At 44.1% G+C, this 142,930-nt stretch overlaps 7 protein-coding genes across 11 annotated transcripts in view; 2 read left to right on the forward strand and 5 right to left on the reverse strand.

Annotated features, from left to right (window-relative positions):
- Nucleotides 1–3,148: 3,148 nt before the first annotated feature.
- On the reverse strand, nucleotides 3,149–49,548 carry LOC110485159 (C-type mannose receptor 2). Its single transcript, XM_036940933.2, has 29 exons — nucleotides 49,066–49,548; nucleotides 41,014–41,448; nucleotides 34,445–34,618; nucleotides 34,078–34,242; nucleotides 33,653–33,766; nucleotides 31,825–31,968; nucleotides 31,115–31,306; nucleotides 30,145–30,299; nucleotides 29,834–29,938; nucleotides 27,548–27,663; nucleotides 27,280–27,428; nucleotides 26,723–26,943; nucleotides 25,452–25,597; nucleotides 23,272–23,368; nucleotides 22,879–23,008; nucleotides 18,057–18,089; nucleotides 17,767–17,933; nucleotides 17,251–17,419; nucleotides 17,005–17,147; nucleotides 16,647–16,761; nucleotides 16,071–16,237; nucleotides 15,746–15,854; nucleotides 15,287–15,525; nucleotides 14,901–15,066; nucleotides 14,520–14,669; nucleotides 9,028–9,147; nucleotides 8,526–8,705; nucleotides 8,334–8,357; nucleotides 3,149–8,184 (listed from the first exon to the last, which is right to left on the reverse strand). Exons 1-29 carry the CDS (start codon nucleotides 49,181–49,183, stop codon nucleotides 7,964–7,966), a joined length of 4,464 nt encoding a protein of 1,487 aa, XP_036796828.1. The 5' UTR covers nucleotides 49,184–49,548; the 3' UTR covers nucleotides 3,149–7,963.
- Nucleotides 49,549–52,333: 2,785 nt separating this feature from the next.
- LOC110486229 (serine/threonine-protein kinase tousled-like 2) lies at nucleotides 52,334–63,786 on the reverse strand. Of its 4 annotated transcripts, none has more exons than XM_090196313.1 (21): nucleotides 63,475–63,786; nucleotides 62,216–62,298; nucleotides 60,252–60,323; nucleotides 60,071–60,140; nucleotides 59,894–59,940; nucleotides 59,702–59,803; nucleotides 59,415–59,516; nucleotides 59,172–59,264; nucleotides 58,852–58,962; nucleotides 58,591–58,727; nucleotides 58,306–58,458; nucleotides 58,154–58,220; nucleotides 57,947–58,044; nucleotides 57,783–57,864; nucleotides 57,436–57,527; nucleotides 57,230–57,319; nucleotides 56,749–56,918; nucleotides 54,196–54,334; nucleotides 53,982–54,093; nucleotides 53,743–53,850; nucleotides 52,334–53,550 (listed from the first exon to the last, which is right to left on the reverse strand). In XM_090196313.1, the coding sequence occupies exons 2-21, from the start codon at nucleotides 62,294–62,296 to the stop codon at nucleotides 53,377–53,379; spliced, it is 2,100 nt and encodes a 699-aa protein (XP_090052439.1). In that variant the 5' UTR covers nucleotides 62,297–62,298; nucleotides 63,475–63,786; the 3' UTR covers nucleotides 52,334–53,376. The 4 variants fall into 4 exon arrangements, with proteins under 4 accessions (XP_090052439.1, XP_021413346.3, XP_090052441.1 ...); XM_021557671.3 differs by having other exon boundaries at nucleotides 63,413–63,786; XM_090196315.1 differs by lacking the exon at nucleotides 59,702–59,803.
- Nucleotides 63,787–64,181: 395 nt separating this feature from the next.
- On the reverse strand, nucleotides 64,182–70,540 carry LOC110486230 (methyltransferase 2A, methylcytidine). The gene is made up of 9 exons (XM_021557673.3): nucleotides 70,282–70,540; nucleotides 69,680–69,768; nucleotides 66,309–66,583; nucleotides 66,041–66,090; nucleotides 65,781–65,841; nucleotides 65,561–65,700; nucleotides 65,339–65,445; nucleotides 65,089–65,154; nucleotides 64,182–64,731 (listed from the first exon to the last, which is right to left on the reverse strand). The coding sequence occupies exons 1-9, from the start codon at nucleotides 70,434–70,436 to the stop codon at nucleotides 64,568–64,570; spliced, it is 1,107 nt and encodes a 368-aa protein (XP_021413348.1). The 5' UTR covers nucleotides 70,437–70,540; the 3' UTR covers nucleotides 64,182–64,567.
- A 2,806-nt stretch (nucleotides 70,541–73,346) lies between these two features.
- Nucleotides 73,347–96,899, reverse strand: LOC110486231 (integrin beta-3). Its single transcript, XM_021557675.3, has 15 exons — nucleotides 96,661–96,899; nucleotides 95,405–95,490; nucleotides 94,868–95,072; nucleotides 94,447–94,699; nucleotides 94,032–94,194; nucleotides 92,358–92,519; nucleotides 92,170–92,265; nucleotides 91,984–92,073; nucleotides 91,178–91,312; nucleotides 90,612–91,041; nucleotides 76,283–76,505; nucleotides 76,003–76,103; nucleotides 74,951–75,067; nucleotides 74,286–74,452; nucleotides 73,347–74,171 (listed from the first exon to the last, which is right to left on the reverse strand). The coding sequence occupies exons 1-15, from the start codon at nucleotides 96,725–96,727 to the stop codon at nucleotides 74,103–74,105; spliced, it is 2,364 nt and encodes a 787-aa protein (XP_021413350.2). The 5' UTR covers nucleotides 96,728–96,899; the 3' UTR covers nucleotides 73,347–74,102.
- A 6,348-nt stretch (nucleotides 96,900–103,247) lies between these two features.
- LOC110486232 (reprimo-like protein) lies at nucleotides 103,248–104,741 on the forward strand. Its single transcript, XM_021557676.3, has one exon. It carries the CDS (start codon nucleotides 103,663–103,665, stop codon nucleotides 103,990–103,992), a length of 330 nt encoding a protein of 109 aa, XP_021413351.1. The 5' UTR covers nucleotides 103,248–103,662; the 3' UTR covers nucleotides 103,993–104,741.
- Nucleotides 104,742–132,224: 27,483 nt separating this feature from the next.
- LOC110486233 (proline-rich protein 29) lies at nucleotides 132,225–135,955 on the forward strand. Of its 2 annotated transcripts, XM_090196316.1 has the most exons (7): nucleotides 132,225–132,303; nucleotides 132,411–132,484; nucleotides 132,935–133,025; nucleotides 133,764–133,885; nucleotides 134,606–134,766; nucleotides 134,884–134,954; nucleotides 135,470–135,955. In XM_090196316.1, the coding sequence occupies exons 4-7, from the start codon at nucleotides 133,778–133,780 to the stop codon at nucleotides 135,499–135,501; spliced, it is 372 nt and encodes a 123-aa protein (XP_090052442.1). In that variant the 5' UTR covers nucleotides 132,225–132,303; nucleotides 132,411–132,484; nucleotides 132,935–133,025; nucleotides 133,764–133,777; the 3' UTR covers nucleotides 135,502–135,955. The 2 variants fall into 2 exon arrangements, with proteins under 2 accessions (XP_090052442.1, XP_021413352.1); XM_021557677.3 differs by having other exon boundaries at nucleotides 132,288–132,484.
- Nucleotides 135,956–141,599: 5,644 nt separating this feature from the next.
- LOC110486234 (telethonin) overlaps nucleotides 141,600–142,930 on the reverse strand; it is a 3,167-nt gene continuing 1,836 nt past the window's right edge. Inside the window, exon 2 of the mRNA XM_021557678.3 lies at nucleotides 141,600–142,930. This exon is cut by the window's right edge and continues 946 nt beyond it. The gene's annotated coding sequence lies outside the window, so the exon portion shown is untranslated.

Genomic DNA, 142,930 nt, shown 5'->3' on the forward strand with positions numbered 1-142,930 from the left:
GTACGCACTACCCTCTGTAGTGCCTTGCGGTCAGAGGCCGAGCAGTTGCCATACCAGGCAATGATGCAACTAGTCAGGATGCTTTCGATGGTTCAGCTGTAAAACCTTTTGAGGATCTGAGGACCCATGTCAAATCTTTTCAGTCTCCTGAGGGGGAATAGGTTTTGTTGTGCCCTCTTAATGACTGTCTTGGTGTGCTTGGACCATGTTAGTTTGTTGGTGATGTGGACACCAAGGATCTTGAAGCTCTCAACCTGCTCCACTACAGCTCTGTTGATGAGAATGGCAGAGTGCTCCTTCCTCTTTTTCCTGTAGTCCACAATCATCTCCTTTGTCTTGATCAAGTTTAGGGAGAGCTTGTTGTCCTGGCACCACATGGCCAGGTCTCTGACCTCCTCCCTATAGGTTGTCTCGTCGTTGTCGGTGATCAGGCCTACCACTGTTGTGTCATCGGCAAACTTAATGATGGTGTTGGAGTCGTGCCTGGCCGTGCAGTCATGAGTGAACAGGGAGTACAGGAGGGGACCGAGCACGCACCCCTGAGGGGCCCCCGTGTTGAGGATCAGTGTGGCGGATGTGTTACCTACCCTTACCACCTGGGGGCGGCCCATCAGGAAGTCCAGGATCCAGTTGCATAGGGAGGTGTTTAGTCCCAGGGTCCTTAGCATAGTGATGAGCTTTGAGGGCACTATGGTGTTGAACGCTAAGCTGTAGTGAATGAATAGCATTCTCACATAGGTGTTACTTTTGTCCAAGTGGGAAAGGGCAGTGTTGAGTGCAATAGAGATTGCATCATCTGTGGATCTGTTGGTGCGGTTTGTATATTGGAGTGCGTCTAGGGTTTCTAGGATGATGGTGTTGATGTGAGCCATGATCAGCCTTTCAAAGCATTTCATGGCTACAGACGTGAGTGCTACGGGTCGGTAGTCATTTAGGCAGGTTGCCTTAGAGTTCCTGGGCACAGGCACTGTGTTGGTCTGCTTGAAACATGTTGGTATTACAGACTGAAAATGTCAGTGAAGACACGTCCTGGTAATCTGTCTGGCCCTGTGAATGTTGACCTGTTTAAAGGTCTTACTCACATCGGCTGCGTAGAGCGTGATCACACAGTCATCCGGACAGCTGATGCACTCATGCATGTTCCAGTGCTACTTGCCTCGAAGCGAGCATAGAAGTAATTTAGCCCGTCTGGTAGGCTTGTGTCACTGGGCAGCTCTCGGCTGTGCTTCCCTTTGTAGTCTGTAATGGTTTGCAAGCCCTACCACATCCGACGAGTGTCGGAGCCTATGTAGTACGATTCCATCTTAGTCCTGTATTGGCACTTTCCCTGTTTGATGGTTCGTCGGAGGGCATAGCAGGATTTCTTATAAGCTTCCGGTCTTTGAAAGCGGCAGCTCTACCCTTTAACTCAGTGCGAATGTTGCCTGTAAATCCATGGCTTCTGGTTGGGGTATGTACGTACAGTCACTGTGGGAACGATGTCATCAATGCACTTATTGATGAAGCCAGTGACTGATGTGGTGTACTCCTCAATGCCATCGGAAGAATCCCGGAACACATTAGTCTGTGTGTAGGCTTTGTATAGGCTAGTCTGTGCTAGCCTATACAAAGGGGGATTCATATACAAATATATATAAATATTCTAAATATGAACAAATGTACAAATAAATAATACGGTAATAACTTAAAATATAAAAATGCTGTTTTCTACATCATCACATCAATACCACTAACAGCGTAAAATATTTAGGCAGATGAGTTTTGACAGGAGGTCTAAGTGAGATAATGACAAAGACATTTAGTTCTCTCCCTGCAAGAGAAACAATCTCCTCTGTTTGATTTGGGATGAGTGATTCCCTCCGTACTCAGACAGAGAGGTCTCTCGCTTGATTAGGGCACAAACAATCTGCCTAAATACCAATATTAATCCAAGTGTTCTGCCTAATCACTACACCCCTGGTTCATTGGTCCATGGAACAAACCCTGGAGAGACACCTAGGTCAAACAATTTGCCAAACAGTGTACCCCTGGCCACTGGATAGAGCCGTCGGGCCTCATGTCCACTTGGCTGGCATACCTGGTCTGACAAACTGATTGTCTGTCTTAAAAGGCTCCAGTTGAACTCGTTACAATGGCTCACAGCACATTAGTTATCAAGTATCAAGGTAACACCCAAGTGCAGACTGTATGAAGTAACAATGTTTATTGTAACAGAGACAGGCAAACGACAGGTCAAGGCAGGTAGGGGTCAATAATCCAGAGTAGGAGCAAAGGTACAGGACGGCAGGCTCAGGGACAGCCAAAGTGGTCAGTCGAGCGGGTACAGTGTCAGGACTGGCAAGGGTTAAAAACCAGGAGGACGAGAAAAGAGAGCCTGGGAAAAGACAGGTGCCGACAGGACAAACACTGGTAAACAAGACAAACTGGCACAACTAGACAGGAAACACAGGTATAAATACCCAGAGGATAAGTGGGGAAGATGGGTGACACCTGGAGGGAGGTGGAGACAAGCACAAGGACAGGCGAAACAGATCAGGGCGTGACATTAGTGCTCCAGCTACAGCTAGGGGAAGCCAGCCACAATGCCTCGCTGCCAGATCAGCCGCAACATAGACAAGCTATTGGTGCCTGCCAAGCCAGGCAGAAGGAGTCCCTGCCAGAGCAAAGGTAGAGGTCCTCGGTCCATTCTCCTCCAATGAGGTGTGGCAGATCAGGATCACAGCCTGAACTGAGAGTCTGAACAGACTGGATGGATGGAGACAGACATTCAAGCACACAGAAACATGCACATACAGTAGATATGTATGGGGTGGAGAGAGAGAGAGAGAGAGAGAGAGAGAGAGAGAGAGAGAGAGAGAGAGAGAGAGAGAGAGAGAGAGAGAGAGAGAAAGTCAAAGACAGTGAGAGAGAGAGAGAGAGAATATGAAGCATCAGACCAGGAAAGTGAGGAACTCATTTGGAAACACAGTCAAGCTGTTACAGTGAGCAAGTTCTGCCCTCTGGTGGTGGTTCTTCAACATCACCACTATTTATCTTACTATTTCAGTCATGATATGTCAACTGTAAACATCTTGTCCCCCACAATAATGTGTAAATAATGGTGTAACTAAAGTACCAACAACTTATGAAATAATTCTATCGACAGTCATTTAGCCAACATATATTTTATTCATTTCATATAAAAACAACAAATATTTATAATATTAAAACAGGTGCTTACTTGAACCTTTCTTCACAGGGACTCAAATTTTAAAAGCCCACCACAGTCACACAGTCAGTCCCAGACAAGGCAGAACATCAGGGCCAGACTCATACATCGTCACATTGTAGGCAACTCCAACTTGTAGGCAGCTCAAATTTATTACAACCAGTTCGGCAGTCATTTGGAAGCAGGGTGCTACAGCAACCCTCCACTAGGAGGCAGGGTGAACCGATGACATTTCACTTCTCTCATCTCCATTCCTCTCTCCCTGACCCTTTCTTTCCCCATACGTGCCTGTGCCTGCCTGTCAGTCTCTTTCTCTCCCTCCATTCTTTCCCCCCCCCCCCATTCTCTCACCCTTCTCTTTCGGCCCTGAGCCTTTTGCTCTGATTGGTTCCAGACCTGCCACTGAGTTCTTCTTGTCGACTCAACATTCCACAGTTGGAGATGACAACACACACACACGATCCCCCCCCCCCCCTCCCCCTCCTCCGTCTCCTTCCATCTTCCCTCCCCCCATCTCTCCTCAGCCCCATTTGTCTGGTTTTACAGAGCAGAAAAGAGCTGGTTTCGAAGCGTGGCTCACTGGCCCACCGAGAGTTTCTATCTCAAACGTCTCCAAAGAATTCCACGGATCAGGAGGACAGAAATCCGGCCATGAGAAGGAGGGAACTGTAGGAAGAGGAATGTTATGTGGGGGGAGAAAACATCTGTTTTTGCCTCCTATTCAAATGGGAACCCAGAAGTTAGGGTTTGGGTTGATTCCCTGCATTGAATCTAGTTGTGCTTTGTTAGAAACCTTACTTTCCTCCCCCCAATAACGTACTACACAAGGTACTACAAGGTACTACAAGGTACTACAAGGTACTACACGACAAGGGGAAATAAGATGGATGAGTTGATCTTTCTATTTCTACATATTTGAAGTATGTGGTGGATCCTTTCCCTTTTCAAACTAGATCTTTGGTTTTCCTAGCTGTATTTTGCATTGATATAGAGGGTAACCCCTTAAGTAAGGTTCTCTAGTACCTTGTGGAACATACCACATACAAATGACGACAAGTTTGTCACAACATCCAGAACTGTAATACTACATACTCATTCATGGGTATTTTTTCTTTTTTTTATGACTATTTTCTACATTGTAGAATAATAGTCAAGACATCAAAACGGTGAAATTACACATGTTGTAACCAAAAAGTGTCCTGTTGGTCAACACACCACTGTGCTGTGTAAGATCTATTTGACCAAGGAGAGTGATGGGGTGCTGCATAAAATGACCTGGCCTCCACAATCACCTGACCTCAACCCAATTGAGATGGTTTGGGATGAGTTGGACCGCAGAGTGAAGGAAAAACAGCCAACAAGTGATCAGCATATGTGGGTACTCCTTCAAGACTGTTGGAAATGCATTCCATGTGAAGCTGGTTGAGAGAATGCCAAGAGTGTGCACATATTATTATTTATTTTTTAAACACTTTTTTGGCTACTACATGATTCCATGTATGTTATTTCATAGTTTTGATGTCTTCACTATTATTCTACAATGTAGAAAATAGTAAAAATAAAGTAAAACCCTGGAATGAGTAGGTGTGTACAAACTTTTGACTGGTATCGTACATGTTGACTCATGTCAGATGTGTCACTTTCAAGTGAATGACCTACAGGTGACCTAAGTTCCATGACATTACCAAAAGTTTGTGGACACCTGTTCATCGAACATCTCGTTCCAAAATCATGGGCATTAATATGGAGTTGGTCCCCATTTTGCTGCTATAACAGCCACCACTCTTCTGGGAAGGCTGTACATTATATGTTGGGACATCCATTCAGCCACAAGAACATTATTGAGGTCGAGCACTGATGTTGGGCGATTAAGCCTGGCTAGCAGTCGGCGTTCCAATTCATCCCAAAGTTGTTCGATGGGGTTGAGGTGAGGACCTCGCTTTGTGCACAAGGGCATTGTCATGTTGAAACAGGAAAGAGCCTTCCCCAAGCTGTTGCCACAAAGTTGGAAGCACAGAATCATCTAGAATGTCATTGAATACATTAAGCATTAAGCATTAGGATTCCCCTTCACTGGAGCTAAGGGGCCTAGCCAGAACCATGAAAAACAGCCCCAGACCATTAGTCCTTCTCCACCAAACTTTACTGTTGGCACTATGCATTCGGGTAGGTAGCATTTTGCTGGCGTCCACCAAAGCCCAGATTTGTCCATCGGACTGTCAGATGGTAAAGCGTGATTCATCACTCCAGAGAATGCATTTCCACGGCTCCAGAGTCCAATGTCGGAGAGCTTTACACCACTCCAGCCTACGCTTGGCATTGTGCATGGTGATCTTAGGCTTGTGTGTGGCTGCTCGGCCATGGAAACCCATTTCATGGAGCTCCTGACAAACAGTTATTGTGCTGATGTTGCTTACAGTTACAGTTTGGTACTCAGTAGTGAGTGTTGCAACAGTTGATTTCTACACCCTACGCGCTTCAGCATTATGCGGCCCCATTCTGTGAGCTTGTGTGGCCTACCACTTCGCGGCTGAGCCGTTGTTGCTCCTAAACGTTTCCACTTCCCAATAACAGCACTTACAGTTGACCGGGGCAGCTCTAGCAGGGAAGAAATTTGACGAAAGGTGGCATCAAAGTCACTGAGATCTTCAGAAACAGCCTTCTACTGCTAATGTTTGACTATGGAGATTGCATGGCTGTGTGCTTGATTTAATACACCGGTCAGCAACGGGTGTGGCTGAAATAGCCGAATCCAATCATTTGAATGGGTGTCCACATACTTTGTATATATAGGGTATGTTTTCCATGGCTGCAGGTCAGTGTGTAATCGTACCACCAACAAACACAGACATTAACATGGGAAACCTAACCATCCATACCAGTCATGAGACTAACACAGACGTTCACATACTTTACACCATGTTACCCATCCAAAAGTCAAAGGAAGGAAATAACACAAAAACAATTGAAAAGTACCTTAGTAATAACACATAAACAAAGGAGTGAATGCACTGTCCTTTGCTTAAAGTAACTGTCTAGAGGCCTCCTGAGTGGCACAGTGGTCTAAGACACTGCATTGCCACGACAGGCCCAGGTTCAATACCAGCCTGTGTCACAACTGTCCATGTCCGGGAGTTCCATAGGGCGGCGCACAATTGGCCCAACGTTGTCCGGGGAGGGTTTGGCCGGGGGGCTTTATTTGAGTCATTGTGCTCTTGTGGCAGGCTGGGTGCCTGCATGCTGTAATTAGTTGGAGAGTGCAGCTGGCGGGTGGGTGTTGAGAAGTGTGGTTTGGCAGGTCATCTTTTGGAGGATGCATGACTTGACCGTCGCTCCTCTTGAGACCGTTGGGGAGTTGCAGCGATGAGACAAGATCAACAAAAACAAAAGTAACTGTCTAGTGAAAATCTCACTTTTTTCTTCTGTTAACCCATAACCAAGTAATGTTGTTGACTTATCCTATACTCGTATTTGTGGTCAAAGCACGAATTGGAGAAAAAATACTTAAAAAAACCCACCTCAAACCTGTATCTCAAACAGACTGTTTAAAAAAACACTTGCTACTTCCTCATAGAAGATGATTTCATCCTCCTAAGGAGGATGTGCTGGCGGTCAGCGGTCTACTCGCATGAATATTTTTAATGACCCATATACTCCCACACCATTCTGTTGTTGGGGTACGCCCACACCATTCCAACACAGAAAAGCTGCTTTTTAACATTTTTAAGGAAAACTATTTCACTCATCTTGTAATTAATTATAGGTCCTATTTCATAGAAATCTGGAAACACTGGACAGTTACTTTAAGTAATAAATGTTGGCTCTTCTCATGATGGTGGTAGAAAGTGCTAAAACAAACCCTCTAAAACCCTCTAGAATGTTACATACTGAAATATAATGGGTGTCATACCCTTATCGACCCCATCACACTGTACCAAGACAACAAAAGACGGTATCAGTCTGTATCAACGTCAAATTTCTCTCTCTCTCTCTCCTACTGCATGTGCAGTTGTGGTGAACAGGCCAGGGACTCGTTAAAATCACTCTAAAATCACCACTCTAAAAATCACTGTCCTCTTCTCTTCCACACTGAAGTAAGTATTGCTTTCCAACCAGCCTTTGCTGACGTGTCAGTCAGAACAGAAGGGGGGGGGGGGGAAGGGGTCGGGCAACAACAAAAGCTTCACCACAACAGCCAGAATTAGAAGGAGGATTCGCTACAGATTCACTACAGCTGCACTGGACAAAAAAAACACACAAACAAACCAAAAGGAAATATACAAAACAAACCTGAAGTTAACCTCAGGTAAATACTGTCATGGTCTCGATGGAAATTGTGTTGATATCTGGATGATACTGAGTCTCCTGACGAGGGAAGAACTGGTGCAAAGCCTTAGTCTTTGGCTTTTGGCATCTGCCTTTTTGACTTAGGGACCAAAAACAGGAAGTGTTTGAAATGAAATGTGAAACTGACATCAGAAACATTATTGCTATACTACTAAGAAAAGCAGTTCATATTGTAATTTGCATATTATTAACCCCATTGGAGAATGACTGTTTAAATGGAATTTGATTGGCATCTGCTGCGCTCGACACAGCACAGACCTTCAGCATCTTCAGCATCTTTTCAAACAGAACAGGGACATAAAATGTAGAAGCAGAATGCGTATCAGTCAGACAGTGGGTCAGTCAGTATTAGGTACTCCCAGGTGTCTCCTGCCCCGGGGGGGGAGGGGCCAGGCCTGGTTGGCTGTGCTACTCCGGCTGCTCGTTGAGCTCCATGTCAGACACCAAGATGTTCTTCTCGGCCTGTTCGGAGGGGTTGGAGTTGGTGCGGCTGTAGCGCGCCCCCTCGTAAGATCCACGGGAGCCTGCCTGGCGCCGGCGGTACAGGTAGATCACGCCTGCGATGAGGATCACCAACGCCAGGCCCGTCACCATGATCACAATCAGAGTGGGCAGGTGGTCCTCTTCAGCTGAGACAGACAGGGAGGGAGGGGGAGAGAGAGAAGGAGAGAAAGAGGGATTTTTTTTTTTTTTTTTTACAGATTAGCATTACAGATTTAAACAAATCTAACATTTGATGACTTGAACAAACAACATGGGATATCCTATCCATACTTACAGACTACCGCCAAAGCCTCAGCACCTGCAACGGAAAAGATAACATTTGAGTTGTGTTGTCAGTTCAGAGATTGCTGTTTGCAGATATAAATGAAGCACAGTAGGTGGTCATACATCTTTGCTATCACTGTGTACACGTATGGCGTTGTCCATAGTGTTATTTGTCTGCGCTACAGGGTGAGGCCTTCCTTACTGCGTTGCCGTTTGCAGATGACTCCGTGTGTGTGGTTCTTGCAGGAGCCTGGTTTCCAAAGGCCTGTGTTGCTCTGGATCCAGAAGCAGGCGTTGGGAAACAGCGTGCTCAAGTTGGTGCCCTGCACCTCCCAGTTAGTGAACTTCACCTCTGCACTCTCTGACCACATCAGACTGCCCCCTGCAGGACAACGCCAGGAATAACACACACACACACACACACACACACAAACACACACACACACACACACACCTGTCTGAAGAATACCTTGAAATATCCCTGGAGAACCCTATAACTGCTAATTTAGACTTATTGACGTGTACAAATCATGTATGTAATATATGAATGAGTATATGGACAGCATATGTCACTCTGATAGATGACTCTTCTTACAGTACCCATTAGATTATATGACCTTGCAGTATATGACATTTACATGTTTTTAACAGTTGGAACCATCTGTGTATACTTTTCACTGTGTACATCCTGAGGAGTTCCTTACCTTTGGAGTTAAAGGTCATACCCAGCCAGGCTCCGTGGGCCTGCTCCTGGTAGCCCTGGATGTGCTCCCACACAAAGCCATTCTCTGTTTCATCCAGGACCGACAGCAGCTGGCCACCCACTGGAGGGGAGAGAGGGGGGTATAGAGAGAGAGAGAGCGAGAAGATCAGATAACCATATTGAGATAATTAAATGCGGTCAGAGAGGAGTTGACAGACAGAGGGAGGTGTGAAACAAGGAAAGAGAGGGATGATAAGGAAAATGAAAGTGGGAAATCATGAGATAATAAATCGAGTGCATTTCAATTACAGCTCAATGAATCACTGCTAATTTAGACTTATTGACGTATTTGGTCATTGACGTCAGTGCTGAGCGCTGAAAGCTCTCTCCGTGACTACAGCGATTGAGTGGAAAGAGCCGTAATGTACTCTGTGATCTTTTAGTGTCACAATGTGCATGTAAAGTGTCACATATAGAGACTGTTTGTAGTTATTATGGATCCCCATTAGCTAAATATAGAGACGGTATTTGTATTTATTATGGATCCCCATTAGCAGCTGCCAAGGAAACAGCTATTCTTCCTGGGGTCCGGCAAAATTAAGGCAGTTATACAATTTAAAAAACATGACAATACATTCATAACAGATTTCACAACACACTAAGAAGTGTGTGCCCTCAGGCCCCTACTCCACAACCACATATCTACAACACAAAATCCATGTGTATGTGTGTGTATAGTGCACATGTTATCATCTGAGTATATGCATGTGTCTGTGCCTATGTTTGTGTTGCTTCACAGTCCCGCTGTTCCATAAGGTGTATTTTTTATCTGTTTTTTAAATCTGATTCTACTGCTTGCATCAGTTACCTGATGTGGAATAGAGTTCCATGTAGTCATGGCTCTATGAAGTACTGTGCGCCTCCCATAGTCTGTTCTGTGAAGAGTGTGAAGAGACCTCTGGTGGTATGTCTTGTGGGGTGTGCATGTGTGTCTCAGGGCTCCCGAGTGACGCAGCGGTCTAAGGCACTGCATCTCAGTGCTAGAGGCGTCACTACAGACCTTGGTTCGATTCCAGGCTCTATCACATACCGGCCGTGATTGGGAGTCCCATAGGGCGGCGCACAATTGGCCCAGCGTCATCTAGGTTAGGGTTTGGCCTGGGTAGGCTGTCATTGTAAATAAGAATTTGTCTAGTTGCCTAGTTAAATAAAGATGAAATAAAATAAAAGAAATGAGCTGTGTGCTAGTCGTTTAAACAGTCAACTCTGGACTCTAGGTCACCAGGCTGCTCGTTAGGGCGCCCACCTGTCACCAGCGTTATGCACATAATGACACTCACCTGGACTCCATCACCTCCTTGATCACCTTCCCTATATATTTCACTCTCTTTGGTTTCTTCCCCGGTCGTCATTGTTGCTGTTTCATGTTGGTGCACTGTTTGTGTTTCTTGTTTTGTTAGTTTATTTATTAAATGTATTCACTCCCTGAACTTGCTTCCTGACTCTCAGCGTACATCGTTACAGAATGACGACTCAAAGGGAAGCATCAAGGAGTGTTTTGTTTTTGTGTTGGAGGTGATGTCGGGTTCAGGTATTGGAGCCGGAGCTACCTGCCTCAGCCGGTTTGTAGGCTCTCATGCCTCAGCGGGTTCGATAGCCTCCCCTGCCTAAGCTGGGTGAACAGGTTCCTGTACCTCAACCGAGGCAACCGGGAGGTCTCAGCCGGTTCGCCAGGTTTCTGCACTGAGCCGGAGGCGACCGGTCCGCTCCGGATCCCCGGGATCATCCCTTCCGTTGGCATCCTGCGGTCGGAGCCGAACGCGAGGGTACTGTTACGTATGCTCTCTCTCCAGCGCTCTAGGTCGTCATGCTCCCGTGCCTCAGCCAGATCGTCAGGTTCCCGCGCCTTAGCAGAGGTGACCGTTCCGCTCCTGATCCCCGGGATTGTTATCTTGGTCGGCGTCCTGCGGCTAGCGCCGCACGTCGGGGAGGGGGTCCTGTCACGTGTGCTCCCCCCGGCGTCTAGGTCACCAGGCTGCTCGTTAGGGTGCACACCTGTCACCAGCGTTACGAGCATAATGACACTCACCTGGACTACATCACCTCCTTGATCACCTGCCCTATATATTTCACTCTCTTTGGTTTCTTCCCCGGTCGTCATTGTTGCTGTTTCATGTCGGTGCGCTGTTTGTTTCTTGTTTTGTTAATTAATTAAATGTATTCACTCCCTGAACTTGCTTCCTGACTCTCCGCGCATATCGTTACGTTTCAACATGTTACGTTCAACCTCTCTCATATCGTTACGTTCAACCTCTCTCAAATGCAAGTAGTGATGAAGTCAATCTCTCCTCCACTTTGCGCCAGGAGAGATTGACATGCATATCCAAGGACCAGTTGTGCTGCCCTGTTCTGAGCCAATTGCAATTTTCCTAAGTCCCTCTTTGCGGCACCTGACCACATGACTGAACAGTAGTCAACGTGCGACAAAACTAGTCTGTAGGACCTGCCTTGTTGATAGTGCTGTTAAGGTAGAGCAACGGTTTATTATTGACAGACTTCTCCAAATCGTAGCTACTGTTGTAAAAAATGTTTTGACCATGACAGTTTACAATCCAGGGTTTCTCCAAGCAGTTTAGTCACCTCAACGTGCAATTTCCACATTTATTACAAGTTTTAGTTGAGGTTTAGGGTTTAGTGAATGATCTGTCCCAAATACAATGCTTATAGTTATTTAAATATTTAGGACTAACTTATTCCTTCCCACCCATTCTGAAACTAATTGCAGCTCTTAAGTGTTGCAGTCATTTCAGCCGCTGTAGTAGCTGACGTGTATAGTGTTGAGTCATCCGTATACAAACACACACACTGGCTTTACTTAAAGCCAGTGGCATGTTAGTAAAGATTGAAAAAAGGGGCCTAGACAGCTGCCCTGGGGAATTCCTGATTCTACTTGGATTATGTGGGAGAGGCTTCCATTAAATAACACCCTCTGTGTTCTGTTAGACAGGTAACTCTTTATCCACATTATAGCAGGGGATGTAAAGCCATAACACATACGTTTTTCCAGCAGCAGACCATGATCAATGTCAAAAGGCGCACTGAAGTCTAACAAAACAGCCCCCACAATCTTTTCATCATCAGTAATTTGTGTAAGTGCTGTGCTTGTTGAATGTCCTTCCCTATAAGTGTGCTGAAAGTCTGTTGTCAGTTTGTTTGCTGTAAAATAGCATTGTATCTTGTCAAACACAATTTTTTCCAGGAGTTTACTAAGGGTTGGTAACAGGCTGATTGGTCGGCTATTTGAGCCAGTAAAGGGGGCTTTGATATTCTTAGGTAGCGGATGACTTTTGCTTCCCTCCAGGCCTGAGGGCACACACTTTCTAGTAGGCTTAAATTGAAGATATGGCAAATGGGAGTGGCAATATCATCCTCTATTATCCTCAGTAATTTTCCATCCAAGTTGTCAGACCCTGGCGGCGTGTCATTGTTGATAGACAACAATCATTTTTTCACCTCTTCCACACTCACTTTACAGAATTCAAAATTACAATTCTTGTCTTTCATAATTTGGTCAGATATACTTGGATGTGTAGTGTCAGTGTTTGTTTCTGGCATGTCATGCCTAAGTTTGCTAATCTTGCCAATCAAAAAAAATAATTAAAGTAGTTGGCAATATCAGTCCGTTTTGTGAGGAATGAGCCATCTGATTCAATAAATGATGGAGCTGAGTTTGCCCTTTTTCCAAAAATGTAATTGAAGGTGCTCCAAAGCAATTTAATATAATTCGTTATGTCATTTATCTTTGTTTCATAGTGTAGTTTCTTCTTTTTATTCAGTTTAGTCACATGATTTCTCAATTTGCAGTACGTTTGCCAATCGGTTGTGCAGCCAGACTTATTTGCCATTCCTTTTGCCTCATCCCTCTTCAACCATACAATTTTTCAAATCCTCATCAATCCACGGGGATTTAACAGTTTTTACAGTCGTTTTCTTAATGGGTGCATGCTTATTAGTAACTGGGATAAGCAATTTCATAAATGTATCAAGTGCAACGTCTGTTTGCTCCTCATTACACACCATGGACCAACAAATATTATTTACATCAACAACACAAGAATCACTACAAAAGTTATTGTATGACCTCTTATACACTACATTAGGGCCCGGCCTTTGGAACTTTGGTTTTCCTAGATATGGCTACTATATTGTGATCACTACATCCTATGGATTTGAATACTACTTTCAAGCACATTTCTGCAGCATTAGCAAAGATGTGATCAATACATGTTGATGATTTCATTCTACCCTGGTAGGTTGACTGATAACCTGAACCTGGTTACAGTTTGAAGCTTTTTCTTGAGTGGGCAGTCAAGAAGCCAGTCAATATTTAAATCACCCAGAAAATATACCTCTGTTGATATCACATACATTATCAAGCATTTCAGCCGTTATCCAGATACTGACTGTTGGCACTTAGTGGTCTATAGCAGCTTCCCACAAGAATGGTCTTTAGGTGGGGCAGATGAACCTGTACCTATATTACTTCAACAGTATTCAACATTATGTCCTCTCTAATCTTCACAGGAATGTGGCTCTGAAAATAAGCAGCAATCCAGAGCAGGGACAGAAGGTTGCAGGGGTCAACTTCGAAATTGTAGGGGAAGGAGTAGGAGTAGGCACAGCGGCTGCAGACACAGGTACCCCCAGCGACCAAGGTGCAGGAAGTTCAGACTCCAGGGCAGATAAACTATTTGTTGTTTTTAATTCGCTCCGGGCCTCTCGTTGGGAGTGTAGACTGCTTTACGGGAGGCCGTTGTCTTTGGTTCCACGGCTCGAGACATGCGACCATCGTTGATTGTCATGCTCCTCTTGCTGTGCTCCTTCGACTCCGCTATCAGAAGGGGGAGGGGAGGCAGGAGATTGCTCCCCTGGTGAAGAACTCCTGGCAACACCGGCCAGTCGGATAACGACAAACGACAAGGCGGAGATGCATCCAACAAGGCCGAACGCCGTCCAGCCACCGGCAAGGTAAACATTCCGTTTTCTCTAGTTTTGTCCGTAGGCTGGCGACCTGCGTAATCAAGGAAGCCACCTCAAGCCTATAATCCTCAGCAGCTCCTACAGGGCTGGCACCGTTCATTCACTTCTCCGAACAAAAGGGCCCCATTGGAAAACTAATCTGGGACTAACTCTGTTAGCTTGATGGCTAGCAGCTTTCAAGCAGACTTTAACCTGTCAGTTAAGCGGGATTTCAAGACAAGAAATAGTGGTCCTTGCTGCTTAAAGTCGAACCACGTCACGGAATCCACTGTTGTGCGTCCAAAACGGCATCCTATTCTCTATAGGGTTCTGGTCAAAAGTAGTGTACTACATACGGAAAAGGGTGCCATTTGGGACACACTCAATGTGCATGTATAGAGACTAAGGAGTGTCTGGCTGACTAAGGGCGTATCTGGACTGTGTGATTGGCAGTTGACAGAGTGTCCTCCTTACCCTTCCTGCAGGAGGAGTGGGCGTCGGTCTGCAGCCGGAGGCTCTGCAGGTTGAAGGAGTAGCAGTGGTTCCTGAAAGGCACCCAGGCCCAGTCGCCCAGAGAGTGAGGGCACTGTCCTGGGAAACTCCACTTGTGCACCAAAGCCTCCTCTGGTGTGTGTGTGTGTGGGGGAGAGAGAGAGAAAGAGAGAGAGAGAGAGAGAGAGAGAGAGAGAGAGAGAGAAAGAGAGAGAGAGAGAGAGAGAGAGAGAGAGATATATATATAGAGAGAGAAAGAGAGAGGAGGACAGGGCTTACACACTATATACACACATGTTCATATACTGTATTAGGGCACACACACAAACATGCACACACACACAGATGCACACACACACACACCTGTATTAATCTGACAGATGACAGCATCCAGTTTAGCGTCACAGGGGGTCATAGTCCACTGCCCCACTGTGGTCATGTGACCACATCCAGACAGTGTATTAGGCTCCCCATCCCGCCAGGCAGTGTAAATCAGGTCCTCCTCGCCCAACCAGCTGAAGTGCCGTCCCTGAGTGTGGAACAGAGGAGGAGTTAATCCTAAATCTTACCTCATAGGTCAATCTAGTTAAATAAATCTTTGAAGATCTGATTATATCAATGTAATATTGATTTGTAGTGATACAATTATCTCCCCCTACATGTTACCATGTTGTTGTATCAAAACAAACCAATTAAGGATCTCGTAGATGTGCATTACTCCTCCCAGCTTGTCATGACCAGGGCCTCACCCCATAGTTGTAAAGGCCTATCCATGCTGGGAGGTGTAGGCTGTTCATCAGCAGGGTGAGGTAAGCCTGTTGGTAGGGGTCTCTCACTGAAGCCAACGTCCCGTTCAGAGACTCGCACACATGCAGCGCCCCCATCCAGTCCAGGCGCTTCCTCACTATGCGGTACGACACCCCACCCAGGTCCAGGGCTCCGGACAGGGAGGAGGGCAGGAGGGCAGCGCCAGGGGGCAGAGCTGGGTCTAAGGAGACAAAGTTAAATCAGTATATAAAGGAAACTGTTTCTGCTGACTGATATAAACACACTGTTTCATATATCAGGTATGTGTTTCAGTAGGTAGAGTACTATGTAATAGATTCACACAGGAATGCTTGTCTGTTACATAATTCACTGGTTAGTTATGTTATGCACTGTTGAATTGCGAGTGGCTGTGCCGTTTGGAGTTGTAACATGTCCTGTACCTTGTTTCTTCTGGCAGATGTAGCCATGTTTCTCCATCTCACAGGCCCGGGATGCCCACATGCCAGTATTTTTAGCTGGGTTCCCATGGATCATCACCACACAGTTCCCCTGTCAGGTGACAATGACGAACAATGGACATGACAAAGACTGAACCCCTGGACCAAATATGCGTCCCAAATGGCACCATATTACATATATAGTGAACTACTTTTGACTAGTACCCTGGTTCTGAAGTAGTGCACTATGTGGGGAATAGGGTGCCATTTGGGATGCCACCAAAGACTGGATTAATACAGAAAAAAATTAGACCAGGGTGGTATGTACCGGACTCTTGTTGTGGAGTGGTCCACTGTTGTCCAGGGGTTCTCCAGAGGCCCAGTTGGTGTAGCTGAGGAGTCCAGGACGAGCCCACTGGAAGTGGCCTTTAGAGTCAGACGTGAGCCCCACCCACAGGTCAAAACTCACGTTGGACAGCAGAGTGGTGACAAAAGCTGTGGGAGACAGCATGCATGATGTTATTCAGTGCTTCCCAAACTTTTTCAATCATGCCCCTCTTTCATCATTGGGGACCTGGGACAAGTTACAAAAAGCTCTCTAAGGTCTGCAATGACTGACATGACAAGAGCAAAACTGCTGAAGCACTTCCCAATTTCGAAACGTTCAAGAGTAAGTTGAAAGCCCGACTGAGTTCCTCAAAATGTATGTTTTCGTGTATGTTCATCTCCCCCTACCACTCCGCCCCCCCTCTGCCGACAGCCCGACAGTTTGGGAACCACTGATGTTACTGGATGGTGTATGTGTGTGTTTGCCCTTGTGTGGGTATGTGAAACCGTGCGTGTGTTTGTTTGCTTGTGTGCGCGTGTGTGAGTGCGTGCGTGTGTCAGGTGAGCATAAAACTACCTTGCTCCACGTGATTGGGCACCACAGCCAAGGCTCCTCCCTGTGACTCACACATGAGCCTGGCTCCTGACCATGTGGCTCTCCGGCTCTCCTCATGACCAAACACCTTATAACACTACACACACACAGGAAGGTCAGAGGTCAGGTCAGGAAGGACCATCATGCTCTCACCCGTAACATAACCCAGGAGTAACCAGTACCTCGGGTGAGAGGTCTGTTTGAGATCTAACGTGAGATCTGATAACAACTGAGAGGCTAAAACGGGAGAGCAAATCAAAACATAACACCGTAATGTCACATTCATATAACTGTCACATCTTTGTCAGCACAGTAGAAACTACATAACCCATAACCCTACCTTGTGTAGGAAGGGGCCCCAGCCATCGGGGCAGCCCGCGGGGGGCAGGGGGATGGAGGGTGTGGGTGGGATAGTGCCTGTGACATTCACTCTCTTACAGATGTAGGGCAAGTCTGAGTGGCATTTCTGATCTGCCCACTCCGCTGTAGAACGTTTTAGAATTAAATATGAAATGTTGTTATAAAAAAAATAAAAAATATATATGCTATTTACGGGACAAACATTACAGCATCCCAGAATCCTCACCTTTGCTGACTGACATGTGGACACACTTGCGGTCGCGACTGAGTGGGTGTGGCCTGTTGAGAGCCCAGGACACATAGTTGAGCACAGAGTGGTCTGACCAGTGGAAACGGCCATCGTTCTCATACGTATGAAGTCCCACCCACCAGTGGTCCCCCTCTACCTTGGTCATCTGCGGGTGAGAAAACACACGCGACCTCTAGCCATACACACTTGACCTCCAGTGACATGCAGCGATGTACAGTACAGCAAAGACTATTGGCTTGGATAAAACAACACGTGGTGGCTGGTACCTTTTGTAGAGTTATGAAAGTGCCCGCGTGGATGTTTAATTTCTGTCACGTTCTTCATGAACATGAAGGGTTATAACTTTTTTTTTTACGAAGGTTTATAAAGGTTATGTAGCGCACCTTGTGCACTATGTCAACCAGGAAGGCCTCCTTCTCAGCAGGGGACGTGTTACTTTATGAAGGGTGATAAAGTTGTTGTAACGTTTTCATAAAAGCTTGTGTGTGGTACCTTGTGCAGTGTGTTGGCAAGGAAAACCTCCTCCGCAGAAGAGTGGATGGAAGCCAGAGAAGCACCGAACCAGGAGCAGATCCTCTGGGCTTGGTCCCATGTAGACCGGTGGTCGAAGAACTTATACTCTGCCTCCTGGAAGCCCACCCACTCACTGGCAGTGGGGGCTGGGGGGGGGGGGGATGAAGAGAAATAGGAGAAATAAAAGAGAAGTTGGTGCTAGTGGGTTTTGACGGAAGACTATAAAAAAATAACAGAGACAATGAGAGGAGTGTGGTTTTTAAACTGACCTTCAGTGGGGTTTGGATCCTTATCAACATTTCCTGGAAACACAGAACAAAAAGTGGTCTGAATTCATAATTCAGAACAAATGCATAACACTAGTGCTGAGTGATTAGTGTTTTTTGAGGTCGTTTCGGTTTTGGGTAGATTATTAATAAATAATTACTGTTTTCGATTTCAGTTTCGGTCATTTTTTAAAAGATTAAATGCATTATGAAATAATGAATGACATTACAATTATTTTAGAGTGTTTTAATGGAAATTCCAAAACCATAAATTGTGAACATTCAATTGCCAAAACATTGAAAATATTCCATTGTCTTGTCAGGTCCACATTGGGTAGACAATGAAAGTATTCAGACCCCCTCACTTTATACACATTTTGTTATGTTACAGCCTTATTCTAAAATAGATGAAATACATGTGTTTCCTCATCAATCTACACACAATACCCCATAATGACAAAACGAAACAGGTTTAAGAAATACAGAAATACCTTATTTACATAAGTATTTAGACTCTTTGCGATGAGACTCGAAATTGAGCTCAAGTGCATCCTGTTTCCATTGATCATCCTTGAGATGTTTCTACAACTTAATTGGAGACCACCTGTGGCAAATTCTATTGTTTGGACATGATTTGTAAAGGCACACACCTGTGGTCCCACAGTTGACAGTGCATGTCAGAGCAAAAACCAAGCCATGAGGTCGAAGGAATTGTCTATATTTTGGGCTTATTTTGGACCGAGGGTGAAACCTCTCGCTTTGCCTCTTCTTCTCTGGTCCTGTCTTTGTCCGAGTCAGAAAAAACTGGCGCAGTGGATTATGTTCCTTGTAGTTAATTACCACATTTTTTTGTGCTGAACTAGGTTGAATATGTGACTCTGTGATGGAAATGTTATACTTGTGCTATTGCATCTACCAATTTCTATGTTGCATGTTTTTGCTTTTCTGTAAACTAATGTCTGTGTTCATGCAAGTGACTGACTGAACGAATCCTCACTATCAATAGCTGCAATTAGGCTGTACGACCAGACCTTTGTTTTGAGAATGAAAGATATCTTAGTTTCAAGGTCTCAGCATAGAGAGGAGAAGCCTTGTGAGGTGTTGGTATGTCACATGTTATGAACCAGTATTGGTCGGTCGAATGAATGAAACAAAACGGTAATGATGAATGAATTATGCTAAATCATGCAAATATAACTTGTCTGTGTAAAGCCATATATAAGACAACTGCTGGGACCTGCCCCAGCAGAGCTTCTGACAGACATTTCGCTATGGTGCATTAGGTTTGTTGGAACATCTCCAGCACAGTGTCAATAAACAACGATTCATTTCAAATTGACTTTGAGTGTCCCTGTGTAAGAATTTCCACAACATCTCATTTCAGGAAAGTAGGCGAATGTTGCGCGTCACTACTTCACAGGAGAGACATTTGAACGTAAACATACATTTCTTTATCAAAAGGCGTTTTTTAGCAGAAATGCCTTCTGGAACATGTGAACCATTATGTACCTTAATAACAAACTTGTTTCCTATCTGTAAATATGAGTAGAACTGTTCATTTAAGAGCCTATTTGTTTTAGACACGGAAAAGACAGGAATCTTCCGGCTAGCCATAATTGACCGAGATAATGGATGGGCTGGACATGCCGAGATTTCGGATTGGTCTGCCATGCTTTTGTCTATAGTCGTGGCCAAAAGTTTTGAGAATGACACAAATATTAATTTGCACAAAGTTTGCTGCTTCAGTGTTTTTTTTTTTTTACCTTTATTTAACTAGGCAAGTCAGTTAAGAACAAATTCTTATTTTCAATGACGGCCTAGGAACAGTGGGTTAACTGCCTGTTCAGGGGCATACTGGAATACTGAAGTGTAATTACAAGCATTTTATGTCAAAAGTGTCAAAAGCTTTTATTGACAATTACATGAAGTTGATGCAAAGAGTCAATCAATATTTACAGTATTGACCCTTCTTTTTCAAGACCTCTGCAATCTGCCCTGGCATGCTGTCAATTATCTTCTTGGCCACATCCTTACTGTTGGCAGCCCATTCTTGCATAATCAATGCTTGGAGTTTGTCAGAATTTGTGGGGTTTTGTTTGTCCACCAGCCTCTTGAGGATTGACCACAAGTTCTCAATGGGATTAAGGTCTGGGGAGTTTCCTGGCCATTGACACAAAATATCGATGTTTTGTTCCCCAAGCCACTTAGTTATCACTTTTGCCTTATGGCAAGGTGCTCCATCATGCTGGAAAAGGCATTGTTGCCTCGGAGGATGTGTTGGTACCATTCTTTATTCATGGCTGTGTTCTTAGGAAAAATGGTGAGTGAGCCCACTCTCTTGGCTGAGAAGCAACTCCACACATGAATGGTCTCAGGATGCTTTACTATTGGCATGACACAGGACTGATGGTAGCGCTCACCTTGTCTTCTCTGGACAAGCTTTTTTCCGGATGCCCCAAACAATCGGAAAGGGGATTCATCAGAGAAAATGACTACTCCTGTCCTCAGCAGTCCAATCCCTGTACTTTTTGCAGAATATCAGTCTGTCCCTGATGTTTTTCCTGGAGAGAAGTGGCTTCTTTGCTGCCCTTTGGAGGCCATCCTGCAAAAGTCTTTGCCTCACTGTGCATGCAGATACACTCACACCCGCCTGCTGCCATTCCTGAGCAAGCTCTGTTCTGGTGGTGCCCCGATCCCGCAGCTGAATCAAATTTAGGAGACGGTCCTGGTGCTTGCTGGACTTCCTTGGCGCCCTGGAGACATTTTCACAACAATTGAACCGCTCTCCTTGAAGTTCTTGATGATCCGATAAATGGTTGATTTAGGCGTAATCTTACTGGCAGCAATATCCTTGCCTGTGAAGCCCTATTTGTGCAAAGCAATGATGACAGCACGTGTTTCCTTGCAGGTAACCATGATTGACAGAGGAAGAACAATTTCAAGCACCACCCTCCTTTTGAAGCTTCCAGTCTGTTATTCGAACTCAATCAGCATGACTCAATCAGCCTTGTCCTCGTCAACACTCACACCTGTGTTAACGAGAGAATCACTGGCATAATGTCAGCTGGTCCTTTTGTGTCAGGGCTGAAATGCAGTGGAAATGTTTTGGGGGGATTCAGTTCAGTTGCATGGCAAAGAGGGACTTTGCAATTAATTGCAATTCATCTGATCACTCTTCATAACATTCTGGAGTATATGCAAATTGCCATCATACAAAAGTGGTGTTACAAGGTTATCAACTTCCAAAGCAGAATTACTTTTCTATTGTTCCTCAACTGTAGCCAGTGCTTCATTTGAGCCGGATTCTGCTGGAACAGGATCCGGGACCTCGCTGTTTTGGACTATTTTGATCCCGAACCAATTTGTCCTTATACGGTAAAAAATTTAAATGTAACAATTTTAATAAAAGCGATCAAAGTTCATTCGAGTTGCCCCTTCGTTAATTCTCCTGCCCCCTCAAAAGAACGTGGTGCAACATTGTAACCTACTCTATGTGTGAGACGAACGGGTGGTGGCTGTGTGAGAAGCATGCCTGTATCTCTTACATAACTAGGATGAGATTCACTTTCTATTTTCTCTCTCCCTCCCTGCTCTGATAGACATGAGCCTGCAACTCTCATCTCTCAAGCCTTGCACTTCCATCATTTATTTCCTTATAGAATGGTTCTAGAATTACTGCTGTCAGTTCATAAATAAATGAAATCATTCCGAATAGCCTACTACACCATGAGAAGGATCAATAGCTTCTTGTGGATTGTTGCCCAATAACAAAGAATAGCCTACGGTCGTGAACGCGTGGCAAATTTGTCAGTGAACAAGCAGCATGCAGACAAAACAGACAAATACAATCGAGAGAAAACAGAGGTTGGAAAGCAAATGGCTCCTGCTGAAAAGAGAAGACTGTGTTGCAGGCTACCTACATATTTAATCAACTTCCAAATATTGTTTTACAAAGTAAAACAAGCGAGAGAGAGAGAGGCTTTTGGCACGAACGCATCGGCCATCACCAGCGAGTGAGCTGCATGTCATTGGGTGAGTCAGTGAAACTGGAAAGTATTTTTAGGACTATAATTTCCTCCTCATATTGTAGCCTACAACATGCGCCTCCACACACCTAGGTTGTTTTTATTGATCTCAGATTCACATTTGTGCTGTATTAAAAATATTCTGCCAAAGCCTCCAGTCACTTAGAATTGCATGAAATGTGTTTATAAAAGGCCACATTCAAAAATGTTCCCCAATGTGTGCAACTTGTGTAAGTGCCTCTACTCTACTGCTCTATGTCACTACGCAAATGCAATGATATGCATGCAGTGCTTTACTATAAAGGTACCTCAGAACTCCTCAACCCCCCTCTCGTGCTCCCTTTTGTTCCAGAACCTCCCGAGTTACAAATTCAGCACTGACTGTAGTGTAAGACATCAAATGTTCTAGCTCCGAGTCTCTACTTTTATCCAATGTAAAAAACAACATTTCAAATGTTGCCACATAAGACCGAATCGAGCCGGTCGGTCACATATTTGCTTAATGAATACTACAACTCCCTTCAACATCCCACATAGTTATAGACTGGATTTCTCTCCTGAAGTATTTGATTTCTCTCCAGAGAAACGGCGCAATTAGTTGTTTAATAACCGATATAAACATTTTGGGGGGTTAATCGCTCAGCACTACACAACACAGACTTGAATATTCAAAATGAAAGCTTTCAGGCAACAACAAGGGCCCCTTGTGTCAGTGTGTCTCTATAGTGTCTGTATACAGCAGTAGCACTCCTTTGTGACTGTATCAGTGTCTATGTGTGGTTCCGTTGTCTTGCTGTTACCTTTGGGGATCTTGCAGATCCAGTCCAGTTCAGCGTCACAGCGCATGGCCAGCCAGGTCATGGTGCCCAGATCTGCTGCTGCACACTGACGGACGTTGTAGTTGTAACGCCCAAAGTTCTGGTACGTATACTGACATGCAGAGGAAGATGGGTTAGAGGACATTACGAAATTAGCTTGAAAAGTAGGTAGCTATATCTCTAAGCTTTGAGGTACACGTATATGGTGCAAGAGGCTGTATGATTTTGCAGCTGGGCTGTAGCTATCGGTAAATCAAGGTCGCTATGTCAAGCTGGGTCAATAATAGATAGTGCTGTGGTTTGGCTGCTCAAATTAGGTCCATGCTGTGATGTAATGCTGTGCCTGGATGACGGGACGGTGATGCTGTGACTCACAGCCAGTCCATCGCTCCACTTCCAGCTACCGTTGTCCATGGGGTTCCTGCGGTTCAGGCCGATCCAGAACCAGCGCTGCTCATGGTCCTCTGACTCCCTGTGGACCATCATCATCATCAACATCATCATCAGCAGGAGCAGAGTCGTCGGCATCATCATTATTGTCATTATGATCATCAGGAGCAGCATCATCATCATTACTATCATCATCACCATCATCATCATAGTCTTCACCATAAAATATATATATATATACAGTCAGGCAAAAAAGTATTTAGTCAGCCACTAATTGTGCAAGTTCTCCCACTTAAAAAGATGAGAGAGGCCTGTACTTTTCATCATAGGTGCACTTCAGCTATGACAGACAAATGAGGAAAACAAAATCCAGAGAATCACATTGTAGGATTTTTAATGAATTTATTTGCAAATTATGGTGGAAAATAAGTATTTGGTCAATAACAAAAGTTTATCTCAATACTTTGTGATATACCCTTTGTTGGCAATGACAGAGGTCAAATGTTTTCTGTAAGTCTTCACAAGGTTTTCACACACTGTTGCTGGTATTTTGGCCCATTCCGCCATGCAGATCTCCTCTAGAGCAGTGATGTTTTGGGGCTGTTGCTGGGCAACACAAACTTTCAACTCTCTCCAAAGATTTTCTATGGGGTTGAGATCTGGAGACTGGCTAGGCCAAGACCTTGAAATACTTCTTACGAAGCCACTCCTTCATTGCCCGGGCGGTGTCATTGTCATGCTGAAAGACCCAGCCACGTTTAATCTTCAATGCCCTTGCTGATGGAAGGAGGTTTTCACTCAAAATCTCACGATACATGGCCCCATTCATTCTTTCCTTTACACAGATCAGTCGTCCTGGTCCCTTTGCAGAAAAACAGCCCCAAAGCATGATGTTTCCACCCCATGCTTCACAATAGGCATTCTTTGTCCTCCAAACACGATGAGTTGAGTTTTTACCAAAAATGTATATTTTGGTTTCATCTGACCATATGACATTCTCCCAATCTTCTTCTGGATCATCCAAATGCTCTCTAGCAAACTTCAGACGGGTCTGGACATGTACTGGTTTAAGCAGGGGGACACGTCTGGGACAGCAGGATTTGAGTCCCTGGCGGCGTAGTGTGTTACTGATGGTAGGCTTTGTTACTTTGGTCCCAGCTCTCTGCAGGTCATTCACTAGGTCCCCCCGTGTGGTTCTGGGATTTTTGCTCACCGTTCTTGTGATAATTTTGACCCCACGGAGTGAGATCTTGCGTGGAGACCCAGATCGAGGGAGATTTTCAGTGGTCTTGTATGTCTTCCAATTCCTAATTATTGCTCCCACAGTTGATTTCTTCAAACCAAGCTGCTTACATATTGCAGATTCAGTCTTCCCAGCCTGGTGCAGGTCTACAATTCTGTTTCTGGTGTCCTTTGACAGCTCTTTGGTCTTGGCCATAGTGGAGTTTGGAGTGTGACTGTTTGAGGTTGTGGACAGGTGTCTTTTATACTGATGACAAGTTCAAACAGGTGCCATTAATACAGGTAATGAGTGGAGGACAGAGGAGCCTCTTAAAGAAGAAGTTACATGTCTGTGAGAGCCAGAAATCTTGCTTGTTTGTAGGTGACCAAATACTTATTTTTCACCATAATTTGCAAATAAATTCATGAAAAAATCCTACAATGTGATTTTCTGGAATTTTTTTCTATTTTTGTCTGTCATAGTTCAAGTGTACCTATGATGAAAATTACAGGCCTCTCTCATCTTTTTAAGTGGGAGAACTTGCACAATTGGTGGCTGACTAAATACTTTTTTTGCCCCACTGTATAATCTGTCACTGTGCCCTTGAGCCAGGCACTTAACCCTAATTGCTCCAGGGGTGCTGTACAATGGTGACCCTGCCCGTGACCCACTCCCTGCGGGTATCTCAGGGGAAGTTGGGATATGCAAAAAAACACATTTCCATTACACACTGTGTGTAACAGGACAAATATAAGCACTCCCCAAAAATTATTTTTGTATTTATTATTATCATCCTCATCATTACATCCACATTCCCTCTTTAAATTACAAACCCATCCCCTTTTCAAATAAGAACAACATTCTCCCTCCATCCAGTCTAGGCCCTGTAATAGAGACCCTTTCATTACAACCCATGCATGATCAAGGTGGAGTGTCCACCCACCCAAAGGCTTCATGTAGTATCTGCAGTATGAAGTGCTCCTCCTCTGGGCCACTGACACTCAGCAGGTTGGCTCCATGGTGTCTTAGACAGGCTAGGTGGGCCTGCAGCCAGCTCAGCTTCTGGTCCATCTGGGCCGAGTCGAACACCTGGGATACACACACATGCAGGCAGGCAGGCAGGCACGCGCATACACACACACACACACACACACACACACACACACACACACACACACACACACACACACACACACACACACACACACACACACACACACACACACACAGAGGCGTTAGCGGCAAATAAATGGTATCTATATTGACTAAACTAATACATATCCTTAAAATATACACTACCGTTTAAAATTTTGGGGTCACTTAGAAATGTCCTTGTTTTTGAAAGAAAACCACGTTTTTCGTCCATTAAAATAACATCAAATTGATCAGAAATACAGTGTAGACATTGTTAATCTTGTAAATGTCTTGTAGCTGGAAACGGCTGATACTTTATGGAATATCTACATAGGCATACAGAGGCCCATTATCAGCAACCATCACTCCTGTGTTCCAATGGCACGTTGTGTTAGCTAATCCAAGTTTAGCATTTTAAAAGGCTAATTGATAATGAGAAAACCCTTTTGCAATTATGCTAGCACAGCTGAAAACTTTTGTTCTAATTAAAGAAGCAATAAAACTGGCCTTCTTTAGACTATTTCCGTATCTGGAGCATCAGCATTTGTGGGTTCGATTACAGGCTCAAAATGGCCAGAAACAAAGAACTTTCTTCTGAAACTCGTCAGTCTATTCTTGTTCTGAGAAATGAAGGCTATTCCATGCGAGAAATTGCCAAGAAACTGAAGATCTCGTACAATGCTGTGCACTAATCCCTTCACAGAACAGCACAAACTGGCCCTAACCAGAATAGAAAGAGTGGGAGGCCCCGGTGCACAACAGAGCAAGAGGACAAATACCTTACAGTGTCTAGTTTGAGGAACAAATGCCTCACAAGTCCTCAAATGGCAGCTTCATTAAATAGTACCCGCAGAACACCAGTCTCAACGTCAACAGTGAAGAGGCAACTCCGGGATGCTGGCCTTCTAGGCAGAGTTGCAAAGAAAAAGCCATATCTTAGACTGGCCAATAAAAAGAAAAGATTAAGATGGTCAAAAGAACACAGACACTGGACCGAGGAACTCTGCCTAGAAGGCCAGCATCCTGGAGTCGCCTCTTCACTGTGTAGTAATATCAAGCAGTGGTAAAGGTGTAGGATACCTTGTAGCAGTGGTGCAGCTTGCCGTTTGTCTTCCACCCGTTGGGGCAGGATCCAGTGAGGCTGGGGGTGGGGTGCGGGGTGGGGGGCTCAGGGCTGAGGGACGTGTCCTGGTTCAGTCTACAGATGAACTTGGCCCGGGCCGACGCACAGTCCTTCACCTCCCATAGGCCTGTGGCATAGCCCGTCTCCATGGTTACACAGCCCCCTTTGATGTTTCCTCCTGACAGAGGAGAGGGGGGAAAGGGTGGTCCATGTTACGTAGTTGCATGAGTCTGGGTCTGGGAGTAACTGACTGACTGGCACACCAGTGGGGATGGTAGAGATCGTGGCAAAAAGATGGTCTTGAAAACGGCAAACAAATCACCTGATTAAGTCATTGGCAATTTATCCACAATGAATACTCAAGAGATAAGTGTTTATACCGTATCTAGTTTTGACTTTGCTCTGGGCATATGGCATACAGCACAGACAGGGGCCCTGAAGACTAGTACAAGACCAACATGTCCGTCATGATAGCTCTGTGGACAGATAGAGAGACAGAGGTCCATGTCCCTACCTGGCTGGTCTCTGTTCCAGTTGGTATAGGCCACTTCATCCCCGCTGAGCCAGCGGAATTTCCCGGGGCTTTTCTGGTCAAGCAGGGCTATCCAGAACGAATCCCCAGAACGGCCAAACACCAGACTGTTGACAAATGCCTGCTCAAACCTACAACAACGCACATGGAAAAGGCTCGGGGGTCAGAGGTTATGTGTGTTTGTGTCTGTGCGTGCTTGCTTGCATACGTGCATGAGTGTATGTACAGGTACGCATGTGTGTGTGTGTACCTATTGGTGATGGTGATGAGGGTTGCTCCGCTGCCAGCGCAGGCCTTCCTGCCCTCCTCGAAGGTCACCTGCTCCTCTCCCACCCAGTAGCAGGCCGGACTGTGCCATCTCCAGCCCTGGCGAGAGAGAGAGAGAGAGGTGAAAGGTTGAGGAGGCGTAGAAATTACAACTATCCAAAGAGATCTATCTACGTCCAGAGACCTGCATGAAAACACAACCAGATGAGATGGTAACGTATAGGCATAAAGTACTATAAACCACACACGGCTAACAAGGAGAGGGCAATTATTTTTCCCCTACTTATAAAACCGGGGCAGGACAGAACAAGTCCAGGCTCAGAGCTACGCTCTCTCTCTACCGCTCTCTCTCTCTCTACCGCTCTCTCTCTCTCTCTCGCTCTCTCTCCAACACACAAAGAGGTCACAAGGGTTTGAGTGTGTAGTCGTGTAAATGTGTGTGTTGAAGTGAGTGCGTACGCGAGAGAGAGAGAGGTGGAGAGAGTCACTTTGTGTGATTCAGTCCAACTTCAGGCTTTTGCACAACTGCACTTGGCAGGGAGGGAGAAACCTCAAAGACTTCCAGCTGGTGAGCAGCACTCCTCCATATGAGAATCATACTGGAGAGGCAGATGCGCATGTTCTCTATTTCTCTCTCTTTCTCTCTCTCTCCTGTCACATGACCCACAATGCAACACTCTCTGGGGCTCTCTAGTGTTACAGTTCCGAGCCAATGAGCCAATGAGCTATGGATCATATAGACCCTATTGTTCCGACAGAACCGCAGAACCGCAGAACCATTAAGTCAGTCACTTGGTTTTCTCACACTTTCTCTTCAGATGTTGAGTTAACTCAACAACAAAAAAGCGAGCATTAACTCATACAAAATCACACAATGCAGTCAACTCCACAGAGAAGTTGGCCAAGCAGGAGCCAAGCTAACAGCAGTAACTCATTTGCCATGAGGCATTAGCTGGGCTATCCTTCATGTCTAGTGAGGGAGGGAGAGAGTACATAAACACTAAATTACTGAAGCATCAGGATCAAACAGCAATACCTCTGCCCGAGTAAACGTTTTTAACCGTTTAAACAGGAGGAGAGAGTTGAACTATAGCAGGAGAGGAGAGCACACAACCACGGGGGAAACTAGTCAAAGATAAGAAGATAATTACAGTCTGTGAAATTGCAGAGAGACAGACAGAGAAACACAGAGACAGAGAGAGAGAGAGAGAGAGAGAGAGAGAGAGAGAGAGAGAGAGAGAGAGAGAGAAAAAGAGAGATGGGTTTACCAGATGTGAGACCTGTGGATATGGTTCATTTGTGTGTGGGTATTTTTTGTGAATGTGAACACATTTGTGGGGTTGTCTGGGGGTAGGGTGTCTGGCTGATCTCCCTGGCCCTGAGGGAGTGATTCAGAGCAAATATAGACTGGGGCGGGAGGGGAGGTGGCGTGTGGTCAGAGGGCAGAGGGGCGGAGGGGTGCACGGGGAGGGGGAGAAGAGTGTGAGGGGGTGCACTCAAATATGTACCATCTGAATTCAGAGTGCCAGTGCTGACTGTCTGCATCTGGAGTTAGAACAGCGTGACGCTGCTAGAACTGTGAATAGAGCGTTTCTAGGCAGACAGAGAGATGGAGATAAAGGGAAGCAGAGTAAGGATGGCGGGGAGCGACAGATCAGACAGAATAAGAAAGATACAATAGATACAGGAGGGGAATAACAGATGGAATTGTTTGCCTTCAGCAAGCACACTAATGAGTAGGGGAGTGAGAGGAAGGAGTGAGAGAGAGAGAGAGAGAGAGAGAGAGAGAGAGAGAGAAATAGAGAGAGAGAGAGAGGAGTGAGAGAGAAAGAAAGTAGAGAGAGAGAAAGAGAGAGAGAGAGAGAGAGAGAGAGAGAGAGAGAGAGAAAGAGAGAGAGAGAGAAGGAGTGAGAGAGAAAGAAAGTAGAGAGAGAGAGAAAGAGAGAGAGAGAGGAGTGAGAGAGAAAGAAAGTAGAGAGAGAGAGAGAGAGAGAGAGAAGGAGTGAGAGAGAAAGAAAGTAGAGAGAGAGAGAGAGAGAGAGAGAGAAAGAGGGAGAGAAGGAGTGAGAAAGAAAGTAGAGAGAGAGAGAAGGAGTGAGAAAGTAGAGAGAGAGGGGGAGGGAGAAACAGAGGAGAGACAAAGAGAGAGGGAAAAAGAGAACGTAGAGAGAGAGAGAGGGGGAAGGAGAAACAGAGGAGAGACAAAGGGAGAGGGAAAAAGAGAACGTAGAGAGAGAGAAATAAAGAAAGGGACTACAGTAAATCTTACTGGTTTGCACCCGTGGTCCTGTGCCTGTCCGTCAGTCTTCTGGGCTGCTTTCTTACAGATGGACGGCAGGGTCTGGTTACAGGGACTGTCATTCCAGCGGCCTTCCTGTACATACATACATACATACACACACACACACACACACACACACACACACACACACACACACACACAGTCAGACAGAAAGAGAGAGGGCACAGCTGCAGAGTATAAACAATAGTTTTCTGTAGGGCTTGTTGGCAGTGAGAACACAATGCTGTGAGATGACGAAGGGTCCAGACTATAGGGGTCAAAGGCCAAGGGTCACTCACGGGTCCCCAGATGGTGACACAGTCCTCTGGGGTGTTTTGGAAGTTGTTGGGCTCAAAGGGATGCCAGTAAGTGAAGATGACGGGCGTGTGGTCTGTCCACTGGAAGTCCATCTGCATAGCCGTGTCATGGAGACCAATCCACAGCTCCTCCACATCTGACACACAGAGATATGACGATAACTATCACAGAGCAGGGAGGAGGAGACACTACAGCAATCACATTAGGACGGAAACAAGATGGGAGAAGCAGTGAGTGGATTGGAGTATTAGACAGTCTTCAACAAATATGCTCCTAAGGGGTTCTTCGGCTGTCCCCATAGGAGAATCCTTTTTGGTTCTAGGTACAACCCTTATGGGTTCCATGTAGAGCCCTCCGTGGAAAGGGTTCTACTTGGAAATAAAAATGTATTTTCTTTCTACCTGGAACCAAAAAGGGTTCCTCAAAGGGTTTTTCCAATGAGTGCAGCCGAAGAACCTTTTAGCACCTTTTTGTCTAAGAGTGTAGGCAGGGTGGAACTACAGTATGCCAACCCCTGTCCTCATAGTGTGGTGGTGAAAAAGTTGTAAATAACTTATTATATACAGTACCAGTCAAACACTTGAACACACCTACTCATTCAAGGGCCTTTCCTTATTTCTACTTTGTAGAATAATAATGAAGATATCAAAACTATGAAATAACACATATGGACTCATGTAGTGACCAAACACTTTCCAAACTTTTGACTGGTACTCTATATTTTTATTTCATTTCATTGTTGTTGTTTCAGGTAAACAACGTAAACAAATTGTACATAAGTGCTATATATAAACACGAACAAGAACCAAGATCAACTGTCTCCCGGGAGAGAAACTGTTGACACCAAAGTTGAAGCTTCCTTTCGAGACATGTACATTGTTGTGCTATCTGTGTAGCTGCCTGTCTTCGGGTTGAGGCACCTTTCCGTGACATGCTGCACTATCTGTGTACCTCGCTTGATGTTGTTGATGATGAACTCTAGTTCAGGCAGGGTGTGGAGGCTGACCAGGTTGGCCTCCATTTTCTGACAGGTTTTCTGAGCAGCGTCCCAGTCCACCTTCTCTGACGTCAGTCTGTAGCAGCCTGCCTGGAACGCCTGCCAGCCCACATCACACTCGTACTTCTCATCATCCGCCCACGAGTCTGCAGCCCACAGAGCAGAGACAGAGAGCAAACAGAAGGGAAATATACCCTATATTAACTATTTGTTAATACAGTAGCGAGCATATAACCCGATGGTAACACAAATCTATGATTTCTTTTCTATGACTCTAACTGCTCACATACAGGGGATGTAACTATCCATGAAACAACAAGCTACAGATGTATCTTAATTTGAGCCGGTTTGCCACAGCGGGAAAATAAGCCTGCAGCAACAGGAAATGTGAATTCTTATGTGGATTGTAACAAATTGACATTTTGTAGGGGTTGATACATTTTACGTAAAGGAAAATCAAGTCTGACTTTTGAAAGTGGAAATTACAAACATTCTAAAACTTTCTAGAAACTCAAATATACTAAAAATGTGCTTTCCTGTTTTGCAAGAAAAATTCTCAGCAACAGAAGAGTGATCAAATGAAGCTCCTACAGCTGTAGAAGCTTTAGCAGGGAGGATTTGATAAGGAGGTCTAGAGTCTCGACCGGTGACTAGGCAGACGTACCGGTGGTGAAGGGGTCCAGGGTGGCATTGGGTCTCTTCTTACAGACGTAGGGAAGGGCTACAGAGCAATCTCTGTTCTGCCAGCGGCCGGACGACTCTGTTCTGATCACCGCACAGTTCTCCTCATCCACATGGCTCGGCTGGTCTGGGATTGAAATGGAATACATATTGTGAGATAGAAAGAAGGGCACGTTAGATGTTATCTGTGTAGTCTGTGGTGCTAGTGTTGTAAACAGATGGCAGAGGTTGGGTTGGGTTAAACGGATGGTTGAGGATGGATGAGGTTGGGTTAAAAGGATGGTTGAGGATGGATGAAGTTGGTTTAAATGGATGGTTGAGGATGGATGAGGTTGGGTTAAATGGATGGTTGAGGATGGAAGAAGTTGGTTTAAAAGGATGGTTGAGGATGGATGAGGATTGGGTTAAAATGCTTAGGTTGGCATTTATTGTCATGAATATTGCCCTGAAAGCAGCTCTGCAGAGTGGTCACTTGCTGGCATAGCCACAAAATCATGAAATCTGATTTTAAACTTAACCCTAACACTGCTAACGCTAACCTTAAATTAAGACCAAACGCTCATTTTCCTTTTCATACATTTTTACTATATAGCCAATTTGGACTTTTCAGCTGGCCCATCGAGTGAAGATCGCTCAGGTCTGCTTCCAGGGGAAGATTCATGACAATAAGCATCAATCTGCTTTTAAAGGAGGGTTGATGATGGTTGAGGTTGGGTTGGGTTAAAAAGATGGTTGAGGATGGGTTAAACAGATGGTTGAGGATGGTTGAGGTTGGGTTAAAAAGATGGTTGAGGATGGATGAGGTTGGGTTGGGTTAAAAAGATGGTTGAGGATGGTTGAGGTTGGGTTAAAAAGATGGTTGTGGTTGGGTTGAGTTAAACAGATGGTTGAGGATGGTTGAGGTTGGGTTGGGTTAAATAGATGGTTGAGGATGGTTGAGGTTGAGTTAAACAGATGGTTGAGGTTGGGTTGGGTTAAACAGATGGTTGAGGTTGGGTTGGGTTAAACAGATGGTTGAGGATGGTTGCGGTTGGGTTAAAAAGATGGTTGAGGATGGATGAGGTTGGGTTGGGTTAAAAAGATGGTTGAGGATGGTTGAGGTTGGGTTAAAAAGATGGTTGAGGATGGTTGAGGTTGGGTTAAACAGATGGTTGAGGATGGTTGAGGTTGGGTTGGGTTAAAAAGATGGTTGAGTTTGGGTTGAGTTAAACAGATGGTTGAGGATGGTTGAGGTTGGGTTGGGTTAAACAGATGGTTGAGGATGGTTGAGGTTGAGTTGAGTTAAACAGATGGTTGAGGTTGGGTTGAGTTAAACAGATGGTTGAGGCTGAGGTTGGGTTAAACAGATGGTTGAGTTAAACAGATGGTTGAGGTTGAGGTTGGGTTAAACAGATGGTTGAGTTAAACATATGGTTGAGGTTGGGTTGGGTTAAACAGATGGTTGAGTTAAACATATGGTTGAGGTTGGGTTGGGTTAAACATATGGTTGAGGTTGAGTTGAGTTAAACAGATGGTTGAGGTTGGGTTGAGTTAAACAGATGGTTGAGGCTGAGGTTGGGTTAAACAGATGGTTGAGTTAAACAGATGGTTGAGGCTGAGGTTGGGTTAAACAGATGGTTGAGTTAAACAGATGGTTGAGGTTGAGGTTGGGTTAAACAGATGGTTGAGTTAAACATATGGTTGAGGTTGGGTTGGGTTAAACAGATGGTTGAGGTTGGGTTAAACAGATGGTTGAGGATGGTTGAGGTTGGGTTAAACAGATGGTTGAGGATGGTTGAGGTTGGGTTGGGTTAAAGGCAGTGTTCTCTCACCGTTCTCCCAGTTGAGGTATTTGAGCGGGGAGGAGTCAGCCCACTGCCAACCTCCGCTGATGTCCAGGTCATTCAGACCGATCCACAGAGCAGCACTGTAACCAGTCAGCAAACCTACAGCAGCGGGGAGAGACTTCTCTTAAAAACCTAAGATGTCCTCATATAAACCCGAGACAAGAACACACTCTACCTCTTTAAAAGTATTGGAGAAGAGGTAAGTTGGGAAGAGATGGTAACACTTGATTTTAAGGTATCCTTTTAAATGGCTTATAAACGCTTAATACATAGTTGTTTACCAGTAATGTTTAATACCAGTTCATAACACACCTATAAACACATTTCCATCAAACCGAGAATAAGGGGGAAAAGCACTCCCGTGTTGTAGCACAGAGGACTGCATTTTAGACTCTCCTCTGGTCTCCTACCGTTGATGTAGGTCTGCTCATGCAGCTTGGTGATACTGAGCAGGTCAGCCCTCTGCTGTTGGCAGCTGATGCGAGCCTCGCTCCATGACAGGGTGGCCTGGAAGTTGAACTGGTAGCAGCTGTCTGTCAGGGGGTCTGTGTCCCAGAATGTCTCACAGTCATTGCCTGGCAGGGGGAGAGAGAGAGAAAGAGAGAGAGAGAGAGAGAGAGAGAGAGAGAGAGAGAGAGAGAGAGAGAGAGAGAGAGAGAGAGAGAGTGAGAGGGGGAGGGAAGGAGAAACAGAGATCATTGCAAGGGGAAAAAGTCATAAAGAAACATAGAGTCTGTGGTGTGTGTGTGTGTGGTGGGGGGGGGGGGTGTGACTCACTCTTAACAGGACAGAAGCCCCAGCGTTCGTCCTTGCCATAGTCGAAAGTGGTGGCACACCACAGGTGACCGTCCTCTCTGCCAATACTGGTGCAGTTGTGGAACCACTGGCCATCGTACATGAAGGGCAGGTAGCAGGGCCGACCGTGAGAGTTCCCCTGGATAGTATAGATCTCTGCAAAGGCACACAATGGAAAGACTTCACATCCCAGGAAGCACTGAAGCTCCACTTTCTGTCCCATATTGATTTGTGTGGACCGTTTTACTGAGTAAACAAATATGTGTACTCAAAGACGTGCAATTAAACATGAGAAATAAATACTAGATATATTACAGGAAATGAAGACACATGCCAATGTGTGATTTTGGACCAAAAGGTATGGGAAACTCATCAGATGTAAACAATAAACCAAAATAGACCAGATAATGGAAAAACAATCAAACGATTTTCATCTGAAAAATAGATAACTGAGGACAAAGCTTTTGAAAACTCAATACACTGTCTCAAACTAAAAAACGATGCCAGAAAAAGTCATTTCCACTAGCAATTGACAAGGGTAGAAAGGATACTCCTTCCAAAAAACCTTCTCTAAAATAATAAAATAATGAGTTTAATTTATAAGCAGCTGTTTTAGTTATTTTTCCAGTCTATTAAGAGACTGCCATGTATAAACTAAACTTATTTTTTGAGAGGTGAATGAACATTACTTTGAATGAAACCTGATCTCCACAGTTTGACAAAAAGCCCAGGGGTTGCCACGGTAGCCTCTGCATTCCACTGGATGGCGGGGTATGAAGGAAAGGGCAGCAGGGGGAAAACGCAAATCAACTCTCCAAGACACGGTGGAGAAAGAGAGAGAGAGGGAAGAGAGCGAGCGAAGAAAGATAGGTAGAGCGGGGAAAGAGAGAGAGAGAGAGAGAGAGAGAGATATAGAGAGAGAGAGAGAGAGAAAGGGTGAGGGAGAAAGGGAGAAAGAGAGAGGTAGAGAGAGAGAGAAGAGTGAGGAAAGAGAGAGAGAGAAAGGGTGAGGGAGAAAGGGAGAAAGAGAGCAGTAGAGAGAGAGAGAGCAGTAGAGAGAGAGAGAGAAGAGCGAGGAAAAAGAGAGAGAGAAAGGGTGAGGGAGAAAGGGAGAAAGAGAGCAGTAGAGAGAGAGAGAGAGAGAGAGAGAGAGAGAGAAGAGCGAGGAAAGAGAGAGAAAGGGTGAGGGAGAAAGGGAGAAAGAGAGCGGTAGAGAGAGGTAGAGAGAGAGCTGTAAAAGAGAAAGACTAGAAGGGTGTTTGCGATGTTACCAAAACACACAGAGAACTAGCCAGGCCCATGGAAAGTAGGGCATATGTGTTAAAAAAAAGTGGGAAAGGCCTAGAAAGTTCCCTCCCTCCTTCATTCCCAACTCTCCTCCAACAGTGGCCGGTTCGTGTCAAGCTGCTAGCCTGCTAGCTACACAGCGGGGTGACTAATGTCCGTGGCATTCATTATTCAGCAGCCTGTTGACTTCACAAAAGCAAGTTGTGAGGAATGGCAGTTCAAAATTACAAATGCACGTTTGCCTCGCCACAAAAAAGAAAAGAAAAGAAGGAGAGGAACGATAGAGGAGGAAAGTAAAGAAGGAGAGGAAAGATAGAGGAGGAAAGTAAAGAAGGAGAGGAAAGATAGAGGAGGAAAGTAAAGAAGGAGAGGAAAGATAGAGGAGGAAAGTAAAGAAGGAGAGGAAAGATAGAGGAGGAAAGTAAAGAAGGAGAGGAAAGATAGAGGAGGAAAGTAAAGAAGGAGAGGAAAGATAGAGGAGGAAAGTAAAGAAGGAGAGGAAAGATAGAGGAGGAAAGTAAAGAAGGAGAGGAAAGATAGAGGAGGAAAGTAAAGAAGGAGAGGAAAGATAGAGGAGGAAAGTAAAGAAGGAGAGGAAAGATAGAGGAGGAAAGTAAAGAAGGAGAGGAAAGATAGAGGAGGAAAGTAAAGAAGGAGAGGAAAGATAGAGGAGGAAAGTAAAGAAGGAGAGGAAAGATAGAGGAGGAAAGTAAAGGAGAGGAAAGATAGAGGAGGAAAGTAAAGAAGGAGAGGAAAGATAGAGAAGAAAAGTAAAGAAGGAGAGGAAAGATAGAGGAGGAAAGTAAAGAAGGAGAGGAAAGATAGAGGAGAAAAGTAAAGAAGGAGAGGAAAGATAGAGGAGGAAAGTAAAGAAGGAGAGGAAAGATAGAGGAGAAAAGTAAAGAAGGAGAGGAAAGATAGAGGAGGAAAGTAAAGAAGGAGAGGAAAGATAGAGGAGGAAAGTAAAGAAGGAGAGGAAAGATAGAGAAGAAAAGTAAAGAAGGAGAGGAAAGCTAGAGGAGGAAAGTAAAGAAGGAGAGGAAAGATAGAGGAGGAAAGTAAAGAAGGAGAGGAAAGATAGAGAAGAAAAGTAAAGAAGGAGAGGAAAGATAGAGAAGAAAAGTAAAGAAGGAGAGGAAAGATAGAGGAGGAAAGTAAAGAAGGAGAGGAAAGATAGAGAAGAAAAGTAAAGAAGGAGAGGAAAGATAGAGAAGAAAAGTAAAGAAGGAGAGGAAAGATAGAGGAGGAAAGTAAAGAAGGAGAGGAAAGATAGAGGAGGAAAGTAAAGAAGGAGAGGAAAGATAGAGGAGGAAAGTAAAGGAGAGGAAAGATAGAGGAGAAAAGTAAAGAAGGAGAGGAAAGATAGAGGAGGAAAGTAAAGGAGAGGAAAGAGAGAGGAGGAAAGTAAAGAAGGAGAGGAAAGATAGAGAAGAAAAGTAAAGAAGGAGAGGAAAGATAGAGGAGGAAAGTAAAGAAGGAGAGGAAAGATAGAGGAGGAAAGTAAAGAAGGAGAGGAAAGATAGAGGAGAAAAGTAAAGAAGGAGAGGAAAGATAGAGGAGGAAAGTAAAGAAGGAGAGGAAAGATAGAGGAGGAAAGTAAAGAAGGAGAGGAAAGATAGAGAAGAAAAGTAAAGAAGGAGAGGAAAGATAGAGGAGGAAAGTAAAGAAGGAGAGGAAAGATAGAGGAGGAAAGTAAAGAAGGAGAGGAAAGATAGAGGAGAAAAGTAAAGACGGAGAGGAAAGATAGAGGAGGAAAGTAAAGAAGGAGAGGAAAGATAGAGGAGGAAAGTAAAGAAGGAGAGGACAGATAGAGAAGAAAAGTAAAGAAGGAGAGGAAAGATAGAGAAGAAAAGTAAAGAAGGAGAGGAAAGATAGAGGAGGAAAGTAAAGAAGGAGAGGAAAGATAGAGGAGGAAAGTAAAGAAGGAGAGGAAAGATAGAGAAGAAAAGTAAAGAAGGAGAGGAAAGATAGAGGAGGAAAGTAAAGAAGGAGAGGACAGATAGAGAAGAAAAGTAAAGAAGGAGAGGAAAGATAGAGGAGGAAAGTAAAGGAGAGGAAAGATAGAGGAGAAAAGTAAAGAAGGAGAGGAAAGATAGAGGAGGAACGTAAAGGAGAGGAAAGAGAGAGGAGGAAAGTAAAGAAGGAGAGGAAAGATAGAGAAGAAAAGTAAAGAAGGAGAGGAAAGATAGAGGAGGAAAGTAAAGAAGGAGAGGAAAGATAGAGGAGGAAAGTAAAGAAGGAGAGGAAAGATAGAGGAGGAAAGTAAAGAAGGAGAGGAAAGATAGAGGAGAAAAGTAAAGAAGGAGAGGAAAGATAGAGGAGGAAAGTAAAGAAGGAGAGGAAAGATAGAGGAGGAAAGTAAAGAAGGAGAGGAAAGATAGAGGAGAAAAGTAAAGAAGGAGAGGAAAGATAGAGGAGGAAAGTAAAGAAGGAGAGGAAAGATAGAGGAGGAAAGTAAAGAAGGAGAGGAAAGATAGAGAAGAAAAGTAAAGAAGGAGAGGAAAGATAGAGGAGGAAAGTAAAGAAGGAGAGGAAAGATAGAGGAGGAAAGTAAAGAAGGAGAGGAAAGATAGAGGAGGAAAGTAAAGAAGGAGAGGACAGATAGAGAAGAAAAGTAAAGAAGGAGAGGAAAGATAGAGAAGAAAAGTAAAGAAGGAGAGGAAAGATAGAGGAGGAAAGTAAAGAAGGAGAGGAAAGATAGAGGAGAAAAGTAAAGAAGGAGAGGAAAGATAGAGGAGGAAAGTAAAGAAGGAGAGGAAAGATAGAGGAGAAAAGTAAAGAAGGAGAGGAAAGATAGAGGAGGAAAGTAAAGAAGGAGAGGAAAGATAGAGGAGGAAAGTAAAGAAGGAGAGGAAAGATAGAGAAGAAAAGTAAAGAAGGAGAGGAAAGATAGAGGAGGAAAGTAAAGAAGGAGAGGAAAGATAGAGGAGGAAAGTAAAGAAGGAGAGGAAAGATAGAGAAGAAAAGTAAAGAAGGAGAGGAAAGATAGAGAAGAAAAGTAAAGAAGGAGAGGAAAGATAGAGGAGGAAAGTAAAGAAGGAGAGGAAAGATAGAGAAGAAAAGTAAAGAAGGAGAGGAAAGATAGAGGAGAAAAGTAAAGAAGGAGAGGAAAGATAGAGGAGGAAAGTAAAGAAGGAGAGGAAAGATAGAGGAGAAAAGTAAAGAAGTCGTTTTCTGGACTTAGGTTGTCGGAAATATGGTTTTAATTGCAGTCAGACAGGCTAGAGAAAGTATTTCACAGACTAAGGCCAGCAGAAAGGCTGTCAGTGCAACTTAAATTATGACATTTGATATCTGTATGAATAATAATAATAATAATAGTGGAAACAAGGCTTTGCTTCAAAACCACACTGCTAACCCTTAAGCGGGGTCTTCAACTCCTGAGTCCTACATAAGCACTAACATACCATAGGCTAGAGCTGGGCGATATGGACAAAAATCCATATTGTGATAAATTGCCTGAATTGATGCGATGATGATAAATAGAAGGATAGTGCAACAAGTTTTTTAAACGTTTCCTTTAAACTACTACTACTGGTCTGATGGTTGTAGCCATCAACTGCCCCATTAACAATCACCCACATTAACACACTTATTTAATTTCAAACTTCACATTCCTCTAGTATAGGCTACGTATCGTAATGAACGATATCAGGAAAATGTCTGCGATAAATGATTGTTATGGTCGGTGTTGATCATTTCCGGTTTAATGTCCCAGCTCTACCGTGGTCTATGCGAGGGCAAGGGCATTCCACTGTTTACGTCTTGAGTTTACGAACACAGAGAGAGAGGGCTTTCCTTAGCTGTCTAGCTGGCGGGCTGCCAGTCAGTCATACAGTCAACAGAGAGGCCCAGGGCAAAAAAATTGCAGCATGCGTCTGAACAGACACAGCTGTACCCTCCTCAACAGTGCAACACAGCTGACTAACCCTGCCTCAGCATTTCATTTACAAGCACTGTTGGGAGAAATAGTGACAAACCATATTCTGACTTGTATTTTCTATTGCAAAATGGCTGACTCCCCTGTCAGATTCAAACTAACGTCTTGTTGCTCCATACCAAAACAAAATCAAGACTGTTATTTTACTTGTCAACCAACAAGTAACCAACACCATCACTTTATATAATTACACTTGAAATCGGAAGTTTACATACACTTAGGTTGGAGTCATTAAAACTAGTTTTTCAACCACTTTTCAACCACCAAAAAATTGTTTACAGACAGATTATTTCACTTATAATTCACTGTATCACAATTCCAGTGGGTCAGAAGTTAACATACACTAAGTTGACTGTGTCTTTAAACAGCTTGGAAAATTCCAGAAAATTATGTCATGGCTTCTGGTCCACCGGTGATGTCCTCTGGTCTGATGAAACAAAAATAGAACCGTTTAGCCATAATGACCATCGTTATGTTTGGAGGAAAAGGGGGGAGGCTTGCAAGCCGAAGAACACCATCCCAACCCTGAAGCACGGGAATGGCAGCATCATGTTGTGGGGTTGCTTTGCTGCAGGAGGGACTGGTGCACCTCACAAAATAGATTGGATCATGAGGGAGGAAAATTATGTGGTTATATTGAAGCAACATCTCAAAACATCAGACAGGAAGTTAAAGCTTGGGTCTTCCAAATGGACAATGACCCCAAGCATACTTCCAAAGTTGTGGAGAAATGGCTTAAGGACAACAAAGTCAAGGTATTGGAGTGGCCATCACAAAGCCTTGACCTCAATCCTATAGAAAATGTGTGGGCAGAACTGAAAAAGTGTGTGCGAGCAAGGCTTTGTGAAACCTGACTCAGTTACACCAGCTCTGTCAGGAGGAATGGGCCAAAATTCACCCAACTTATTGTGAGAAGCTTGTGGAAGGCTACCCGAAACGTTTGACCCAAGTTAAACAATGTAAAGGAAATGCTACCAAATACCAATTGAGTGTATGTAAACTTCTGACCCACTGGGAATGTGATGAATTAAATAAAAGCTGAAATAAATAATTCTCTCTACTATTATTCTGACATTCTTTCACATTCTTAAAATAAAGAGGTGATCCTAACTGATCTAAGACAGGGAAGTTTTACTAGGATTAAATGTCAGGAATTGTGAAAAACTGAGTTTAAATTTCTTTATTTGGCTATGGTGTAATGTAAACTTCAGATTTCAACTGTACATGTCAGTCATTTCCTGGCCAGAATGACTCAACTTACACTTGAATTTATCAGACAACTGGAATGACTTTGTAAACCAGAAGCAGAAGCTCTTCTACTTACCACGATAGGCCCGAGAACAAAGGTCCTGATCGTCCCCAAAGAGCCTCCACTTGAGCCCCTCCCGTGGGGGCTTGACATCCGAGGCCACCGCTGAGGAGTTAGCGGAGGGGTTAACAGGGTGCGAGGGTGACGGCATGTACAGGTTGAGGTTCTCCAACACATGGGCACAGTACCAGGTCCATCGGACCCCTGGAGGCTCTCTGTCACAGGGGTAGACGCCCAGTGGTGAGAAGTCCTCCCTGGAGCTGTAGTTGCCTGTTGTCAGGCCCAGGCACAGAGAGGAGCCTAGGTTGAAGAGCCGGCCTCTGGTCACCCACTTCCACTTCTGGGCGTCATCCTCGCAGGACTCGGACAGGGACAGGGAGTGACCCTGCACCCCTAGACAGCCCTGAGCCCCCTCGTGGAAGAACACAAACACATCACCATTCACAGGCTCTGTGGAGAGAGAGATAGAAAAACAGAGAGAGAGAGACACACACATAGAGAGATACAAAGAGAGAGAGAGAGAGAGAGAGAGAGAGAGAGAGAGAGAGAGAGAGAGAGAGAGAGAGAGAGAGAGAGAGAGAGTGGGGTTAGACAGGGATGCAGCTTAAGCCCCACCCTCTTCAACATATATATCAACGAACTGGTGCGGGCACTAGAAAAGTCTGCAGCACCCGGCCTCCCCCTGCTAGAATCCGAAGTCAAATGTCTGCTGTTTGCCGATGATCTGGTGCTTCTGTCACCAACCAAGGAGGGCCTACAGCAGCACCTAGATCTTATGCACAGATTCTGTCAGACCTGGGCCCTGACAGTAAATCTCAGTAAGACCAAAATAATGGTGTTCCAAAAAAGGTCCAGTCACCAGGACCACAAATACAAATTCCATCTAGACACTGTTGCCCTAGAGCACACAAAAAACTATACATACCTTGGCCTAAACATCAGCGCCACAGGTAACTTCCACAAAGCTGTGAACGATCTGAGAGACAAGGCAAGAAGGGCATTCTATGCCATCAAAAGAAACATACATTTCAACATACCAATTAGGATTTGGCTAAAAATACTTGAATCAGTCATAGAGCCCATTGCCCTTTATGGTTGTGAGGTCTGGGGTCCGCTCACCAACCAAGACTTCACAAAATGGGACAAACACCAAATTGAGACTCTGCACGCAGAATTCTGCAAAAATATCCTCCGTGTACAACGTAGAACACCAAATAATGCATGCAGAGCAGAATTAGGCCGATACCCACTAATTATCAAAATCCAGAAAAGAGCCGTTAAATTCTACAACCACCTAAAAGGAAGTGATTCACAAACCTTCCATAACAAAGCCATCACCTACAGAGAGATGAACCTGGAGAAGAGTCCCCTAAGCAAGCTGGTCCTGGGGCTCTGTTCACAAACACAAACACACCCTACAGAGCCCCAGGACAACAGCACAATTAGACCCAACCAAATCATGAGAAAACAAAAAGATAATTACTTAACACATTGGAAAGAATTAACAAAAAAACAGAGCAAACTAGAATGCTATTTGGCCCTAAACAGAGAGTACACAGCGGCAGAATACCTGACCACTGTGACTGACCCAAAATTAAGGAAAGCTTTGACTATGTACAGACTCAGTGAGCATAGCCTTGCTATTGAGAAAGGCCGCCGTAGGCAGACATGGCTCTCAAGAGAAGACAGGCTATGTGCTCACTGCCCACAAAATGAGGTGGAAACTGAGCTGCACTTCCTAACCTCCTGCCCAATGTATGACCATATTAGAGAGACATATTTCCCTCAGATTACACAGATCCACAAAGAATTCGAAAACAAATCCAAATTTGAAAAACTCCCATATCTACTGGGTGAAATTCCACAGTGTGCCATCACAGCAGCAAGATGTGTGACCTGTTGCCACGAGAAAAGGGCAACCAGTGAAGAACACACACCATTGTAAATACAACCCATATTTATGCTTATTTATTTTATCTTGTGTCCTTTAACCATTTGTACATTGTTAAAACACTGTATATATATACAATATGACATTTGTAATGTCTTTACGGTTTTGAAACCTCTGTATGTGTAATGTTTACTGTTAATTTTTGTTGTTTTTCACTTTATATATTCACTTTGTATGTTGTCTACCGCACTTGCTTTGGCAATGTTAACACATGTTTCCCATGCCAATAAAGCCCTTGAATTGAATTGAATTGAATTGAGAGAGAGAGAGAGAGAGAGAGAGAGAGGACAGTCAATAACACTGTTCAGAAATGATTCCATCTTTAGCTGCTAATGTAGAGAGCCGGAACACGATCAATATCACTGTTAATGGATGTCCTGCTTCGTTAGAGCAAGCATATTTCAGCTGGTCGTGGTGCTGTCGAAAGGCTAGCTTCCTCACAACGATACCTAGCCCACTGTCATGTCTCCTCTCACATCTATGACAAAGCAGACAAAAAAAGTTGGAGAAAGAAATCATTTAATTTGCATATTTAAAAGACCATAGGAGGCTCTAAAACCTGTATCAACTTAAGCAGACATTGACCCAGGTTATGTGTCTAGACATGTGTTAATTGGACGGGCCTGCTGCTCTGAAAATGTGGTTGCACGTGTTTTTTCACATGTCTATTAGCGTTGTTAATGTCTATGTATTTGTTATTTCCTGTCAGACTCTGGGATATTTGCCCCATTTCAGACGTGTGACCTGGATTGGCCTTTCTCCTCACGGGGAGTCTGTGGTCTGAATGTCATGTGAGGGAAGGTTGGCTGAAGAACGAAATGAGGACTGGGCGGTTTGGGGGTTTTGGGGGACTGGTTTGGAACTTTATCAGGAGAAAATGTCTGGTTTCATATTTGAAGATGTTTCTGTTGTCAATATCGGATGATATTACATGTCATTACTTCACTTAATTATGTCAGTAATTTACCCAGATCGAGTGACCCTACAGTTAACACTCAAAAAAGTTACAATAAAATGTCATGAACTGTACCTTGGCTTATTTCATCCTCATGTAGTAATGTATATGTCAATGTGCCATGCGCATTGGGTCTCCACTGTAGGCTCTGTGTAAGACCAGAGTAAGTATACTGTATACACTCCAACCCTGTATGAACTGAAAAGAGGAGAAGGTAGAGAGAAAGTGAGATATTTAACTCTGAGCTAGCTAGACGATACTGGCTGGACTCCAGCCTCTATGACTGGAATGTCGGGAAGAAAACCCAACAGCCTTCCAAAAAACCCAGTGTGGTTTTCTCTCATTCCCACTTCTTCTCCAATATTTTCTTTTTATTCTCCTGCAAGGGGGTGGGGGGTTCCGGGGATTGGGAGGTTAAGGCCAGGTGATTCAAAAGTGTGCGCACTGGTGGAAGAGAGCAGGAGACGGGGGGCGAGAGATGGAAAGGGAGAGAAAGACAGGAAGAAAGAGAGGAGAGGGAGAGCAGCTGTGATGTTAAGCGAACACAAAGAGCAAGGAGAGAAAAGGAATGACCCCAAAACAAACAGAAGCTCTCCTTAATGAATCTGGGTCCAGAGAAGAGAAACAGAGAGAGAGAGAGAAAGAGAGCGTCAGCATTCCTCCTTCACGGGGCCCTCCGAGGGGCCAGGAAGTAGGGAAGGTGGGACAGATCACTGGGCGTTGGGCTGGACATAGGGAAAGGGGGATACCTAGTCAGTCGCACAGCTGGAGACATTCAACTGAAATGTGTCTTCCGCATTTAACCCCTTCTGAATCAGATGGTTCTGGTATGGGGGTACTTCAGTCCACACACAGAACAGGGGTCCTGGCCTGTAGCACAAAAACCTCCTCAAGTCATCTAATCAGTCCACTGTAGCTCTCTCACAGAACTAGCAACACCGCCCTTGCAGCACTACCAACTCTAAAACGACGGAGAAGCTCCACAAAAAGAGTCCCTACAAAAGTCGTTATAAAGCAGACCTTCAATCAGTGTGTAGCACTGGTTTCTCTCAAGACTCACACAACCTCTCTTGCGACGTTGTTGAGAAATAATAGTCAGCTTGTGGCCTTGGTCGGCTTCCAGAAGCTGCGAACACTGTAGTTACAAAACACAATGGTTGCGTGGTTCCACGGAGCTGTGAGAGCCTCCACTGGCAGTGCTTTGTACAGTGTAATCAGATACAATTACCAGCTGGATCCGACTGCTGCAGGCGTCTCCTTGTAGCAACCTGTTGTTAGTCCTGTTTGCTGTCCACTAATTGTGACGCAGTAAAGAGTCAGAAGTCAAAAGACCTTTTCTCACCTGGTAATGGGGCACCTCTGGAAACATCTTTACTCGGCACTCTTAGAAGAAAAGTGTTCCAAAATGTTTTATTTATTTATTTAACTAGGCAAGTCAGTTAAGAACAAATTCCTATTTACAATGACGTGCTACACCGGCCAAACCCGGACAACGCTGGGCCAATTGCGCGGCCGCCATATGGGACTCCCAATCTCGGCCGGTTGTGATACAGCCTGGAATCGAATATGGGCCTGTAGTGACGCCTCTAGAACTGAGATGCAGTGCCATTACACCGCTGCGCCACTCGGGAGCCCAGTTCTGCAGTTGTCGCCATTTGAAGAACCCTTTTTGGTTCCAGGTAGAACTATTTTGGGTTCCATGTAAAAACCCTCTGATGAAAAGGTTCTACCTGGAACCAAAAAGGGGTTCTTCAAAGGGTTCTCCTAATGGGGCAGCTGAAGAACCCTTTTTGGTTCTAGATAGCACCTTCGTCATTGAAGTTAAAGAATGAGGGGCAGATTCCAACAGACAAAAAGCAACTGAATGTCTTAACATTGACAAGTCTGCCTTTCCATGAGTTTATAATGTGAGACTCCTATTATTAACGTAACACAATCCATAACAGTCTGGAATGAAAAAACGTTCCATGGACTCATTTCTCTCCAGGGAACTCATTGTCTGTCACTTCCATTAAACGGCATGTGTTCAGTAACCTTGCTACAGTTATTCAAGCACGCTCTACAGATCTCCAACAGCAAAGACAAACTGAGTCCTGTTAATGCCATACCGTATGGACCCTGTAGAGCAGACCGCTCAGCAAAGTCGCTGTCTTCGATGCCTCTCAACTCAATGATCTTTCTTAGCTTTTGGTCCATGCCAAAACATTTAGCAGTGCTCCCAGCTACCTCGGGTCTGAAAATCCAAACTTTCTTATTTGTTATTTTAATTGGCTCTACTCTGCCATGACAGGCAATCCACCCCAGCTGTGAGCAGATTACAGGATCAACTTCACCCTTCCCAAATTTGTCAAAACACTGTACAGAACAATGAATTCATTTTGGACATCTACAGCGCTGACTTAAGCCGGATGCTCTGAGGCAAGCCGCGCTGCCTCCAGTGGTGTGTGATGTCCCTGACAAGGCTTACATAACGATAGTTGTGGCCACGCTAACGCTTGGCTTAGCAACACTCCCGACGGTGTGGTAAGAGGAGTTTTTAGGAGACGTACATTTTATTAAAAGCCGCCTGATTTCATTTTGTCTTCTGTCGTGATGAGAATAAGAGCCACAACAACAGGAATGTTGGTTTTCTGTTGCTACCAAGGCAGTGAAACTGGGACTCCCTGTTGGACCTTGATTGAACTTGATTACCAATTTCCCACAGGCCATGACTAGTACCCAGCAAGCTGGGTGCTGATGTTACTGATGCTGTGAAGTAGAAGCTCTTAACTTCTCAAAGTGCTCAAAGCTGGCCCCTGTAGCTGTGTTCTGAAGTGCTGATTCAACCTCAGACGGCTCTTTCCAAGTAAAGGACAAACTTTGAATGTAATTCCAGAAGCGGATTTGAAAGTGTTTGATGTGAATACAGTGAAGCACAGATGAACAGCTTCACTGAATCTTGGCGAAAGTTAAACCTTGGGGAAATACAACCAGAACAACACCCATCTAGCCTGAGGCCTCCTCTCCCTCTCTCCCACTCCCTGCCCCGTCACCCTACTTAGACCCACGCCAGTTTCCTGCTGCAAAAGAGAGAGGCTTAAACCTGCAGCCAAGAACAACGGAACACAAGGAGCCAAGAGCAGAGAGGCTGATGTTCCCAGAACCACCTTCTTCTCCTCCAACTCTGGCTGGTGTGTTGATGAGGTCTCTCTGGGCGTGGGGGTGTGAGCAGGGCACTGGAGCTGGAGGACAGAGGTCCAATGGAGGCTGAGGTACACGAAACCAAGGTGACTGACTTGATCCACACTGAGGTGAGACGTACTGTAGAGATGGAGGTACTGGGACTGGGAACCATATTGGGATATCAATTTGAGATAACAAACATTTTACTCCCATAGTTGTTGAAGCAAAGTTGGAGTAAAAGTGTGGGTGGATGTTATTGGATAAGAACAACAACGATGATAGATTCTGGTATCAGGTTAAAGACCCCCAGGTCTAGATGAGGGTCTGTTGGTGGGACCAAAGGATTGTCCCTTGAACCTTTTTCTTATTTTGACAGATGTTTGAGATGAAAGGGGACGCTTGTTTACCGGGTAAGCTTTATAAAACAGAACATCTCCTTGTTCAGTAAAAACAGCAACCAACAAATTGACAGGACATTCCAGCCTGTTAGTATGTTTGTTTTTATTTATTTTATGACAGTCCAGGCCAGCCTCTGACACAGCAGGGGTAGGCCCCCACCCAGGAAACATCTCAGTGGGAGGGGAGGAGAAGCAGCAGTGAATGGGTGGGATTTGTTAGGGGCTGATCAGCCCTTTAGTGGGTGGTTGGGGGGATTTGTTAAGGGATGATCAGGCTGTTGGCTTCCTGCTTTCTGTACAGCTCGAGTCCAAAGACACAGAGGTGGGACCTGAAATTCCTCCATGATCCTAAAGGTAAGACCGAGCCCCAGGATAGAGGGATTGTTCTGAGACCTGTACACTCAGGTAGACCTCAGGTTGTGAATAAGTGTCTAAAAGACAGAATACATAGAAATGGTGGAAAACAAGAACGAAAGCTTGTGAATGAGAGATCTGCCTTGCCTTTGCAGTTGGCAAACAAACCCAGTAACATCTGCACTGCAGGTGTAACAGTTAGACACAACAGTATATCTGACCCTTACATGACATTGTGTTGAGATGACGCAACTGTGCTTTCCTCAGAGAAATCACACAGAAAACAAAAACAATGACTGTAATAACACAGCAATAACCAGAACCCGGTGAATTACACTGTATTATTTATGTCATCACCTTGAATCATCCTACTCAGCTTTGTTGACACTGTTTCCTCTCCCTTGTACCAACTGAACTAATTCTGACCCCATAACACACCATGTGTATTCCGGTGTAGACCCCCATATCAAAGAACTGAATAGATCTTGTTGAAAGTTCAATTCCCTCTGGATTTGTGATCTAGGGTCGGCCAAGTAAGTTTAAGTTCTGTTTCCACTTGGGAGGAATTGAGGATTTCAGTTTTTAGTTAGGCCCACCTCGAAAAGTTGTCGACACTGTCGAGTTGGTTGCTGGGCCTACTTTGTCTTCATTTCAGAGTGGCAGTGTGGTATTTCTCGAATTAACTGTTATAGCCTAGTGTTATCCGTCTTCATTAATGTAATATAGCTTTTTTTTAAACCTAGATTGAATCTCTACAAATCGACCCATAGCATGCCTAGGAGTAAGGCAGGTCAGTGTTCAAAAGCGAGAGGTCACTGTCGTGGCAATAGGCCTACACAGTAGTGAGAAAGACTAAAAAGGGGACTGAGAAGAGATGGACATAATTGTATAACAGGATGTAAGGGTCACATCTGCCTGCGGGGCAGTCCCATACCAGCTTACAGAGTAAGGTGCACGGAGGTGTAGGACATGAATGGCATTTTAAGTTTCCAAAGACCCCCCCCCCCCAGACACACAGACACACACACATCTGGTTCCACTTAGAATTCGGACTGTCGTGGCATTCCAATGCATCAGTGAATTTCAGATTTAAAAAGTACCAGTAAAATCCCACCAGGTCTCCAACCCAAAAACAAAAAAAAGCTAAATAAGCTTTAGGTGGATATTCAAACGTGTGCCATAACAAAGAGAGTGCGACTCTTGAATGAAAAGCCGAGAAGCATTCGACAGCAACATATTGTTCTTACCTGAAACGCTGCTGTTTAGTTCCAGACTAAAGATGAATAAATATAAAGTGCATTTGTAAAAGTGAAGGCATTTTTTCCATGTTCTCCTCGAATCCTTGTTTCGGTCGCAGCGTGGCATGCCCGCTATTGCTCAGCCAATTGTAAATCGGAGCAATTTTTTGAAAGCTTTCCTTTCGGCACGGATGGGTAGAGTGGTGGTGAGTATGATGGGGTGCAGAAGAGAGGAGGAGTAGAGTGGGCTCTGTGTCTTTTTAGTGCGTCGTTAAAAGTGAAGTTAGCAGACGCGTTGTGTCAGCGTCACCATACTCTAGCCCGCCTCACATGCATACACAGTTGTGCACAAACTAGACACATTGTGTTGCAGATATGCGACATTGTATCTCAGAATCTCAGACTTGCAACATTGTTACCTTGCATCTTCTTGAGATCTGCCCCGCTGTTACATTGTAACAACATCCCTGCTTGTGATACGCTACATGCTGCGAATATGTAGCCTAGCTACCCTAGGCCCATTTGTTTCCTTCAAAATAAGGTATTGGCATTACAAATATAATATATATATATATAAAAATATATATATTATACACTCGATTTAGCTTATTTAAAACTACAGTAAAGATTGAAAACAGAAATGTTTTATTTTACTAGATTCTGGCTCATAGAATCATTCCCCAAATCAGCAGTGGGGTGACAGTTAAGCACACAGATCATCCAAGTGAGATTGCAACAAGAAACACTTTTTACAAAGCTAACTCATAAATATGTTTTAAAAAATACTAAAGTGATGGCTTCTTGGCCTCCACCGTTGTGAAGAAAGTATTCTGGATGATTTGATTATCACAGTATTGCTGTCCCTTCCTCGTGAATCAGTCTCTTTATTCACCCCTGGAATGATTCCGTGTTGGGGATTGGTAGTGGTGGAAGGAGAGTGGAAACAATCCCATGTCAATCTGTTGGGAAACTCAGTTTAACATACAGTGTATATATACAGTGTATAGAAAGAGAGATGTTGAGAACAGACCGTGGACCCCACTTTGAGAAGCCCTGGGGAGCATAGACGGGTTGGTTGTTTAGCATCAAAACACATAAGAAAAAATGGGGCAAAACATACAGTGTTGGTTTAGATTGTTGACATGTAAACTATATTTAGTCTCAAAATGTTTATTGAAAACAAATACATTTGCACAAGGAGCACTTGTTTCTCAAATACATCATTACAGTTGTTGGTTAGCTAGTGAATTTGAGCCATATTAGCATAGACATGAGTCAAAACACCTCAATACAGTATCAATGAGATGAAACTAGCCACCTACGATTCCCCACATGGTTGTTAGCTATTTTAATCATACCACCACATGGCCTTCTTCCTCATCGATGTGCCCACATTCTCCTGACGTTGTCAGCCAACCCGTCTCTAGGTCATTCAGACTTTTCCATCAGGTTTGGTTTCTCCCACTTCGTTATATTAATTTAATATTTTTGTCATTTAGCAGACTTTGTGCATGACACAAGTAATTTTTCCAACAATTATTTACAGATTATTTCACTTATAATTCACTGTATCACAATTCCAGTGGGTCAGAAGTTTACATACACTAATTTGACTGTGCCTTTAAACAGCTTGGAAAATTCTAGAAAATGTCATGGCTTTAGAAGCTTCTGATAGGCTAATTGACATCATTTGAATCAATTGTAGGTGTACCTGTGGATGTATTTCAAGGCCTACCTTCAAACTGAGTGCCTCATTGCTTGACATTATGGGAAAATCCAAAGAAATCAGCCAAGACCTCAGAAAGAAAATTGTAGACCTCCACACGTGTGGTTCATCCTTGGGAGCAATTTTCAAACGCCTGAAGGTGCCACGTTCATCTGTACAAACAATAGTGCGTAAGCATAAACACCATGTGACCACGCAGCCGTCATACCGCTCAGTCTCCTAGAGATGAAAGTACTTTGGTGCGAAAATTGCAAATCAATCCCAGAACAACATGAACGTCCTTTACCTTGTGAAGATGCTGGAGGAAACAGGTACAAAAGTATCTATGTCCACAGTAAAACGAGTCCTATATCGACATAACCTGAAAGGCCGCTCAGCAAGGAAGAAGCCACTGCTCCAAAACCTCCATAAAAAAAGTCAGACTACGGTTTGCAACTGCACATGGGGACAAATATCATACTGTTTGGAGAAATGTCCTCTGGTCTGATGAAACAAAAATAGAACTGTTTGGCCATAATGACCATTATGTTTGGAGGAAAAAGGAAGAGGCTTGCAAGGTGAAGAACACCATCCCAACCGTGAAGCACGGGGGTGGCAGCATCAGATTGTGGGTGCACTTTACAAAATAGATGGCATCATGAGGGAGGAAAACTATGAGGATATATTGTAGCAACATCAAGACAACAGTCAGGAAGTTAAAGCTTGGTCGCAAATGGGTCTTCCAAATGGACAATGACCCCAAGCATACTTCCAATGTTGTGGAGAAATGGCTTAAGGACAACAAAGTCAAGGTATTGGAGTGGCCATCACAAAGCCCTGACCTCAAGCCTATAGAAAATGTGTGGGCTGAACTGAAAAAGTGTGTGCAAGCAAGAGGCCTACAAACCTGACTCAGTTACACCAGCTCTGTCAGATGGAATGGGCCAAAATTCACCCAACTTATTGTGGGAAGCTTGTGGAAGGCTACCTGTTTAACTTGGGTAAAACATTTAATTTAAAGGCAATGCTACCAACTACTAATTGAGTGTATGTAAACTTCTGACCCACTGGGAATGTGATGAAAGAAATAAAAGCTGAAATAAATCATTCTCTCTATTATTCTGACATTTCACATTCTTAAAATAAAGTGGTGATTCTAACTGACATAAGACAGCGAATGACTACTAGCATTAAATGTCAGGAATTGTGAAAAACTGAGTTTAAATGTATTTGGCTAAGGTGTATGTAAACTTCCGACTTCAACTGTAGTCAGCTCTGGGATTCAAACCAGCGACCTTTCGGTTACTGGCCCAAAGCTCTTAACCACTGGACTACCTGTCTCCCTTTCAAAGATGTTCTTGATTATTTTAGTTCTTCCTCGATAGACCTTCTCCAGCTGTTCCTGGGTCTTCCCGGTTTCCTTTTCCCCCTGGAAATTCCAGGTTACAGATAATAAATATTACACAAGTGTGCTTTTGTGTTGTTGATGTAGAGAAATGAGCTTACCGAGCCTTCTGAGCGTAAACAACCCAACCAGAACCAACCCCCCCCCAATACACTCAGATCGCACAGTTTAACCAATAGTATTTAATGGGTTATGCAATTCTCCGCTAAGGCCCAATCTCCTCCCAACAGTACAGTACAATACAATGAGTAAACCAGTCCCTTGCATTTTATTGGCAAAAAATTCAATAAAACAGACCTAAATAAATATGTGTTTTCATGAAGGGGAAATTACTAAAAAGAGAACAGGGCAAAAAACTAAATAAAACAAATTTAAAAACCACCAATTGCTTTTTTTTCCCCCTTCGAATTGGGAAAATGTAAAAGTAACAATTCTTAAAAAAGGGACCATTCATTCGTTTTCCACGTCATATATCATGTAACACAACTAGAACCAATATAAAAACTGCAGCGGAACAGTGCCACCATCTGGAAGTCTTAAGCTTTGGTCACAGGATTTAAAACACACGGAGGGGGGAGGGTGGGGTATGCCTCCATTCAAAAACTACCTGGACCCAGGAGAGTGGCTTAAATTAATGAACTCCATAGGTCTTGTACAGGTCCAGTCTAAAGGCAGGCTAGACTGGTACTGTCAGTCAGGGGAGGGAGTTGGATGACAACCAAAGCATTTATCAAAGGAGAACCCAGAGCATCTGGGACAACTCCGAGGCATGGTGTGTGTGAGATGGAAAACAGTCCCATTTCTCAAAACTAATGCAGCCCGGTTCCATTCTTTTCATCTTAAAATTGTTGAATTTTCCCATTTCTCATCAGCTCAGTGCCATGCCCCCCCCACTGTGGGGGGACCCTAGGGCTTTGACCCCCAGAACAACACCGCCCCTCAGGGGAAGGAGAGACAGGGAAGCTGGATGGGTGAACATGGGAGATGGAGGGCTCCAAGTTGCAATTGGAACACTGATTACCCAACCCCTCCACCTCACCCATGATTACTCGCGCTCTCCCTGCCTGCACCCCAGAGGTTTCCCTGGGGTGCTGAGCCCATGGCAGGACATAGCAGGATGGTAAGTGGTGAGGGGGCTGAATCAGGCAGCCACCCCCACCTCCACCTTCCACTCAGGTCAGTCGTTCGTAGTGAGATAGATAGTGAGGGCTCAGTTTGAGGCGCTGCTGTTGGAGGAGCTGGAGGTGGAAGGTATAGCCGTGCCAGAGGCCCCGGACGTGGCCACCGACTTGCGGATGTGAGGCATGAGGAAGGGGTCACTGGCTAGCTGGTGCACATCGATACGGTCTTCCTTCCGGTAGACCAGACAGCGCCTTATAAAGGCCTGGAGAGAGATAAGGAGGGGACATTTAGAGACGTTGTGACATGGGAAGAGTTTGTGTACAGAGCAGAAAGGGATGAATGTGTAAAGTGAAAGAGGGCTGGAGAAACAACACCAGGTGAGGATGATTTTAAGGAATGGACTAACAAATGACAGAAAGGTGAGGGAAGGACAGACAGAAAAAACAAGCAGTACCTTAGCTTCTGGGGTGACTACTGGTTTGGGGGGAAACTGCACCTCTGTTGCCTTCAGTATGGTGTTCTCCTGCAGGATGTCCTGTTGAGACTGGTTATGGCCAAAGGGCTGGAGGGGAAGACAAAGAAAGAAAAAAGGCAAAAGTTAGCAACACAAAACATCCTCATCTCTTAAATTGAATATAAAGAGTATGAATACAATTCTGAGAGTAGTTAGTAGTGTGTGCGTGCTTGCATTACCTTGCGTCCATACAGAGCCTGGTAGAAGATGACTCCCACTGACCACACGTCCACCTTGTTGGAGATTTTAGGAGGCTCTTTACCCACCACAAAGCATTCTGGGGGAAGGTACCTGCAAGGGAAGATCATTTATTAGAGAAACACTCTTTCCACAATAACAAATCATCCAAAACAAGATAGTCATTCTATTGTTGTAGTTTGTGCGAAGCCTCACCAGTAGGTCCCTGCACCCTGCGAGGTCAGCTCCATCCCGTCCACTGAGTTGTAGCTGTCGTCGTCCATGATCTTGGACAGGCCGAAGTCGGTGATCTTGATCTCCCCACAAGCTGTGCCATTCACCAGGAGGATGTTGCCTGAGGAAAAGACAAGTCAGAGGTCATAATGAACATTCCTCAGTAATATGTGGTCAAGTCTGGTTTATAAATTGGTCTAACGACGTGTCTGTAGACAATTCGAATATGACAAGTTTCGCTGGGCCAAACAACTTTTCATTTATACTCCGGTGGAATGTCTATAGAGACGGTCACTGAGACTTTCAGTTTCCTTGTCGCAGACCGATTAAAAAAAAGTGTTGTCATGGTTACCTGACTGCGACAGCAACGAGACAAGTGAAAAAAAAAATATCCAGTAGAGTGCCCTGCATTTAATACGTCACGCTCGCAACCGTAAGCTATTTTCTGTAATTAGCTTGCCTTTACCTTGAAAAATTCTCTTGTTGTGAGTTTACTTTCCTGTAATAATTAATAAAAATGTACTAAAAAAGGTAGTCTAGTGGTTAGAGCGTTGGGCCAGTAACCAAAAGGTTGCTGGATTGAATCCCTGAGCTGACAAGGTAAAAACCTGTCGTTCTGCCCCTGAGCAAGGCAGTTAACCCACTGTTCCCCAAATACCGAAGACGTGGATGTCGATTACGGCAGCCCACCTCTCTGATTCAGAGGGGTTGGGTTAAATGTGGAAGACACATTTCAGTTGAATGCATTCAGTTGTACAACTAACTAGGTATCCCCCTTTCCCTAAAAAGATGTCAGCTATGCTCATTATTTGAACTGCCTACCTTCTAACACGCTAGAAACTAACCAAAACATTGTTTCTAAAGTTGCTTTTAGTTGTCTGGCTTGCTAGATTAACATATATCGAATTAACGGATGGGTTAATCGGTGTTAAAATACACCAGTTATGCTATTTGGACCACCAGGCTGCATATCATTACAACAATGACAAGTTTGATGTCGGGCAACGATAGAATGTTCAAGATGTATGGATGTGATTTTCTACACTGTAGAATAATAGTGAAGACATCACAACTATGAAAGAACACATATGGAATCATGTATTAACCAAAAAACAAATCAAAAACACATTTTATATTTGAGATTCTTCAAATTAGCCACCCTTTGCCTTGATGACAGCTGGGCACACTCTTGGCATTCTCTCAACCAGCTTCATGAGGTAGTCACCTGGAATGCATTTCAAATAACAGGTGTGCCTTATTAAAAAGATAATTTGTGGAATTTCTTTCCTTCTTAATGCGTTTGAGCCAATCAGTTGTGTTGTGACAAGGTAGAGGTGGTATACAGCAGATCTATTTGGTAAAAGACCAAGTCCATTTTATGGCAAAAACAGCTCAAATAAGCAAAGAGAAACAACAGTCCATCATTACATGGAGGTCAGTCAATCCGGAACATTTCAAGAACTTGAACGTTTCTTCAAGTGCAGTCGCAAAAACCATCAAGCGCTATGATGAAACTGGCTCTCATGAGGACCACCACAGGAAAGGAAGAACCAGAGTTACCTCTGCTACAGACACATCTCAACATCAACTGTTGACAGAAGACTGCGTGAATCAGGCCTTCGTGGTCAAATTGCTGCAAAGAAACCACTACTAAAGGATGTCAATAATAAGAAGAGACTTTCTTGGGACAAGAAACACGAGCAATGGACATTAGACCGGTGGAAATCTGTCCTTTTGGTCTGATGACGCCAAATTTGAGATCTTTGGTTCTGACCGCGTTGTCTTGGTGAGATGCAGAGTAGGTGAATGGATGATCTCCGCATGTGTGGTTCCCACCATGAAGCATGGAGTAGGAGGTGTGATGTTTTTTTGCTGGTGACACTGTCTGTGATTTATTTATAATTCAAGGCACACTTAAACAGCATGGCTGTCACAGCCTTTTGCAGCGATACGCCATTCCATCTGGTTTGCGCTTAGTGGTACTAGCATCTGTTTTTCAACAGGACAATGACCCAATACACCTCGAGGCTGTAATGGCTATTTGACCAATAAGGAGAGTGATGGAGTGCTGCATCAGATGACCTGACCTCCACAATCAACCGACCTCAACCCAATTGAGATGGTTTGGGATGAGTTGGACCGCAGAGTGAAGGAAAAGCAGCCAACAAGTGCTCAGCATATGTGGGAACTCCTTCAAGACTGTTGGAAAAGCATTCCAGATTAAGCTGGTTGAGAGAATGCCAGGAAAGTGCAAAGCTGTCATCGAGGCAAAGGGTGGCTACTTTGAAGAATTTGTTTAACACTTTTTTGGTTACAACATGATTCCATATGTGTTATTTCATTGTTTTGATGTCGTCACTATTATTCTACAATGTAGAAAATAGTACAAATAAAGACAAACCCTGGAATGAGTAGGTGTGTACAAACTTTTGACTGGTACTCTAAGTGATGGCATCAGTGTTGACCTGGTACTAATATTGCAGTGTAACTGCTGCCATGCTAGTGTCCGTGCGATCCGTTGCTGTGTGTACCCACCAGGTTTAAGGTCGTAGTGGATGATGGGTGGGCGGATCTCGTTGAGGTACTTGAGGGCGTTGACCATCTGCATGATGATGGAGCGGCCCTCCTTCTCCGACATCAGCTTGTGCTGCTTCAGGTAGAAGTCCAGGTCGTTCCCTTCACAGTACTCTAAAACCGTACAGAACCTGGAACACAACGAGACAGAGGAACCCACGGTGAGGTAGTGTTTTAGTCACGAACCGTACAGACCCTGGGACATAACCAGAGAGAGAGGATGTGGTACTGTTAAGCGCTAGAAACGCACAGAACCTAGAACAATGACAGTACCACACAGCCGATTGCACTGTCTTAGTTTAGAACCGTACAGAGCCTGTTCCACAACGAGAGACAAGGGAACCGACTGTGAGGTACTGTTTCAAAACAGTAGTATACAGAGTTGAAAGGAAAAAAATAACACTGGAACTAGAAACACACCACACACCACCCCCCGACTTACGAGTCTGTGTCGAGTGAAAAGTAGTCGTAGAGTTTGACTATCCGTGGGTGGTCCAGCTCCTTGTGGATTCTATACTCTCGACATGCGTGTCTGAAACAGAGACCACGTTAAAAACTCCAATGTTAAAACCAAAGTGCTTTTGTTACCCGTTATCACTCTGAGAAAAAAAAAAGGTGTCTGTCTATGATAAGAAAAAGGGAACTCACTTATGGTAGTTTTCTTTCTTCTCGTCCCTCCAGTTCTTGTTCAACTGGTGGATTTTGACTGCGACGTATCTCTGCTCCGTTAGGTCAAAGGCCTTCAAAACGTGAGACACATCAATTACAAATAAATCTTTCCATCACATCCATTATTCTTTATCATATCCGAGCGAAACCTGGCACCAATATGAAACCTTGGCACAGACTTTAAAAAATGGATTCAGGTGAACATCAAAAGTTCATCATTATGAGAAATCCTTTAGACCATGTAGTCGCTGTACTTAGTTCAATGGGTATACAACTATGCATTTGACCATGATGACAAAAAGGTCCGTTCCAATGAGTGCCCTCACCTTGTAAACTTCACTGAAGCCACCTCGGCCTAGTAAGTAGAGCAGTAGGTACCGGTCGTTTAGCGTAGGGTGGTCTTTGAACCTGTTGCGGAAATCAGACATATTCCAATTAAAAGTCAAACAGAGAGAACACTAATAAGAGAACACTGGTAGAGAGCACGTACGTGGAGTTATCCTCGTTGTGGATCCTCTTGAGCTCGCGGATGTGCAGGTTCCGTACTCGCTCTAACCTCTCCAACTCAGCCTGGATCTCTGCCTCTTCCTGCAATACACGGCAAGCTTATTAGCAACTTTTACAGGAACCAACAGATTAACAGTACACAAACTATATACACAAAATATATAAACATTGCAGGTAAACAGCACACCACCTTCTTGAGATGGCCCAGTCTTAGTTTGAAAATCTCCTCTTGCTCGTGATACTCGGCCTGTGATAACCTGGAAGAAGAAGAAACTCACCATCATAAACAGAACCAAACCTGTATGCATTTATACAGAGAGGGGAAGAGGCGGGGTAACGTACGCGTCGCTCTCGGCTCCGTTGGCCTTGCTCTTGCGTTTGTTCTGCTCCAGGCTAAGGGGCGGGGTTTGGGCCATTGAGGGCGGTTTCCTCTTGGCCAGGGCCTTCCTCTGTCTCTCTATGTCCTCTCGCTGGGAGTTGATCCTCTCCTGTTGCCTAGAGACGAGACACAGACAGACAGGTGACTGGGAGGGTCAGTGCTGGTATGAGAGAAAGATTAAAAACAACAGAGGAGGGTAGAGAGGAGTATGAGATGTAGAGTGAGAGAGGCTTTTGAGTGACCCTTACTTGATAAGGTTCTGAAAGGCATATCCGTCGGTCCACTGTTCTGTGAATGAGGCACCATGTCGGACGGTGGTGAAGTGACCCAGACGAAGACGGTCCTGCATGCTCTTGTCACGACATGCCATCTTCTCCTGCTTCGACTGGGGGGAGAGAAGACACATACACATTATACCTGGGGATAGCTAGTCCTTGGTCAAGAAAATAGACATGGGTGACGGTATTCTAGACTCCCAAGCCTGTTGTAGGGACAGCGGGAGAACTCACTTTCTCAATCAGCAGCTTCTTGCTCATGGTCACGCATTTGTTCAAGCGTTCTTTGTACCTCTCCAGCATCCTCTGCTGCTCGTCCAACTGCCTTCGAAGGTCACAGTTCGCCTGAAACAGAACGGGTCAAAATCCCATTAATTAATAGTCCTTTTAAATTAAACAAAGCTGTTTTAAAATGTCAGTTAGTAGTTTCTGAAGAGATCCGTTTCCATGTCTGGAGCATAATGCCGTCTCATGACGAGGCCCACAACATGCTATATTCCATTAGAAGACAGAATGGGAAAACAAGGGCGTGTTGATGGCAGATGTGTTCCCACCCGCAGCAAGTCATCTATCCTCCCCTCCTTCTTCTCCAGGTCAGAGTTTTTGTTGTTCTCCATAGCAGTTAGCTTCTCTACTGTCAGGTCAGACTGCAGGAGGAGAACCAGAGGATGAGAAAGAGAGACGAAGTCGAACAGTCATTAGAGACAAGGAGACGTGTCATAATACAGGAGTTATTACAGATATCACCAGTGCTCTGTGTGTGTGTGTGTGTACAGATGGTGTAAGGTAACAGCTACCTGTGTGGCTTTGTGGTTCATGTAGAGGGAAACAGGCTTTAGGGAACAGGATGAGTGCTCTGTGTTGGCTGAACCCATAGAGGACGGGCTGCCCTGCTGCATCTGGGATACAAAGACATCCACACATACCACTAACATCATGTCATGGACCACAGTAACATTATGCTTTGCATTCAGGTCAGTTTGAAGGACACGATGGGTTTGTTAGGAGGGGGGGGGGGGGGGGGGGGGGGGCACGGTGAAAAGGGAGGCGGAAAAAGAAAGGAGAAGTGAGGGAGCATGCTCACCGTGCCTGGGGGGTTGGAGAGGGAGTGATGTTGTGGGGAGGAGCGGACAACTGGAGGAAGACTCCTGGCAGGACTAGTACCAGGACCGCTACCACCCGCAAACTGACAGATTTAATGGAAAAGTCAGAAGAAGAGCGAAGGAATTCAAAGCTATGGAGGAGTCTTGCCAAAAAGTGCGTCTTGCACACTCACCTCAAAATAATCACTAATTTTCTGTCCTCTTCCTCCTCCTCCTTTCCCTGGAGAAGAGAAAAAAAAAGGCAGAAAATCTGTGTGCCGTTGATATATTCTGACAACAAAATGGCCGCCGGCAAGGCACGACTGAGGTGAATGAGAGAGATCACGGAGGAAGGGAGACCGACATCTCACCTTGGCTGCCATCGTACGGCTCTGCTTTCCTCTTCCTCGTTCTCTGGTCGTTGGGCTTTTTCTCTGGGGTCTGGAAAACGAGTAGGAGAAACACATTGTACTTTAAGACAGTGGAAGATGCATAAAATATCATATAACAAGAGTGAAAAGATTTATGGCGCCACTGCTGTGGGACACTGACCTCCAGCTCTTTGTCACTGAGAGAGCCCACGCTGCACAGGCTCTGATTGGACGACTCATTGTGGCCTGAACCCTGTTCAAAAACAAACAAACCCACACAATTACACGTCAGACAAAGAGTGGAAGGATCTGCCAAGGGCTGGGAGGGACTAAACTTAATTCACAGTTAAACCAGGGGTGTGGAAGGGAGGGATGACTGACCGTTTCTGACTGTTTCTCCCCATGTCTACTCTCTGGTGAACAGATAAGGTGAGTGATTGTTTTTGAGAGAAAGAGAGAGCAGAAGAGAGTCGGAGAGGAATAGGGTTGAGCTAATATCATCACCATTCGTCTCCACACTGTGTACCTACCCTATCAATTCTAAATGTCTGTTGCCTAGGTGATGCCTGTCACTCAAATGACTCACTTTTGAATTCACCAGACTCTGCCATATCAGAGAAATATACTTAGTCATTCTGGACACATAATGCTGCTCCCTCTAACTAAATTGAACCTGAAATTGCTGAACATCAGACATAACTAATGCAGGTGGGAGTAGGTCTCTCAATCTTTTTCTCCCTCACACTCTCGCCTTTCATTATTTCATCCTCATTCTCTCCAGCCTTGTTCAAACAATTTTAAAATCCTACTACTCAGATAAGGTATTGGAGGGCTTTCAGTGTTTCCCTTGTATTCACTTAGCAGTAGCGCTACGAAATGAAATACATTTTAAGGATGGACAGAATGTAGAAAATATAAATGGACCTATATATTGTTATATAATCTTTGAGAACTAGAAATCCCCAAAATAAAAACTAGCTAAACGACTTATTTAATACTATTTTTGGAATGGCTGGATTACTGACGTGGCATGCAGGGTACATGCCAAGGGGCCCCGATTGGGGTCCCCATAGGTTATGTTCTAATGTTTAAGCATAAGAACACAGAAATGCTTAGAATTGCAGGGAATTTGCTTTCACACTGCAGAATTATTTCAGCTCCATGGAAAAATGTATAGAATTGCAGGAAATTAGCTGAAAAACAGCACATTTCTCTCAGCTGCCAATTCTGTACCGATTTAAGCCGCGCCCACAACGCTTATAAGGCAGCTCAGGATGACTGATAGGGAGCAGAGCTACAGGGCTGTTCAAGGTCGAGAGACAAGTTGAGCTGCCCCCACCACATCCTGGGGCTTTCAGACCTATAACACCAGAGCAGGCTATACGTCTCATCTCTCTCTAGGCTAATACTTCATTTCTCTCTCTCTCTCCCCCCCCCCCGTCTTTCCACACACTGCAACTCTGTCAGACAGAACCTGGTCAGACGGGTTTGGCCGTGGCGTGACGCTTTAGCGGGAGCCGCCATTTTCTCTGTGACAGCACCATGCTCTGGGCTCAGTTCTGCCTACGGCTGGCATAGAGCCCAGTCCTGGCTCTCATTCACTCTCTGGGCTCCGAATCACTTCCCACAAAGGCAGATCTCTAAGATGGAGTCTACCTCAGCACCACCAGGCAGGACCTCTAATCAAAAGCCAGAGCGCTACTGCCATAACATCTGGTCAGGGTTTCTACGCGTATGAGAGTGACAGGCATTCCTGCCCTTCCCCCTCCTGCCCGTTCCCTTCTTGGCAGCCCTCCGCACTTGCATATGCAGCCACCACATCATGAGCCAGTAGGAGAGGATACTATACCACACCAGCCAACAAACACAGACACACAGCTCTACATTCTCAAGAGAGAGAGAGACGGAGGGGGCTCTCCTGTCCCTGACCAAGCTCAACCAGAAATAGAGAATCAAACAAAGAAAGGGAGAAACAAAGAGAAGGGGTGAGAGAGAGACAAAGACAGACAGATATGGTCCTGAAATAAAAGTTCACTACTGAGATCCTGTTGTCAGTCCTACATTAGTAGAAAGGGTGGAGCGGGAAAGAGCAAGACCCTATATAGGCCTCTCTCATCTCCAATGATATAGTGTAGTAACACAGACCTTAGCCACGCCGACCCCAGTGAAGCGAGCCTCCAGCAGCTCCTGGCGTCGCGGGTCCAGGCTGTGCAATTCTTCCATCATGGCTGCAGGGACAATGAGCAAGAAACACACAATTTGATATCAGATCTGTTTACTTTCCATAGCACAGACGAACGTCATACAGAGTAAGAATACAAGGGGCTGGAAATCCTCTGACAACAGCTTGAGGATTTAGTGACACAACCAGTTCAGGGTTGCCTATAGATGAATGTGTTGATGCATGCAACTATAAATTCGTGGAAACTGACTCACGGATAACCTCAGACACACCTGTTTTTTTTAAATCAAGTCACCACCACTGATTCCAATGCAGAACTTGATCAACAACAAGAGATGAAGCAGAGACTAAACAGGCAAGAGCTGAACATACTCCTGTGCTGACAAGGGACATTTCAGCAAATATGGTTTCAAAACTGTGATTACAGTATCGTGATAAGATTAGTGAATCTGATGGAGTCATTTTGCCACATAGCTTCGTTGCCTAGCTAGTTAACTACAGTAGCCAGCTAACGTCCGACCAACCAACTTGTTAATAGTATATCAAATCAACTAGATAGATAACTAACTAGCTAGCTGATCAAAGAGTACAGGCAGCTTGCCATCATCCACTTGCAGGTGACAAAATACTAACAATGAGAGTAACATGATAGATAAACATTGCCATGACTCATGATCATGTGTTCATTACATTAGTTGACATGTGTCAATAATTCAGGTTCCCCCCTTGGCTAGTCTATGGGAATGGCTGCCCTGTTGGTAATGGCATTCCAAACATGTTTTTGTTGCTAAACGCTTGTTGGCTAGCTAGTTAACTACAGTAGCCAGCTAACGTCCGACGTTAGCCACCTGGTGCAGCTAACTATTAACTAGCAAGTTGGTCACTTCGTTGGCAAATATGTCTGATAGGTAACAAAAAAAAACAGCATTTTATATTTCCAAATTATAACTACTTGCAAAATTGTCAATTCAAAAAGGGGAATAGATAACTAACGTTACTGGGCTATGGGTGATGGATAGCGATATGGCAAATTTCCGACTAACATGTAAGGTTAGCTAGCTAGCGTTAGCTACATGAAAACTGCTGTTTTTCAGGAATATTATGTCCCAACCCAAAGTTATGTGAGAAATAAAACATTAATACAACTCGACCAAGGTTACCTGTTGTAATTATATTTTCCACGGGTCCAATCTTTATATGTCCACGATTCTTGTCTCCCTACCTCGACACTGTCAAACGAGGCCTCATCCAAATCCCCGTTCTTCGGTGTTGATTTGTTACCCGTTAGGAGACGAGCGTCTGCTTGGCCCCCCAATAACGACGGATAGTTCCCTTCTCCGCCTAGAAGTCCCGGGGTATCCCAAACCAGCCTTTCCGCACTCCCTACACCGGTATCCCCAGGTTCACATTCCTTTCATCAAGGGCCGTACCATGCCTCTTTCGGGGTATTTTATCCCGAACAATGACCATCACTTGCCCTTTTCATCGCGAATATGCTCCAACAATGTGGCTATTTTGTGTTATAATGTTGTCCTCCGATCTGATATGTTCGGTCTAATTCTGTACTCAATCAGAACAAAGTTGGTGTCTGGCTTCACCTTCCTCGCCCTAGCAAACAATCTGTTACGGAAATTGTGTTATTCGGATCATTTCAATTTAATCTGGATTGGTTCGGTCTCATTTTTTTTGCTAATATAAACAATAATCGGTAAATCTCCTTTATTCTCGTGATATTGTTCAAATTTGGCTTTCCACCTTCACCCCAACCACGCCTTCCCCCAAAACCGACTGTAGACCAATTGAAATTGATTTACAAACTAGCTACATGCAATCTAAAACTGGCCATAACTTTTCAGGGAGACAGAAACGCAATCATCTTTTGAAATGTGAAGTGAAGGCAATTATCTGAAAGGAATCATGTGACAATGATGGGTTTACACATAGTTTTTTAATCATCTTGAAAGTGTTAATGTAAAAAATTGTTTTTAACTCGTACATCACAATTAATCTAAAACAATGAAAAATGGCAAACAGTCTGTTGAATGTAAACATTAGAACATTGGGTTTCCAGACCTTTTTTCAGGTTTCATTAGCTCATCATCCTTTTCTATATGCCATTTCTGAGCCAGGGCTGTGAAGACAAATGGCTGAGGGAACCCAATAGAAAAACATGTCTAATGCTTTACACACACACATCACCCCTCAATCCATCTCCAACTCTATCCATCCCTCCCAGGGGTTGCAGTCCCACATCTACCTCAGACACTGAAACGTTCAATGATAAGCCACATAGTGTTCTCTCTGCTGTTCCTGGCTCACTCCTGTGTCTCTGGTGGTTGGGTATGAGGCTTGCGGTACTTGCATTGGATCCAGACACGGTACATGGTCAGCTGCTTGCCTCTGTTCACCTGCAGCCGCCGGTCCACCATGTTCTGGACCTTCTCCAGACCCGCTTCACTGAAGTAGTCATGTAGCTCATCTGGAGAGAGATGTCACGGAGATATTATACACAAAAAAAAACCAGAAAGGGTCTAGTGTCTGAGGTAGATGTGGGACTGCAGCCCCTGGGAGGGAGGGATAGAATTGGGATACCTCCATGAGACCATTGTAATGATGGACACTATGGAGATGGATTGAGGGGTGATGTGTGTGTGTGTAAAGCATTAGTCATGCTTTGCTATTGGGTTCCCTCAGCCATTTGTCTGCACAGCTCTGGGTTCCCCCAGGTGCTTAGATAAAAATATATACTTAAATTATTATTTTTTTAAACAGACTTGCAAATTACCACTGTTAAAAAGCAGTACATACTAGCCTTTTGATTGGATTTATTTATTACCTTGAGTGAAGAAATAGACTCGTGTTCCATCACCCCGGACATAAAAGTTATCTGACAAGCACCTTCCTGAAAAAGGAACATTCAATAATTCAATATTTTCCCCAGAACATGTACATATTGCTAATCACAATTTACAAGCATTTCGATACACACAAGCATTACGCTAACATCTGCTAAATATGTGTATGTGACCAATATAATCTGATTCGATTCCACACAGTACCACGCATGAGTGCCTATGGTAACTAACCTTTCTTGAAGCGTAGCTGTGCCATGTCATAGCGCCCATAGTCCCTGAGCAGCAGCACTCCTCCAGGCTTCAGCAGCCGAGCCAGTCTGCTGATGGAGGCCTGCATCCTGACAGAGAATGTTTTTTTGATTTGATTGCACTTCAATTTTCCCTATCGCACACACGCACCCACACTTGCTTGTTGCCACACTCAAACACACACGTCACACAGGGGCGTCTTACTTGTCCGGATGCAGGGCTGAGAGCACGAAGATGAGCACTATAACATCCAGGCTGGCCTCTGGGACAGGGTAAATAGCGCCCTCATCACCCAGGTCATGAACAAAGGCATAGCAGCGCCCGGGGTCATACTCTGAATTAGCCTGGTGGTGAAAGGCGAGATGAATGAATCCATTTATCAGCCAACTAATGACACCATCTATCAAGCATTTCTCCATCTCACCTTGACCAGCTCTACAGCGGTGCTGGAGAAATCACAGCAGTAGACAAAGAGTCCAGGGTCACTGTCCCACACAAAGAAGACAGGGTCATGGAACATGGAGGTGCGAACAGGGTTGCATCTAATACATATTGAGATCTGAATAGCAGATATACAGCATGTGCACACGAAGAGGGTAGTAGCTAGTATAAAACGTCAAACTGATCAGGCTGCATACTGCATAATGGGACTGCTCAATACATGTGGTCCCAACCACCACTCACTTGTTGGTCTTCAGAATGGGAAAGACAGTGTTTCCAACACCACAGCCAACCTATTGAATCAAACAAGGACATAGGTTAGCCTACTTTATGCCTGAGTGCCACATATACTTAGCTGGACCCATATCTGTTTGTGCTCTTGCCAACTCTATTGCTCATTCTCACGGCAAACATGTCTGACATTACGATGAGTGACAATGAGTTGGCATAACACAGACTGGCACTCAAGCTAACATATACTGCAGTCATACTATGATACAATATTCCTCACCTCCAGTATGCGATACATGGCACTGGATCCAGGGTAGTCACCATCTACATGGGCCAGTACGGTGACTTCACTGCTTTGGCCCTGGCTCTGTTCGAGACCATGTGGTTCACTGTCCTCAGCTCTATCGTCCCCAATACAGGAGTCCCGGTTGAGGCGACACTGTGGGGCCAGCTCAGGGAACTCTGTGAAGAGCCAGTGGCGGTCTTTGAAGAAGCGATTCTCATGGATGGTGTAGAATTCATTCCAGTACTCGTTCGCCCGGCAGTCAAAGTCCTCTGTTGAAATGAGTGGAAGAGATGCAAATTGACTACTACATATACTATATCTTGTTCTGGTACTAACACTACATGACAAAAAGTATGTGGACACCTGCTCGTTGAACATCTCGTTCCAAAACCATCTGCATTAATATGGAGTTGGTTCCCAGCTTTGCTGCTATAAAAGCCTCCACTCTTCTGAGGAGGCTTTCCACTAGATGTTGGAACATTGCTGCGTGGACTTTCTTCCATTCAGCCACAAGAGCAATAGTGAGGTCAGGCGATTAGACCTGGCTCGCAGTCAGCATTCCAATTCATCCCACAGGTGTTCGATAGGGTTGAGGTCAGGGCTCTGTGCAGGCCAGTCAAGTTTTTCCACACCGATCTTGACAAACCATTTCTGTATGGACCTCACTTTGTGCATGGGGCATTGTCATGCTAAAACAGGAAAGGGCCTTCCCCAAACTGTTGCCACAAAGTTGGAAGCACAGAATCATCTAGAATGTAATTGTATGCTGTAGCATTTATGATTTTCCTTCACTAGAATTAAGGCTCCTAGCCTGAACCATGAGAAACAGCTCCAGACCATTATTCCTCTTCCACCAAACTTTACAGTTGGCACTATGCTTTCGGGAAGGTAGCATTCTTCTGGCATCCGCCATACCCAGATTAGTCCGTCGGACTGCCAGATGGTGAAGCATGATTCTTCACTCCAGCGAATGCATTTCCACTGCTCCAGAGTCCAATACCAGGGAGCTTTCCACCACTCCAGCCAACGCTTGGCATTGCACAGTGATCTGTGCGGTTGCTAGGCCATGGAAACCCATTTCATGAAGCTCCTGACAAACAGTTATTGTGCCGAAATTGCTTCCAGAGGCAGTTTGGAACTCGGTAGTGAGTGTTGCAACCGAAGAGAGGTTATATATTTTTTTTTCTCCCCAATTTTGTGATATCCAATTGGTAGTCAGTCTTGTCCCATCGTTGCAACTCCCGTACGGACTCGGGAGAGGCGAAGGTCAAAAGCTGTGCGTCCTCCCCGAAACACGACCCCGCCAAGCTGCACTGCTTCTTGACACACTGCTCGATTAACCCGGAAGCCAGCCACACCAATGTGTCGGAGGAAACACCGTAGAGCTGGTGACCGAAGTCAGCATGCATGCAACTGGCCCGCCACAAGGAGCCGCATGAGCACGATGGGACAAGGACATCCCGACCGGCCAAACTCTCCTCTAACCCGGACGACACTTCAGTACTCAGCGGTCCAGTTCTGTGAGCTTGTGTGGTCTATCACTTTGCGGCTGAGCTGTTGTTGCTCCTAGACGTTTCCACTTCACAATAAAAGCACTTACAGTTGACCAGGGCAGCTCTAGCAGGGCAGGAATTTGACGAACTGACTTGTTGGAAAGGTGCCACATTGAAAGTCACTGAGCTCTTCAGTATGGCCATTCTACTGCCAATGTTTGTCTATGGAGATTGCATGGCGGTGTGCTCGATTTTATACACCTGTCAGCAACGGATGTGGCTGAAATAGCCAAATCCACTAATTTGAAGGGGTGTCCACATACACTATATATACAAAAGTATGTATCTAGCAGGCCTATGTATGGTTGTTTGTTTTATCACTTATTATCAGCGTCTAGCGCTGAAATAATTGATACCATACTCTCAGTTGGTGAAACTGTTCCCACAATTGGAAAACACCCACCCCTCAACACCACCCACCTGCTCTCAAGGATTAACGGGGTGCAATGAACCAACCTGAACTAACATTTGGGCTTACACAAGATATTCTCCTTTAAGCAGCCATTCAGCAGCTTTTTAAGCTTAAAGGGATACTTCAGGATCTACTTTCCCAGAGTCAGATGCACTCTTGGATACCATTTTTATGTCTCTGAGTGCAGTTTGAAGGAAGTTGATAACTAGCGTTTGCGCAATGACTATAATTCTTTGGTAACCGCTAGCATGCTAGTAGATACCATAGACTTCCAGTCATGGTGCTTACGCTAGTTAGCATTGGCTCGCAAAACTCTCTCTAACTTCATTCACAATGGATGCAGAGACATATACATGGTATTCATTAGTTCATTTGACTCTGGGGAAGTAGATAAAGAGATGTCATTGCCAAAATCCCAAAGTATCCCTTCTAATGTCAATATACATTTGGTACTTACCAAAGAAAGGAGTTTCACTGAGCAGCTATCGTCATTACTGCCCTACCCAGAAATTGTCTAAATAAAAAGTGACAAACAACTGAAAAAACACCTTATATGGAAATAACCTTGTTTTTGAGCAAGTGCTCATGTGCCAAATCCACCTCATTACTGCCACCAGAGATGTGTACATGACGCTCATGTCTCCGCCCTAACAATGGGAGTTGTTGTCCCAAAGCCGGGAAAACAGTAGACAAGCTTAGGTCCAAAATAAGCCCATAGAAACGTATTGGGCTTATATTTGGACTGATTTTGGCGAAAGTGAAACCTCTCGCTTCGCCTCTTCCTCTTTGATGCCACGCACAGATTGGCTGATCCAGCAGCAGGAAAGGGAATTGATTTGATCACCTACAACAGTGTATGAACCTCATAATCTGTTGTTTCACCCATGCTACACGAAATGCAATAATAGATTAAGTAGACAATATAGGGTACGTTTTTAGTGATTGCATATTTCAAGGTTTTCTTTAGTGTATTTGAATTATGTTACTAATATTGCAGAAGGTGCAGAAGAGGTAGATTTAGATTATTTCCAGAAAAGGCATTGGCCATGTTCGAGAGCATTTAAACTGCAATGTATCATGGGTAAATTGTGACTGACTGACTGATCTTCAAATAATAATGGGTCGTTACTTATGTCATTTGTGGATCAGTCAGTCGAGACATTATATACAGATCTCTGATGGCAGTAATGAGGTAGTTTTTTTTTCAGATGCATGTCAATTTTATTTAGACTTTTTTTGGAAGTACATACTGTCTGGGATGGCAGCAATGATGATAGTTGCTCAGTGAAACTCCTGTCTTTGGTAAATTCCACATGTATTTTCACATTATTAAGCTTGAAAAGCTGGTGAATGGATGCTTCTCGGCTTAAAGTAAGTCCAGATTCTGGTTCAGAACCAACCTTGCTTCTCTTGAGGGAGGGGCTGACTGTTTTCCTGGACCTTCTTCTTGGCAGCTGCCTCTTGCTCCTCTGTCCACTCCACATTGTCCCTGAAAGTGAATGGGACACCAACACCACTAGAAACCAAGAGGAAGACTACCTCATGCCTAGTTCTGTTCTGTCCATATGTTAGCCCAATAATAGACGAATGAAGCCTAAAGTTACTCCTTACAGTCCAAGGACCTTACATGTTCTGTTGAAAAGCAAATGTACAAAAAGGTGATAGAAGACGTAGATAGTTAATCTGTTTTGCCAAACAGGCGCTGTAACATGGAAATATGGCCGTGTGGGAACCCTAGCCCTATATAAAAAGCTGTGTATCAATTTAATATTGTTCTGATTTCTCGCTGATATGAAATGTAAGGTCTTTATGCTTCCAAAGCCGTACCGCAAGCGATGCATGTTTATGTTCAGACCAAGCCGTGGGGCTCTAAACAAAATACACATGTACAAAAGACAACTTCATCCAATGACTCTTGTGTAATGTAATGGAACTGAGAGTCATGATCAAGGGCTATTCATGTGTGTACTACCACCAGTAGTATGCATGCTCAAATACGAACCATGCGTTATGTTGAAAAACTTGACGTGGGTCTGTCAGGAAACGGGTTCCGAACTGAGGTCTTTTCAGTTCTCCAGATGTGGATTCTGGTAATATTTGTTCCGTTTCAGTGATGTTTTGCTCCACGATCCCTCCCACAGTAACGGGCGCTGCCATGTTGAATTGACGCACCGGAAGGAATGTCCATAGAAGTTGAAGCAAAGACTACATTGTCAACGAGATATCCCACTATAGTCCGTAAATCAGCATTGCCTGTGAGTACTCTGTTACACCAGTTGAGCGCGCCATAGCCCTACATTTGGCATTATGATCGAGAACGTGGCTGCTGGTGAGATCCCCGCGTGGGGATGAATGGAGGTAGGATGAAAGATGATGGCGGGCAAGGAAAAAAGTGCAGCGTATGAATAAATATGGAGTGTGGGATTGCACAAACCTTCTGGAAGATCTGGCGAAGGAGAAGATGGTGGATAAGGGAAAAAGGGGATTATGTTTAGAGGGGGTAATGATTTGAGATTTGCACAGAACTTTTGGAAGAGCTAGAGTAGGAAAGTGAGGGTCAATTCATTGTGGTGGCAGGTGCGGTGATGACCACCGAGAAGAAGCTGAGTGTAGAGGGCAGCGGTGTGGTGAGGGAGGTTGGCGTGGAGAAGACATTGTCTGTCCTGCTGAGTAGAGTCTTTGCCCGACAAGGTCAAGTTAGGAAGTGTAAGGTATCCCGGGAGAGATTTTGTTCCTGAAAATACTACACTGTTTTAGATGTCAAGCTTCTGGGTATGTTGCAGCAGTATGTAGGAGGGGAGATTCCTAGATGTGAGAAGTGTGCAGGAGGGCATGAGATGAAGGAATGTGGTTTTACAGGTGGTGTTGAGTGGTAGTGTTCTCTTCTCTCCGACCGTTGGACAGGAGCAGGATTAGACAGGGTTAAAAAGTGGAATGGGGTAGTGTTTGTTTTTTTTAGAGAGAGAGAGGGCTAATAGTTGGCAGGGTAAATTTCCTTTTTCCCAATTTTGTATTACTGCCGTGAATGGCCTCACACACCAGTACAGTAGGTGGTGGTTTATGCCCATAAAAATTGGATGCGCTCCGCCAACCAAATCCTTTAGAAGAAAAATAAGACTTTGCACCTGCCCCTCTGGAAATCCTGGGGATGTTCCTCTACTCAGCTAACATATGGAATTGTTTTAAGATGGTCATACCAAGGATAATTTAGCTATCTGATGTAGAATTTAAGGACCCCTTTTAGGTATCAAAAATAAATATAATAAAATGATTTGAGGAAACATTGAATTAGGAACACCCCCCTTATCCACATCGATGGAACAGTAGTGGAGAGGGTAGTAAGTTTTAAGTTCCTCGGCGTACACATCACAGACAAACTGAATTGGTCCACCCACACAGACAGCATCGTGAAGAAGGCGCAGCAGCGCCTCTTCAACCTCGGGAGGCTGAAGAAATTTGGCTTGTCACCAAAAGCACTCACAAACTTCTACAGATGCACAATATCACCGCCTGGTACGGCAACTGCTCCGCCCACAACCGTAAGGCTCTCCAGAGGGTAGTGAGGTCTGTACAACGCATCACCGGGGGCAAACTACCTGCCCTCCAGGACACCTACACCACCCGATGTCACAGGAAGGCCATAAAGATCATCAAGGACAACAACCACCCGAGCCACTGCCTGTTCACCCCGCTATCATCCAGAAGGCGAGGTCAGCACAGGTGCATCAAAGCTGGGACCGAGAGACTGAAAAACAGCTTCTATCTCAAGGCCATCAGACTGTTAAACAGCCACCACTAACATTGAGTGGCTGCTGCCAACACACTGACTCAACTCCAGCTACTTTAATAATGGGAATTGATGTAAAATATATCACTAGCCACTTTAAACAATGCTACTTAATATAATGTTTACATACCCTACATTATTTATCTCATATGTATACGTATATACTGTACTCTATATCATCTACTGCATCTTTATGTAATACATGTATCACTAGCCACTTTAAACTATGCCACTTTGTTTACATACTCATCTCTTATGTATATACTGTACTCGATACCATCTACTGCATCTTGCCTATGCCGCTCTGTACCATCACTCACTCATATATCTTTATGTACATATTCTTTATCCCTTTACACTTGTGTGTATAAGGTAGTAGTTTTGGAATTGTTAGCTAGATTACTCGTTGGTTATTACTGCATTGTCGGAACTAGAAGCACAAGCATTTCGCTACACTCGCATTAACATCTGCTAACCATGTGTATGTGACAAATAAAATTTGATTTGATTCTAATTTGGCCTGCTATTGTTATTGGCCCATTGAAACGCATTGAATAACAGATTCATACCTGGAAAAACAGATGTTGAAAAAATCTAAACAAAGTTTGTTTTTAAATGTCTGGGCTGCCTTCAGACAAGTATTGTGTGGCTTGTGGGAATCCTAGATTCCATTTTAAATTATAGTCGAGACACATTATCTTCACACATTTGAAATGCTTTTTACTAGCAGCTGCAACTCAATAATTAGCTATGCCTATTGCCACAAGCACTGCCCAAATTGCTGGCTTCCCAAATAGCCATAGGCCTATGCACGTGTGATTTGAAACAATAAAGCTCTCTGGTAAAGTTTTTTTAATTATTTTATTTAGACAGGGGTAGTTATATACTTTTGGCAAAACACCAATGTACTTTAGGGGTTAGCCAGCATCTTAGCAGTGCACTGTACACCTGCCAATTAAACTTTTTAATTCGCAATTGTCTGAAACCGGAGATCTGTATATAATTACGAGATGCTCATGTTACGGGTGGGTGAAGCGGCAACCGAGCGCTGAGCAACAGCTACAAAGGCAGCGGAGTGGAAATCCTGCACATGCGCAGAAATCTCCGTATCTTTATCCATGGCAAATCGTGTTTGTACTGGTTTGCACAATGTGTTATTGATACTCATTCAATTACAAACATGATGTTATATATAAAAGCAAAACGCAAAAGCAGATCATTTTTTCAAAAATGTTTCTTAGCAGAGTGAAATTGCTAAAAAAAAAAGACAGAAAAATGGATGAGTGATTTCACTTTTTAAAAATCAACATAGTAAAACCAATAATCTAACCAAAAAGCCACTCATTCCCAAAACACATTAAATGTAACATTGACATATTTTAACATACAGCATAAATTGGGCACCAGCACCATTAACTAAAACATAATTCACTCATGACATCCCATGTGGCTGTTTATTACAGGTATTGGCTTTGACCTTTTTGTAATACAGTGTGAATACCTGAGTTTAGTGTCATAACGCAAGTAAACCATGGCAGTAGAAGCAAGCAGTTAGGTTCCATAATAACATACTACAACCAGTTTGTTTGTGAAAGAGGCCTGTGGGCAAGTGTGCAGTGAGTGGTATGTGCAGTGGAGTGTGCAGTGGTGTGTGCAGTGCAATTTCATGAAACAACAACAGAGCATAACAGTCTTTGTCTTTAAAGTTTGGTTTGGGGTCTCTGAACTATACCTGGCCTTATTCTGGGAATGACGTCACACTTTGTGGGTGAAATAGGAGTCCTGGAGGCCCTGCCATAATTTGGACGGATACCGAAATGTTGGATAAGGCAGTTTTAATGCTTTGGTTTTTACATGATATATAGAATACCATCACTACAGTGTAATATCAACAAACGTATTTCACTGACAGTAGAGTTAGCACACTTTATCACAACGGTGGAGAGGGTCCGCCTCACCAACCCCCTCTGTGTCACTACATTGCATCTCTCTTATAAACCCCTGAGTTTTGCTGATTGTGATTGGTCAAGAGTCCCTCAAGAGTTCCCACGGTAGGTCACATTGGTGAAAGTGGTGGTGGCTCCTTTGTACAAGGGGTTGTTAGCCTGGAAAATAGAAACAAATAGAGGACATGTCATCTTGACATGGATAAATATTCTTGCCAGTCATATTTTCTCCATCAGATGGCAGCTTTGTCTTAAAAGCTTAGTCGGACTCACCGTATCCCACTTGGCCTTGGCCCTCTCCTCCTCAAACTTGGCGAACTCTCGGCGGTCGTGGATGGTGACCAGCAGCTTCCAGATGAGCAGGCCAGCCAGACCCAGAAACAAGATGGCCCCCGCCACCGCCATGAGAACCACCAGGATATCAGGCCCTTTAGGGCAGTCTGAAAGAGAGAGAAGAAAACAGGAGGAGAGAGAAGAGAGAGGATATTTGTGTCGGCAATATGATATTTGTGTAGGGGACTAGCATTAATGCACCTCACTCTTGCTTTGGGTTTGTCTTTGTTCCTCTTGGGTGCGTGTCAGAGGGGAGAAGACTACCAGGAGTGGCAGGGCTGAGTGCTATTATCAGCTTTAGAGAACCATTCTGCCCTCTCTGTACCTGCTCTACTCTCTAGTGGTGCCTCCCAGCCACAAAGACAAAGACTGACATGGCACCCAGGAACACACTATTCTTATCCAGGGAGAAAAAAATCGACTCCTCCTACAGCTCCCGGCTTTAGTCCTATGCACACATAGTAATGCACATTATTTCTACACACACAATTATTCTCTAGATAACTAAAGGAATTCACTCTCATCCAGACCCTACCAAACGCATATCATATGCTGTACATACGAGCACAGAACTCCGACCCATTCACACGGATGGACACACTCACCAGGCTCCATGACATACAGGATGGACTTTCCGCTGGCATCCTCGTAGTACTGGAAGCGCTCTACACAGTCATTCTCATCCTTATAGGTGCAGTTCACAGCATTCTTCTCATAGAAGACTGGGGTGAAAGAGAGTTAGATCCAAGTGGAGGATAAGGAGAGCGAGAGAGGAGATGAGGAGCCGGAGGTTAATTATATTTATTTCGCAGCACATAGTGAAATCAATGGACACATAACATTAAATATACAGACAAACAAATACAATATAAACAGCAGTGTCCACAGGAATTAGACCTCTAAACCAGGGATGAATAAACCAGTCTGTGCCAAAACGGCACAGTCCTACCGCATATTGAGAGAGCTAATAGCAGCTGGGATGAAGGAGAGTTTTGATCTATTAGTTTTAAACCTTTGGAGCCTGTATCTGCGCTCTAAGGGAATCACACAGAAATGTATCAAACGGGGGATGCTAGGAGTCTCAGAATGGATGGCTCCTTGCGTATGATTCATGTATGTTGCTGGCGAGAAAGGTCAGTTACTGTAAGTTCATACCAAGGATCCTGCTGCCTGGTTTCACAATGTTACTCAGCCTGTTCTGGTTCTTTAGGTTTAGATTACCGAATCAGCAGATCATACTGAATGTTAAAGTGGAATTCAATGAATGAGCTCTAGAGAATGGTCATCAGCGTCATATCCACCCTGAAACTGCAGAGTTTCCTCAGGGAGAACAAGCTCTGATACTGTAGAGAAATTGGGGCCTCAATGTGGGTTGTTAACACCCAGTTTATATCACATGTTTTGAACTACTTAAAGGAACAATTAGGGTTAAGTGCTTTGCTCAAGGGCACATTGACAAATATCTCACGTAGTCGGCTCAGTGATTCAAACCAGCAACCTTCCAGGTACTGGCCCAGCCCACCAGTCTACCTGCCACTCACATCATAGGAATATGTGAGAACATCAAGAACTTTAACACGCACTGTAAATAATGCAACCTGTTGCTTGGAGAGCATGTTGAACTCACAACAAGGGAACATTGTGTAATAGTTCTTACCTAGTTCTTCCACCTTCTGAATTTCATCCCTGCAGATTCGGCCACAGCTTTTCTCCTCAAAGAGACGGCCTCTCTTGAAGTGCTTACATTCAACACATTCCCTGCAGATACAACACAATGTTAATGCATCATCATCATCATCATCATCACCAACTTCATCAGAATCATCCTCCTTTTCCTCCTCTTCCTTATTGCATCACCATTTCCTCATCACCCCTATCACATCTACTCATACAGTATCTGTGTGTAGGCAGTTATACTGCCCCCTGTATTTACTCACTTCTTGATGCTGCAGGCATCAGGGCAGGTTGGACACCTCTCACAAGTGGCCCCGTAGGCCCCTGGCTGGGTGCACTCACAGGCCCCACACACACACTGGCCCCGGCCGCTGCACAGCAGGCCCATGCTGGACATGCAGGTGTCTGTCCGGGTTGTGCAGTTACAGTTCTCCCCCATCCAGTCAGAGCCACACTTGCAGAAGCCACAGTCACATTTCCCATGGCCTGGCAGAGACACAGAGAGTGAGGATGGGCCATTTTATATGGACATTTTATGTCTAACTTAGAGACAGTAATAATGTATATTTTGTACATCACCTTATCAGTACTGGACAAACCCATGAGTGCAATTACAACCCTGGCCTGGAATGTTTTGGATTTCTAAGCACTGTGTATGTGAGTGGTTGTGCACGTGTTTTTGCCAGATTGTATCTATACTTAACTAAAATAGAAACCCAACATGTAAAGTGTTGGTCCCACGTTTCATGAGCTGAAATAAAAGATCCCAGAAATGTTCCATATGCACAAAAAGCTTATTTCTCTCAAATGTTGTGCACAAATGTGTTAACATCCCTGTAAGTGAGCATTTCTCCTTTGCCAAGATAATCCATCCACTTGACAGGTGTGGCATATCAAGAAGCTAATTAAACAGCATGACGATTACACAGGTGCACCTTGTCTGGGGACAATAAAAGGCCACTCTAAAATGTGCAGTTTTTCACTCAACACAATATCACAGATGTCTCAAGTTTTGAGGGAGCGTACAATTGGCATGCTGACTACAGGAATGTCTACCATAAGCCGTCTCCAATGTTGTTTTGGAGAATTTGGCAGTACGTCCAGCCGCAGACTACGTGTATGGCGTTGTGTGGGTGTTGTAATGGGTTACAGAGTTAATGTTTACAGTTAATTAACTAAGCTGGATCTAAAGATATTTTCTTTAGAGTTATTTACATATGGAATTGTATTAGAATTCATGTGTTGGAGATTGAGAGAACTACGTAGATATTTCTGTTGTATTGGTTAGTATTGGATTACGCCATTGACGGCAAGTTCCAGAATGCCTTGTGACAGGAAGTAGAGAGAGAACGCGCCAGTTATGTACAAGTGACAAGTGATTATCCTGAGTTTCGCTAGCAACTTTCTTTTATTGTTTTGTAGAATCTGAAGTTGTTAAATGTAACGTGAACAAGTAGTATTACTAGAAGAAGCTTTCATTTCAAACCCGACGTCCCGAGTAATTACTTTGAAGATAGTTATTCTACAGTGGGTGAGCGGTGTCAACATTGTGAAAAGAGTGCCCAATGGTGATGATGGAATTAGGACATGGGCAGGCATAAACTACGGACAATGAACACAATCAATGTCAATTTTAATGCACAGAAATAACGTGACGAGATCCCGAGGCCCATTGTTTTTAAGGTGTCTTGTGACCAACAGATGCATATCTGTATTCTCAGTCATGTGAAATCCATAGATGAGGTTCTAATGAATTCATTTCAATTGACTGATTTCCTCATATGAACTGTAACTCAGTCAAATCTTTGAAATTGTTGCATGTTGTGTTTCCATTTTTGTTCAGTGTAATTGTCAGCAATTCTGCATGTGTTTGTCTCTGTATTCATGAGTGTATTGAGAGCATGGGCAGGCGGGCAGGCACATGTGTGATGAGTCCATATTGAGTAATAATTCCCAGAACATTAAGTCATCAAATCATGACCAGACAGTGCAGACAATGGCAGGATAAGCGCCCTTCTTAATGAAGCAAACTGGAAATCATCCCACTCATCCCCTCCCAACACTGGGACAATCCCTGGGATGTGATGACCACTCCCTGGAGCCTCCACAATATATCTCAGACCAGCCAGCAAAATTGAGAAATGATTGTATGATTGCCCTCAGACAGACATACCGGCTGAAGGTTAATGCAACAGGGCTGGGCAATGAATGACGAAGAGCAGAGACAAACTGAGTCACTGTCTCAGAGCTCAGCTGGGTTAGAGTGACCGCTGGAAACTGAACAGAGGTCTGTAAACTGTGAAAACAGGCCCTCAGAGACATGGGCATTGTTGTTTTCAGGTGAAACCACCTCCGTCAGCTAAATTCCCCAGTTCCCACGCCCTATCTGACTCTGTCATCACTGTGAGATAAGTGAGTGTGTGTGTGTTTGTAATGAAAGAGGCAGCTATAGGTATAAAAAGTTGCTTTACTGTCTTGCAGGCACATGATCTGTCTGAGTTGAACTGGTTAACGTTTTACAGTATGTATCCCACAAACAGAGCACGAACCCAACTGAATGGGACACATTCAACACATAGTAAAGAAAGTCCCGGTTTTCCTCTCTTAAAAACGTTCTAGAGTTTGGCTAATGCTCCTTATACTCTACCTCATCCGTACAGTGAGTTCATGCTTGTGCCTTGTTCTCTCTACTGTACTTGTTGTAGGGTCTAGTCAGAGACATGGGAAGGAGTTTCTAGGCATACATCCCAAATGACCACCCTATTCCCTACACAGTGCACTACTTTTGACATGAGCCCTATGGGCCCTGGTCAGAAGTAGTGCACTATACAGGGAATAGGGTGCCATTTGGTATGCATATCTAAATAATCTGCCTCGGTCTGAGATGGCACTCTAATCCTCCAATTTATCAAGTCGTAAACATGAACTACAGAGACACATAAACATGGAGGAGGGAGGACAGAGAGAATGAGAGCGAAGCGGTGGAGGAAGTCAGAGACATAAATATAAAGAAAGAGAGAGAGAGAGGGAGAGAAAAAGAGCACGAGAGAGCGAGAGGGGGTACTGTAAACACACCGATGAGAGAATAATACAAAATAAAAAAAAGAGGGGAGATGAGTGGGAGTATTTGTGATGGAGGTTAACTTTAAAAGAGGGAGAAAGAGAGGATAGAAAGAGAGAGGGCAGGGTGCCAGAGGAATGCTAACTTTCTTGTTCTCTCTTGCCTGTTTGTGTGCCCTGGGGATGTGCTTGCTGACTCCTGCTCCACAGCCCCAGCTCCAGCCCCAGCTCCCCTCTCAACCCCAGCCCCAGCTCCAGCCCCAACCCTAGCCCCAACCCCAGCCCCAGCCCCAGCTCCAGCCCCAGCTCCAGCCCCAGCCCCAGCCCCAACCCCAACCCCAACCCCAGCCCCAGCTCCAACCCCAGCTCCAGAGCAGAGGGAAAAATACACGCCCTCCGGGGGATGTGGGAGGGCCTGGGGTTGGGAGGACGGGATGGGGGAGACTCAAATTGAGCTGGGCCCAGGGACTCTTATACTATACTGTTCATCACACAGCAATGACATAATGGCAACAAGACTCCAGAGACACAGGCTGACTAAGTTGAGTCTCCTTCACTGTGCTCTACTCACTAAATATGGAGTTCTGGACTGTTACATTTCTGTGCCAACCATAGACAAGAGTACATCTCAATGACTAAGACCACAATCCCACAAACAACATATTTTCCACTGACGAAACCATAGATAATGCTGAGTTAAGACAGTAATTACTGTTTTAACCAAATATAACCCACTCCCAAGTCCTGACTTCGCCCCAAGCACCATACATAACATTTCACACACAGCGTACATTTCACTCAAAAAAGCCAACTTAACCAATTGCTCAATCAGCATTATTTTGTGAATTGAAGGAAAATAAATGTAGCTAATGTGTGAAGGTTTGTTCATTCAACAAACTTTGCTCACATTGAGCTGAATGTATATGAACTTGTTGAGACGAATTCCAAGTTCATGTTTTCCTTTGGAGTAAAATTACAAATATGTTTGCTAAAAACCACACCCATCGTTATTATATTTCCCAGCATGCTCTATTGCAGGTTGCTTTTCAGAATTGTTTGTTTCAATATCTATGTTTTTGCATGTACAATGATTGGTTGATTAATCTTATGCTACACAAACATAAAAAAAAAACATTCATTTTTCAAAACTAATCCAATCTGTTTGTAGTTGGACTTTTTTGTACCCGTTACTGAGATGGCTATTTAGGTAGTCTCAATAATCAATATTTTCTACCCCTGTCAGTCATTCTCAATGCAGGTTGTGGGTGATTGAAAGTTCCAATTGTTGGATATCCTCACTCTAGATGGATTCCAATAGAAATTACACATTAAAATGTGACTTGCAGGCATGATGTGGCCTGTACACCAGGGGTTTTAGATGACTGCGTTAGGGTGTAACTAGGCCCTCAAAGAAAGGCCTGATGATATATGTAATATACTGTCGGGAAGAGTTTCATTTTACACTGGGGAAATATGCAGATAAAGTAGAATAGAATGTATGTTGGTTCAGCTATATGCCCAAATATTGAGCAAACTCACAATCCTTTTGCAGCTGGTTGCCTTAGATACGTTGAATTTTAAAAAATGATTCCGGTGCACATTACCCTTCTTGTTCAGCCCACGGGCCCTTTTTATAGTGCCTTCCCAAAGGGCCAGACTGCTTAGGTTAAGAGATGCTGTCTCACATGACTCAGACCCCCCCTGCCTTCCCGTCTAAATCCCTGTGGAGGCATGCTATGGCTGGGTGAGGGGAGAGAGGGGTGAGGAAAAGTCTGGACAACGTGAAAACAAACATGTGAGGCGGTTGACCATGGGAACATCCTCATTCCTAGGTCGAAAAGACTCAGGGCTACGCTGGGAACTAATGGCAACCATCTATTTGACAACAAAGGTCTTATGGAGGGAATCAAACAGTGCATTTTCAGTCAAATGACGATAATAGACTACATAGCTCTTTCCCTGAAAGAGTAACAGACATAACCTCTCTACAGGTATCCAGTGCCTCTCATTCTTTCAGAGATTACAACAGCGATTGGCCAATCTGACTTTAACCGCTGTTACCATAAGCCAAGTCCCGGTTGTCTAATAAAGCTCAGTCATATCCCTAAGGGAACGGCTGTGGTTAAAACACAGAGTTATAGCTACAGCCAACACATACCGTACCAGTCAAAAGTTTGGACACACCTACTCATTCAAGGGTCTATTTTTTGCTATTTTCTACATTGTAGAATAAGACGTGAAATGAGACATGAAATAACATATGTAGTAACCAAAGAAAGTGTTAAACAAATCAAAATATATTTTATATTTGAGATTCTTCAATGTAGTCACCATTTGACTGGATGACAGCTTTGCACACTTTTGGCATTCCCTCAACCAGCTTCACCTGGAATGCTTTTCCAACAGTCTTTAAGGAGTTCCCACAATGCTGAGCACTTGTTGGCTGCTTTTCCATCACTCTGTGGTCCAACTCATCCCGAACCATCTCAATTGGGTTGAGGTCGGGTGATTGTGTAGGCCAGGTCATCTGATGCAGCACTCCATCACTCTCCTTCTTGGTCAAATAGCCCTTACACAGCCTGGAGGTATGTTGGGTCATTGTCCTGTTGAAAAACAAATGATAGTCCCACTAAGCGCAAACCAGATGGGATGGCGTATAGCTGCAGAATGCTGTGGTAGCCATGCTGGTTAAGTTTGCCTTGAATTCTAAATAAATCAGACAGTGTCACCAGCAAAGTACCCTAACACCTCCTCCATGCTTCACGGTGGGAACCACACATGCGGAGATCATCAGTTCACCTACTCTGCGTCTCACAAAGACATGGTGGTTGGTACCAAAAATCTCACATTTGGACTCATCAGACCAAAGGACAGATTTCCCCCGGTCTAATGTCCATTGCTCGTGTTTCGTGGCCCAAGCAAGTCTCTTCTTCTTATTGGTGTCCTTTAGTAGTGTATCTTTGCAGCAATTCGACCATGAAGGCCTGATTCATGCAGTCTCCTCTGAACAGTTGATGTTGAGATGTGCCTGTTACTTGAGCTGCAATCTGAGATGCAGTTAACTATATTGGACTTATTTTCTGCAGCAGAGGTTTCTATTATTTGAGCTGTTCTTGCCATAATACGGACTTGGTCTTTTACGCAAATAGGGCTATCTTCTGTATACCACCCCTACCTTGTCACAACACAACTGATTGGCTCAAACTCATTAAGAAGGAAAGAAATTCCACAAATTAACTTTTAATATGGCACACCTGTTTAATTTAAATTCATTCCAGGTGACTACCTCATGAAGCTGGTTGAGAGAATTCCAAGAGTGTGCTAAGCTGTCATGAAGACAAAGGGTCTCTACTTTGAAGAATCTCAAATTCAAATCTCAAACACTTTTTTTTGGTTACTACATGATTCCATGTGTGTTATTTCATAGTTTTGATGTCTTCACTATTATTCTACAATGTAGAAAATAGTTTTAAAAAATAAAGAAAAACCCTGGAATGAGTAGGTGTGTCCAAACTCTTGAATGTCACTGTATATAAACGCAGCAACGGCACCATGACTCATCTGCTACGCAGCAACATTCAATTATCCAATGACAGGACTTATTACAATGCTTCTACTTTGATTTTGCAACGGGTGTGCTTGTGCAGGCATGCAGTAGGGAGAGATGATCAGCGATGACACCTCATACTTCATTCCCAAGAGTGGTTAGAAGATTGATAGAATCAGTGAGTGCTGTGAGCTTGTTTACTATGCTAAAATGATCATGGGAGAAGATGTGGTTTTGATTTGAATAATCTGAATAACTTCTCGTGAGTAAGTATATTGTAAACGTGTTCCGTTTCCTTCGAATGTTTTCACCTTCATAATACAATCTAAGTGTAAGAGCAGACGAGCTATATCAATTGGAGCTACAGTACAGTAAGCATAGTGGATTTGAGCAAATGTTAAAGGTCAAAGACATTGACCAATGGTGAACCACTGCATTCTCTGTTTATTTCTACATAACATTGTGTAGTCTTGGTCTATTTCAAAGCCAACAACGTTCAATATATGGCATATAATAAGAATGTGGGGTAACACCTTATTTTACAGCCTGGTTTAAGCCGGTATTTATCTACTATTTACAGTGGCAAGAAAAAGTATGTGAACCCTTTGGAATTACCTGGATTTCTGCACAAATTGGTCATCAAATTTGACCTGATCTTCATCTAAGTCACAACAATAGATAAACATAGGGTGCTTAAACTGATAACACACAAATTATTGTATTTTTCTTGTCTATATTGAATACATAATTTAATCATTCACAGTGTAGGTTGGAAAAAATATGTGAACCCCTAGGCCAATGACTTCTCCAAAAGCTAATTGGAGTCAGGAGTCAGCTAACCTGGAGTCCAATCAATGAGACGAGATTGGAGATGTTGGTTAGAGCTGCCCTGCCCTATAAAAACACTCACAAAATTTAAGTTTGCTATTCACAAGAAGCATTGCCTGATGTGAACCATGCCTCAAACAAAATAGATCTCAGAAGACCTAAGATTAAGAATTGTTGACTGCATAAAGCTGGAAAGTATCTCTAAAAGCCTTGATGTTCATCAGTCCACAGTAAGACAAGTTGTCTATAAATGGAGAAAGTTCAGCACCGTTGCTACTCTCCCTAGGAGTGGCCATCCTGCAAAGATGACTGCCAGAGCACAGCACAAAATGCTCAATGAGGTTAAGAAGAATCCTAGAGTGTCAGCTAAAGACTTACAGAAATCTCTGGAACATGCTAACATCTCTGTTGACGAGTCTACGTGTCATGTACTGTCATGTTGTCTTGTCTCTGTCCTTTCCCTTCACCCTGTCTCCCTCTGCTGGTCGTGTTAGGTTACCTTTTCTCCCCCGCTTTCCCCCAGCTGTCCCTTGTCTCCTCTAACTACCCATTCACCCCGTTCCCCACCTGTTCCCTTTTTCCCTCTGATTAGGTCCCAATATCTCTCTCTGTTTCTGCTCCTGTCCTTGTCGGATTCTTGTTTGTTTGTGTTTCATGCCTGAGCCAGACTATCGTCATGTTTGCTGTAACCTTGTCCTGTCCTGTCGGAATCTGCCGGTCTATCTGAGCCTACCTATGTTTGGTTATTAAAGAAGCTCTGTTTAAGTTAGTTCGCTTTTGGGTCCTCATTCACTCACCATAACAGAAGAATCCGACCAAGAATGGACCCAGCGACTTCGGATCCTCTCCACTCAGCCGTCGAGATCCAGGGAGCGATGCTAGGCAGACACAAGCAGGAATTGTCTGCTGCTCGACATGCCGTTGAGACCCTGGCCACCCAAGTCTCCAACCTCACAGAACAGGTTCACCATCTCCGCCTCGATCCACCGGCCACTTCCAGGGCTTTCGAATCTCCGGAGCCCAGAATCAATAACCCGCCGTGTTACTCTGGGGAGCCCACTGAATGCCGCTCGTTCCTCACCCAGTGTGATATTGTGTTTTCTCTCCAGCCCAACACTTACTCCAGGAGCACTGCTCGTGTCGCCTACGTCATATCTCTCCTTATTGGACGGGCTCGTGAGTGGGGCACGGCAATCTGGGAGGCAAGGGCTGAGTGTACTAACCAGTATCAAGACTTTAAGGAGGAGATGATACGGGTTTTTGATCGATCTGTTTTTGGGGAGGAGGCTTCCAGGGCCCTGTCTTCCCTATGTCAAGGCAATCGATCCATAACAGACTACTCTATTGAGTTTCGCACTCTTGCTGTCTCCAGTGGCTGGAACGAGCCGGCCTTGCTCGCTCGTCTTCTGGAGGGTTTCCGCGCAGAGGTAAAGGATGAGATTCTCTCCCGGGAGGTTCCTTCCAGCGTGGATTCCTTGATTGAACTCGCTATTCGCATTGAGCGACGGGTTGATCTTCGTCACCGAGCTCGTGGAAAGGAGCTCGCGCTCTCCGTCGCCTCCCTCTCCGCATCACTACCATCTTCCTCTGCCGGCTCGGGTGCTGAGTCCATGCAGCTGGGAGGTATCCGCATCTCGACTGAGGAGAGGGAACGGAGAATCACCAACCGCCTCTGTCTCTATTGCGGTTCCGCTGGTCATTTTGTCACTTCATGTCCAGTAAAAGGCCAGAGCTCGTCAGTAAGCGGAGGGCTACTGGTGAGCGCTACTACTCCTGTCTCTCCTTCAAGATCCTGCACTACCTTGTCGGTCCATCTACGCTGGACCGGTTCGTCAGCTTCCTGCAGTGCCTTAATAGACTCTGGGGCGGAGGGCTGTTTTATGGACGAGACCTGGGCTCGGGAACATGACATTCCTCTCAGACAGTTAAAGGAGCCCACGGCCTTGTTCGCCCTGGATGGTAGTCCTCTCCCCAGGATTCAGCGTGAGACGCTACCTTTAACCCTCACTGTTTCTGGTAATCATAGTGAAACCATTTCTTTTTAAATTTTTCGTTCACCTTTTACACCTGTTGTTTTGGGCCATCCCTGGCTAGTTTGTCATAATCCTTCCATTAATTGGTCTAGTAATTCTATCCTCTCCTGGAACGTCTCTTGTCATGTGAAATGTTTAATGTCTGCTATCCCTCCTGTTTCCTCTGTCTCTTCTTCACAGGAGGAGCCTGGTGATTTGACAGGGGTGCCGGAGGAATATCACGATCTGCGCACGGTGTTCAGTCGGTCCAGGGCCACCTCTCTTCCTCCACACCGGTCGTATGATTGTAGTATTGATCTCCTTCCGGGAACCACCCCCCCCCGGGGTAGACTATACTCTCTGTCGGCTCCCGAACGTAAGGCTCTCGAAGATTATTTGTCTGTAGCTCTTGACGCCGGTACCATAGTCCCCTCCTCCTCTCCCGCCGGAGCGGGGTTTTTTTTTGTCAAGAAGAAGGACGGGTCTCTGCGCCCCTGCATAGATTATCGAGGGCTGAATGACATAACAGTGAAGAATCGTTATCCGCTTCCTCTTATGTCTTCAGCCTTCGAGATCCTGCAGGGAGCCAGGTTTTTCACTAAGTTGGACCTTCGTAACGCTTACCATCTCGTGCGCATCAGGGAGGGGGACGAGTGGAAGACGGCGTTTAACACTCCGTTAGGGCACTTTGAATACCGGGTTCTTCCTTTCGGCCTCGCTAACGCTCCAGCTGTCTTTCAGGCATTAGTCAATGATGTCCTGAGAGACATGCTGAACATCTTTGTTTTCGTTTACCTTGACGATATCCTGATTTTTTCACCGTCACTCCAGATTCATGTTCAGCACGTTCGACGTGTCCTCCAGCGCCTTTTAGAGAATTGTCTTTTTGTGAAGGCTGAGAAGTGCACTTTTCATGCCTCCTCCGTCACATTTCTCGGTTCTGTTATTTCCGCTGAAGGCATTAAGATGGATCCCGCTAAGGTCCAAGCTGTCATTGATTGGCCCGTCCCTAAGTCACGCGTCGAGCTGCAGCGCTTTCTCGGCTTCGCGAACTTCTATCGTCGTTTCATCCGTAATTTCGGTCAGGTGGCAGCTCCTCTCACAGCCCTTACTTCTGTCAAGACGTGCTTTAAGTGGTCCGTTTCCGCCCAGGGAGCTTTTGATCTCCTCAAGAATCGTTTTACATCCGCTCCTATCCTTGTTACACCTGACGTCTCTAGACAGTTCGTTGTCGAGGTTGACGCGTCAGAGGTGGGAGTGGGAGCCATCCTTTCTCAGCGCTCCCTCTCTGACGACAAGGTCCACCCATGCGCGTATTTTTCTCATCGCCTGTCGCCGTCGGAACGTAACTATGATGTGGGTAACCGCGAACTGCTTGCCATCCGGTTAGCCCTAGGCGAATGGCGACAGTGGTTGGAGGGGGCGACCGTTCCTTTTGTCGTTTGGACTGACCATAGGAACCTTGAGTACATCCGTTCTGCCAAACGACTTAATGCGCGTCAGGCGCGTTGGGCGCTGTTTTTCGCTCGTTTCGAGTTCGTGATTTCTTATCGTCCGGGCTCTAAGAACACCAAGCCTGATGCTTTGTCTCGTCTCTTCAGTTCTTCAGTAGCCTCCACTGACCCCGAGGGGATTCTCCCTGAGGGGCGTGTTGTCGGGTTGACTGTCTGGGGAATTGAGAGGCAGGTAAAGCAAGCACTCACTCAAACTCCGTCGCCGCGCGCTTGTCCTAGGAACCTTCTTTTCGTTCCCGTTCCTACTCGTCTGGCCGTTCTTCAGTGGGCTCACTCTGCCAAGTTAGCCGGCCACCCTGGCGTTCGGGGTACGCTTGCTTCCATTCGCCAGCGTTTCTGGTGGCCCACCCGGGAGCATGACACGCGTCGTTTCGTGGCTGCTTGTTCGGTCTGCGCGCAGACTAAGTCCGGTAACTCTCCTCCTGCCGGCCGTCTCAGGCCGCTTCCTATTCCCTCTCGACCGTGGTCTCACATCGCCTTAGATTTTGTCACCGGACTGCCTTCGTCAGCGGGGAAGACTGTTATTCTTACGGTTGTCGATAGGTTCTCTAAGGCGGCTCATTTCATTCCCCTTGCTAAGCTTCCTTCTGCTAAAGAGACGGCACAAATCATCATCGAGAATGTTTTCAGAATTCATGGCCTTCCGTCAGACGTCGTTTCGGACAGAGGTCCGCAATTCACGTCTCAATTTTGGAGGGAGTTTTGCCGTTTGATTGGGGCTTCCGTCAGTCTCTCTTCCGGCTTTCACCCCCAGTCTAACGGTCAAGCAGAACGGGCCAATCAGACTATTGGTCGCATCTTACGCAGTCTTTCTTTTCGCAACCCTGCGTCTTGGTCAGAACAGCTCCCCTGGGCAGAATACGCCCACAACTCGCTTCCTTCGTCTGCGACCGGGCTATCTCCTTTTCAGAGTAGCCTCGGGTACCAGCCTCCGTTGTTCTCATCTCAGTTCGCCGAGTCCAGCGTCCCCTCCGCTCAGGCTTTTGTCCAACGTTGCGAGCGCACCTGGAAGAGGGTCAGGTCTGCACTTTGCCGTTATAGGGCGCAGACTGTGAGAGCTGCTAATAAGCGTAGAACTAAGAGCCCTAGATATTGTCGCGGTCAGAGAGTTTGGCTCTCCACTCAGAACCTTCCCCTTAAGACGGCTTCTCGCAAGTTGACCCCGCGGTTCATTGGTCCATTCCGTATCTCTCAGGTCATTAATCCTGTCGCAGTGCGACTTCTTCTTCCGCGATATCTTCGTCGCGTCCACCCGGTCTTCCATGTCTCCTGTGTTAAGCCCGTTCTTCGCGCCCCCGCTCGTCTTCCCCCCCCCCCCCCATCCTTGTCGAGGGCGCACCTATCTACAGGGTCCGTAAAATCTTGGACATGCGTCCTCGGGGCCGTGGTCATCAGTACCTAGTTGACTGGGAGGGGTACGGTCCTGAGGAGAGGAGTTGGGTTCCCTCTCGGGACGTGCTGGACCGTGCGCTGATTGATGATTTCCTCCGTTGCCGCCAGGTTTCCTCCTCGAGTGCGCCAGGAGGCGCTCGGTGAGTGGGGGGGTACTGTCATGTACTGTCATGTTGTCTTGTCTCTGTCCTTTCCCTTCACCCTGTCTCCCTCTGCTGGTCGTGTTAGGTTACCTTTTCTCCCCCGCTTTCCCCCAGCTGTCCCTTGTCTCCTCTAACTACCCATTCACCCCGTTCCCCACCTGTTCCCTTTTTCCCTCTGATTAGGTCCCAATATCTCTCTCTGTTTCTGCTCCTGTCCTTGTCGGATTCTTGTTTGTTTGTGTTTCATGCCTGAGCCAGACTATCGTCATGTTTGCTGTAACCTTGTCCTGTCCTGTCGGAATCTGCCGGTCTATCTGAGCCTACCTATGTTTGGTTATTAAAGAAGCTCTGTTTAAGTTAGTTCGCTTTTGGGTCCTCATTCACTCACCATAACACTACGATACGTAAAACACTAAACAAGAATGGTGTTCATGGCAGGACACCACGGAAGAAGCCACTGCTGCCCAAAAAAAACATTCATGCACGTCTGAAGTTTGCAAAAGTGCACCTGGATGTTCCACAGCACTACTGGCAAAGTATTCTGTGGACAAATTAGACTACAGTTGAGTTGTTTGGAAGGAACACACAACACTATGTGTGGCAAAAGAAAAGTCACATTACACCAACACCCAACTGTAAAGTATGGTGGAGGGAGCATCATGGTTTGGGGCTGCTTTGCTGCCTCGGGGCCTGGACAGCTTGTTATCATCAACGGAAAAATGAATTCGCAAGTTTATCAAGACATTTTGCAGGAGAATGTTAGGCTATCTGTCCGGTAATTGAAGCTCAACAGAAGTTGGGTGACGCAACAGGACAACGACCCAAAACACAGAAGTAAATCAACAGTAGAATGGCTTCAACAGAAGAAAATACGCCTTCTGGAGTGGCCCAGTACTGACCTCAACCCGATTTGAGATGCTGTGGCATAACCCAAGAGAGTAGGTCACATCAGACATCCCAAGAATATTGCTGAACTGAAACAGTTTTGTAAAGAGGAACGGTCCAAAATTCCTCCTGACCGTTGTGCAGGTCTGATCCACAACCACAGAAAAAGTTCGGTTGAGGTTATTTCTGCCAACGGAGGGACAACCAGTTATTAAATCCAGGGGTCACATTCTTTTTCCAACCTGCACTGTGAATGTTTACACGGTGTGTTCAATAAAGACATGAAAATGTATAATTGTTTGTGTGTTATTAGTTTAATCAGACTGTGTTTGTCTATTGTTGTGACCTAGATGAAGATCTGATCAAATTGTATGACCATTTTATGCAGAAATCCAGGTATTTCCAAAGGGTTCACATAGTTAATGCCATATACCGTGGCAAGAACAACGAAGAAACTGTGGTAACAATGGATCAACTACGATTAAAGCCAAGCTAATCATCGACTGGGTTAAATTAACCGTAAAAGAGAAAGTACTGGATAAGGGTCAACTGAGGCATTGTGGACATGTTCTATGGAAACCCCCTCTATCCTGCTAAAACCATAAGTCTGCCAAAAAACCTAACCCTAAAGGAAACACAGACAAGGAATGTTACAAAAACAACGTGTGTTGATGAGTTAAGCTTCAAAACTCAGCAGAAAGGAACATGTAGGGGTCTAAGGCACTACATCGCAGTGCTAGCTGTGCCACTAGAGATTCTGGTTCGAGTCTAGGCTCTGTCGACCGGGAGACCCATGAGGCGGTGCACAATTGGCCCAGTGCCGTCCGGGTTAGGGGAGGTTTTGGCCGGCCAGGATGTCCTTGTCCCATCACGCTCTAGCGACTCCTGTGACAGGCCGGGCGCATGCACGCTGACACGGTCGCCAGGTGTACGATGTTTCCTCCGACACATTGGTGCGGCTGGCTTCCGGGTTAAGCGGGCATTGTGTCAAGAAGCAGTGCGGCTTGACTGGGTCGTGTTTCGGAGGATGCACGGCTCTCGACCTTCGCCTCTCCCAAGTCCGTATGGCAGTTGCAGCGATGGGAAAAGACTGTATAACTACCATTTGGATACCACGAAATTGGGGGGAAAAAGGGGTAAAAAAAAAAAACACAAAAAGAAACCAACATTGCTGTCTCCTTGACAGACACCACAGTGGTCTATCCACTCACCTGAGCAGATCTCTCCTTTGAAGCGCAGGCAGTTGAAGTCGTCACATTCGCAGTACTTGCCCCACACCTTTCCAAAGCCACTAGTGTGGCAGGAGCATTGGCCACACACACAGTTGCCCCTCCCACTGCAGATGGGGTCATCAGGTTTGGGGCTACAGTTGCCCTGGTCTGAGGGCCTGTAGTCCCCGTCGGCACACTCACATCGGTCTCCCAGGCGCCCCGGGTGACACTGGCACACACCACACTCGTAGGTCCCATTTCCCTGGTTACAGAGAGGGCTCTCGGGCTGGGCTGTGGCCTCACAGTCACACCCGCAGGCGAAGTGGACCGTAACCTCCAGAGCGTCCTTGAAGCCCACAGGTTTAATGGTGAAGGTACGATTCTTCTCCTTAGGGCAGCCGCGTAACCTTGCCTCCACACTGAACGACACCTGGGGGGGAAAGGTGTGTGTGATACAGCAGGTTACATTTGAACTGTGCAGTAAGAACAGAGCATTATTCCTATACCTAAGATCTGACACTAGGCCAGCATTTATCATCCAGATGGTGAGTGGTACAGGTACTGACTGTGTCTCCGATCTTAAGCCCGGAGCAGGACTTGAGTCCCTGGATGAGCTCTCCGTTGAGGCAGGTGGCGTTGAAGGACAGAGCCAGCTCCTCTGGAACACCCAGCAACTCCAATTCCACCTTGGAACGGATCCTCTACTCCACAGGTCAGGGGTCAATGGGCAGAGGTCAGAAAGAACTCAATCAGAAACATAAACGATTCAGAAAACCTCTACTCTTAGTCTCTGTGGAAATGGATACAGTGTGTATATACAGCGTTCTATCTGTCACGCATGGGCTCGTGGGAAGTCAAATAGACTGTTTGAGAATTTAAGGGGGGCTGAACTCACTCCTTTAGCCTCGCTTTCCACGTCCTCATTAAGAAATGCTAGAAGCAATGAGAGTTTGAAGTGGGAGCGTTATGTTCACTAATGTTGTGTGTTCCTCTTGAAATATCTCAAACAGCCAATGTACGTGACGAATGGTTTAGCAGCGCATGACGCAGCATGACCAGCTCAAGGCCTTTCCTGCTTCTAGAGTATCTGTATTTTTTATGACTGTTGTGTTGGTGATGTTTGCTCCTGTCCTTTCAACATAACATTGGCTACGAGGCGCTGCATGCTAATGGGTAGTTCTGTTGTCTGTAAATGGCCGGGCTGTAGGCTGATTCTGCTGCTACGATTGGATAGAGCACACTCAGCGCGGCTGTTTCTCACTGTATGATAATTCTCCCCTCGGTGTTACCAACTCGCGTTAATGGTAAAGTGGGCATGACTGGGCGTGATTGAAATCAAAACCCAACTCTCACATATACGGCTGTCTCTTACCTCGTAAGCATCCAGGATGAGTTGGATCACATTCCCAGAGTCATCCGACAGCGTTCCAACTGTGGTGCCAGGAATCAGCTGGCTGTAGTTCTGAGGAAAGAGGTTCCAAGGGGGCATAATCGGTATTGTACCATAATCCTACACCTAGTAACCCCGGTGACTCTGGTAACAGTCAGGTGTACTCACCTGGTAGAGGGGCATCACATTGTTGGTCACAGCGAAAATGAGGTTGATGTTGTTCTCAGACATCTTCTCTGTGATCAGAGCCAGAGAGGGGTAGTCCTGAAGGAGGAGACCGTCATTATCATTACGTTTCTCTTGTGATAACAGACGAATAGAACTCCAACACAAACTCCCGGACACACACCACTCACCAGGGTTGACGACTTGTCATAGTTGTTGTCTCTGTCGATGTGACAATGTCCATCATTGGGCTGCACTAGACCAGCCAGCCGGCCGTCCAGGGCTATGTGTGTCGTAGCATCGGTAGTGAACACCAACAGGTGGGAGGCATCCCCACGCCAGCCTATCTTGTCCTAGTGACAGAGGGAGGGAGAGAGAGGGGAAGAAGAGGAGAGAAGAGAAACGGTATGTAATTCAAGTTTGCGTGCTGTTTTCTAAACCACTGAGTGTGTGTGTGTGTGTCTGTATGTCTCTAGGTGTGTGCGTACACGCGTGTGTATTTACAGTTGAAGTCAGAAGTTTACATACACTTATGTTGGAGTCATTAAAACTTGTTTTCAACCACTCCACACATTTCTTGTTAACAAACTATAGTTTTGGCAAGTCGGTTAGGACATCTACTTTGTGCTTGACACAAGTCATTTTTCCAACAATTGTTTACAGACAGATTATTTCACTTATAATTCACTGTATCACAATTCCAGTGGGTCAGAAGTTTACATACACTAAGTTGACTGTGCCATTAAACAGCTTGGAAAATTCCATAAAATGATGTAATGGCTTTAGAAGCTTCTGATAGGCTAATTGACATAATTTGAGTCAATTGGAGGTGTACCTGTTGATGTATTTCAAGGCCTACCTTCAAACTTAGTGCCTCTTTGCTTGATATCATGGGATAATCAAAAGAAATCAGCCAAGACCTCGTAAAGAAAATTGTAGACCTCCACAAGTCTGGTTCAGCAAGGAAGAAGCCACTGCTCCAAAATCGCCATAAAAAATCCAGACTACGGTTTGAAACTGCACATGGGGACAAAGATCGTACTTTTTGGAGAAATGTCCTCTGGTCTAATGCACAAAAATGGAACTGTTTGGCCATAATGACCATCGTTATGTTTGGAGGGAAAAGGGGGAGGCTTGCAAGCTGAAGAACACCATTCCAACCCTGAAGCACGGGGGTGGCAGCATCATGTTGTGGGAGTGCTTTGCAGCAGGAGGGATTGGTGCACTTCACAAAATAGATGGCATCATGAGGACGGAAAATTATGTGGATATATTGAAGCAACATCTCAAGACATCCGTCAGGAAGTTAAAGCTTGATCGCAAATGGGTCTTCCAAATGGACAATGACCCCAAGCATACTTCCAAAGTTGTGAAAAGTGGCTTAAGGACAACAAAGCCAAGGTATTGGAGTGGCCATCACAAAGCCCTGACCTCAATCCTATAGAAAATGTGTGGGCAGAACTGAAAAAGTGTGTGCAAGTAAGGAGGCCTAGAAACCTGACTCAGTTACACCAGCTCTGTCAGGAGGAATGGTCCAAAATTCACCCAACTTATTGTGGGATGCTTGTGGATGGCTACCTGAAACGTTTGACCCAAGTTTAACCATTTAAAGGCAATGCTACCAAATACCAATTGAGTGTATGTAAACTTCTGACCCACTGGGAATGTGATGAAAGAAATAAAAGCTGAACTAAATCATTCTCTACTATTTTTCTGACATTTCACATTCTTAAAATAAAGTGGTGATCCTAACTGACCTAAGACAGGGAACATTTTACTAGGATTAAATGTCAGGAATTGTGAAAAACTGAGTTTAAATGTATTTAGCTAAGGTGTATGTAAACTTCTGACTTCAACTGTATCACCTTGCACACCACTGCCTGTATGACCGCGTCGAAGCCTCCCTCTGGAGAGTCTCTGTTACGAGACACCTGCTGCTTCGCCACCTCCTCGGTGAAGCGCTCCACCTGCTTGGTCAGAGACAGCACGTGCTTGTAGCCAAACTGAGGCAGGCACCGCGTCTGGATCCTACACATCACACCCCGTGCCATGCCGAAAACAGGCAAATTGACAAAAAAGGTGGCGAGAGACAGAGAAAGAAAGATAAATACATTGCTGTTAGACACGATTTGACAGCTATTAACAAAGACACATCCTGAGGAAGTTTGAGCTTCAACACAGAATATCAACCTTTTTCAGAATCAAAATCTTCCACTCTGAACAATCTCCTCCTCCTCTCCCTCCTCCTCCACCTCTCTGTCCCCTCCACCCCCCACTCACCCATAGCAAGGGTTACTGATTGCTTCCTCAGGGTAGGTGTACATATATGGGGACAGGGGCTTGTCCACAAAGGCCCCAAAGCCCATACGCAGGTTGCTGGTGGTGCGACCCATGGCTGCAGCCAGCTGGTTGCCCAGGGAGCGCAGGCGGGCCAAGTCGTCCTTCATGGAGTAGGAGAGGTCCATCAGATAGTACAGGTCAACTGGGTAGTCCTCCACCTGCTTCACTGTCACTGTGAAACGCCTGGCATCATCTGAGCGTGAGAGAGAGGTCAAAATCAGGTAGGGTACAAAGGATTAAAAGGAGGTGTTTGAATTTGTGAGAGAGGAGAGGCGAAAGATGTACTTCAATGTACTTTAGATGAGTTGTGAAGCCAGTGTATATGGGTGTTTGTATGTAAGCTTATGCTGTGTTAGTGTACCTGGTCTCAGAGTGAGGCTGAGTTTCTGGGGTCTGATCTGGGTGACGTCGTCAGCAGCCCCTGATGCCTTGTCACTGAGGGGCGTGTTTTCTTGCACACTGAGGGTACTGAAGGGGAACTCTAGCTCCCCCTTCGTACACCCCCCATCCAACAGGTTCTGCTTCAGGTCACAACGGGACACACTGGAGCCCCCTTGGCCAAACTCCTGAACCCAGGAAGACAACACACACACTGGTGAGAGTAACACTTCCCAATGAGACAACCAGTAAAGGGAGAGTGATCAATTTGTTAAAAAAGTGCATCTAAATGCAATACAATGGAAGGTGGGTTCAGTAGATGAATACAGTTTTTGGCAAGTGACACATTTTTTGTTGTTTTGACTCTGTACTCCAGAACTTTGGATTTGAAATGATGCAATGACTATGGTATTAAAGTGCAGCATGTCACCTTTAAGTTGAGGGTATTTTCATCCATATAGGGTGAACCATTTATAAATTACAGCACTTTTTGTACTTAGTCTCCCAGGGGTATACTTACTTCCTTAAAGCACCAAGCACAGCTAGGGTGGATAGCCAAACACTGTCTGCAGGTGCTCACCCCTCGAGACGTGCAGATGTTTGAGCCTGAAGTACACACCAACATAAACATGAGTGAATCGGTAGGGGGTCCAGTAGTGGGAATCAAAGAAGCTATTTATGGACACTTGAATAGGAATCACATATGTATGCTATGTGCTGTATGGAGACTTTTAGATTGATTCTTTATTAGCTTTTGAGTGTTTCTGACAATGTTATTCTACTTGCTGTTTTGCCCAGTAATTGTGTCTTGTGACGTTTCTCCATACTGACTCTGCATTTAAAGACACTTCTTCAACTTTTCTCACTACTTCAGTAGTTAGTTGGGCCACAGACGGTTCCGTATCTCTACCACACACTCTCATTTCTCTCTCTCCTGGTTCCTCCTCCTCTGCTTCCTCTCTGCCGCAGGCTCTACTTCTCTCCTCTTCTGTTACGCCATTCTGCTTGCTACTCAAGCCTGTGCTGTCACGCACGGTGTTTTGTAAAACAGCTGTCATGCAGGCAATTCGATGCTAGTGAAAGAGGCACACGCTGCAGGAATTTCCACCACTGTACGACGCTACATTGTGTCATGTTGACGCTGCTCAATAAGTCTCTGATGTTAAACATCGAACAGACGCGTATACATCTATTTGACTGCAATCAGGTTTTAACCAGTTGGTTAAAACCTGATTGCAGTCAAATAATTTTTTTTTCAATGAGATGTATACGCGTCTGTTCGATGTGTTGAGGTTTAATTATGTGTTAGATATCCTTTTCTATTATTATTATTATTAGGCTATTCGCTATTGTGCATGTTGAAGTGATCGCTTGTCTATATAGCACTGTTTCTATAAGAACAGGAGGCCAAAATAAATACTATGTGAAAGTGTTATCTTATGATGCAAAGGTGTGGCCTGTACAAATATCAGCGCACTCTGGCACAACGTCTCGCGAATTAGCGATACCTTCTAAGGAATCAACATGCCCAATGTTCCATTCCGGTAGCGCAATACAGTGCCATACAGTTTATTGTTTTAGCAAATAGAATCGTAAAAAAAACTATCGTTTGGTGAGTTTTCCTGGAACTTAAGACGTATTACTTATTAAAAACATAGGATAAAACAAAAGTATGATTAAAATTCTAGCCGGCGTTCTAGAATAGAAAATGTATTTTAGAATGGCAGAGGAAAACTTATTACATACAAATTATTAAATGAAAAAGAAAATACTTACCAAGAACTTCAGAAGAAGCTAATAATAAACCAGAAAATATCCATAGACGGTCTAAAAAAGTTCCCATGTTGGAGAGACGGGTTAGGACTGACTGCTTGACTTTCTCTGCCTGCTCCACCTCCTGTATTAGTAGCCTGATCCCAAACCAGTGGATCACCAATTAGAATGCTTTTCCTCATTCTTGCAAAATGCAATGCTGATTATGATTCAGAGAGGCTCTGACACGTTTAGGCTACTGTATAGAAACGTAACTGTACGACATAATATATAGATGAGAGTGTGGATATGCATTATACTAAAGAATATTCTCCACGTGTCAGTGGCATAGATATGTCTGTCACTATAATGGTAGCAAGCATCTGTGTGATTCGAGACATTCAAATGGCCTGCTAATCTTTTGAAGTCTATTCGACAATACCCCCCCCCCCCCCAAAAAAAAAAAATGAAATAAATGAATGAATACATTTATATGTAAACTAAACAAATGTATGAAATGAAAACATCATGAACTCATGATATAAAATGAAATAAAACATGTATAAAAAATGTATAGATGTATAAAAAATGTATAAAAAATGTATAGAAATACAAAACATATTGTCAAAAACAATACACTGTTATAACAATGCAGAGAACGGTGTTTGTAAACGTTGTCGTTTGCATCTTTGTTTAATTTTCAGATAAGGCTTTACGGGGCTTTGAGCATATTTTGCTTGTTGTGTATGTGGGCATGTAGGCTGGACTATTTACATCCATTATCTGCCATCTCTTCTTTAGAGAAGGATTCAGTAGTCCTGTTTGATCCATTCTTCCTTTATCTGAACCTGACCTGTTTAGTGGCCCTCCCAGGCTTGTCCATTGTGGAGTGATGGAGCAGGAGAGAAATTGTGTACCTCTAAAAGTGCAGGAGGGGGATAAAAATGAGGTGGGGGGGGGGGGGGGGGGGGGACAATGTCTCTGTCTCTCTCTCTCTCTGCCTCTAAGCTTGTCCATTTATTGAATCACTGTCCCTCTCCCTCTATACTGTTATTCTCTCTGTCTCGCTGGTTGCTAAGCTACTGCCACCAGCCAGTGTTCTGGAATTGCGGCGAGGTGGGGTGATAGAAAAAGAGAAATAGATGAGCTGTAATACCCAGGAAGGCAGGCAGTGTGCTTGCATTAGGCTCTGATTGCTCCTGGCTGTGGGTGGGGGATAATGCTCCATGGCTCACATTGGTACTGGTAAAGAGCTAAAGAGGGGGTCAGATGGCACCCAATTAAGACAGTGAGCTGGACCATTGGGGGGGGGGGGGGGGCAGGAGATTGGTCTTGACCTCTGCCTCTGCTCCATAGAGCACATTGTCAAGCTTTTCACTGAGTCTGAGAATGCAATCACTCTGCCAATATCAGTGTTTGGATAACCAACCATCACCACGTCACCCCTTTCCTTTTCACTGGGTCTGATATAATGAAGACCACCTCATTATGTAAGAGGGGGTCCACCTGGGATTTGTTGCAACTCAGGTAGTCTATATCTCATTGGGGTTTACCTTACGAGATGTGGCCTAGCTCTTCTCATGGCGGACATGTTGTTTGTGTTGTGACGCTGTGCCTCCTGACCCGCTGGCCCCCTGCCTCTCTGGCTCGGAGAGCACTGCTCCTCTCCTCAAAAGGTGTCCCTAGGTAAAGAGCAACTCAAACGAGAACGTATAGGGAAAGAAAGACCCTTAACTGGCATTTAACGGAGGGGAGAAAGGGATAAGGAGAGGTTGAGCATTTTTCTTCCACGGGCTCTTTTTAAAAGCACATCCACTCTTTGGCACAATGGGGTTGTTTCATAGCCTGCTGTGTAACACAGAAAGCCGGAGACAAAGAGAGGCGGGGGAGGGAGAGCGGAGAATAAGATATGGTGGAAGGGAGAGAGGTGGCGAGAGAAAGAGGGGGCGAAAGAAGGAGAGCAATCCAGTTATAAAGTTTAATGAGGGATGTGTAGATCTGCCAACATGTTTAGGCCAGGAGATTCTTCAATGAGGGAAGTGTGGGAGACGTTTTCCCTGGAGATAGGAGGCAGAAAAAGCAAGTTAATTAAATTAAGGCAATGCAATTCAAATTCACTGGCCTCATACACACAAACAGATACGCTCACTCAAACAAATGGGTGCGCACACACACACACACACACACACACACACACACACAGGACAACGCTACAACAAATTAAGGCAATGAAGCCATTATCTCCCTGAAACAACTTGAATGACTAATGGATGCAGCCTGTTAAGGGGTTGTTGAGTGGAGCGGTCAGAAACACCCTGCTGCTGTGTACCTGGAGTCTCTGTCAGGGGGGAACTAATGACTACATTTAGCTCTATGTGATTAACTGTCCCACAGGTGACAGTGCCCACAACCCCAGACATGGCCTCGCTCTCTCTGTTTCTCGCTCTGTCTCTCTCTCTCTCTCTCTCTCTTTCAGATTCTCTCTTCTATACTCCCTAACCTTCTCTCTGTTTATGTGTGTTTCCTGCTGGTTAATCCCCTCACTCTCTCATTGAATCTTGACCTCCACTCACTAACATGCCCGTCGCACACACACACTTTGTTCATCTAATGAAGCCCTGGCTGTAGGTAATCTATTAGACTAATTGAACTTGATCAACATCCTAAGAAGTATGCCCCCAGCTGCACCTCTGGAGAAGGGATGTGGAGATGAAGGGGTTGGGGTGGGGGGTGGAGGGTGTGGGCTTCTACTCTGCTGTGTTCAGATGCTGCCATGCCGTGTGTGAAGGCCTCTAAAGACATGGGTGGAGGTGGAAGGGGGAGGAGGGAGGTAAGGGCTAAACCCCTGCGTGTTGCTAGGGGATGTCTTTACTTAGTTTGTGTTGCTAGGCTGCCAATTCCCCTGTGCTAAGTGGAAGCGTTTTGCCTTCTCCTTCGTCCAGGCACCCCATCTCTCTCTCTCTCTCCCCCTCTCTTCTTCCCTCCCTCCTCTTCTCAACCAAAATAACTTTACCAGCCATCTATCACTATGCTCACAGGTCTACTGTTGCTAAGGAACAAGTCTTTGGACACACATACATGTCTATATGTACTTTCCATATCTATTTATATCTTTATACACAGGCCTACATGCTGTGTGTCATGATATGAAATAATAATGAGCTCATGCCACCTGTGACCTGTGTTGAGTTCTGTATTGCATCTAGTGTCACTAATGATGTCGATAATTGACCAAAAAGAACGTGCTGCTTCTCAGAAACTATAACGTCTGTATTCCACAATACAAGCCTCAGTTTTACCAACAGGTTGTATGCGGCAAAAACGAAAGACAAATATCATTCGTTGACTTCAAAGTCTGCTGAAACGTTGTGAACGAGTCTTTTGTAAAGCAGCTTCCCATCAAAATGTTCCAAAGTAACAGACTCTTTTCATTCAAGAACTTTCTCTTCACTTTGATTCAGGAATGAAACTCCCTGGCCGTACTTTGTATTGTAACCGTATTTGACTGTGCGTGGGCTGCAGTTTAATGTTTCATAAATAGACGACTGTGTGCTTTATTGTTAACGGGGAGGCAGGCTGTGTTTACAAAGGAATCGACATTTAAATCCTTGTCTGCTTCTATAATTACAATACACTATTAAATGAATGAACAGAATGACATCTACACAGCATTAGTTGATAGCGCCAACTGTTGTCATTTACAAGGCCCTGATCGAAATGAGAAAAGCTAATAGGATTATTCCAGCTTGGTGGACACCAAAACACTTAGTTTGATCTCCAGTTATTATACAGTGATAAATAAACTGTAATTGACCCCCTAGAAGTGTAATTAAATATTTGTGTAAAGAGCTAATCGTTGTTTGTACACACGCTTGTCAGTTCGCAGCCTAAAGCCGCTTATAACCAGACATATCGGGAGCATTCTCAATTGGCTTTCAAAGGCTTTGTTGAGCAGATAAACAGAATATTAGGTCTGGGGGCTTTAATATTCTCTCACATTATCTGAGGGAGTCTTTTTTTGAAAGCATCATCATAGCCTACACCTGCTCACCCATAACGTCGGTGCCATTGCTTCTTCATATAATAGCCTACTCTACAATGCCCAGGGACAGGACAAGCATAAATGACAGTAAGGTTATTATAATACTCCTGTTCAAATATAAGAAATACTGAACCGTGGAGGTTCCATGAGAATAATAGTAGTGGTCTGGTCTATGATGAGAAATACTTTTTACTACTCAGAATGATATCACTTCTGTTCCAAGTCAATGTTCTCTACACTCAAAGTCATTGTTGAGGCCAGAGATAAGGACCTATGAGAATACAGTTCCCCGTTTGGCCATTAAAGAGGGCTTGATGGTACTAAAGATAACAGATGGTAATGGAAGCAGGAGAATAATATTACTGTAGCAGGTGATCATCATGAGAGGAAGAATATGAGCAGTTACAATTTGCCTCTTAATAACTTCTTATGGCTGCAGGGGCAGTATTGAGTAGCTTGGATAAAAAGATGCCCATTGTAAACGGCCAGCTCCTCAGTCTCAGTTGCTAATATATGCATATTATTATTAGTATTGGATAGAAAACACTCTAAAGTTTCCAAAACTGTCCAAATATTGTCTGTGAGAATAACAGAACTGATATTGCAGGCGAAACCCTGAGGAAAATCAAACCAGGAAGTGGCTTCTATTTTGAAAACTCCATGTTCCATAGCCTCCCTTTGCTCCATTTAAAGGGATATCAACCAGATTCCTTTTCCTATCGCTTCCTCAAGGTGTCAACAGTCTTCAGACATAGTTTCAGGCTTTTATTTTGAAAAATGAGCCAGAAAGATAACATCGCCTCAAGTGGTCGCATGAGTTTTGCTCGAGCAACAGAGTTTGGACAGCCATTGCATTTTCCCTCTCCTACTGATAAAGACATTTGCGGTTGATATATTATCGATTATATATTTTAAAAACAACCTGAGGATTGATTATAAAAAACATGTTTCTGTGGACATTACGGAAAGTATTTGGAATTTGTCTGCGTTGTCGTGGCCGTTCTTTCCTGTGGATTTCTGAACATAACGCGCCAAACAAACTGAGGTATTTTGGATATAAAAATAATCTTTATGGAACAAAAGGCACATTTATTGTGTAACTGGGAGTCTCGTGAGTGAAAACATCCGAAGATCATCAAAGGTAAACAATTAATTTGATTGCTTATCTGATTTTCGTGACCAAGCTACTTGCTAAGTGTACATAATGTTTTGTCGAGCGATCGATAAACTTACACAAACGCTTGGATTGCTTTCGCTGTAAAGCATATTTTCAAAATCTGACACTACAGGTGGATTAACAATAGGCTAAACTGTGTTTTCCTATATTGCACTTGTGATTTCATGAATATAAATATTTTTTGTAATATTCATTGAATGTGGCGCTATGCAATTCAGCAGTTGTTGATGACAATTATCCCGTTAACGGGATTGCAGCCATATCATTAAGGCACCTTGTGAGGTCCTCTATCTTGACACGAGCTCAACACCGAAAGCCAAATTGGGAAGGGAAAAAGTCCTTACAAACCACTGAAGATGTGCATAATGTGAGCCTTGGATACTCTTTCAGTAACTAGAATATGTATAGCCAATCATATAGCCTATCACTAGGGCACATATACGGTTTTCAATACAAAAGGCATGGTTGATAAGGTTGAGTCCCAATCTTCAATCTGCATGTAGATGATGGTGATTATGGTTGCTTTCAGTTTGTCAGAGCATCTAAACCTGCGCATCTCGTTGACAGGTATAGGTTGACAGGTATAGGCTACAGTACGAATAGTACAGTGCCGTATAGTGCTGCAGAGATTTTACTTTTCGTCAGGGGGTTGGCTGAAATAGCTTGACTGTTGACTTGAGAGAGAAACTGATATTTGAATAAGGCATGTTAATAAAACAGAGAGAGGCTGCTATCCAGCAAGTTAATCTCAGCGAAAATAGCACTGGCGTCTACACACACGGGGAAAGTATGGAGAGAGAGAGGAGGAGGAGTGGAAATAGACTTCTCTGCTGAAAAGTTTGCCCAGATTGATCAACTTGATTACATTTCTCCATCTCTCAATTCAAGTTGAGAGATGGAGAAATGTGTCTCTCTATGACTATGCTCAAGGTTGTACTGTCACGGTGGCATTTGGAGGATGAGTGCAGAACTGAACTGTACAGTACCTCGGGTTCTTTTCAGAACCCTCCTTTGTTGTCATGCCTCCCGTTTTTATTATGCAGTGGATATTAGAATGTTAGCACCATGGGGAGAAATGCAGCGTGAGCAAAGTGTTCTAGAGATTGATACATTCATCTACCATAATTAAGGTTACAAAGCATTGCCACATTCTACATCCATCAGAAATCATCTAATGGGAGTTCTTAAGTGGTGGTGACAGACCATAACCATTCCTTATGCCTTTGATTACATATTGTAATAATAACACTCCATATCCATAACACTCCTGTCACTGACAGTCGATGAGGGTTGCATAAATCGTTCAATTGTCTACATTCCGCACCCGCCCGCCCGCCCACCTCCCCTCATGGAGAGCGGAACTCATCATCTCTTTAAAATGCACGAGAGACTTGGCACGAAAGCGCACTCAAGCGGGCACATGTGCGCATGCAGGGCAGTCTTACGTACAGATTTACACCTCCTTCGAGATGTCCAAGGGGACCCGCTTGAGAGGTTCGAGCTACGTAGAAGTTGTGTTCAGTTTATTACTTTGACTCGCAAGTATGATGCTGAATAGGGCATCTGGTTAGGGTTGGGATAGTTTCTCTCCGCTGACACGCACCTACATATCAGCTTTTGGCCGTGCTGCTATTATCGAATTTAAAAGAAGGTTATACATTTCTCATTTGGTTTTTACTTTGGTTTGTTTTCCCAGTCACATGACGCAAATTGAAACTGCGAGCCAGGTTTTAGCCGTGAGTGTGTGTCTGTGGAACCGCGTGCGCCCATATCTGCCAAGCGCTGTCAGATTGACATCCACGGAGACATGAACAGCTCCTTCTTCGACCAAGCCCAGGGCGTACTATTCAACAGGAGCCAAGTCCTCGCTGGTACTCTGGCGAACTGCTGCAACGCGACCGACGTGGCAACCAGTGACGGCGGCTCGCTGGCGCTACCTCCGGACGAGCGGAAACTCTTCATCAGTCGCGTCGTACAGATCGCCGTCCTGTGCGTACTGTCGCTCACCGTCATGTTTGGTATCTTTTGCCTCGGCTGCAACCTCATGATCAAATCAGAGAGTATGATTAACTTTATGGTGAAGGACCGGAGACCTTCCAAAGACGTAGAGGCGCCGGGGATGATAGGACTCAGCTAGTCTCTGGCGCCGGGATGGAGAATGGTGTGTAGCAGCGCGCCACGGACTCATAGCCTCACCACGCTGTATTTTGGGCAGCACGCTGATATGCAATGCGTTTGATTTCCTTACGAAATATGTTTGCCAATAAAGACTGCAATTGCAGTCAAGCGCGGACAATTCCTCACATCAAAAGTTCAAGGAGGACAAGGAATGCATCGTTGTTTACGCATAGGCTGTTGGATATGGTTTTGTTTTTGACTGTCAACTTGAACAAAGTAATGGACTCTTGTGATATAAGTGTTTACACGTTGTTACCTCAAATTCTATTTGCAAAAGTCGATATTTCATAATTGTTCAAGTAACAAAACTAACTCGTCAGCAACTTTACGCATGCAGATGTTATGTTTTTTTCCCTTTCCAGTTCTGACAGTAGGCTGTGGATGTTTTGGATGTGGGAATTCTCTGAAAATATATTTTTCTTGGTCCCGTTTCTTAGTAGCATGTCGGGCAAACACCCAAGGTGCTGGGATCTTGCATGTTTAACAAACCCCATCACTGCTTCAGATAGTGTTTTCTTGTTCAGTTCCAGCATGCACGCGGCTTGGTCTGTAGCCTACCGTACAAGGTGGTATTTGGACCTACTGTTTTTGCACTTTTTGAAAGCACCTGATGCTGCATGATTTTTGTACCACGATGAAACTTGAATGAAAAGTGCAGCATGCTACGAATAAACGTGACGTTGTCGTATCTCTTCATTGATATCCATTGTACATAATGTACCTAGACTACCTGTTGCAGTAGATTCGATTTATTAATGTATGGCATAGGCCTATCGCACAAAGCAGCATAAATATGCAGTATAAATTAAACAAATGAATTACATTTAAATGTGATCGAGGATCTTGTGCATGTTATACTGTACTGTAATACCAATAACAGTAACAACAACAATAATAATATAAGATAACAGCGATTATAATAATAACGATAATGTTATTAGTCTATTATAATTATAATAATCTATTACAAGGATACATATTAATGGTTTATAGACACGTCTAAACTATTCACCATTTGCACAGTTACGCACGTAAATAACTGTGTAAAATCTAATATTGTTGGCTATAAGACTAGTCCGTTTTAATGCACAGGTGAACAAGTACTCAAGACTATTAAATGTTGTGCACTCATGCCATGACTTTTATCAAAATGAATTTGTGAATTTCTTATCTGACGATAAAGTGGAGATAATCCACGGAGGGTATGATCCATAGAGGCCATCTCGCTACAAAATCCATGCAGTCAAATAAAGTCAAGGTTGAGTAGAGACATATCCCACTGGGCAGAAACTGGTTTAATCGACGTTGTTTCAATGTCATTTGTAAATGTATTGTGACGTGGATCTAAATGCAAAAAACATTGGATTTTAAAAAAGTAACCAACGTAAACATGTTTTGAAGATGGAATTTCAACCGAAGGATTATGTCATAACTGTAAACCATTTTCAACATAGACAAACCTTGTATAAAATATGTTGAATTTGTATCTTTAAAACAATGTCAGATCTTCAATGTTATATCCACTATCAAAAAAAAAAACGAAACAATAGTCTGGGCTCCTACTGGTCGCCCATCCAGAGTTTTACCCAAGCTCTGCTAGTTTTGATTTGTCACTGACTACTACCAATGTGCTATCACGAGAAGGATTATTGATCTCTAAATAACTAAATATATTCACTGTTGTTATCAAAGTCAGTCCAAAGAGTAGGTTTAAACAGAACAAATAAAATGTAACCATACTTTATAAGTCATATATCATCAATATTATTATATTTATTCCTAGATAGCATTTGCAAGTCATCAACAGCTGTTGCTTCAATTCAACCCGCGGTTCAACTACAAATAGACCATTCATACAGTATAGAGTTATGGTTTCAATCTTTGGTTGGTTTCAAATGTAATCTTCAAGTTAATCATTAATATGTTGTATTCACATCTTCAACTCAACCAAAAATCAAAGTTAAAGCATAGCACTAAATCAAATCAAACTTTATTTAAAGCGCATTCAAAATTTGACCAGATTAAATGTAGTCTTATGCATTCACTTTGATTTAGTGCCATGCTTTAACTTTGATTTTTGGTTGAGACGGAGATGTAAATCCAACATATACATTATTCATGTGTAGACAAACTGGATATTCAATTGTGTTTGGTTGTCATCGCAACCAGATATCAACGTTTGAAGGATAGGTATCTTCAGCTTGGATAGTTCCATCTGTGCCACTGATTTACGCACCGTCCAGGCGCCGAATTTATGACGAGTTGAAGTGAGTAGAAATTAGGAGCGGGCTGGCACGGTTATAAACTTCGCTTGACGTACGGATTGGTTTCTCAGCTCAACACTGCAGCGACATCTTTTGTCGGTTTTGGGTCGAATTCAGGCATAACAGCGACCTCTCACAGAAGTCCTCCACCTGCGAATCCGAGACCCTGATTGTGCTTCCGTGGTGGTAGCGAAGCAACCTTTATTTGCATGCAATTAACATGTGTTAATATTCATTGCCATGTCTTGCGACAGTGGAAGAACTGCTCTGGTGCGCCACATGAAACAGAGGCGTGCTTCACCCGCACTGCGCCGAAAGAGTGGCAGAGGCTGCTGAACTATTATCAGAAGTCCGACGAGGCGCACTTATAATCGTTTAAGGCGGCACTCGATCCCCGCTCTTCCAGTGAGAAAGGGACGTTTTAGAGTGGTGTTTGAACTAGGGCTAAATCTGGCTTTAATTCCACTTTGTCTACAAATGAATAATTGATATGTTGGATAATGAATTGACCTTATATAACGGTTTGATTTGATTCAGTCCTATTCCTTAACTTATATTTTTGGTTGAAATGGAGACATGAATCCAACATATCAATTATACATTTTTAGACAAACTGGAAGCCAGACTAAGTCTGTGGCACAAAATATACATCTCCTGCTTTTATACCTAGGTGTCTGGCTAGACTATAAACTCTCCTTCCAGACTCACATTAAACATCTCCAATCCAAAATCAAATCTAGAATCGGCTTTCTATTTCGCAACAAAGCCTCCTTCACTCACACCTCCAAACTTACCCTAGTAAAACTGACTATCCTACCGATCCTCGACTTCAGCGATGTCATCTACAAAATAGCTTCCAACACTCTACCCAGCAAACTGGATGCAGTCTATCACAGTGCCATCCGTTTTGTTACCAAATCACCTTATACCACCCACCACTGCGACCTGTATGCTCTAGTCGGCTGGCCCTCGCTACATATTCATCGCCAGACCCACTGGCTCCAGGTCATCTATAAGTCTATGCTAGGTAAAGCTCCGCCTTATCTCAGTTCACTGGGCACGATAACAACACCCACCCGTAGCACACGTTCCAGCAGGTATATCTCACTGGTCATCCCCAAAGCCAACACCTCATTTGACCACCTTTCCTTCCAGTTCTCTGCTGCCAGTGACTGGAACGAATTGCAAAAATCGCTGAAGTTGGATACTTTTTTCCCCCTCACCAACTTTAAACATTAACTATCTGAGCAGCTAACCGATCACTGCAGCTGTACATAGTCCATCTGTAAATAGCCCACCCAATCTACCTACCTCATCCCCATACTGTTTTTATTTTATTTACTTTTCTGCTCTTTTGCACACCAGTATTTCTACTTGCACATCATCATCTGCTCATTTATCACTCCACTGTTAATCTGCTAAATTGTAATTATTCGCTCCTATGGCCTAATTATTGCCTACCTCCTCATGCCTTTTGCACACACTGTATATAGACTTTCTTTTCTCTACTGTGTCATTGACTTGTTTGTGTTATTGGCTTGTTTATTGTTTACTCCATGTGTAACTCTGTTGTTGTCTGTGTCACACTGCTTTGCTTTATCTTGGCCAGGTCGCAGTTGCAAATGAGAACTTCTTCTCAACTAGCCTACCTGGTTAAGTAAATGTGAAATAAAATATAAAAAATGATTGAAAGTGAAGTGATAACACATTTAGATGACAACTAAACCAAAAATCGGGTATTATTTTTCCATTGGAATTTGGTTGTGCTTTTAGATGGTTGAAAGCATAGTGCTAACACATCCGAAATTCCATTGGAATTTGGTTGTGCTTTTCGATGGTTGAAAGCATAGTGCTAACACATCCGAAATTCAACACATCTCCGGCTGTCTTTTTGAGTGGGTGAATAAAGGTTGACATCCCATTGATTAATGTCTAGACAAAATATTACCCACATTTCCACCAAATGTTACCCAAATTTCACATTGAAATGATGTGGTGTGCCCAGTGGGACAGTAACCTATATGGTTCAGACTTCAAAGTCAGACTGAGGTACAGTGCCTTGCGAAAGTATTCGGCCCCCTTGAACTTTGCGACCTTTTGCCACATTTCAGGCTTCAAACATAAAGATATAAAACTGTATTTTTTTGTGAAGAATCAACAACAAGTGGGACACAATCATGAAGTGGAACAACATTTATTGGATATTTCAAACTTTTTTTACAAATCAAAAACTGAAAAATTGGGCGTGCAAAATTATTCAGCCCCCTTAAGTTAATACTTTGTAGCGCCACCTTTTGCTGCGATTACAGCTGTAAGTCGCTTGGGGTATGTCTCTATCAGTTTTGCACATCGAGAGACTGACATTTTTTCCCATTCCTCCTTGCAAAACAGCTTGAGCGCAGTGAGGTTGGATGGAGAGCATTTGTGAACAGCAGTTTTCAGTTCTTTCCACAGATTTTCGATTGGATTCAGGTCTGGACTTTGACTTGGCCATTCTAACACCTGGATATGTTTATTTTTGAACCATTCCATTGTAGATTTTGCTTTATGTTTTGGATCATTGTCTTGTTGGAAGACAAATCTCCGTCCCAGTCTCAGGTCTTTTGCAGACTCTATCAGGTTTTCTTCCAGAATGGTCCTGTATTTGGCCCCATCCATCTTCCCATCAATTTTAACCATCTTCCCTGTCCCTGCTGAAGAAAAGCAGGCCCAAACCATGATGCTGCCACCACCATGTTTGACAGTGGGTATGGTGTGTTCAGCTGTGTTGCTTTTACGCCAAACATAACGTTTTGCATTGTTGCCAAAAAGTTCAATTTTGGTTTCATCTGACCAGAGCACCTTCTTCCACATGTTTGGTGTGTCTCCCAGGTGGCTTGTGGCAAACTTTAAATGACACTTTTTATGGATATCTTTAAGAAATGGCTTTCTTCTTGCCACTCATCCATAAAGGCCAGATTTGTGCAATATATGACTGATTGTTGTCCTATGGACAGAGTCTCCCACCTCAGCTGTAGATCTCTGCAGTTCATCCAGAGTGATCATGGGCCTCTTGGCTGCATCTCTGATCAGTCTTCTCCTTGTATGAGCTGAAAGTTTAGAGGGACGGCCAGGTCTTGGTAGATTTGCAGTGGTCTGATACTCCTTCCATTTCAATATTATCGCTTGCACAGTGCTCCTTGGGATGTTTAAAGCTTGGGAAATCTTTTTGTATCCAAATCCGGCTTTAAACTTCTTCACAACAGTATCTCGGACCTGCCTGGTGTGTTCCTTGTTCTTCATGATGCTCTCTGCGCTTTTAACGGACCTCTGAGACTATCACAGTGCAGGTGCATTTATACAGAGACTTGATTACACACAGGTGGATTGTATTTATCATCATTAGTCATTTAGGTCAACATTGGATCATTCAGAGATCCTCACTGAACTTCTGGAGAGAGTTTGCTGCACAGAAAGTAAAGGGGCTGAATAATTTTACACGCCCAATTTTTCAGTTTTTGATTTGTTAAAAAAGTTTGAAATATCCAATAAATGTTGTTCCACTTCATGATTGTGTCCCACTTGTTGTTGATTCTTCACAAAAAAATACAGTTTTATATCTTTATGTTTGAAGCCTGAAATGTGGCAAAAGGTCGCAAAGTTCAATGGGGCCGAATACTTTTGCAAGGCACTGTATGCCTGCAAGTCTGGTCAAATACTCTTAGCACTCAGCAAGGTGCTACATCTTCTCTCAATGCAGGCTCCAGTCCATGAGACTCTTTGGTTGCCACACACACACACCACACGGTATGGGTGGCTCATGAACCTCCAAAGTTATGAGGAATACTGGGCAGTGAACAGCTAACATTGTGAACACCTAACATTGTAAACAGCTAACATTGTGAACAGCTAACCATGTACTCCCAGTCCAAGGCCTACAATCTAAACTCTAAACTGAATAAGCGCTTGTAAACCTAATAATAAAACACTTCACACTGTCTACATTGAGATGTGAGCACAGCCTCAGCTAAAACCCATAGGACTGGACTGACACCGTATTGGGTTCACAGGATCTGACCAGTTCTCTCTAGTCAAACCCTGCAATTGACTGACCGCACCAGTTGACCGCAATTAGGAACCCTTTCACCCCTCCTCACACCCCTGGGGCATCTATCTACTGGACCCTACGGGCTTTGGTCCAGGCACACCGTCTGACCTCAAGACATCCACATAAATCTCTTTCCCTCAGGATCTAAACAATGCTCTGAGATAGAGAGAGAGAGAGAGAGTCGGAATGGCTGACATCTCTGGGCATTATACAGGCAAGAAACAGCTTGTCAAAGCACCTTCAGACAGCTATCCTTCACATTCTCTTTCTCTCCCTTCCTCTCTCTATCTCGACCCTGCTGTCACGTCTCTTGAAGCAGACCTCACTCTGTTCACCCCCATCACCAAAACCCTTCCTTATTTTTGCTCCATCATACTTTTCACCACTTTCCCCGTCTTCCTTGAAGTTTCTTTGCATTTCAAGGAAATCATACCGAGTAGAGTCTACGTCAAAATCTATCCCCCATCTTCCTCTCTTTCTTTTCCTCTCTCTCTCTCTCACCCATATCCCTATCTCCGCTCTGCTTTCCCCTACCCCCTCTACTTTTCTCACTCCCTCTCCCTCTCTGACTCCCTACTCAGAAGCAACAAATGTTCTCATTATTATTTTATCACTTGTCAGGGGAGCTGAGTCTCTAAGAGGTGGATGAGTACACACACACACACACACACACACACACACACACACACACACACACACACACACACACACACACACACACACACACACACACACACACACACACACACACACACACACACACACACACACACACACACACACACACACACACACACACACACACACACACACACACACACACACACACACACACTTGCTCCTTGTCCACTGAGGCATCCACATACCCTCAGGCTGAAATCCATTTAATCAAAAGAAGTGAAAGAAAACAACACACCACAACGTTCTGAGAATGTGGACCCGTTGACATGGAGACCACAAAACCCTTAGACTTAGATTTGAAGCCCATGAAACTTGAAGCCCTTTGCTGTAGATATGACCATTCTTTGATCACTGGCTAACCTCTGGTTATAAGGCACATTAACGATTATGAATCTAGATATTTCTGCGTGGCCATTCTGGAGAACAAACACACTGTAGTGTTCTGAGATACAGTCATGATCTGTAGGTGAATGCTGATTGAGAGAGAACAACGTGCTGCTCTATATTTAGAAGAAAAGACAGTTCACTTCTTAACTAAATTACATGAGACCCCAGACTGCCTGGGTGAGGGAGGGAGGGAGGGAGGGAGGGCGGGAGGGCGGGAGGGAGGGAGGGGGTGAGTAGGGTGAGAGGGTGAGAGTCCAGCACACTGTTGTGTCGGAGGAAAAACAACATCTATCATGAACCACTAGTTGTAGCAGGGAAGATGACAATAACAGGAAAACACTCTTAGATGTGAAAAAAAGGAAAATGCTTAGCTACAACACTCACTGATGGATCATGGAAACAATGGGACCTAATTGGAACTGTCATATCTGAAGTCCCTTAATGAAGACTGAAGATTAAAAGGAATGACATGCCTAATTATGCTAATTCCCCTTTGAAGGATTGATTGATTGTGTGACAAGGATAAATAAAAAATGCAAATGATATGGCGAGGACTGGTGTGGGAGAGTTGGGGCTGATTGTTTCAAAACGGTGGATGGGGAAGATTGAGAGGCATCCAGATCATTGGATCGCTATGCTGTGTGAACACACAGTAAGTACACTGTATTGTTGCAGGGGCTGTTTCTCATGACGTCATTCAGTGCTAGACTGACGGACGTTAACCCTTCCCCTTTGTGGAGAATGTGGACCTTTATTACTCTGGTACACTGCTCTGAGCGCTCCATAGAGCTATATTAGCTTGTCAGGCAACGTCAGGGGTGACCTTTAACAACAGAAACCATCAGTGGATATAATGAACGCTACACCAGGACTGGAAACATGACAGAAATAATGGTGATTAAGTCACGGTTGGTATTTAACACTTAGCGGAATAATGCATTCAATTATTCACCAGCATAGAAACTTTGTCTGGAATGAAACTTTCACATATTACATTGGTTTCTAGTGCTGCCGAATATGTTCTGTCTGGGAATGATTGAGTATTTGAGAAATATACAAAATACAAATTTGTCAGGGAGAGATGAGTCCAACCTTTTACAAAAAACAAGTAGCTATTCTCCTTGTATCTTGGGGGAGAGCAATCCACAATAGACACAATTTCTGTGCCGGCACCAGGCTTACTAGAATTTAAGTGGCCTTTCTCAACCCAATTCAAGTCATTTCTAATGGGACGTGCTGTAGAGAATGGAGACAGAGAGAATGGAGGCATAGCAGTGACACTAGACAATAGCGACACAGAAAAGGGGTTTTACTATTCCATCTCTCCCCCCTGCATCCTCCTTTCTGATACTTCTCAGATAGACGGAGATGCATTCCTATTCAGCCATTTTCTGAGGCTGGTAGCTAGGATTGCACATTTTGGGGAATATTCAGGGGTGGAAACTTTCTGTGGGAATTAACGGGAATATATGGGAATTAACGGAAATATATGCCGATTTAATATTAATACCATTTAAATGTAGAAATGTACCATATCATGTGGAGACAGAAACCTTTTAACATAGGTAGACATAATTGCAAATTATTAAATCCTTCCAATAGAAATAATTTATTAAATGAGTTGACTCTTCACATGGAGTGATTTCACTGAACAACAAAATAAAGGGAATATTGAATGATCCACAATGATCCATCACATCTCCCAAAAACGTTTTCAATATACATCTGTAAAATGATAGTCTAGAAACTAAAGCTTTGGTTGTCTTCCTATCAGACTTCCATGTCTTCTCCCTGGACCTCCTCAATGTCCACCTCTTGAACATCAGACTGAGGCCTCATCTTCACTGTCACTTGATGGGGACAACAGGGGAAAGAGCCTCAGATCCACAAAGTCCCTTCCACCAGGTGGCTGAGGAGATATGTTGGTGTACTTCACCAGACTGCCAAGAACCTTGCCCTCATTCAGGCCAAGGTGGCGAGATGATGACACCATAGGCTTTGTTGATCTCTGCACCAGACAGGATGCTCTTGCCAGCATACTTGAAGTCCAATGTACACTGCGGAGTGAATGGGCTTCAGGCAGAAGTCTTCACGCTTTTTGATGTACAGTTGAAGTCGGAAGTTTACATACACCTTAGCCAAATACATTTTCACAATTCTTGACATTTAATCCTAGTAAAAATTCCCTATCTTAGGTCAGTTAGGATCACCACTTTATTTTAAGAATGTGAAATGTCAGAATAATAGTAGAAAGAATGATTTATTTCAGCTTTTATTCCTGTCATCACATTCCCAGTGGGTTACATACACTCAATTAGTATTGGTAGCATTGCCTTTAAATTGTTCAACTTCTTTGGGACTGGGGGGCAGTATTGAGTAGCTTGGATGAATAAGGTGCCTAGAGTAAACTGCCTGCTACTCAGGCCCAGTTGCTAAGATATGCATATTAGTAGTATATTTGGATAGAAAACACTCTGACGTTTCTAAAACTGTTTTAATGATGTCTGTGAGTATAACATAACTCATATGGCAGGCAAAAACCTGAGAAAAAATCCAACCAGGAAGTGGGAAATCTGAGGTTTGTAGTTTTTCAACTCATTGTCTATCAAATACACAGTGTCCATGGGGTCATATTGCACTTCCTAAGGCTTCCACTAGATGTCAACAGTCTTTAGAACCTTGTTTGAGGCTTCTACTGTGAAGTGGGGGCAAATGAGAGGGGATTGAGTCAGGGCTCTGGCAGAGTGCCATGAGCTGACCACGCATGTTCACGTGAGAGTTACCTTGCGTTCCATTGCAATTCTACAGACAAAGGAATTATCCAGTTGGAACATTATTGAAGATTTATGATAAAAACATCCCAAAGATTGATTCTATACTTCGTATGACATGTTTCTACGAACTGTAATATAACTTTCGTCTGAACTTTCGCTTGGACTTGCACGTCCTGAGTTTGGATTATGTACTAAAAGCGTGAACAAAAAGGAGGTATTTGGACATAAATTATGGACTTTATCAAACAAATCAAACATTTATTGTGGAACTGGGATTCCTGGGAGTGCATTCTGATGAAGATCATCAAAGGTAAGTGAATATTTATAATGCTATTTCTCACTTCTGTTGACTGCACAACATGGCGAATATCTGTTTGGCTGTTTTGTTGTCTGAGTGCTGTACTCAGATTATTACATGGTGTGCTTTTTCGGTAAAGCTTTTTTTAAATCTGACACAGCAGTTGCATTAAGGAGAAGTTTATCGAAAGTTCCATGTATAACACTTGTATCTTTTGCAATGTTTATTATGAGTATTTCTGTAAATTGTTGTGGCTCTCTGCAAAATCACCGGATGTTTTGGAACTACTGAACATAACACTCCAATGTAAACTTAGATTTTTGGGTATACATATGAACTTTATCAGAAAAAACATACACGTATTGTGTAACATGTCCTATGAGTGTCATCTGATGAAGATCGTCAAAGGTTAGTGATTAATTTTATCTCTATTTCTGCTTTTCGTGACTCCTCTCTTTGGCTGGAAAAATGGCTGTGTTTTTCTGTGACTAGGTGCTTACCTAACATAATCGTTTGGTGTGCTTTCGCCGTAAAGCCTATTTAAAATCAGACACTGTGGCTAGATTAACGAGAAGTTTATCTTTAAAATGGTGTAAAATACTTGTATGCTTGAGGAATTTCAATTATGAGATTTCTGTTGTTTTGAATTTGGCGCCCTGCACTTTCACTGGCTGTTGTTGAGGTGGGACGCTACCGTCCCGAATATCCCAGAGAGGTTTACTTGGGTCAAACGTTTCGAGTAGCCTTCCATAAGCTTCCCATAATACTTTAGGTGAATTTTGGCCCATTCCTCCCGACAGAGCTGGTGTTACGGAGTCAGGTTTGTAGGCCTCTTTGCTTGCACACGTTTTGTCAGTTCTGCCCATACATTTTCTATAGGATTGAGGTCAGGGCTTTGTGATGGCCACTCCAATATCTTGACTTCGTTGTCCTTAAGACATTTTTCCACAACTTTGGAAGTATGCTTGGGGTCATTGTCCATTTGGAAGACCCATTTGCAACCAAGCTTTAACTTCCTGACGGATGTCTTGAGATGTTGTTTCAATATATCCACATAATTTTCCGTCCTCATGATGCCATCTATTTTGTGAGGTGCACTAGTCCCTCCTGCAGCAAAGCACCCCCACAACATGATGCTGCCACTCCCGTGCTTCATGGTGTTCTTCGGCTTGCAAGCCTCCCCCTTTTCCTCCAAACATAACGATGGTCATTATGGCCAAACAGTTCTATTTTTGTTTCATCAGACCAGAGGACATTTCTCCAAAAAGTACGATCTTTGTCCCCATGTGCAGTTGCAAATCGTAGTCTGGCTTTTTTTATGGTGGTTTTAGAGCAGAAGCTTCTTCCTTGCTGAGCGGCTTTTCAGGTTATGTCGATATAGGACTCGTTTTACTGTGGATATAGATACATTTTGTACCTGTTTCTTCCAGCATCTTCACAAGGTCCCGTGTGGTTGTTCTGGGATTGATTTGCACTTTTCACACCAAAGTGCGTTCATCTCTAAGAGACAGAAGGCGTCTCCTTCCTGAGCGGTATGACGTCCCCTGCATTGTCACATGGTGTTTATACTTTGGTACTATCGTTTGTACAGATGAACATGGTACCTTCAGGCGTTTGGAAATTGCTCCCAAGGATGAACCAGACTTGTGGAGGTCTACAATTGTTTTTCTGAGGTCTTCGCTGATTTCTTTTGATTTTCCCACGATGTCAAGCAAAGAGGCACCAAGTTTGAAGGTAGGCCTCAAAATACATCCACAGGTACACCTCCAATTGACTAAAATTATGTCAATTAGCCTATCAGAAGCTTCTAAAGCCATAACATCACTTTCTGGAATTTTCCAAGCTGTTTAAAGGCACAGTCAACTTATTTTATGTAAACTTCTGACCCACTGGAATTGTGATACAGTGAATTATAAGTGAAATAATCTGTCTGTAAACAATTGTTGGAAAAATGACTTGTGTCAAGCACAAAGTAGATGCCCTAACCGACTTGCCAAAACTATAGTTTGTTAACAAGGAATTTGTGGAGTGGTTGAAAAACAAGATTTAATGACACCAATCTAAGTTTATGTAAACTTCTGGCTTCAACTGTATTTCAGAACTGCAGTTTCCTCTGGTTGGAGCAAGTGGGCAGGGCAGTATGGATTTCTTCTCTTACATCTGTAAGCATAGTCTAAACATCAGACAGGGTGGCATTGTTTCCCTTAATCCGTGCAATGGCTACTGCTATAGGTTTCAGGAGTTTCAGGCTGCTTACCACTCTCTACCAAAATGCACTACAGTTCAAATGTTTGGGGTCACTTAGAAATGTCCTTGTTTTTGAAAGAAAAGCAAATGTTTTTGTCCATTAAAATAACATCAAAATGATCAGAAATACAATGAAGACATTGTTCATGTTGTAAATGACCATTGTAGCTGGAAACGGCAGATTTTTTAAAATGGAATATCTACATAGATATGTGTTCCAATGATACGTTGTGTTAGCTAATCCAAGTTTATCATTTTAAAAGGCTAGTTGATCATTAGAAAACCCTTTTGCAATTATGTTAGCACAGCTGAAAACTGTTGTTATGATTAAACAAGCAATACAACTGGCCTTCTTTGGACTAGTTGAGTATCTGGAGCATCAGCATTTGTGGGTTCGATTACAGGCTGAAAATGGCCAGAAACAAAACTTTCTTCTGAAACTCGTCAGTCTATTCTTGTTCTGAGAAAGGAAGGCTATTCCATGCGAGAAATTGCCAAGAAACTGAAGATCTCGTACAATGCTGTGTACTACTACTACTTCACAGAACAGCACAAACGGGCTCTAACCAGAATAGAAAGAGGAGTGGGAGGCCCCGGTGCACAACTGAGCCAGAGGACAAGTACATTACAGTGTCTAGTTTCAGAAACAAACGCCTCACAAGTCCTCAACTGGCAGCTTCATTAAATAGTCCCAGCAAAACACCAGTCTCAACATCAACAGTGAAGAGACTACTCTGGGATGCTGGCCTTCTAGCCACAAGCACAAGGACAGGTGAAACAGATCAGGGTGTGACATTTACAACATTAACAATGTTTACACTGTACTTCGGATCAATTTTATGTTATTTTAATGGACAAAAAAATGTGCTTTTCTTTAAAAAACAAGGATATTTCTAAGTGACCCCAAACTTTTGAACGGTAGTGTACATCATCCAGGAGGATCCTCTTGATGGGGCTGTCCATATCGGCATTTCTTGGAGAGACTCCAGGAGACTGTCAAACATGATAACAACACCACCCAAACAGGTGTTGCTGGGCAGCTTCAATGTGGTGCTCTTATTCTTCTCACTTTGCTTGGTGAGGTAGATTGCTGCTATAACTTGATGGCCCTTCACATACCTAACCATTTCCTTGGCAGTCTTGTAGAGTATATCCATTGTTTTCAGTGCCATGATATCTTTGATGAGCAGATTCAATGCATGAGCAGCACAGCCAATGGGTGTGATGTGAGGGTAGGACTCCTCCACTTTAGACCAAGTAGCCTTTATGTTCGCAGCATTGTCTGTCACCAGTGCAAATACCTGCTGTGGTCCAAGGTCATTGATGACTGCCTTCAGCTCATCTGCAATGTAGAGACCGGTGTATCTGTTGACCCTTGTGTCTGTGCTCTTGTAGAATAGTGGTTGAGTGGTGGAGATGATGAAGTTAATTATTCCTTGCCCATGAACATTCGACCACCCATCAGAGATGATTGCAATGCAGTCTACTTTCTCTATGATTTCCTTGACCTTCACTTGAACTCTGCTGAACTCTGCATCCAGAAAATGAGTAGATTAAGCATGTCTGGTTGGAGGGGTGTATGCTGGGTGAAGAACATTCAGAAATCTCTTCTAATACACATTGCCTGTGAGTATCAGATGTGAACCATTTCGAGCAAGACATTCATCAGCATTTCTCTGACTACGTTCCTCCATTGAGTCAAAGAAACGTCTGATTCCGGGAGGACCATGAGCTGTTGCTATCGATAATGTGTCTCAAACATCATTTTCACCTTGAATAGAAGTAGAGGGACTTTTGTCAGAGGTTGCTCGTTGTGAGCGCAGAGGGAACTTTATGCACTTGGCCAGATGATTCTGCATCTTTGTTGCATTCTTCACATTTGATTTGGCACAGTACTGGCAAATGTACAGCTTTCCTTCTACATTAGCTGCAGTGAAATGTCTCCACACATCAGATAGTGCCCGTGACAGTATCCTGTAAAGATTTAGATTATTTAAAATACAATTCCATGTACAGATAAATAGTTCAGCAGTTAGATTAAACAACCCCTTTGTAAGATACATGTTTTAAAATGAAACATGTATGGAAACAGGTGAATTAACACTCCTCAGTTAGCAGGCTCAAGCGAGCTAAAACCCACATGGTAGGAGAAACTAGCTATCAGAAATTGTAAACAAGTTTGAAAGGATTTTAAAACACTTTGTTGTAGGCTACTATTTACTGGTTAACAAAAAATCATGCTTGTCGTATACAATATATTCACCCCACCCAGAATTTTAATCAAAACTTACCAGACAGCATGTAGTCCTTGGTTCAGACAGTGAAGTAGTGTGGGCTCAATAGCATCTCATTAGTGTGCAAGATCTTGAGAATCAGCTGCACATGTGATGGAAGAACTGTGCATGCAGAGCAATTCCATTGAATTGGGGATAGTCTAACCAAAATATGCCACAGGACCTATAACTGCCTTATGTGTATCCCATGAAAAAAAGGTTCACTGTTATTAGCTACATTTTTAAAATTTAATTTAAGAACATTTATCCAAATTCCAGGGATTAACTTCCCAAGGAAAATTTCCCAGAAAGTTTCTGACCCTATGCAACCCTAGTGTTAGCCATATTGTAAGGCTGGTAGCCATTTTGATGCCGGTCTTCTTCTCGAGAAACACCCACAAGCATAATGCATATTCAGCCAATAAAACAGTCAATAAACGAACACAGGTACTCTTCCACTGTCACATTTTCACAAACATAAATATTCTTACTATAGTACAGTAAGAGGAGAAGGTTTGGCCTGTTGAATGCAAGTCAATGGTGATGGTAGTTAATTGTATGTGCATTATAATGGCATGCTGTCAAATATGAACCTTCAGTTCCAGGGTGAAATGTTATTTACCTGCACAGTCCTGAAGCTCCTTAGCTGTCAGCATGTCCTGATGTTCTCTTTCCTCCTCCTCACCATCCTCCTTTCTGCTTCTTTCTTCCTCAGCTTTCCATCTGCTGTTCTTCTCTCCATCAGCCAGCCCTGGCCCTGAATTCACTTCACACAAATGTGGAAGACATATCTTTTAGCAGCATGCACCAGGTGTACCAGGTAACAACTGATGAGACAGACGCTTTTGGTGAATTTGAAGAGACTTCAAACTGCAGGATGTGAAAGGAATTATTATGGAAATTCATCCAGCTAACTCAGCCTTCAGTTTGCCATTCGTCTCCACTGTTACACCTGAACCAATATGGAATGCAGGTATTCTAAAATACAGATTCTTATGAAGTAATTGGCGATACTGACTCTTGCAGTGAAGTTCAACATCATTATAAAAAATTGAATAATAGGCTGACTATGTCTATGACTCCCTCTCGTATATTGACGTTCAGACCTCTTGACTTCATTTACCAAACCTATAGGATTCTGAATTGAATAGATCTAATGACACTCTAACCATATGAACGTTTGGGACTGAGCATTATATTACTGCGGCGCTCGTTGTCTGCAGAGGCAGCCCTTTGGCACTGTGGCCAAATCAAATTCCCATGAAGAGGAATGGGCCATCAGAGACTGTATTGACTCATCTTTTATCTCTGTTTCTGTATTTAGTTGAGGAGCATGTCCAGGTCAGCCCTATGCTGCAGGATAGAAATAAACAGATGCACAAACACACTAACAAGCTAAAAGGGTTATTAGCGCGGGTGTCAAACATACGGTGTGCGGGCCGGAGGGGGTCCAATCTGGCCCGTGGGTGGTTAGAGTTACTTAAAATGACTAAAACTGCGTGAAACTTATAACGGACCTACATGTACACAGTTTCATGCCTGTGTCTAGCATGCTAATAACCACCGGAATTAAAGCCAGACAGTCAGGGAATATGGGTAGAGGAAGATTTTTTGCACATTTTGACGACGAGGAAATAACACATTGTTTTGTGCGGCACCCAGACCTCATTGAAAACTGAATGCGGCCCCTGGGGCAAAATTTGTTTGCCACCCCTGGGTTATAGGGAGAATTTGTGTGTTTACACACGGACTGGCATCTTTCTTTCAGTAAAGTGAATCACAATGGTCTTGGGGGGGTACTTTCCATAAGGTATCCCCCACAGCCATTAGCACCTAAAGCAACTAATGAGCAGTTCTGAGATCAGTAATGACAAAACATTTTTTTTTTACTAGACAACATCTCTTTAAGAATTCCTTCAGGATAGGAGTAGCATAAGTACGGGCATGACAGCTCTGCCACATTCACTGCAGACAGAGGCAGGTATTTTTCAGTATTAATAATGGGACTCAATTTCTGTGCCTGTCTGTAAAAAAACATGAAACAATCAACAATGGGTTCTGGAGAGCTTAGAATTGCCAGGATGATGTCTGAGACAATTGACATGAAAGTGTCTTTCTCTGACCCCTCTATCCCAGGAGGACTCAGGGTATTGTACCATTGATTTCCACTGAAAATCACCTGTAATGAGCTTGCGTTCCCCAACTCCCCAGCGTTCCCCAGCTCCCTCAAAGACCAAATGAAATTGGAGTCTGTTGCTAACTGGGTAATGCAGTATTCAAGAGCTGAGTGTGTGTGCAGAGACGTGATAATTAGAAGCAGTCGGTGGTGGGGAGCACCACACACATGCTACCAGCAGAGTGTGTGTGAATGTGCATGTGCGTGTGAGTGTGTGTCTGTCATTCAACTACTCTCCTTGGGGTACTGACAAGAAAAAAGGAGGACAGACATGTATTCATGGCCTTATCTCCCTCCCTCTGTCCTTCCCTCTCTTTCAAAAGGTATATGTCAAAGAAAGAATAACATTTACTTACTCTCTCTCTCTTTCTCCCTACCCCTCTCTCTTTGTACCCCCCCCCCCCCCCCCCCGTCTTTCTCTCTTCATCCTTAGTTGGGTGCATTAGTGTTTTAAAGAATTATGAATAGATTTGTGTGTGTGTGTGTGAAACGAAGCAAGTGAGATATACGAAGACTGAGAAGGAGAGATTGAGTGTACGTTCCAAAATAGCACTTACCTATCCTAAATGTAAACATATTCATTTCTGTTACACCAACAATCCCCACTGAGCACACATACTGTCATTGCTACCACCATTACCTATGGGTTGCAAGAGCAGGGTAGGGTTGCCATAGGAACCAATAAAGGTAATGGCCATGTTCTTGAGCACATGCCGCAGGGGGTGAGGGGGGGCAATGGAGGGGAGGGGACGCGGGGAGTGCAAGTGAGTCAGAATAAGGACCGATGAGGGGTTGAAGTTTAAAAAGCAGAACCTTCTCTAGTCTACCCATTCATAACGGCACCCTCAGCATTACTAGCCACTTGTTCGTAGTGACAACACCAGCACACAAAATGAACTCACTAATAGGATAACATTTACTGTAACGTGATAACATTTGCAGCGTTGTCACTCTATTTTCTATAATGTATTCAGTGGAGGTTTGAGTTAATGCTGAGTTAATGTTAATGATGTTATCTGTGATGAGAAGGGGAGCTGAACTCATCTCAGGCATGAGGTTTCATCAGGGGCTTAAAGCATTAATAAATTATCCTTAATGGGATGGAGCTAACCCTTAACCCACACTGTCCAGTGTATTTGTGTTTTCATTAAATATTACTGAAGATAATTTAGGTGTGATTCAGATGCAGGCAGCACACAACAGGCATTGGATATTTATTTAGGACAGCCTACCTGTTAACGCAACGGGCCAAGTGTATATTTACTTAATTGAGCACTCAGATTGAACTGTATAGAATAGAATTACTTGATTTTTCCAGAAGGATCTTCAGTTTTGGCAAGTCGGATAAGACAGCAACATTCACACATGACTACAAATGCTTACTCGCTGCATATTGTAACGAGGTGTCATGTACTTCCAGAAGTAGTGGGTGGAGGAGTCAGGCGCAGAGAGCAGGGTAGTTAATATGTGGAATGTTTATTCCCAAAACAACAGTGTCGGTCAACGCCACACACACGGGCGCAATAAGACCCTGTCCAGAACAACAGGCCGAAACGGTTCGAGAACAAAATACTTCCACAGACATCACACACATCAAAACAGAAAACAAGCCCCCACAAAAGCCGGCGGGCCTACCGGGTTTAAATAGCCCAAAACCAAAACCGAAACAAGAAACAGGTGCAACTAATCAGACAACACTAAATGAAACAGAAAAGGGGATCGGTGGCAGCTAGTAGACCGCCGAGCGCCGCCCGAACAGGAAGAGGCACCATCTTCGGCGGGATTCGTGACACGAGGATACGTGAACGCTTCCATACAGCCGTTACACCTTAGCTTGTGGAAGGCCACGGCAGCAGTTTTTCAACTCTCGACCTTGAAGAAACAAAGCCTATTATAAACTTCTGTGTCCAGCTGCAGGTGGAACTCCAAAAACCAGAGAATATTCAGAAAATTATTAAAAACATTTTTTTGTATCGAGTGGGAAAAGCCTCTTGCATGTGTCTTTGTTTTGGTTGCACAGTGTGATGTGGTTGCCTCCACGTCACTTAGAAACGACTAGTTCCTGCAAAGATGTTGGGAAATACAAAATGTCTGGCTGCTAAAATGGCGAGGGGAACTCAGGTGGATGGATTTTCTTGGCAAAGAAGGAATGCTCACTAACAGGGAAGTAAACAAATTTGTGCACAACATTTGAGAGAAATAAGGTTTTTGTGCTTGTGGAAAATTTCTGGGATCTTTTATTTCGGCTCATGAAACATGGAACCAAATCAAAATCAAATCAAATTTTATTTGTCACATACACATGGTTAGCAGATGTTAATGCGAGTGTAGCGAAATGCTTGTGCTTCTAGTTCCGACAATGCAGTAATAACAAGTAATCTAACTAACAATTCCAAAACTACTGTCTTGTACACAGTGTAAGGGGATAAAGAATATGTACATAAGGATATATGAATGAGTGATGGTACAGAGCAGCATAGGCAAGATACAGTAGATGGTAGCGGGTACAGTATGTACAATGAGATGAGTATGTAAACAAAGTGGCATAGTATAGTATAAAGTGGCTAGTGATACATGTATTACATAAGGATACCGTCGATGATATAGAGTACAGTATATACGTATGCGTATGAGATGAATAATGTAGGGTAAGTAACATTTATATAAGGTAGCATTGTTTAAAGTGGCTAGTGATATATTTACATCATTTCCCATCAATTCCCATTATTAAAGTGGCTGGAGTTGAGTCAGTGTCAGTGTGTTGGCAGCAGCCACTCAGTGTTAGTGGTGGCTGTTTAACAGTCTGATGGCCTTGAGATAGAAGCTGTTTTTCAGTCTCTCGGTCCCAGCTTTGATGCACCTGTACTGACCTCGCCTTCTGGATGATAGCGGGGTGAACAGGCAGTGGCTCGGGTGGTTGATGTCCTTGATGATCTTTATGGCCTTCCTGTGACATCGGGTGGTGTAGGTGTCCTGGAGGGCAGGTAGTTTGCCCCCGGTGATGCGTTGTGCAGACCTCACTACCCTCTGGAGAGCCTTACGGTTGAGGGCGGTGCAGTTGCCATACCAGGCGGTGATACAGCCCGCCAGGATGCTCTCGATTGTGCATCTGTAGAAGTTTGTGAGTGCTTTTGGTGACAAGCCGAATTTCTTCAGCCTCCTGAGGTTGAAGAGGCGCTGCTGCGCCTTCTTCACGATGCTGTCTGTGTGAGTGGACCAATTCAGTTTGTCTGTGATGTGTATGCCGAGGAACTTAAAACTTGCTACCCTCTCCACTACTGTTCCATCGATGTGGATAGGGGGGTGTTCCCTCTGCTGTTTCCTGAAGTCCACAATCATCTCCTTAGTTTTGTTGACGTTGAGTGTGAGGTTGTTTTCCTGACACCACACTCCGAGGGCCCTCACCTCCTCCCTGTAGGCCGTCTCATCGTTGTTGGTAATCAAGCCTACCACTGTTGTGTCGTCCGCAAACTTGATGATTGAGTTGGAGGCGTGCGTGGCCACGCAGTCGTGGGTGAACAGGGAGTACAGGAGAGGGCTCAGAACGCAACCTTGTGGGGCCCCAGTGTTGAGGATCAGCGGGGAGGAGATGTTGTTGCCTACCCTCACCACCTGGGGGCGGCCCGTCAGGAAGTCCAGTACCCAGTTGCACAGGGCGGGGTCGAGACCCAGGGTCTCGAGCTTGATGACGAGCTTGGAGGGTACTATGGTGTTGAATGCCGAGCTGTAGTCGATGAACAGCATTCTCACATAGGTATTCCTCTTGTCCAGATGGGTTAGGGCAGTGTGCAGTGTGGTTGAGATTGCATCGTCTGTGGACCTATTTGGGCGGTAAGCAAATTGGAGTGGGTCTAGGGTGTCAGGTAGGGTGGAGGTGATATGGTCCTTGACTAGTCTCTCAAAGCACTTCATGATGACGGATGTGAGTGCTACGGGGCGGTAGTCATTTAGCTCAGTTACCTTAGCTTTCTTGGGAACAGGAACAATGGTGGCCCTCTTGAAGCATGTGGGAACAGCAGACTGGTATAGGGATTGATTGAATATGTCCGTAAACACACCGGCCAGCTGGTCTGCGCATGCTCTGAGGGCGCGGCTGGGGATGCCATCTGGGCCTGCAGCCTTGCGAGGGTTAACACGTTTAAATGTCTTACTCACCTCGGCTGCAGTGAAGGAGAGACCGCATGTTTTCGTTGCAGGCCGTGTCAGTGGCACTGTATTGTCCTCAAAGCGGGCAAAAAAGTTATTTAGTCTGCCTGGGAGCAAGACATCCTGGTCCGTGACTGGGCTGGGTTTCTTCCTGTAGTCCGTGATTGACTGTAGACCCTGCCACATGCCTCTTGTGTCTGAGCCGTTGAATTGAGATTCTACTTTGTCTCTGTACTGGCGCTTAGCTTGTTTGATAGCCTTGCGGAGGGAATAGCTGCACTGTTTGTATTCGGTCATGTTACCAGACACCTTGCCCTGATTAAAAGCAGTGGTTCGCGCTTTCAGTTTCACACGAATGCTGCCATCAATCCACGGTTTCTGGTTAGGGAATGTTTTAATCGTTGCTATGGGAACGACATCTTCAACGCACGTTCTAATGAACTCGCACACCGAATCAGCGTATTCGTCAATGTTGTTATCTGACGCAATACGAAACATCTCCCAGTCCACGTGATGGAAGCAGTCTTGGAGTGTGGAGTCAGCTTGGTCGGACCAGCGTTGGACAGACCTCAGCGTGGGAGCCTCTTGTTTTAGTTTCTGTCTGTAGGCAGGGATCAACAAAATGGAGTCGTGGTCAGCTTTTCCGAAAGGGGGGCGGGGCAGGGCCTTATATGCGTCGCGGAAGTTAGAGTAACAATGGTCCAAGGTCTTTCCTCCCCTGGTTGCGCAATCGATATGCTGATAAAATTTGGGGAGTCTTGTTTTCAGATTAGCCTTGTTAAAATCCCCAGCTACAATGAATGCAGCCTCCGGATAAATTGTTTCCAGTTTGCAGAGAGTTAAATAAAGTTCGTTCAGAGCCATCGATGTGTCTGCTTGGGGGGGGATATATACGGCTGTGATTATAATCGAAGAGAATTCTCTTGGTAGATAATGCGGTCTACATTTGATTGTGAGGAATTCTAAATCAGGTGAACAGAAGGATTTGAGTTCCTGAACCAACACTTTACATGTTATCATTATATTTTTGTTCAGTGTATAAAAAAGGGGCCAATGTGTGACATAAGGGTCAACATTTCTAAATGGTTTGATATACATTTAAATATGATAGCTTGTCTTGTAGCTTCACATGTGTAGTTACAGGAATAAGAGTTTAGATGGGCACAATGAGTCCGTAACTCCTAGCAACAAGAAAACATATACAAGTCATTTAAAATGTCACTTGCTTTAATCAAATTCTCTATCATTTATAGCATTGCTGAACCTTCCAGAAGAATGAAAAAGATAAACAACAGCATTTCTATATTTAAAAAAAAGTTTATATAATAATTCAATACAATAATATAATACAATGGGTTCTATCAATAAAATAATTGACAATAATAATAACCAATAATGAAATAATTATAATCAATAAACACTTCAAGCTGTGTGTGTGTGAAGACTAGACATCATGTTCTTGCTTCCTCTTCCCTCCACTCCCCCAATGTGCTTTGAGAGGGAGGTGGGGAATGGAGGAAACAAGGGGAGAATCTCAATTGCATTTCCTTCATTCCTCACATCCTCGCCTCCTTCTCAAAACCCATTAGATAAGAAGGTGAGAGGGGAGAGACCTCTGACCTTTTCATCCAATAGTTTTTGAGAAGGAGACGAGGAGAGAGGACGCAACAAATCAAGGAAATGCAATTGAGGACAGATGAAGCAAGTATTTGACAGTTATTCCTTTTCTTTACAGTGCCAGACTGACTGAGCTACTCTAATACCAATGGCCTGTCCAGAAACAACCCCTAGCCCCTACAGCCAAGAGTCTAGACACTTGTGGAGATCTGAGAGGGATTGATGGGTGGTGATATGGTGAGAGCTCCACCTTACCCTCTGATAGGCTTGGTGGAATTTTGGCGGTATTGCTTAAATCTGTCCAATTCTCTCAGATCTCCACAGTGTCTAGGGGTTGTTTCTGACACGACCCCACAAACATTCGGGTGTGGGGTGGACCTACAGCACCACACTTGAGGCAATGGTTGGATGTTTAATTTCATTGCTATACACACAGATTTGCACAGGTGTAAACTGGACACACCCACGGCACCCTATCAGGCTGATCAGGCAGGTCTGGGTAGCCAGAGACTTGCTGTAAACAGTAAACTGAAGACCTGCTGCAAACAGTGAAAGGATATATTTACATGTCTACTATTCACACCCTCGCTTCATTCCAGCTAGTTAGATGTGCAACCACTGACCAGTGACAATTTCAGCATGTAAATCTTGGTGGGGCAAACTCCCAAAATGTTTTTTCGATGCATGCCATCAAAGCCACTACACAACACTAAACAATACATTAATTGCACTATAACGGTGACAAATGGTACCCATACATTGTTAGGGCCTACACAAAGCTGTCCTAACAGCAGAGCTTTCTTTTCAGCACCATGACGTGAATCTTTACCACCGATACACCAGGTTGTCAGCAGAGCCTTGTCTGGCAGCGAAACAGTTAATTCAGCCTCATTTACTGCCTTTTAAAAAAACAGAGCTGATATGGTTAACTTCCTTAAACATATGTGGTTTCCACTGACAATTGAGATGTACAAACTTTGGCACAAGGGAAGCAAGTAACCATGAGCGCAATCCGTATTTTTGATTAAGACATTAATGAGCAAGCTAAGATGGACGTAGTCAATATAACTATTTGTTCAGCACCTTTGAAATGTACAGCGACAGAATTCAGAATATGGGCCGTTCTTACAGTATTCTCCCTTTACACCGAGTCAGAATTGTATGATAACTAAAGGGGGCATATAAACAGACAATGAAAGCTCTTACAATATTTGATGATGACATTTCTCTAAAACAGGCTATAGGCTACATGTGCACCACCAAGTCAGAACAGTAGGCTAAGTTATGAGGGGGAAAGGGACCAAAATATTAGGGTGGGCACATGGGCTACTAACAGCTTACTACACAACATACACTTAGTATTACTTTCTTAGCTACAGTATACATATCTCCCTGGCATATTACATCCTTTATGCAGCAGCATACCACACATTTTTGGACTCCTCTTGTTGTGCTGTGCTCACTTGAACAGGAAGGTGGCCATCATTTAATAAGATTACCAATGGTTTGTCAAGTAACTAGGATATATCAGTCAGCTAACCATTTACAGTAACAGCAGTTCATTAATAAGTCAATACACACTCAATCTTATGCAGAAAGTGATCTTACCCTATCTTGACACTGTGGCATGTTATGAGCAGCTATGACTCAATTAATGAATAGACTAATAGATTCATGAATGGCGTTAGAAGGGTGACTTCCTACTTTGAAAGGACAGGAAGTGTTGGCTGTGCACTTGACCAGGTATTCCACATTTAACCCCACCCACATTTTAACATTGAAATACCAAGTCATTTTTTTGGTTTTATATTTTATAAAAACAAAAACACGAACAAGCAATATGTTTATGCTCCCCCACTATTCCTTTGCTTGGGAAACAAAGGATCAAAATGTACACAGACCTTAATCTTACCTCAGGAATCTTGATTTAATGTCATCTATGGTGTAGGCAAATTACCTTGACTATTTCACATAGACACAAATGTTCTGTCAATCCTCAAGATCAACATTAATTCCTGCACTTTGGCTGTTTTTAAATTGAGTGCAGTATCACACAATCTCTTTATCACTTGATGTCATTCAGACTAAAACGTTAACCTGGTCTCAGAGCATTTTGTAATATTCTGTATGTTAATCCGAGGACACTCCATTTAGTATATGTTACGAATTACAATTCGTACAATATGTTATGAATTTGTCCATGATGATCTTTGAACTTGCAACCTTTGGGTTGCTAGACGTTTGCGTTATACGCACACCCATCAACCCCAACGTAACCATACGAAACGTAACATACACTACATGAACTAATCGTTGAAACATCTCATTCCAAAATAATAGGCATTAATATGGAGTTGGTCCACCCTTTTCCTGCTTTAACAGCCTCCACTCTTCTGGGAAGGCTTTCCACTAGATGTTGGAACATTTCTGTGGGGACTTGCTTCCATCCAGCCACAAGAGCATTAGTGAGGTCGGGCACTGATGTTGGGCGATTAGGCCAGGCCTGCAGTCTGAGTTCTAATTCATCCTAAAGGTGTTTGATGGGGTTGAGGTCAGGGCTCTGTGCAGGCCAGTCAAGTTCTTTCAAACCGATCTCAACAAACCATTTCTGAATGGACCTCGCTTTGTGCACGGGGGCATCGCCATTCCTGTTTCAGCATGACAGCTTTGTGCATGGGGGCATTGTCATGCTGAAACAAGTAAGGGCCTTCCTCAAACTGTTGCCACAAATTCGGAAGCACAGAATCGTCTAGAATGTCATTGTATGCTGTAGCGTTAAGATTTCCCTTCACTATAACTAAGGGGCCTAGCTCAAACCATGACAAACAGCCCCAGACCATTATTCCTCCTCCACCAAACTTTAAAGTTGGCACTATGCATTGGGGAAGATAGCGTTCACCTGGCATCCGCCAAACCCCGATTTGTCTGTTGGACTGACAGATGGTGGAGAGTGATTCATCACTCCAGAGAACGTGTTTCCACCGCTCCAGAGCCCAATGGAGGTGAGCTTTACACTGCTTCAGCCAACGTTTGTTATTGCGCCAAATTGATCTTAGGCTTGTGTTGCGGCTGCTCGGCTACGAAAACCCATTTCATGAAGCTCCCGATGAACAGTTCTTGTGCTGACATTGCTCCAGAGGAAGTTTGGAACTTGGTAGTGAGTGTTGCAAACAAGGACAGACAATTTTTACGCGCTACCTGCTTCAGCACTCGCCGGTCCCGTTCTGTGAGCTTGTGTGGCCTAGCACTTAGCGGCTGAGCCGTTGTTACGCCTTTACGTTTCCACTTCACAATAACAGGACTTATCGTTAACAGCACTTACAGCACTTGCAGTTACAATTGCATCAATTGTATACACTAGTCAGCAACGGGTTTGACTGAAAAAGCAGAATCCACTAATTTGAAGGGATGGCCACATACTTTTGGCCATGTAGTGTATCATACTAATTTGAGTGTCCCGGATTTACATTCACTATGTTTTGTCTAGTCTATGAGACCAGGCTGTAAAAGCACATCAAACAACTATTATGCATAATTATTAAAGAACCTCACTAAATGACAGTATCTATTTTAGTTTTATTAATCATATTAAAGCTACTATTTCTGTTTGAAGCGTTAGATTTTGCAATCACATGCATTATTTTGAATATGTGTGCCCATAAAAACTGTTTTCACACCATGAGATAGGGAGATACGAAATGTTAAGCAGTTACAGTGCACTTCTGAGACCTCCTTCTAAAAAGAAGAGTCCGACAGCAATATCAATACGATTTTTGCCAAATCTGTAAAGACTCCAAGCATGAGAAAGGGTTTTAAACATAGGTTTTGGTTCAACTCATTCATTATATTGAATGTATCTATGTTCCCCCTTCATATCTTAATGTGGTCACTTGGAAAAAACAAACATATTATTATTATTAATGACTTTGTAACAGCTCCAAACAGAGAGAGAAATGCTAACTGGTTCCCCAGTTTATAGAAAGACCCATTAGCAGTTTCCTCTGTCAGTTGTTGACAGTCACTCAATTAGCCCATGTCAGCTAACATTTTATAGATTGCTAGGTACGTTTCTAGCCATGTAAACATTGTAGTAATCATGGCCAAATCTCAAGGTAAATGCCCAGCAGTCAATGTAGGAAGTAAACTAAAATCACAATCCAATAATGTACACTTTTTAAATGTTTCAACAACTTCTCAATAAACTGAAAAGTAGAAGCTATTTATTTCAAAATTGTTTTCGATTTTTTTTATTCAAATCACTTCCTGAATTGACTGCCTTCAATTCGAATTGAGCCCAACCCTGGTGTCCAGGGGCCCTGACCTCCAGGGGGCCCCGTTGATTTGATTAGTCACTCTCACTCAGAATTATAGGAATTAGCTTTAAAACGGAAACATTTTATCTCCATCCCATGACAAAATGTGTAGAACTGCAAGAAATGTCTCTATGCCCCATGGCACATTATTTTAGAATTGCAGAACATTCACTTTAAAGCTGCGATTTTACTATCCTCTTCCAAGAGTGGGGGCACTCAAATGTTTTGGCCCCGACGTGGTGGGGACAAATACATCTCACTTAGGGCCCCCAAAATGCTAGAAATGGCCCTGGTGGCAGGGCTTTTTAAAAATAGAGGCGATCATTCCGAGATGGCGCACACATTGATTAATTACACCGTTTGAAATGCTGCGGTGGGGGCGGATGGGATCCGCGTGGGAGACAGTGACAGCATGTAGGAGAAGGAAAGAAGAGAGAAACACTGAGGAGGAGAACGGAGATAGCGAGAGTCAGAGCGAAAAACTCGTCAAATGAAAGCTGCAATTAGTGGTCTATGAAGTGAAAGAGAGCTGGCCCAGGCTTATCCCAGGTGTCCGTAACTTAGCCCACTCAATTTAGAGTGAGAGACCTACGTAGCGGCGGCCCACCTGTTCCCTGCCCCTCCCGTCAACATTGATGCATGCGACCATATGGATTTGCCAAGCTTATTGTCTAGGGGCGGGAAATCCCAATTATAGGCTACTTTTGTGAATTCACTCACTTCGCTACATGGAAGACGGCTACCTTTGTGCCACAGCTGTCAAAATCAATTCAAGTGTGACCACCTCATTTGCTCTTTTAGAAACGTTTAGAACTCGATTATATCATATAGGCCTAAATGCTAAGAAAATAGATGTGATAGAGAGATTGACTAATTAGTCCTAGTTTAAATATCCCATAGCAGCATAATCATTGCAGTAAGTGACGCACCAGCCTATGTGTGCGCAACAACCTGCGCATATTTCTCGCACTTGTTGTTTGCGTTTTGAAGCCTTGGCAACCCAACTGGTGAGTGTATACTCCAAGCCTGGGTTGGATCAAAACAAGGTTTATCTTCAGTCACTGTTTACAGCTCTATTTTTTTTTTTTTACCGACATATGAAACTCAATGGCAGGGAGAGATGATACTGACCCACAGTTTCAGCAGTGGAACCAGGACGCACAGAATGTGCAGATAATTCAACAGCCTGTAAGTGTGGCCAACAGGGATTTTTTTCAATAGCAAAAAAATACAGTTGACCTGTTTACTTGGCATATCATAGAGACTGTAATTCTATGTGATATTGAACACCCACGCTCATTTACAGAGAAAGTTGGCTCTCTATATGCCACTGACTTCATTTGCAGCATCATTAAGGGAGGCATCTTTAGCTTCCAACAGCTGTGATTTGAGTGTTGTTGTAATAGCTTGATGAGTCATATCTTCTTGATGCATATCTCCGGCTCACTACCTTGTAGTTTTAATTGGATGTTTTATCACGCATTGCTACTGTTAACTATGTTGAGAGAGTGGGCTGATATTGCCTGCCTCTTAACAGTAGTTCATCCATGGCAGTATTAGATATGGGAGATAGATATTCTCCCTGGCTATATGGCTCCAGTCAGCGAGCCTCATTAAAGTCTCATGTCTCCGTCCCAGGCTTCCCAGCAGCCCACAACCATCCTCCAGCAGCTCCCTGCTGCTGTGTCATCTCCCACTCCCTCCATCCGGCCAGGACACGTTAAGCAGGGTGCGTATGGCAGGCTGTCAAGATAACTTTTCAGACAGAGCCCACGTCTCTCAGCTTGCCTGATATGGGTTTCTGCCTCCAACACATGCCTGCAATATTATACAGTGTATTTTCTCACCTCACTCGTTCTCTCTCTGTGTGTCTGTGAAACTGTGAATGTCACTTCAGGTGCCAGCTGGACCTAAGGGCCAGAGCTCAACCATCTATAATGGCGGTCAATGCTCTTTATGGCACTCCTTCTCCCCCTAAAGCCTCATTGTCTGTCTGTTGGTCGCTCAGGCCAGGGCAGTGATCGTTTGCTCTGACTGACATCCTCCTGGCTGACCTTTCTGCTCTTCTTACTTTCAACTCACTTATATTGAGGTTCATTTCAATAGTGGCATTCTTTCTGATATTATTCGATGAGTAGTTTGGATTCCTCTCATTTTGACAGAGTTGTATAATATAGTGTCGTTTTGCTAAATGTTGCATCAGGCTGTCGCCAGAGTACCCTGACAAGCAGCCAGGGGGAAAAATATGTATTTTCATATTGCTGGAAGGATATCAGACAGAAATTGAGGAAGGGAGAGGACAGAACATTCAGGATGTCAGATTTGATTTAGAACTCGTGATTGGACACCATGCGGGTTGAAACGGGTTGATTGTCACTTAAAGCATAAAGGACAGCACAACAGGCATATAGAAGAAGTTAGCTTCCATGTGTGTGTGTGTGTAATGTTGCTCTCTGCTATTCTCCAGACCTGGTGGAGCTGATGATGATCCAAAATGCTCAGATGCACCAGGTCATCATGAACAACATGACCATGTCAGCCCTCAGCTCATTTGGCCATTCCCAGTTCCACCCTCCGTCTACCTCTGAGGTACAGTCATTTGGCTATTCCCGGCCCCACTCTCCACCACTGAGGTACATTTACTGTTCAGTCACATGTGCCAACTTATCATCCAGCCCGTCCGTGTGCAGCACACTCATCTTACATCATTCATCTGAAAACATGTGTTTCAGTAGGTAGAGACATACCTAACCTGATATGACAATCTAGAAAAGAAAACAGACCGAGGTCAGATTGGCTCCTCACATTAGCTAATGCACCTAAAAGTTATTTTTGGAGTCTGTTTTGGGTCACACTGTTCCTTGTCAGTTTAGTGGTTGTGTTGATGCTCCATAAGCAGTTGGTCATCCAACCCATTGAAGTGGAGAGTGAGGATGTGCCCCAAGTGTCACCCTATTCCCTATATAATGCACTATTAAAAAAATATATTAATAGAGAATAGGGTGCCATTTGACACATGTTGTGTCTGAATAGGCTGTTTTTATCCTCCCTTCCAGGCCAGCTGGTCCCCAGTGATTTTTTTTACAGCTCCTGAGTGGCGCATCTCAGTGCTAGAGGCGTCACTACAGACCCTGGTTTGATCCCGTGCTGTATCACAACCGACCGTGATCGGGAGTCCCATAGGGCAGCACACAATTGGCTCAGTATCGTCTGGGGTTAGGGGAGTGTTTGCCAGTGCTAGGACGTCATTGTAAATAAGAATTTGTTCTCGACTGACTTGCCTAGTTAAATAAAGGTTAAATACTGCAGGAGGAGGATCCAGAGGTGTACCACTACCATTACCAGCCTACCCCGGCCTACCTGCCCTACCCAACCTGGTTGCCTCCACCCCTGCCTCACCCTAGCCTGGTCTACCGCAACACCCATGAACCCCTAGAGCTAGCACCCTCACCACACAGAGACACCACCAGGTGATTCATAACACAACCCCATTCATAACACCTACCGTACCCACACTTACATAGACTGATGTTGTGACACAATGTGGGCCAGCGATAACAATGATACGCATGTGTGATGTCATCCAGGAGGGCGGTCCCACCTCCTCCCCCACCCAGCGCTACCAGGACTGTGGGGGCTGACGTCCCTCCAGCAACAGGTACACAACTGGAACACTCTGTACATCTCTGCTATATGTCTGTATAACACATATCGCAGCACTAGCGTGAACACATGGGTGTCCATAGCAGAACAGCAGAAAGAACATTGGGAGGGAGTTACCATAGAAATAGAATGACTCAATAATCTGTGGTACTGTACATACAGAATGTTGTTCTGGAGGATGAGAAGTCTCAAAGCCCTTATTGGGCACGTAAGGGGCTGTGTAACAGTCTTCTAACATGTAGGATCTAACCATATATATCTTATTAAATTACTACTACTACTTATTCCTAATTCTATGGATCTAACATCCCAATTAGCACCCTCTGTTAGATGATGTGAGAGCTCTGTGATGCTGGTTGGTGGAGGATCATAATGACGCTGATGAGGGTGCTGACAGTGCTGCTGATTGCGATTACTGTGGGTTATAACGAGGCTGATTATACTCAGCACTTGTGAGGAATGTGTTCATCAGATGCATTCCCTGTCTCTCTTTGTCTCGCGAATGTGTAGATTACTATGATGCTGCGGAGAGAAGACAGTGACAAGAAGAGCAGAAATCTACAGCATCCATTCATCGTTAGCCTTGTTTTTACAAGATGGAATCCTTCTAAACGTGTCACAGTAAACGGAACTACATTTCAGAGGCGATGCAGTTTTGTTCTTCATAATAGTTATTCATAATATCATGTTTCTGTATCTTATAATGCTCACCATAGTTCTGTTTTTTTTTCTCCGTGTTTTAATGTGTGTCTTTTTAGATTTGTTATTTCAAGTAAAGAAAAGGCCAAGATCATCATTGTTCAGCATTGTTCAATGTTTTTAAGCTCACTTCCAGACTTGTGCTGTAGCTCAGTTGGTAGAGCATGGCACTTCTAACACTAGGGTTGTGGGTTTGAATCCCGACACCAACCATACATAAGATGTATGATGTATGATATGATATGATGTATGTATAAGTCGCTTTGGATATATGCCTGCTAAATGACATATATTATAGTCGTTTTGGCCTTGTTTTTTTTTACATGCATTACACAAAATACCCAGCAGGGTGCAGCATCATCTTTGTAATGACAAAGTCAGAGGGCGCTTTTCTATGACTGGGAGTTAGTTTTTAGCAGGTTGACATTTATTGTTGTGAATCTTGATCTGGAGGCAGCTCTGCAGAGAGGTCACAAGCTAACACAGACAGAAAGTCATAAAATCAGTTTTTAAACCTAACATTAACCACACTGCTAACCCTAATGCCTAACCTTAAATTAAGACCAGAAAGCACATTTTTGTATTCATACATGTTTGCGATTTAGACAATTTTGACTTTGCAACTGGCCCATCTTGCAGAAATTGCTCAGTTTTGCCTACAGGGCAAGATTCATGACAATAAATGTCAAGCTGCTTGTTTATATTCATGTCTATCAGCATGTCACTTGTTATTTCAGTGAGTTTCTGGCAAGTTCATATATACACTACATGACCAAAAGTATGTGGACATCTGCTCGTCAAACAGCTCATCCCAAAATCATGGGCATTAATATGAAGTTGGTCTCCCCTTTGCTTCTATAACAGCCTCCACTTCTCTGGGAAGGCTTTCCACTCGATGTTGGAACATTGCTGCAGGAACTTGCTTCCATTCAGCCACAAGAGCATTAGTGAGGTCGGGCACTGATGTTGGGCGATTAGGCCTGGGTCACAGTCAGCGTTCCAATTCATCCCAAAGGTGTTCAATTGGGTTGAGGTCAGGACTCTGTGCAGGCCAGTCAACTTCTTCCACACCGATCTCGACAAACCATTTCTGTATGGACCTCGCTTTGTGCACGGGGGCATCGCCATTCCTGTTTCAGCATGACAGCGAGCTTTCCACCACTCCAGCGGACGCTTGGCATTGCGTATAGTGATCTTAGGCTTGTCTGCAGCTGCTCGGCCATGGAAACCAATTTCATGAAGCTCTCATCGAACAGTTCTTGTACTGACGTTGCTTCCAGAGGCAGTTTGGATCTCAGCAGTGAGTGTTGCAACTGAGGACAGACGATTTCTACGCGCTACACGCTTCAGCACTCAATGGTCCCTTTCTGTGAGCTTGTGTAGCCTACCACTTTGCGGCTGAGCTGTGGTTGCTCCTAGATATTTCCACTTCACAATAACAGCACTTACAATTGACCAGTGCAGCTCCAGCAGGGCTGACATTTGCGTAATGACTTGTTGGAAAGGTGGCATTCTACTGCCAATGTTTGTCTATGGAGTTTGCATGGCTGTGTACTTGATTTTATACACCTGTCAGCAACAGGTGTGGCTGAAATAGCATAATTCACTAATTTGAAGGGGTGTCCACATACTTCTGTATATTTAGTGTATGTCAAAAATATGCATATTCTATTGCATATCTAAGCATATTCCTTGAGCTGTCTGTATCCTCCAGACGAGTTGTTATTTTTTTTAAGAAACTAAATATGGTTTTCTGCATCTCTGCTAAAATCTGGGTAAAATATGGAAAGGAATGTGAATTATTCAGTACATTTTGTTATTGCTTGCTTTTCTAAAGTTGACCAATCTTACCAGCAGGCATGCCAGCTAAGATTGATAGCCTGAATTGACTTCTTGGTAGCTAGTTAAGAGGATGGGAGATTAGGAACCTATCTGGGCTAATGCAAACTTCATAAAGTTGCTAGGTGGCTAGTAGTATTACAGAGAGACAACAAAATGAACAACAATTATATATTTTTCAAACAGGACAAATCTGAGGGGGCCACCGTGCCCCCTATGAGCATGACGCCTTTGAGCGTGCATGCGTGTGTGTGTGCAGTGGGTGCGTACAGGCATGTATTAGTGAGTAGCAGTGGCGTATATTCTTGGATGCCAAGGGAAGCCAGGCTTCCCAAAACAAAATTAACAAGATATAAAAGAAAATAACAAATTATTTTGTCTTTCATCTCTCTGTGTTTCATAAATGTCCTTCAATTCGCAAAAGGCTGAATGTATCTCACTGGAGAAAGCATCCGAGTGAACGAAACAGCGCCCCTCTGTCTCAGTTCGTGTAGCCCATCTATCTGATGCTGTTTGGTCAAAAAGAGTATGACATGGTTGTCGCTCGTAGCATTGAATGCAAGGAAAGCTAGCGAGCATTTGGCCTCCCTTGAAATTGAAAAATAATAATAATAATAGCCAATCAGCGTAGAGCAACAGAGACAACGTTGACAGCACTAGCAAACATTTGTAAACCGTTGTAGGAGGAATCATGGACCAAGAACAGGAATTTTGGAACAGGGAGACAGAAAGGTGAGTTTCTGAGGAGGAATGGAGGTGGAGTAAGAGGACGAAGACGTTGAAGAGTATGAGGAAAGCAGAGGTTGGATTTGAATCTGAGGAAGATGGCGATAAACATGGAGATGAGATGGGGTGTCAAAGAAGATTGGTGTCAAACAGAGTGACCCGTGCGCCAGACTGAGTTCTGGAGATAAAATGGAAGTGAATGAGGGCAAGTTAAGTGAGGTGGAAGGTGTGGTGAAGAGCTCAGAACCTGAGCCTGGCATCAATATGACAGTACACACTGCCTTGTTCAGGGGCAGAACGACAGATTTTTACCTTGTCAGCTCATGGATTCGATCTTGCAACCTAGTCCAATGCTCTAACAACTAGGCTACCTGCCACCCCGTTTTTTTCTCTGTTGTTCTAAGTCAATAGCTGTTTAGTAGTCTGAAAATGTTGGGGAAACCGTGAGGACTAGAAAACAGAAACTATGGAAACTCAAAGATTGGGAAAAAAACGTTAGTAGGACTTGACTGGACAAGACGAATTGGCAACAGACAAACAGAAAATGCAGGTCGACAGTAAATACACAGGAGATATTAGGGACAAATGGGATACACCTGGTGAGAGGGGTGGAGACAGGTGAAGTAGATTACAAGATAGATTACAAGAGAATTGAATACTTATGTTTTGACAGGCGTTCACAGTGACTCTGCATTCTACCGTACTTCACCACCGTATGACCTCCCATGACGCCCTAAGGGTTTAAATGTACTGTGATGAGTACACACAGGGGTTAGATGGGAGGAGATCAAAAGCAAATTGACTCCACGAACCCTGAAGGTGATGAAGAATACAACCAAATCTGGGGTCAGTCTTGAAATGGCAGACGATACAGCACATACTGGTAATTTACAAAATGGATGGATGGATCAATTCAATCAAGTTAGAGTTACACAATATTGATATCTGTACTAGAATGCATGTACAGTTAGTGGATGGAGTAGGAGATATGGGATGAGGGCTATCTGATGGACTGAGACTTGGGGGAGTCCGTGTTGTGTTGAGATTTTCCACATGAACTTCACTCTCCGTGTCAACTGACATTCCTTGGCTACTGGAGGGGGGTTTCATGACTTGGCAGCGTCTATGGTGGATTCTGTCTCGGCCTGTTTGGGGTGTGGCTGTGGCAGATAGGTTTTAGGGGGGTGATAGAAGTGTTCTATTCTAGATAAGAGGGGAAAGGAAGCAGACCAGATGACCCAAAGATCTGATAAAACAGTGAGGGATTAAGAGCTCAGAGGAGAAGAACAGGCAGATACGGCTGTCTCTCTGGCTCTGTCTCTTTAGTGATAGCAATGTTTACCCTGCTAATAATACCTAGACCCCTACACAGAGCCATACTAGACACCATAACAGAGAGACAAGGGGTGGGCAGAGAAAATGATAGAGAGAGGGAGAAAGACCAAAAGAAAGGGAAGTGGGGAAAAATGAACAATCCCAGTTGGAGAAACTGTGAGTTGGAAGGAAAAAGTAAACATGAAGGGACAGGGGAGAGAAAGTAGTAGAGGTTACAGTATGTGGGTCGAGACTGGAGCAGTGTGTCCTGGGCAGAGAGCCGATGGAGATATTAGCCTACTGGGGAAAAATAAATAAATAAACCGAGAAATACAGAAATACCTTATATAGATAAGTATTCAAACCCTTTTCTATGAGACTCGAAATTGAGCTCAGGTGCATCCTGTTTCCATTGATCATCCTTGAGGTGTTTCTACAACTTGATTGGAGTCCACCTGTAGTAAATTCCATTGATTGGACATTATTTGGAAAGGCATACACCTGTCCATATAAGGTCCCACAGTTGCCAGTGCATGTCAGAAAAACCAAGCCGTGAGGTTGAAGGAATTGTCCGTAAAGCTCAGAGACAGGATTATGTTGAGGCATAGATCTGTGGAATGGTACCAATAAGTTTCTGCAGCATTAAAGGTCCCAGTGGCCTCCATCAGTGGCCTCCATCATTCTTTAATGGAAGAAGTTTAGAGCTACCTAGAGCTGGCCACCTGGCCAAACTCAGCAATCAGGGGAGAAGGGCCTTGGGCAGGTGGGGTGACCAAGAACCCGATGGTCACTCTGACAGAGCTTCAGAGTTCCTTTGTGGAGATGGGAGAACCTTCCAGAAGGACAACCATCTCTGCAGCACTCCACCAATCAGGCCTTTACGGTAGAGTGGCCAGACGGAAGCCACTGCTCAGTAAAAGGCACATGACATCCCGCTTGGAGTTTGCCAAAAGGTATCTAAAGGACTCTCAGACCATGAGAAACAAGATTTTCCAGTCTGATGAAGCCAAGATTGAACTCTTTGGCCTGAATGCCAAGCGTCACGTCTGGAGGAAACCTGGCACCATCCCCATGGTGAAGCATGGTGGTGGCAGCATCATGCTGTGGGGATGTTTTTCAGCGGCAGGGACTGGAAACTAGTCAGGATCGAGGGAAAGATGAACGGAGCAAAGTACAGAGAGATTCTTGATGAAAACCTGCTCCAGAGCTCTCAGGACCTCAGTCTGCGGCGAAGGTTCACCTTCCAACATTAGAATGACTCTAAGCACACAGCCAGGACAATGCAGGAATGACTTCGGGACAAGTTTCTGAATGCATGTGTGCTAAGCTTGTAACATCATACCCAAGAAGACTTGAAGGATGTAATCGCTGCCAAAGGTGTTTCAACAAAGTACTGAGTAAAAGGTCTTAATACTTATGTAAATGTGATATTTCTGTTTTCATTTATTGTTTTATGAATTTGCAAAAAATTCTAAAAACCTGTTTTTGCTTTTTCATTATGGGGTATTGGGTGTAGATTGATAAGGGGGTGGGAAACCATTTAATACATATCATTATGAGGCTGTAACGTAACAAAATGTCTGAATACTTTCCAAATGCACTGTATAAACAAGAATTCTGTAGAGATGTCCAGCTCAGTCAGTTTACAAGTTTTACGTTTCCTTATGGTAAGATGTTAGGCACTAATTGTATCACCCTGTTGCAGGGGAACTTTCAGGAAATGTAAAACTTGTAGTGTATTTGAAGTTTGACAAATCTTCTGAAGTTTGTAATAATCACTTTGAAATTTCAGACTTGATTTTCAATACAAAAAAGATACATAAGCCCCCAGTTCAGCTGTTGCTGCCTGAACAGAAGCCTGTAGGTGCAAGGTCATGAGTTAGCCCTGTTGTTTACAGCTGATAATCAGTCAGGCGTTGATTAATCTATCATCACCACTCCCCATTTACTGTGTGTGTGTATGTGTGTGTATGTGTGTGTGTGTGTGTGTGTGTGTGTGTGTGTGTGTGTGTGTGTGTGGTCTTTGATGGTTGTATTAAACAGGTTAACACAGGAAAAAAAGTGAAAAGCACTTCAGATTTTATTATACAAAAATATAAACCCAACACATGAAAACAGATAGTGGAGAGTGGGATAAGTTGAGCCAAACGGGTTAGTTGTATCTAGGAAGCCATACACAAAATTAATAATTTGACAAAATATTTAGGAAGAGGTCATAATTTCATGGAGTCTGTGAAAAATTGTTCTATACATCATTTTGGGTCTCTATAAGCTTCAATATGAGGTCCTAAACCTAGCATGAAAGTGCATCCTTGTAGCTGTGTGGGCTGATTTAGTCAAAATGTTTGCCTTGGGGTAAGTTGAGCCAACGGCAGTGGGGTAAATGGTTGAGCCAATGACAAGTGTTAAAAGATGCTTCAAATTATTACAAGACAAAAAAGTGATTGTGGTGGTGTTGAATTGTGTTTGGGAAACAGTTAGTGGTAATATTTCATTCAGTACTGACATTTGTAGACGGCTTAACTTACCCGGCCCCCGGCTCAAATAAATTGTGTCAAGAGACCCCTTTTTTTGGACAAACTATGCTTTCAAAATTACAATGTTTACATGAATTCGGTTTATTTCCAGGGATACACAACATCCTGAAATACATGTAGACATCTTTGTTAGAAAGAATACTATATTTCCCTTGACAGAGTGATGCTGAATGTAAGAAATGGCTCAACTTACCCCACTTTCCTCTACAACAGTAGAGACTCACATCATTCTGTATGATCTGTTCACTAACTCTACCAGATACATCAGATGCTGTACATCAGATGTCAACATTAACACACAGCTAGGTGGGCAGATCAGCTCAAACACTGTCAAATGACACGTTGTTTGAAATATATACGATAAGTCTTGATCATACAAGTAGTCAGTCTATATCAATGACTTGAGTCCTGACCCGGGACCATCCAGACATGTCAGCACACACAAACCTCCCACTGGGCACACACTGGTTGAATCAACGTTGTTTCCACATAATTTCAATGAAATGACATTGAACCAACGTGGAATAGATGTTGAATTGACGTCTGTGCCCAAGTGGCTCCTTTGTCTGGGTTCCCAGTGTGGGATCATGTTGTACCGTTCTGTCCTCTCACCCAGGATTAGAGTGTGTCAAGGACTTCTGAAGGTCTGGAGGCTCACCAGCTCTCCATTCTTATGAAAGAAGAGGGATGGATGCCAAGGTATGTTGAGCCCACCCCTCCCTCCGTGCCCACTTTCTTGTTCCGCTCTACAGTTCCAATTCTCTTCTGCTCTCTCCCACTCTGTCCCTTTTGAAGCATCTTTGATATCTTCATATGTCCCTTCCCTCACCTCCCTCATCTGTGCATCATTCCACAT

This window comes from Oncorhynchus mykiss, chromosome 13 (genome assembly GCF_057628025.1).
Source record: "Oncorhynchus mykiss isolate SJ-2025 chromosome 13, ASM5762802v1, whole genome shotgun sequence".
NCBI classification, from domain to species: domain Eukaryota; kingdom Metazoa; phylum Chordata; class Actinopteri; order Salmoniformes; family Salmonidae; genus Oncorhynchus; species Oncorhynchus mykiss.

What these genes read in the sequence shown, in the direction of transcription:
- LOC110485159 (XM_036940933.2), bottom strand. Translation starts at nt 49,183, where the DNA reads ATGCCACGCTGCGACCGAAACAAGGATTCGAGGAGAACATGGAAAAAA. An exon ending in CCACATGTCAGTCAGCAAAG is followed by an intron (nt 17,148 to 17,250) that starts GTGAGGATTCTG and finishes AACGTTCTACAG; the next exon opens with CGGAGTGGGCAGATCAGAAA. An exon ending in CATCTGCAAACGGCAACGCA is followed by an intron (nt 8,358 to 8,525) that starts GTAAGGAAGGCC and finishes TTTCCGTTGCAG; the next exon opens with GTGCTGAGGCTTTGGCGGTA.
- LOC110486229 (XM_090196313.1), bottom strand. Translation starts at nt 62,296, where the DNA reads ATGATGGAAGAATTGCACAGCCTGGACCCGCGACGCCAGGAGCTGCTG. An exon ending in GGATAGATGACTTGCTGCGG is followed by an intron (nt 58,963 to 59,171) that starts GTGGGAACACAT and finishes GTTCTGTTTCAG; the next exon opens with GCGAACTGTGACCTTCGAAG. An exon ending in GCTTCAGTGAAGTTTACAAG is followed by an intron (nt 57,528 to 57,782) that starts GTGAGGGCACTC and finishes CACGTTTTGAAG; the next exon opens with GCCTTTGACCTAACGGAGCA.
- LOC110486230 (XM_021557673.3), bottom strand. Translation starts at nt 70,436, where the DNA reads ATGGCAGCGCCCGTTACTGTGGGAGGGATCGTGGAGCAAAACATCACT. An exon ending in CCATGTATCGCATACTGGAG is followed by an intron (nt 66,091 to 66,308) that starts GTGAGGAATATT and finishes TTGATTCAATAG; the next exon opens with GTTGGCTGTGGTGTTGGAAA. An exon ending in AGTCTATTTCTTCACTCAAG is followed by an intron (nt 64,732 to 65,088) that starts GTAATAAATAAA and finishes ATCTCTCTCCAG; the next exon opens with ATGAGCTACATGACTACTTC.
- LOC110486231 (XM_021557675.3), bottom strand. Translation starts at nt 96,727, where the DNA reads ATGGGAACTTTTTTAGACCGTCTATGGATATTTTCTGGTTTATTATTA. An exon ending in TCATCCTGGATGCTTACGAG is followed by an intron (nt 91,313 to 91,983) that starts GTAAGAGACAGC and finishes CCTGTGGAGTAG; the next exon opens with AGGATCCGTTCCAAGGTGGA. An exon ending in CAAAGGAGAGATCTGCTCAG is followed by an intron (nt 76,506 to 90,611) that starts GTGAGTGGATAG and finishes TGTCTCTGCCAG; the next exon opens with GCCATGGGAAATGTGACTGT.
- LOC110486232 (XM_021557676.3), top strand. Translation starts at nt 103,663, where the DNA reads ATGAACAGCTCCTTCTTCGACCAAGCCCAGGGCGTACTATTCAACAGG.
- LOC110486233 (XM_021557677.3), top strand. Translation starts at nt 132,404, where the DNA reads ATGGCAGGGAGAGATGATACTGACCCACAGTTTCAGCAGTGGAACCAG. An exon ending in GCCAGGACACGTTAAGCAGG is followed by an intron (nt 133,026 to 133,763) that starts GTGCGTATGGCA and finishes GCTATTCTCCAG; the next exon opens with ACCTGGTGGAGCTGATGATG. An exon ending in ACCCTCCGTCTACCTCTGAG is followed by an intron (nt 133,886 to 134,605) that starts GTACAGTCATTT and finishes TAAATACTGCAG; the next exon opens with GAGGAGGATCCAGAGGTGTA.